At 41.7% G+C, this 144,179-nt stretch overlaps 1 non-coding gene across 1 annotated transcript; it reads left to right on the top strand.

Annotated features, from left to right (window-relative positions):
• Positions 1-27,753: 27,753 nt before the first annotated feature.
• On the top strand, positions 27,754-27,828 carry Trnal-caa. Its single transcript has one exon. It is a non-coding gene; the product is annotated as a tRNA-Leu (tRNA).
• Positions 27,829-144,179: the final 116,351 nt, after the last annotated feature.

Raw genomic sequence — 144,179 nt, 5'->3', positions numbered from 1 at the left:
TTAAGTTCATAAATAATTATAGAGGTCATCGACACACCACAAAAGGGTGTACCATACAAATTACTGTTAATGAAAATTATACCCGGCAATCGTACTATACCACGTAATATTGATTCCCCTTAACTCGTTACTCAGATAATCACAGCGTTGCACTTGGCATTAAATTATTTCAGATTATTAATCCCATTTCTGAATTACAGTACTTACGCCTTCCAAACTGTGTAAAAATGATTTGCATTTAATTATTTTTACAAATCAGTTGTTGTGTTAGGTCAAATATGTATCTTTTACCATGGAAAAGAACAGTTGTTTACATTCTCTGATCAGCGATACCTCTGCCAATAAAGTCTTTTATAGTAAATCAGAACTCTTTTGTAAGTAAATCTTCGCGCATTGGTTTATAATTGTCAATTAAAATATTTTTTAACCGTAACTCCAATGTTACCTCTCAAGAAATTACTTGAACTTACGTCGTTAAACTTTGCTAAAATACTTCTCTGTTTTCTTTTTAAAGACTCGTCATTCATTTACTTATATCGCTGACTTGAGCGTGCTTGATCTATTTGTTATAAGTCAGATCACTAAACCATAAGTCTAGACAAACGTAGGGGGCTACCATTAATCTTTAACCATCAGTATATATTTAATTTTATCCGTATTTCGAAGCTTCAATCTATTAGAACAACTGGAGATATACCTCCACAAAATCAAAAAACCGGAATCTGTGTTAAATGAACAAACAGATTTCGCAAGCCATAGTTATTTCAGTAATTTTAAAGACCAATTCTAAAGTTATTTCCTGCATATGTCAATTGTTTAATAGTTACATCTCTAGCACTAAGAAGAAATTCATCTTTGACAACATCATGTACAAAAACATCTGTGAAATGTTTACAGACATGTGTGTGCAAATATGCCTCTTGCATGAAGTGACATCTACGAAAAATACGCAGAAAAGAATGTTTGCCGGTACTAAAACGTTAAAAATGCTTTTCTTGGATTATGTGGTAAGTTCACATTGTTCATCTCTTCCACTATTTCGCACATATTTTCCGCGTTTGACTTACGAAATTCATAACCTAACATTAAACTTTTTCGTGAGAGGAATTCGCATTTCACCTCATTCAAGAGAAGAAATAAAGCATGTATTAAGACAAATTACACCTGATGATGGACTCACAGGGTCCGAAATGCATCGTGTGCTTAATAAAATACGTAAAGTTGTGACTGAAGGCGTTTTTTAATTCATACATCAGTATATGATTTCTTGAAGCTGTCGTTTTGATGTATAGCGGTCAGCTCGCCCAGGATCATCTTTGGCGGTCGTTCCTGCTGTTAGCCACTGCCGCATAGATGGTCTTTGTCGCTTCTGAGTGAAAACTTGTACAGCTGGTAACAATACTGGTTTTCCTAGAACATACACACACACTGACTTTAGTTACAAAAAATAAAACATTTTTATACCCTTTATCTCCCTCAGGGTATTTTGCTGCTATCATAATAGATTGAAACGACCACATTATTTACTTAACGACACGAAATTGTTCAAAATCAATTTTGACACGTTGCGACCTACCCTCAACCGTCACCCAACGTAACGTCCGACCGCCGGGAAGTGCAGTTAAAATGCCCAAACTCCTTGAAGGGGTACCTACATGACGACCATAGGTGAACACCACATATTATTCTTACTGCTTGCTTTTGTGCAATCATCACTTTCTTTCCAAATGATCCGTTGCCGCAGGAAGTTGCTCTGTACATTTTTGGGAGGATACCTGCAGAATGTCAGGAGGTTGATTCGTTTCTCTGGAACACTAGCAATTGTTCGGAGTGCAAAAGTATATAAAAAAATCGTCGGTCAGGCGCTGAAGACCCCTCGATAGTCGACCGACCGCCATGTCATCCTCAAACTCATCATTGGATGCGGTATTGAGGAGGGTCGAGTCAGAGTCCCGGCCGTTATCGGTTTTTCGAACATAGAACTGTACCTCTCAGTCAGGTTGCTCTTCAGTTGTCATCACAAGGCTGTGTGCACACCGGTCCATCCACCCACCGAGGAAAACCGAACACAGGTCCCCCCCCCCCGGCTGAGGGTCTCCCATGTTGACTACTCGGCTTTGGAGGCGGACAGAGCAAAAATAGTCGTACTTCCTTGTTTGAGCAGCTCAGTAACATACTTCTTCTAGTTCAAGTTTTCGGTAATATGTACAACCAAAAACATGGGGCATTCTGTCCTATTTACTGACTTCTGCCCATATGCTACATCAATTGCTGGTATGACTCCATTTGGAAACATCGTTAATAATGTCTTCTGTTCCTTTCTCTGTGGTGGGATTTATTACAACACTACTACCTTCTGCAAAAAGTACAAATTCTGCATGATAAATGAGTGGCGGGTCATGCATATGTATAAGTAATAGGTTTGGACCTAAAATTGTTCCTTGTGGGACTCTCTTCATCACTAATATTTCGCTCATACCAATATGTTTTGAATTATTAGACAAAACTTTTGCATTCAGCTTGTTAAGTACGATTCAACAAGGTGTGTGGAGAGTCACCAATTTAATAAAACATAACTTTTTCTAAGAGAGTAACATGACCTACACAGTCAAACGTTATTTGAAAGTTCACAAAAAAGACCAACTGGAGATATTTTATTATTTTAAGCTTGTGATATTTCGTGAGTCCATGTGTAAAGAGCATTCTCAGTCAATGATCCCTTCTGGAATTCACACTGTGATGTGCTAACAGTACGAAACTGTTCAAAAATGAAATTCGTGGTGAAGTCGTTTCGCCTCAGAGCCTGCAAGATTTAGCTTTGTGAGCGTGCATGCGAAGTTGTGAGTACGTCGAGAGTTTGTAGTTCGCTTTAAAGAGGTTATCATTTGACAACCAGTACGTTGTACTGCTACCGCCAGGATCATGGCAATAGCAGCTGTACTGGTATTTTTCGACCTCCACCAAGGGTTTTGCGCTTTCTGCAAGAAAAAATGAACCTAACTCTGATCCTAATTAGAATAAAAAACATATTTTTGAAATACTTAAAGTTACTGTAGAAGATTGGACCATGTAAAACTTTCATAATTTTTACTTCATTTCTGAAGAACATAAACTTTAAAATGAAAACTCGTTACAACTTAAATAGTGACAAAATTGTTAAAAAATTGTCCAAGTGCGAATAGGACTCGCCCATTGTGGGTTCAGTACAAGATTATGTGTATAGACAGTTCATCCATCCAGGGAATCGAGAAACTGAACGATTTTTGCCTGTTATAGATATCGATACTGGCAGGATGTTAGTCCCGATAATTTCCGGACCAAATCAAAATCTGTACGGTAGTTCCTCACACTGGCCCGGACATGATGATGAATGCAATGTGTGTTCAAATGACAAAAGATATATTTTATGTGATACAATTACAATTTAAGATTTTTTTTGCTTCATTTGTGTTGTGAAACTTGGCTCTTGCCGAATTTCATGATTCTGGATCAACGGGAAACATCTTATAGGCTTTGATCATCGAATTTTCCAGTATCAAGATACGTATCACAAATAGCCGTATCTTTTGACTGAAGTGACTTAGAACCTTAAAAATTTTACTCCGCCTAGGGACCATAGATCTTAATATCTGACATAAATTTGAACCTAATACCTCTACTCGTTTCTAGAAAAAGGGTTCTTAACAGTTGGACAGACACAGACATACGGACAGAAGAAGGATCCTATAAGGGTTCCATTTTTACAGTCTGAGACACAGAACTCTTGAAAAAATGCTATTTTCTGAAGCTTGTACACAACAAATGCAATAAGATGCTCTGCTTTCGAATGATTCATTGTGAAGCGAGGTGTTTTGGTAATCATTAGAAAAAAGTACAATGGTGTTTTGGTAATCATTAGAAAAAAGTACAACGTTTGCACAAGAAGCCTCCCCGATTCATAATACAATAACAAAATTATGAGGAGCAAATATTTGCGATTTACGGCACCATGAAAGTTAACTAAAAAGGTCGTGCATATTTTTTTCGAAACAATTCCTTTGTTTTGTTTCGGGTGGTACATAATTACCAGAAATGGATACACCCCAAGAGATAGTCCAATGCATGGTCTGCTATGCGGAAAAGTAATCGTCCATAGGTACCCATAGAAATTTAAGCTTCCCACATGTGTGGGATTTTGCTTCGCCAGATAAAACGACGTTTCCCAGATAGCTGGGGCTTTGCCCGATCCGGTCGAACGTCTCGGTAGGAAATTCTTGGCGGAGCTCGGAGCTTGCACAATCTAACTTTGTGAGCGTGCAAGCGAAGTTGTGAACTCTTTAGCGAGGGCTATTTGCCTCTCGTGGTGTTCGGTGAACTTTGATAGATATTCTTGAAAGATTCCTCTGAACTCTTCTGCCAGAACCTGACTGTTTCTTTGCACTTCCTGTGGGCGTTCTTCAGCAGTCTCCAGCGTAAAACTCACCTGAAGATTGCTGGATGGTTGTCAGCCGAAATATAGTGGCAAGATGTCGACAACATCCGGCTGCAATTCCGAAACGTAGCAGAATATTCTCATCGTATTTGCATTAAACCTCTCCTTGGCTTCTTCTAACATAACGTGTGCTTGTCGAACAGTCAGTATGTTATTCTTTTCATTAACTAACACTGCTGCGTCGTCTGCAAAATGTATAATACGTCCATTTGAGCGTATATCATTAAGAAACTAAAAAGACCAGGGGTCCTAGAATGGGCTCTTGTGGCTGCACATTCTCTTCTCATGAACCTGCTCCTTGGACTGATGCTACTTGATGTCTGTTGGTCGGATACGATCTAAGGCAAACCGTTTTATACGGAGAGCATTCGCAGCTGCTGGAAGTCATAATGAATGAAGACACCGCTGGCAGATGACGAAACTTAGTTTTAATTGCACACGTTACCGGTTTCACGAGTTACAGACACATCTTCATGTGCAACCTACACATTTAAAAGTGATATGTAAGCTGTATTGGAAATTTGTGGCGTTATATAAAGCTTATTTGAAGACTTATACTCACTAAAAATTACTGCATTAATCGATCATGAGTGAACCCAACGTTCTTAGCCAAGGTATTGCCGTTCATAGAATATTGACATAAAAATAGCAACAGACAAACGACGCGCACTTGAAAAGTTGGTCTATGTAATATCTGCAACTAATGAACTGATGTTGGCGGATAGATCGTATCGATAAAGAGGGCATTCTTTGGTCGTATAAGTACCTGTAAAGAATGAAACAGTGCTGAAGGCGAAACCGATTTCGAAGCTCAAAGTTAATTAGCTGTGGAAATAGTGCCTGATCTTAGGTGCAAAGTGGAATAAACTAGGCACGCCGCTTTCTTACGTATCTCAAACCAGGCGCGGAAGGCACAACTTGCATGAATAGGCCCTGCCTTCACCGGCTTCCAGCAAAAACTGACTGCCGAGGTAAATATTACCTATCAGTGTATCTCAGTGTACACGAAGTCGGGTTCAGCAATGTTTCTTTCTTTTTACAGATACTTGTATGTGCAAAGAATGGCCTGTTTATCGGTACTTTCTACCCGGCAACGTTAATTTCGGAGATTACATGGACCAACTTCTCAAGTAGGCTTTATTCGTCTAGTTTATTTTAAATATTGACAATACACTGACTTGGGATAGTGATATGCACATATACTGACAGTGGCAATATCGCCTACACAAGGTATAACAGGGCAGTGCATTGGCATAACAGCCGGCCGCTGTGGCCGGAGCTGATCTAGGCGCTTCAGTCTGGAACCGCGCTGCTGCTACAGTCGCAGGTTCTAATCCTGCCTCGGGCATGGGTGTGTGTAATGTCCTTAGGTTAGTTAGATTTAAGTAGTTCTAAGTCTAGGGGACTGATGACCTCAGATGTTAAGTCCCATAGTGCTTAGAGCCAGTCATTTGTACTCAGGTAATTCGTGTGAAAAGGTGTCCGATGTAATTATGGCTGTACGACTGGAATTAACAGACTTTGAACACGCAATGGTAGTTGGAGATAGACGTTTGGGACCTTCCATTTCGGAAATCGTATGGAAATCAATGTTCCGAGATTCACAGCATCAAGAAAATGCCGAGAATACCAGATTTTGGGTACGATCTCTCACCACCGACAACGCAGTGGCCGACTGCGTTCACTTAGCAACCGAGAGCAGCGGTGTTTGCGGATAGTTATCTGTCCTAATAGACAAGTAAAACTGGGTGAAATAGCCGCCGAAATCAATGTGGGACTTACGACAAACGTATCCGTTAGGACAGTGTTGTGTTTACAGGCTGTGGCAGCAGACTACCGATGCGAGTGCCTTCGCTAACAGCAAGACATCGCCTGCAGCGCCTCTCTTGCGCCCGTGATCGTATCGGTTAGTGCCTAGACGACTGGAAAACAGTGGTCTGGGTGCCTATTCCGTATCTTTTCGTCATTGTGCCGATCGTTTCGGTACTCAAGAGAACCGAACGGTCTAGTACTCGAATTAGAGTCACTGCATTATTCAGTAAGCATTTCGGTAGCAATACCGTTCAGGTCTAGAGAACCGAAGTGGTGTTGTCGGTTCGCGTCGCGCAAGCCAATCAAAAGCAAGCGGCCGCAGCTCCGCACATGCGCACTGCAGCACGCACACCGCCAGTGACACAAAGCGGCTATCTGACGACACAGGCGCGCTATTCTTCCATGTACCGAAAATTGCGTTTACGTTGCCATAAAGGTTGACGCCGCATTCCATCGAGCTGACGTGCCCGCATTCATCGCCCTTGGCTCCTCCTTAACAGTATCAGGCGCAGTATATCCATTTCCATGAGTCTCAGCTGAAATGCATAAAATTTTTTACAGTTTCTCTGACCGCATGTTTCCATGCATGCGTAATAACGATAGCGTATTTGACTGTATTCTGCAGATTGTCGTAAATGCCGCATTATGTCATCTTATTCACACTGACATCGTGTTTTGAATTTTACGTTTCGGAAAATGAGTTAGCAATAGTGTGTAGTACCACACTGTACTAATACATCTATAAACACACCCGAAAAATTAATTCTGAGAGTTTCAAAGAGTAAGAAGATAAACAAAATGTGGTTATAACTCGCTCCTAGAGATCCAAATGATTAAGTAGCCCACTTCCCTATATGATACATCAACGATTTGGGTCTTAAAAACAAAATTGAAAAAAAAAACGCATTTTCGAGAGCTCCTGCAGTTCGTCGAAGTTTATAACATGCATCTCATGAATGAAAATGTTTCGCATATGGTGCTACAGTCATCTCTGTCTACCGTGGTTGAGGATTCGATCGCAGATAAATACTTGTGACAAGCAAGATTATGAAGATGACTGCTGCTAGTTACATTCCCAGTAATTTAAGTTGTGCTCTTAGATTCCTGTCTAACCGCATACTCGGAAATCGCTACACATTCGGAAAAAATGGTGAATTATTTCTGACAAGAAAAAATATAAAGGTCACTGTCGGTTGTTTCACTCACAGCAGTTTCATCTCCAACAATTTCACATGTCGTATTATAAACACACAGAAATCACGAAATCATTACTGAGGAAATGCGCTCTTACATGTAAGTAATAACGAATATTGCAGAAAAATCTTAACTTACACGAATAACAATGTCTCAGAACGTGTTGCATATATGAAGAGGGAAAAAAAAAAAAAATTCCTGCATCCACCCATACGCGAACCCGTGTCCATTTATATCACATTCCCGCGCGCTAACCGCTTGGTCACGCCAAACAACAGACACACTCACTCCTCAATTCTTGTAGTATTGTGTAGAGGAACGTAGGCTGACTTCGTTGCCAAACGATGCTGCGTAAGTCATAAATGCGTGATAGTTTGGAAGGTTTCCAATATCAGGCTTACCATAATTGCTTTCCACTGTTACTTGAAAGTTGTAAACACGTTTCGATAATTACTAACTAATCCACTTATGGGGAAGAGTACACAAAGGCACTAGTAACGTCAGTTCACACTAATGTAATATACGTAAGCAGAGCCGATGTCTTGATATTTAATGATCATTAAACTCTTATTTGCATAAGAATAACACGTATTTTGAGAGAATATTGACCGAAAACGTTTTTCTTGGAAGTAATCATTCACAGTAACAACCTAACCTAACCATATTTCTAACAAAGGAAAATAGTCTATTATGAGCTCACTTTCCAAACGGATGCGTCCTCTGGTGATTCTTTGATCACTAAATCCAAAGCTAAAACCGCTAAATATATTTAAAATCACAAATTATAGTTGTTCATAAACCACAGCTCACCGATCGACAGGGCCAGACCGAAATCCAAAACCTCTGGGTACAATTGTCGTAAAATCGGTGGGAGGAACGTTCGTTAACAAATCTCAGAAGCTTACTGAATAGGATATTTCGATAAAGAACCGAAAATGACGTCACTAACGAGTCTAACCTACTACACCGATCGGTATGAACCATACAGAATAGGGCCCCTGGTCAGATAAGTCACTATTTCAGTTAGCAAGAGCTGATGGTAGGGTTCGAGTTTGGTGTAGACCCCACGGAGCCATGGACCAAGTTGTCAACAAGGCACTACACCAGCTAGTGGTGGCTCCATAATGGTGTGGGCTGTATTTAAATGGAATGGACTGTGTCCTCTGGTCCAGCTACAGACCATCTGCAGCCATTCATGGACTTCATGTTCCCAAACAACAAAGATATTTTAATGGGTGGCAATGCGCCATGTCACTGGGACACAAATTGTACACATTTGATTTTAAGAATATTGTGGACGTTCCGAGCAAATGATTTGGCCATCCAGATCGCCCAACATGAATCCCATAGAACATTTATGGGACGTAATAGAGAGGTCAGTTTATGAAATCCTGCACCGGCAACACTTTCGCAATAATAGACAGCTGTAGAGGCAGCATGGCTCAACATTTCTGCAGGGAACCTCCAACGACTTGTTGAGTCCATGCCACTTCGAGTTACTACATTACGCCGGACAAAAGGAGGTCCGTCACGATATTACGAGGTATCCGATGACTTTTGTCTCCTCATTATATTCTATGAATGACAAAACCTTGCCTCAGAACGTTGGGTTCACCGATAATCTAACACTTTTTAGTGAGTACAAGTCTTCAAGTAAGCTTACGTAATAGCATAAATTTCCAGTACAGTTTATAGTTATATTTCAATTTTTAAATCTGTATGTTATCCCTGAAGATGCAGCTGTGAGCCGTGAAACCGCTACTGTGGTCAATTAACACCAAGTTTCACCAGCTGTCAGCGTGAACTTCGTTCATCATACGATTTAAGGGTTTCTATGGCATTATGTACCTCCCCCAATTCCGTAGAATTTTAACTTAGTAAGGAGGGCTTTATGCGGAATGCATTTAAAGGACTTACTAACATGGGAAACTTCCCATCGCACCCCCCTCAGATTTAGTGGTAAGTGGTAAGTAGATAGCGCGTGAAAGATCAAGCTTGAAAGCAGGAAGAAGATGTACTGAACTGTGAAAAAAAAAAGCAAAATGAAAGAGTTAACGGTTCAAGTTCAAGATGTACAATAACTAATGCAGTTGAATAATAATGCCGTCGTAGTTGTATGGACACGGAGTTGAACTGCGAACGATTAGGTATGGGTTTGAATCTCCCTCGTGCGCTCCCATTTTTTCACAAATGAACTGTCCGTCCGGTCATTGGCGTGTGGATTCAGATTTGTGTTTGTGTCATGGTGTAACGTCCGTATGCAACAGAGAGATGCAAGGCAAGGACCTCCAGACGTACGCATCTCCTATTTGTTCTACACAAGTACCACATGTAATGACTTTTACTTTTCATTTTGGAAGTTTTTACTCTTAAATTCCGTTATTGTAACATAATTCAAAGTCATTTATTTGTTGTTCTCATTTCTGTAAGAGTTCTATGCGGCGTCTCGCCTGCTCTCGCTTTTCAGCACGTTTACTTGGGACGGTAATATATGCTTGCCACATGACTCATATTCTATAAGCTATGTATAGTATGACAATTTCCAAGACTACAGAAAGAGAACAGACACGTCAATTACCGGACGGACAGTTCATAAGTTTGCGAAAATTAAAAAAAGGGGGGAGGGGGCGCATGAGGGAGGTTTGAACACGGATCTCCCAGTTCGTAGTCGGACACCGCTATAACAGAATCAAGACGCGGTAGCTCTAGTAGTTCGCTGGATGTTGCTTGTGTTGAGCTTGGACCGTTCACTGGTTCTATTTTGCCTCTTTTTCGAAGTTGAGCACACCTTATTCCTGTTTTCATTCTTGATCTGTGTTCAATTTTCGACGGGTTATCCACTGGGCGATTTCACCATTAGATCTGAGGAGGTTGCGATGGAGAGTTTCTGTAGTAAGAAAACAAAGTGACCAGTGTTGTCGATTCTTTCTTAGAAAAATATTTTTGTCGGTACGGAGAGCAAAGCGCTCTGGCGGTTGCATACAGATGATATTTGTCCCGAAAGTCTCTACTTTCGACGTGAGACATCAGATGGCAACTGTAGCAGCCCTTTTTCTGTTTTCTCTTTTTCGTCTAATAGGTGAAAGTTTGATTTTATTTTTTACACATTGACTGTCATTGAAGGGGTTTACGTTTATTTAATATTGTCCCGGCTAAGTATCAGTTTGATTACTTTTAAAACACAATGTTAAACGTGGGTCACTACACATAGTCTTCCCAACTCTGAGAGAAAAAATCTTTAGTAGTTTTACTACCAATGTTTACAGACGACGAAACTTTAATCATAGAGTAAATATCTCTGGAGTGAGCACTCACATGCGCAGAACTGATTTTGTGTTGTCAACATACATTGCCGGCCTGGTCACGTGATCTCGGGACATCGTGTGTTTGTTCGTATTGCGCGCCCTGTATATTTAGAATGTCACTACATCCCTAGTACAGACGGATTCTTTTCGAACGTGTCATGGATTATTTATGTATGTTGCGCAGACATTTTAACAGTATCCATTTGATACCGGGACTAAACCAGCTACGTAACTTTTAAGGGCAAGTGATATTACATTCAGCTTCTTTGCGATAGATGTCATAGTTCAGATGCACTGGATTTTTGGTAGTTTTTGGTATGATACCGCACTTTATAGTATTACAGAGCCTGAAATACATTTTTGCAGTGATAGTCCTGCAAAACGACTTGACAGTACCTTAGTACTTTCGCACGAATCTACCACACATTAGCGATATCCCTGCTAATTCGTCCTTTCTTCTTGTATTTCTGCGTATTTACTTTCTCGTTTTTGCGACCTAAAGGACAATTTTTCTTACTGGTGGCACTTTGAGGTATTTATTTAACGCATTTTAAGTACTTGCTCCCAGTTCATTAAATAAATAGTATACTGAGTAATCTATATACATAATTGACAAGTCACTGATAAATGCATGGAGGATAGTATTTACTGAAACAACTAACCTTTCCCTTTCCTGTTCCACTAGCAACTTTACGAGAGGAAGCGATTGTTTGTAAGCTTTTGTACGAGCCGTAATATCTATTATATAGTCATAAAATCGTAGAAAAATAGGTCTACAGAATCAAGTCTTAATTATAATGCGTCTCGAAATTTTTAAACGTATACAGTGTCTCTTACTAAAATGAAAACTATAATTAGAGCTATATGGCATGTATCCATGAAAAGTTACTATCCCTCCTTTCACATATTTTTCTTTGCATCCGTAGCAACAACAGTAATTCACCATCGCTATTACACTATCAACAAACTGTGAAACACAACAAAAACTCTTGGTATTATAAACTTCAAACGCTGCAGAAAGCACACACGCACAGCGAAGTCCCGAGATCACGTGACAATCCTGGTTTAGTGTTGACAACATGCGCAGAACGCAATGCTCACTCCAGAGATATTTACTCTATGACTTTAACCTTTCGTTCAATTGTTTTAGTTACGAATCGCTAGTTTGTTCTTGGCATAGATCACGTAACCTTAATGTTTATTAATCTAAGTTAAATTAATGTTCAAGACTTGTATTATGTTTCAAATTAACAACGTCAGTTTATTGACAAGAATTATTAATAAATAGGTTCACTCATACGATCTCATTCAAAGAAGTTCTTTAATCAGATGTCTAAGTAGGATTCCCGCTAGCATCAGAGATGTTAGATAATATCCTGACACTTTCGGTATATAAGTTATTTCTATTTAATATCCGAAAACTGTCATTAACTATGATCACTAGTCGCGTGAAGTCAAAGTTTCCCTGTATGACAATTCAAAGTCCGAATCCGGTTAAATTTCTCGATTCAGTAACGCGTTTAAATATTCACACGAATTGACATTAAAACCAAAGAGATTACTATTCACCTTCCCGTTTATCTAATCTGATAAATGTCCAAATTAAAGTCTTGAATTGACAATCCTAAAACAACAATCTCGTCACGATCTATTCTTGATCCCCGTTTAATAAAGTCCCAATTGTTGTTCTCTAAACCTGTACATCCTAAATATCTTCCGAACTAGAACAGACTAGAGACTGGAGTATCGTAATTACAACGTATGGCTATTTATACTTTAATAAACACTATCTTTGGTGTCCCAGCCCTACGTTCTATGACTATAATATAGATTTTCTTAAACATTGGAATAACTAATATTTTAATATTTTCTACTGTTTTTCACCCCGTCCCATGTTTCTAAAATTTATAATTAAATTTTCCTTTTCTTTTCTTCTGCTTTCTATACTAGATATTTCCCTCTATTTGTTTTTTATTTATTTTTCGTAATTACTACTTGTGGAGGGACTTGGGTCATTTTGCGAATTGATATTTTAAGGACATGGGAGCTATTTTTAGTTTTTCAACACCGAGAGGCGCTGTATGTGTTACACAACGAATTTAAATCAAGGGCAACTGAGGCAGCTAGCTTTGACTCGCCACGGCTTGACGGACAGACCTCACAGAGGAACAGCGTGAGGCAGCGCCCGCGCCGCTGAATGGTGTCAGGAGGCGGCGGTGAGGGGGGGCGAGAGGGAGGGGGCGGGTGAAGAGGAGAGAAGGGAAAAGGGGGGGGAGACAGATTGGCCGCCTGCGGTGGACCTGACCAGGTGAACGCTCTGCGCAGAGGCGAAGGTTCGCGAAGCGCAGCGAAAGCTGCGGCAGGCTGTCCAGCGCCGAGACGAAGCTGAATTTCTACCCGCGGCTGCTTTCTCCGGACCGGTCAGCCGCGCCAGAGACGCTCCACATCCAGCGTCCTCTGCTGTCTGGCTCAAACTAGTTTAATGCCCTTCTCAACTCTCCCATTCGCCTGAAGCAGTCACTGTGCGTTTACCAGGGAAGTACCGCAGGTATAGCGGCTAAAATTGAATAAAAATTGAAGACTTGAAATAAAAAAGGCTCTAAAAGTGCTAAAATCATGAATTTGAGAAGAATGTGTTTTAAGTATACTAGGTACTTAATGGTCATAATTGCACAATTAATGCGTTTTATTTGGTAGTTAAGCGTACTATGGATCTACTTTCCAAAGAAAATTACAAACACTGTATTGTAATAGTGTAAAATACTTACTGAAAGGGAAAATACATTGCAAAGATGTAAGTGCCATAGTTCAACACTCCGCAAAAACGTAGTGAAAGTTCATTCTGTGGGTTTGTTTGTAAATAACGTTCTGCTACCAGTCACGATTTTCATTTATTTATCTTTTGCACAACGCGTTTCGGGAATTGATTTTTTTCGTAACGTTTTCGATGTGTAAGGTTCTGTTTGGTTTAATTTACTTTATTGCAATATATTTTCTATTTGTCAGATACTTCGACAATATGCACTACTGGCCATTAAAATTGCTACACTCAAGAAGAAAAGCAGATGATAAAACGGGTATTCATTGGACAAATGTATTATACTAGAAATGACATGTGATTACATTTTCACGCAATTTGGGTGCATAGATCCTGAGAAATCAGTACGCAGAACAACCACCTCTGGCCGTAATAACGGCCTTGATACACTCGGGGGAGTTGAGTCAAACAGGGCTTGGATGGCGTGTACAGGTACAGCTGCCCATGCAACTTCAACACTATACCACAGTTCATCAAGAGTAGTGACTAGCGTATTGGGACGAGCCAGTTGATCGGCCACCATTGACCATACGTTTTCAATTGGTGAGAGGTCTGGAGAATGTGCTGGCCAGGGCAGCAGTCGAACATTTTCTGTATCCAGAAAGGCCCGTACAGGACCTGAAACATGCGATCGTGCATTATCCTGCGGAACTGTAGGGTTTCGCAGGGATCGAATGAAGGATAGAGCCACGAGTCGTAACACATCTGAAATGTAACGTCCACTGTTCAAAGTGCCGTCAATGCGAACAAGAGCTGACCGAGACGTGTAACTAATGGCACCCAATACAATCACGTCGGGTGATACGCTAGTATGGCGATGACGAATACACGCTTGCAATGTGCGTTCACCGCCATGTCGCCAAACAAGGATGCGACCATCATGATTCTGTAAACAGAACCTGGATTCATCCGAAAAAATGACGTTTTTCCATTCGTGCACTCAGGTTCGTCGTAGAGTACACCATCGCAGGCGCTCCTGTCTGTGATGTAGTGTCAAGGGTAACCGCTGCCATGGTCTCCGAGCTGATAGTCCATGCTGCTGCAAACGTCGTCGAACTGTTCGTGCAGATGGTTCTTGTCTTGCAAACGTCCCCATCTGATGACTCAGGGATCGAGACGTGGCTGCACGATCCGTTACAGCCGTGCGGATAAGATGCCTTTCATCTCGGCTGCTAATGATACGAGGCCGTTGGGATCCAGCACGGAGTTCCGTATTACCCTCCTGAACCCACCGATTCCATATTCTGCTAACAGTCGTTGGATCTCGACCAACGCGAGCAGCAATGTCGCGATACGATAAACCGCAATCGTGATAGGCTACAATCCGACCTTCATCAAAGTTGGAAACGTGACGGTACGCATTTATCCTCCTTACTCGAAGCATCACGACAATGTTTCACCAGACAACGCCGGTCAACTGCTGTTTGTGTATGAGAAATCGATTGGGAACTTTCCTAATGTCACCACGTTGTAGGTGTCGCTAACGGCGCCAACTTTGTGTGAATGCTCTGAAAAGCAAATCATTTGCACATTACAGCGTCTTTTTCCTGTCGGTTAAATTTTGCGTCTGTAGCACGTCATCTTCGTGGTGCAGCAATTTTAATGGCCAGTAGTGTACTTAGTAACACACAGAAATAAGCACTATTGTAAAATAGATGTAAGCAAATTGTAATCTATATTGTAAAGATAAATACCTTCTGAACAAAAGCATATTTATAGAGGACCTGTAACATTATCTGTGTCAACTACATCTAAAAACATCTTTGTAACTGTTTGTTTATGTAAGTTATCCTCGATGTGTACTGTCACTGAAAGTTGTGAATAATGTTTAACATGTGTGAGACTCTGCACAAACAGACCATAAGAAAACTGAAAGTACAAGTTCTTCAAGATTTCGCCACTAACTACACATAAAAAACCGATAACTAACTGAAAATTGCGCGTTTTCTAGATATGCTGTAAAGTCAACAAAACAAAGCAGAATCTGAAACATCGAAAACATTACGAAAAAATGGCATAGTACAAAGAAATACACACTTGTAAATGGGAATCATATCCCGAAACGCTTCGTCTAAAAGATAAATAAAAGAAAATTGTGACTGGTTGCAGAAAGGTATTTATAAATAAACTCATTATTTTCACAGTCGCAGGCTTTAAAAAATTTATAATGGACAAAATCAAAGTTCAGCCTGCTTTTGTGAAACTGAATGTGGTCATTATTTGTCAGGTTCTGCATCATTTCACTCAAACGTTACTTCTTGTCCTCACAGATATAGGTAACATCCAGGGCAAGAAGTTGCGTTTTCTCGATGTTCTGTACTATTATACCTTTTCTCAAAACAGGGATACTTACCGAAGTCTCAGTTTCATTTAAACTTCTCCTGGTCTTAACTGCATTAGGGTTATGTTTGTCTAACCATAGCCACTGATACTTCCGGTATGTTTAGATATACTGTGTTTATATTAAAATATTTCTTGAAATTTACGAAGTTAGATGCATTCATGTTACGATAAATTACTTTATTTGCTCTTTCATGTCCTTTACAACTTCTGGAACAATGCATTCGTAACTCAAGAACAAACATTCTGTCCAGTTAGGTGGTATAGATTAGCGATCAAGTAATGAGACTTACCTCCCGTTTCTGCAGAAATACATTTAGTTCTTCAACTTACATAATTATTCCCTTCATTTGTCAGCTTTTTTTCTCATTGCTGTCACACTATCCTCTCCTTTAATCTGTGGTTTGTGACATTGTTTGACAGTGCTCGTGGTTCTCACACATCATATGCGTCACAATAAATCTGAACTGAAACTAGTTCTGTAGTAAATAGATTAATACAGCTGTGTGCAACCATGGTTTTTCAACAATTTCTACTATATATCATTGCCTCTTGAAAAGGATGCAAATAGTTACTGTTTTAAAATAATGATATTTATCTGTTCGTTCACCCATCAATGTCAGTTATATGTAAAACTCTGCGTTTGTGTACGTTTGGTGTTTGATAGTTGACGACCCTAAAAACATAAATCGCTGGAGAAAGAATATTGCGGAAAATACAGTTATGAGAGAGTTGTAAATGTCGTGTTATTTACCGTCTATCACTGTCATGGATAACACAGCTGATTTTTATTTGCTCCCATTTAACTACTTGCATGTGTGACAAAGGACAAGCCAGCTTAATCTAATTTCTCAAAATATTTTACCAATATTGCAAATTAAAACAAAAATGGCAAATGTGACAAGAAATTTTTGTGTACATTTACTCTGTATCAATATTTAAGTCTTTAAGATCTTTAATTCGTCTTTAAATCAGGTGACTACAGCACAGATATACAAAAGCATATGATGCACGCAATAATTTATATTTATCTGTTGATTTATATCTACCTACAAATGTCATTTTCATACTCTCTTTCACACAGATAACTGACGTACACAGTGCATAGTAAGATCAAGAACTCCTCGGCGGACTTTTTAAAGATGGCGAGGAGGACTATGTTATGAACAACAGGATTTATCTTTATGGGATGATATGGAGGAGACTTGTACACAACACTCGGCGTACTGAACCTGTTAAATGACGACGATGACCACGAGCACCTGGCAGAAAGCTAGAAACCTGCTTATAACAATATATTTCACCACATGGTGCTTAGAGAGTCATATAATCCTAAGCAGAAGTTTCTGTGCTGATGGCCGTTCTTCCTTTATTGTCGCCGAAATAGAAATGTCGCGTTTCAACGAAAAAATTAACAGACAGAAGAATGTCACAGCTCGTGGCAATGACCTCGTTCATGAGATAACTGTAGCTTTTGGCTTGGAATCTCGTTGACGTGAGTAGAATTGTCCTCAGCGATGAGTCCTGCTTCGAACTGAGCCCTGACGACCAACAAAGATTTGTTTGGAGACATTCCAGAAAGCGGTGTGATACCAACCTGGCTGTCACCCGCCACACTGCCCAACAACCACAAGTGATGTCTCGGATGCCATTTTCTTTCATAGCTGGACCCCTTTGGTTGTCATCCGCGGCACCCTTGCAGCACAGCAGTACGTCGACGATATTCTCTGCCCCGTTTTGTTGTCCTTCACGGCAACCCATCCTGGGCCCACAACTCCGCAAGACAACGACCGCTCGCACGTGGAGAAAGTTTCTATTGCTCATCTTCGTGCTTGCCAAACCCTACCTTCGCCAGCAAGATCACCGGATCTGTCCATGGTTGAGAACATTAGCAGCGTTATGGTCAGGGCCCTTCAAGCAACTCGGGATTTGACGATCTAATGGGCCAACTGGACTGGCATGATATCCCTCAGGAGGACATCCAACAACTCTGTCAATCAATGCCAAGCTGAATAACAGTTTGCATACGGGCCAGAGATGGATCAACGCGTTATTGACTTGCTCAATTTGTGAAGCTCTTTCTCTTGAGTAGATCATCCAATTTTTCTGAAACTGTAATCATTTGTTTGTCTGTACATGTAGATCACATCTGCCGACTTCCCTCCCATTTGGATAATTCCTACGCGATGTGTATTTCTTTTTTTCTTTTTTTGCTTTAGAGTGTAATTTCATTCCATTTGAAGCTGATGGCGCTCATCAGCATCACTATGAGGTTGACCTGCAGGGGCACGAATACTCTCTCGAATTCGTTGGACATGGAAGTAAACAGTTTGTGAATGTCATCTTGAGAAATTTCTTGATGTGCCTGAAACAATGCCATGTCAATTCATAAAGACTGCTGGCCGAAGCTTGGTATGAAACTATACGTTTTCACATCGGGTCCCTGATGACATGACAAATCATGACAAATCAAGGGACAAGGTACACTAGTCAAAGATCTGTACATTCCTCAATCTGTTTGTTCTGCGAACTGCAGCATGGGGGCCTCCACTATCCCGAATTATCCTTTATCACGCCATCCCGTGCCCTGGCCACGAATGGTCAAACAACTAGGTTTACTCTCTTGCCACATATTGGCGAGCATTCCGCCTTCCTTCAACAATTGCTAAATCAGTCCTATTGGCATGTCCAACATCTCCCCACTCCATGATTCCAGAAGGTGTTGAGGTATGGGCCTCGAAAATCGCTGCTTCCTGTGATGTCCTACTAGGTCGCCCGTACACACGTTGGCGTCAAGCTAACTTCGACAAATAGAAGCAAGACTCTTAGCTCAACAATGTAAAATACCACTCAGCGTCCCAGAGGACTCTGCCTCTGCACCATCCAAGTCTGTGTTGTCTGTGGTACGATGTCAGGTAATTGCGTCTTCCTCTCAAGTCTGTTACCTCATTTTTTGATCAGAAGATTCGTTTTGAAAACGCTATTCACTTTACCAAAACCAATGAAGCCCACTCCTACACTTCTGTTTAGTCTTTTTGCTGTGCATCCAGGCGTTCTCTTCAGTTGACCCAAACATAGAAACTTCTCAATCCGTCTTCTTTTTATTTCATTAGAGGTCTGGTAGAGACGACTTTTAAGACACTAAGGCCAGCCGGAGTGGCCGAACTGTTCTAAGCGCTTCAGTCTGGAACCGCGCGACCGCTACGGTCGCAGGTTCGAATCCTGCCTCGGGCATGGATGTGTGTGATGTCCTTAGGTTAGTTAGGTTTAAGTAGTTCTAAGTTCTAGGGGACTGATGACCTCAGCTGTTAAATCCTATGGTGCTCAGAGCCATTTGAACCAAGAAACTAAGTTAGCTCTATGTTTTCTTCATCGCTCCTCTCTCTATTCACTTTTCCATTACTCTTCTGTTGTCTTCTATTTCCAAGATCTTTGAAATTGTTTTTCTTCTGAACCTTCCCCACAATCTCATTTCATTTCCATATTGTGTTCTATCTTCAATCTGTTGCTTATTTACGCCCATTTCTTTTGTGTCTTCAAGCACTTTCCTAAGTCATTAGGGTATGGCTATTAATTTTTCAAAATGCTTTACAGTTTTGCTTGTCAGATTGCTGGAACTCATTCTGGATGCCCCCCTTGAGCTCTAGTCTTCTTCATCTGTAATTTTGTAAACATGATCTATAAATCTGTGTTACTTCGCAATTTAAATCTTTCCACTGCTGTTATGTTTCCTGATTTCTTCCTTCAACAAAGTCTTTGCTAAATGATAACTTTCCTTAGGATGTATTCCTTATAGGTTGCTTCAGTTTTGTTACAGTCGCCTGTCGGGCTTCCTTTCAAACTTGCTGTACATTTGCACCAAAAGCAAAAACATCAATGCCCTCAATATTCTATTAGAACACATAGTTTCTGCGATTATCTTGTCTAAAGGTTAGAAAACTCGTTCTAGGGCGGCTGAAAGAAGTCTTCTTCTCTGACTCCTGTTTCAGTCTGTAGACTATGAAACTCACTGGAGAAGATGCATTCAACAAGCATACACTTCAACTGCTCATGAGACCTGTTGTAATGGAACCGCTCGATTTTCGCGAAACATAGAAGCACATATAACTCTCGCAATACACTGTTAATGTAATACTTATTGTTTCCTGTAATCATTCAAGATAACAGAATTGATGAAAGAGATGCTTTTGTTAATGAAATGTTAACTGTCTGTATCTCTTTGAAAGAAACCTCGACTAAATCCATTATGTACGCATATCTTTGTAACCTAAAATATCGCTGGAATTGTAGACAGGTTGTTGGAGTGGCAGAGGGAAATTCGGAGTCGGACTCTTACAGAGTAACTTGTAATACATTAGCTGAAGTCTGTACGTGATGGTGGAATGAGTTGGAAGTTTGCGTGATCTAATTGACTGTATTTTGTCTGGAACAAGTTTAGTTCATGTTCATTTTGGACTGGAAGTTTAATTCGTGATATGAAGAAAATAAAACAAGTGAATGCAAACGATATCAGAATTACTTTCTCAGCTCTAATCATACTCACTATTAACGAGAAAGTTCAATTACAGTCAGTTACAACATTATAAAAGCAAGAAGTTCATCGAGGAGCAACAAGAAAGAGGTATTGAGCATTTATCCTTCTCGTCTAATTATTAACTGCACAATTACCGAGGAAAGATAAATAAGAGCATCGTTTTGGAACTTTATTTGTGTCTATTATTTATTCCATTGTAGACAGGAGGGCGTCCCATTATTTCGAAACACAGCGAGTCAATATGTTGTTCTTTTACATATTGTATAAAACTTCCTGGCAGACTGAAACTGTATGCCAGACCGAGTCTCGAACTTGGGACCTTTGCCTTTTGCGGGCAAGTACTCTGCCGACCTTTTTTTTGCATCTTGATCGTCATTGTTCTCGTCATTTGGTCTGGGCAGACTCACACGACACCCCTTCAAGTTCATCGTTAAACACTTCACTCATTTTTTCTATCACAAAGGGCAGCCAACCCTCATACAGATCAATCATCTCTTCAATTGCGTGATCCAGTTCATCAGTAACCACAGACGGGCGTCCACATCGTTCTTCATCATTCACTTGATCATGTCCTTCATTGAACAGTCTGACCCATCTGAATCACTCATACCATTTTGTGCGTAAACCTCACAGATTTGCCGATGAATTTCCTTTGGTTTAACTTTTTTTTGCATTTAGAAAACGAATCACAGATCTGATTTCACACGCGGCGGTATTTTCAATTACTTCTGACATTATGAAGAAGCACTACAAAGCACACGTCGGCAGCAGCGATCTGAAATGGCGTACATGTCTTCTCATTGAGTCAGAGTAACTGCTGCGCATTCTCGGAACTGCGATCGTAGCACTACCGTTGATAGAAGTACAAACGGAACTTACTTTGTGGACGACCCTCGTATCGTGCCAGCAACAGAGTTCCTCAAGCACTACTCACGACTCGTACCACACAGCTTTACTTCCGCCAGTGCCTATCTTTCTGTCTTCCATACTTCAGAGAAGTTCTTCTGTGAAACTTGCAAGACTAACACTCCTGGAAGAATGAATATTGTGGAGAGATGGTTTAGCCACGTTCTGGGAGATATTGCCAGACTGTATTTTTGACACTGCAGCGAAGAGTGCGTCGAAATGAAATTTCCTGAAAGGTTAAAATTGTGTGCCGAATTCGGAATCTTCGAATTTTGCCTTTCGTTTTTATCTGACTACAAAAGGCAAGGTGCCAAGTTCCAGTTTCGATCCGACACACAGCTTTCTCGTTTCAGAGCACATTCCACTGCAGAGCGAAAAATTCACTCTCGATATATTTGTGCGAAATCTTACCGTTCTTAATAGACGCATAATGAGATGTTCAGTTTCATACCCTAATTCCGCCGTTCCTAACCAAAATATCTCCACGTTTTCTCGAAATTTGGACCAAATATCCACAGGTAACTACCGTTAGTGTAAAAAAAAAAAGGGCAAGCTAAAGCTGACTCTGTTCTGGAAAAACCATTTAGACCCACTTTTCAATCACTGCAGAGATAGGAAAAATTATTCTGAAAAAAGACGCACCAAGATGAGGCCGTTAAAGCCAATGTATTTACGAAAGCAGAAGGGAAGAGAAAAGGGAGAATAAGAAGAGTATAATTACTACGAAAAAGATGATTATAGTGATGATTATTATGATGAAGAAGAAGAAGGTGGAGGAGGAGGAGAAGAAGGAGGAGGATGATTGTGATCACCTTCACGATGAAACGTCCCCTTAAAAAAATGTATAAATTACTGTGCTGGTAAACCCCCTACATTATTTGATTTTCAAGCAGCTGAGCAAAACTGAACGTACTCAGACATTTCTCTCTTTACTTATTCTGATCAACACTAAACTGAAACAATATTTTTAGCGCAACGCAATCTGACTTTCAAAAATCCCTACAAAAGAATGGCCCTGACTAACGATAACCTATACCTTTCATGAATCACTTACCTCACAAAAATCTTCGTTACTCGAACTACTGCAATACAGCGAGCGCCAATGCTGCCAGCTAAATAAAAGATTCTAACTACTGAAGGCACTGACTACTGATAGACATAGTTCGCAAATGAAAGATTTTGAAAGAGATCAAACAATGTATTTACCTTGAAACTTCCTGGCAGATTAAAACTGTGTGCCCGACCGAGACTCGAACTCGGGACCTTTGCCTTTCGGGAGCAAGTGCTCTACCATCTGAACTACCAAAGCACGACTGACGCCCGCTACTCACAGCTTTACTTCTGCCAGTATCTCGTCTCCTACCTTCCAAACTTGACAGAAGCTCTCCTGCGAACCTTGCAGAACTAGCACTCCTGAAAGAAAGGATATAACGGAGACGTGGCTTAGCCACAGCCTGGGGGATGTTTCCAGAATGAGATTTTCACTCTGCAGCGGAGTGTGCACTGATATGAAACTTCCTGGCAGATTAATAATGTTGAAAAGTCATCATATATATATATCAGTTCATGATATCCAATGTTACAAATTTACTCTTTCTGATGGACACACGTCCAGATCGTCCGCTCTCAAAATTCTTCCATCTCTCTTCCCACATCCACCACTGCTGGTGGCTCACCTCCAACTGCGCAACGCTTCGCGCTGTTCACATCCAAATGCCCAACACTACAATAGCGAATATTCCAACAATGCCAATCAGCCACAGACTGCACACAGCACAGCCAGTGATTTTCATACAGAGCGCTACGTGACGTTACCAACATAAAATCCTAAACAGCCTACTTGTAATGAGTGGAAGACGGTCTCCGGCAAATAGTCAACAGATAACAACCAAAATGAATAGATAGAGCGATTACTTTTCCTGCTGGCTTCGAAAGCGATGGGCAGTAGTTCACATTATAATGGAATAATATCTATTGAAGAGCAACGTCAACAAGGTGAGAATATTGCTTGAAGTTTCGTAAAATCAAGTGAAAAACTGGTATGCTACATATGAGAATATTAAGTCTTACCTAGACTGCGTAAGACAACGAGGGAAACATATAACTGCTTTTTGTGAGCATAAAATGTTTTCGTTGTTTACTTTGGTAATTCTCAGTGCTCTTTAGGCTGTATGTTAGTTTAGCTGTAGTAGTAATGTGGGTGTCTTGCAACCTGTTTTTACATATTTAGATGTATTTAATGGGTGATACAGAGGTCAGACTACAGTCGCCTACCAACCCACAATTTATTTAAGTTAGAATCATATTAATACCTTCAGTTGCTGACGGGCGTTGAAATATATCAACGGGGAAAGGTAAAAATGTGTGCCCCGACCGGGGCTTGAACCCGGGATCTCCTGCTTACATGGCGGACGCTCTATCCATTTTTTTTTTTTTTTAATCTCATTTTGTTCGCTTTATCTGCTCGGAGCGGACGACGTAGGACATCCGTTTTAGTTCGTTGTTGATCGGTTAACTCAGTTTTTTTTTTATTACAGAGGGCAGCTAACCCTCTGACCGAACACGCTGAGCACACTTTTCATCAGTTAACATCGAGAAATGTCGAAGAAGAAGAAGCAAAGCCGGCTGCGGTGGATCCATCTGAGCCACCGAGTGCACAGAGGATAGTGCGACTGCAGGGACTATCTCGCGCACGCCTCCCCCGAGACCAACATTCTCACCTTGTATGTCCACACACTACATTCGTAGTGCCCCCCCCCCCCCACCCCCAAACACACTCATTACTTGTGGAAGACATTCTTACCAAGTCCCCTAAGAGTTCGGGGAGCATGTGTGCATCCGCACAGAAGAAGAAGGTCATGGCCGGTATTGCCATAACCATATATTTTCGGACATATCCGAAAGAAAGTACCAATAAGTAAGGTGAGTATTTTAATAAGTTATACAGACAATTTGGATGTGAAAATATTTCATTTAAAACTCCATATAAAGCTCAAAGCGTAGTACAGCAGTCAGACTTGTCATTAACAACTGCTTGAAACAAAGGTCTTTATCAGTAGTGCCAATATGTAAGCTGCTTGTATTTTAATAAGCAGTAGAGATAATTTATGTGTGGGAATATTTAAAGTGAAGACTCATTGTTCTTGCAAAGTGTGTTTTGTGCAATTTTATTTTGCTGCAAAGTTCGAATTTTCGTGGAGATTTATTCTTGTATTTGTATATTATGATTAGCAACGTGTGTGTGTGTGTGTGTGTGTGTGTGTGCGTGTACATGGAAAATAACATTGTGATACTGGACATAATCAATGCGATACCCGACGTGAACGTGTCACTTTTTTGTGTTGATGATCAATTTTTGCAGATAGACTTAGAAAGAATATTGTGACATTTGACGAGCATCACAGATTTGGTAAATAATTAATTTGAGCCTCTATTGTTCCTGATGTTACGATACAGCAGCCGAACTTTGAACGTTTACAAGTGTTGCTATCTCTTGGCAGGGACAGGCAACAGGGGCTTAAATAAGCAGTTGATTTTATTCTCAATTTTGAGAAATGCTATTAAAGTAAAACTTATTTATAGGAAACTACATGTCACTAATTTGTAAATACCACTTATGGAGAGTATGATTTATATCCATTCTAATATTCTATAGCAAATGATGTATAGTTACCAGAGAAATTCACAGATGCAGCTAGTGGGCTAATCCATAAAAGATTTTTTGTAGTCAGTAGTGACAACAGATTTGACAGTATTTTTGGCATCATTTGACACAATTCTGGCATTTTCAAGAATCTCTCTCTCTCTCTCTCTCTCTCTCTCTCTCTCTCTCTCTCTCTCTCTCTGTGTCTGTGTGTGTGTGTGTGTGTGTGTGTGTGTGTGTACGTTTGCATGTACACAGCGTATAAGTGCAGATATTTTTACGTGTGATACCTTAATAGGTACGCGTGTCAGTGTAAGTTATTTGTTGTTTCTTCTCTTCATCGATCAGTGTTCCCACAAACGCTTCACAAACTTTGCGTCTTGAAATTTTCTGCATGGCCGTTACTGCACCACTAAGTGAACTACACCTGTCACTTTGCATCCACATGTCCACATTTCAACACCCGACCTGCTGCCCAGCGGAAAATAAGCATAAATGGCTTGCTCTTGACACTTGTACTTGGAGGTACTAACCAAACTAAAAATGAACGACTTGTAATAGCTGTAAGTATTTGTTTGCTAATGATGCAAATACTGATACAATGTTTTTCAGTACACCACCCACACTCACCAATAAAAGTATCTGCCCTTATACCTCTTACACGCTGTATAATGCATATCTTTGAGCGGCCGATAGTTTTAAGCATCATTTTGATATAACGCTGATTAAGTACAGAGGTAAGTATGTGCTTGTAATTATCTCTGATTTTCAGGTGAAGTGATGTAACTTAGCGTTATTTTTACGTACAATTTTAATACTCACCCTAGGTATTATGTATAACCCCATTTTTCGCCGGTATTTCGGAAGTAAATCTCATCTTTGACTTTCAAGTGGGGGTTACATAATTATTTGCTGCGTATCTGGAGCCACTTTTACCCATTACTTTAATACTGTGCTTTGATTGGCTGGAGAGAAGGAGGATAATTTTAATACTACAGTGTGATGGGCTGGAAAGAGGGTCGTGGGGTATAAAGCACAATTGATCTAGTTCTGCAATCTTGGATTTTTTGATTGGCTGGTAATACGGCGAAGGGGTGAGGAAAGGGAGACCACAGCAGTCCACTGACCCCACAGCCGCCCCACACCGGACCCAGAGTTACTGTGCGGTTCAGCCCCCAGTGGCCAGTGTTCAAATGGTTCAAATGGCTCTGAGCACTATGTGACTTAACATCTGAGGTCATCAGTCAGAAATGTAAACTAAGTGTTCCAGAAGCCCTATAGATATATTGTTTACACTAGCCAGAAGTTCCTAGTAAGCCACCCCTTTATACGAAATAATGCGAAATACATGTCTTTTAACACATAGTAATTAATTTAAAGTGTGGTTTATGAGATATAACCTTATCTCCCCCTCTAATTCTCTCCGTCCTTACGCCACATTCCGAAATTACTAACTTACAATATTGCATTTTCCAATCGCGGCCGTCATTTAATTTATACAAAAAACGTGATCACGCCTTTCCAGTGCTGCTCTTAATTCTGTGACGTCCGTTGTTTGCGCTACACAGAGTCCCGCGGTTACGGTGACATGCATTTTATCGGCAAGAGCGCCAAATATTGCAACACCACAGCCAAGGAGACCGGTCCCTGCTGATGTTGATGTCCCATTCGTCTTCGTTACTAAATTATTCACACGGTACCACGAGTTTTAGACTTATTATGGATGCATGAAATCGTTAATAGTGCTGGTAACATGACCAATATTTTGTTTCCGCGCGCCACGGGAGATGTATGTACTATGTCCACTTTGTGGCAAATAATCGAGCGCCCAATCCGTATGTTCTCAATATCCGCAACTCCCGTGGATTCACTTATTTTAGTGTTGCCGTTTCATACAGGGTTGTAGGTCCACAGCTTTATATGATGTTTGAATTACTCTTACAGTTTTTGGTATTCTGGCAGTGGTTACGTCACGAGCTCTTTGTAGGGATACCATGGAACAGTAGCTTATTTAATCTTCTTGTCGAGCCTGTCTTGTGTAACTCGGTTGCAAAACTGAGGTGCGCTCCTTTCTTTTCAGGGATCACGCCTAACCATGTACAGTGTGCTCACAAACAGTCTGAAAAACTTATAAGGGTGTTACAGGGCAGGTTGTGCTGAAAAATAATTGGCAAAAAAAAAATCGGTACGTTGCGCCGTTTTCGAGTTAATTAGCATTGAAGATTGCCAGCCATTTCGTTGTGCTCGCAAGCGACCAGCCAAAGACGTTATGGCCAAACGAGTTCTTCTTTTGCTTCCTAAAAGCGAACATGAAAGCGATACAAAATTGGACATGGGACAGTGGTGAGGATCGAACCCGAGCCAAAGATTTAGCAGTTTCGTGCGCTATCATCTACGCTATGGGAGCAGAAGAACTACGGCTGCCACTTTTTGATGTAAGAAATAAGTGACAGTTACCTAAAAATACCGGATTTTTCACTAAAATGGGGAACAGTTCATAGCTACTTGGAAATCAAACGTTAAGTACCAATTTAAATTAAATTTTAATTCGTTTCGTTAACAGAATGAGATAGTTATTGAAATTCGTAAAACAAACTTACATCTTGAAACTTCCTGGCAGATTAAAACTGTGTGCCGGACCGAGCCTCGAACTCGGGACCTTTGCAGAGTTTGGAAAGTAGGAGACGAGGTACTGGCAGAAGTAAAGCTGTGAGGACGGAGCGTGAGTCGTGCTTGGGTAGCTCAGTTGGTAGAGCACTTGCCCGCAAAAGGCAAAGGTCCCGAGTTCGAGTCTCGGTCCGGCACACAGTCTTAATCTGCCAGGAAGTTTCATATCAGCGCACACTCCGCTGCAGAGTGAAAATCTCATTCTGGAAACATCCCCCAGGCTGTGGCTAAGCCATGTCTCCGCAATACCCTTTCTTTCAGGAGTGCTAGTTCTGCAAGGTTCGCAGGAGAGCTTCTGTAAAGTTTGGAAAGTAGGAGACGAGGTACTGGCAGAAGTGAAGCTGTGAGGACGGGGCGTGAGTCGTGCTTGGGTAGCTCAGATGGTAGAGCACTGGCCCGCGAAAGGCAAAGGTCCCGAGTTCGAGTCTCGGTCGGGCACACAGTTTTAATCTGCCAGGAAGTTTCATATCAGCGCACACGCCGCTGCAGAGTGAAAATCTCATTCTGGAAACTTACATCTTCTGTGCTTTCCATAATACTGACAGGAATCTTCCCAACGAGAAAAAACTTCATACAGTTCCTCCATATCAACTATTTCAGTTAAATGGAGGGTTTTCACTGAAGTTTCCAGGGAAGAAAAATCTATGCTTCTGTTTGAACGAAAAAAACTGTAGCTTCGCAGCAACATCCTCCTCCGAGAAATCGTACAATAATTTAAGGCTTCTTGACAGAACTGCATAAAACTTCTTTCTTCTCGAAGAAGATAGGGCTTCCATGGCATTCTTAACTGCAGTTCCAAAGAACTGATCTTCTTTCCTTTGGTCCAGTTTTCTCTTCCGTGAGCACATTTTGTCATAAGCTACAACCATCGAGGTAGTGTCTTTCTATGATCTTGATGCACTGAACAAAAAATCTTAGTACATTGCTGAAGAATAATAAATGGATTTTTAGCAATATATCCTTAATCTTCCGGATGATAATACTTCTTCAGGACAATGGAACAGTCCTCTACCAGTGATCTGAAGTAGCTTTTGGTGGCAGGCCAGTTGTGGATTAATCAATCAGCTGTACGTTTTGAAGAAAACAAGCGAATTATGAGGTGTCTCAGTATTTCCATCCATTCAGCATCCACAAAACTTCTTCAGATCTTCGTTACGTCCTCGCAGACATGGAAAAATGATTACGTATTTTCAGAATAACATTTTCTACGTCTATATCAAGGCAATAATTTGCATGACAGATGTTACTATGGACAATATGAGCTGAACAATTTGATTTCAAAATTCTGTAACGTTGCATCATGAAGGATCTTACCATAATTGACAATAGTGTTGTCTGCAGTATAGTCAGTAATCTTGTCTAAAGGCAGGGTATTTTCGTTAACTATCTTAACGATACACTCACGAACAGAACTTACTGTTTCATTGACACTTTCATAGAAGCCCAGAAACTTTTTTGTACACCACTTGTAGCTGTGAAGTATCTCACTCAGTGCAGTAACGACTCGGAAACCGCGTAACGTATTGAATTTTCTTCGTAACAGTTATTTCTCAGCTCAACCTACCCTGGAACGCCCTTACAAGCTTTTCACACTGTTTTGGACTACCATGTATACTTCAGGAGTTTGGTGACATCATTATTCAGACAGTTCCTTTTTCGTTCCAACATTTGAACTGTGGGCACTGGATAGTGTTTGTACTTCAAAAATTATCTTCGAATGTAATTGCGTAATTTGATTGAGAAATTCCCTCTATCCGTTGATTTCCGTTATTACCCGACCAAAGATCACTTTTAACTCCAAGAGCCGGTCGATGTGGCCCAACGGTTCTAGGCGCTACAGTCTGGAACAGCGCGACCGCTAAGGTCGCAGGTTCGAATCCTGCCTCAGGCATGTATGTGTGTGATGTCCTTAGGTTAATTAGGTTTAAGTAGTTCTAAGTTCTAGGGGACTGACGACCTCAGATGTTAAGTCCCGTAGTGCTCAGAGGCATTTGAACCATTTTTTAACTTCAAGATCTGCGAGTGGAGTTATCTCTGGCTAGCGTGTTTTCTGAATAAGCAAAGTAATCACTTTTATTGATGGAAACATAAAAGACCAAAAGACATACTTGTAAGGACATAACATCTATGGCCAAGCATACGCAAACATAACGGCACAGGCGAGCCCCTGTTTATCAGACCCATTACTGGATATCCAGCTGGATTGGAGTACACTGCCGAATAACTGGCACCACACAGGGAAGCCCTACCGTACACTGCATGCAAACAAGCTCCACACATCCCCCACACAGTGAGATGATCTATGGCCGATCTCCCACTACTGTATAACGATCTTGATTGTTCCAGGAATGCAGCAGCAGCAACAACTGGGACACATCGCCATCGCTTGTCATGGTAATGATGCATGATACCTATACTAACAAATCCAACCTTGCATGAACTATCGCAGCTAGTAAGCCACTACTGCTCTTACTACCCATCCCACTGTCGCAGAGGTTTTTTTCCCACGGCACGAGCCATGGCACTTTTTTTCCTCTGCTCTTCAAATCGCTACCCTCACTCGCGTTTCGTCCACTATTTATCACCTGATGGACCGTGTTAATGCGTAGCCTTACCCAGACGCACGGACAACGTCACAGCCCAGCATCCTGTGATCCACATACTAGACAACTAACATGTTTACGGAGGTGACAGTAGAACTTTTGGTTTGGTCACCACGTTGGTGCGGGCGTGGAGGGGCCCCATCTCTTTTTTGCTTTTATTGATATGCTCTATCATGCCCCTATCCTGTCAAAATATTTCGATATTCACAATTACAATTTTGTTTGGCATCGTCAAGTCAGATATAAACGAGCTGGTTCTTTTGGCTTCATAATATATTATAAATTTTCATTCAGTACATTACTCCTACTCATGATCTTTGAACACAAAAAATGTTCAAATGTGTGTGAAATCTTATGGGACTTAACTGCTAGGGTCATGAGTCCGTGAGTTTACACGCTACGTAACCTAAATTATCCTAAGGACAAACACACGCACCCATGCCCGAGGGAGGACTCGAACCTCCGCCGGGACTCTTTGAACACATCTTTGGGCAAATATATGGGATTCAGTATCTTCCAAAATACTTAATTACATGAACGGTTTTAAGTTTTTTCAGGGGACTATGTCCACATTACTGCCACGAAAACTTTACGGAATTCTCCGCACTGTACATGTATTACCATCCGTGAATCATTTTGAACTGAACGTACATTATTTTGTTTAACATTTGGAGACAATTTTACGTTGTTTTATTAACAAAGACCATAGCATTTATGGCAACATTCCGGCATATTCTCTTGTGCGCGGCCGATCGTTCTTTGAACTCTACATTCGGCGAAGCAAACATTTCGTACGAGGCTGAAGATCCCTTCCGCTGCCACTTTTTTGTAGTTCTCAAAAAAATTAACATCAGATACATAAACATTGCATTTGTTACTTAACACTTAAAATTAATAAGCTCGGGTATGATGTATGTATGTATTGAACTGGGGACCTAGAAACGACGGAGAGGCTTCGTCCCCGCCGTAGCCCTCAGTGGTTCACAAATGGTTCAAATGGCTCTGAGCACTATGGGACTCAACCGCTGAGGTCATTAGTCCCCTAGAACTTAGAACTAGTTAAACCTAACTAACCTAAGGACATCACAAACATCCATGCCCGAGGCAGGATTCGAACCTGCGACCGTAGCGGTCTTGCGGTTCCAGACTGCAGCGCCTTTAACCGCACAGCCACTTCGGCCGGCAGTGGTTCACAACCCCACCACAGACCACAGCAGTCCACTCACCCCACAGCCGCCCCACACCGAACCCAGAGTTACTGTGCGGTTCAGCCCCCAGTGGCCAGTGTTCAAATGGTTCAAATGGCTCTGAGCACTATGTGACTTAACATCTGAGGTCATCAGTCCCCTTGCCTTAGAACTACTTAAACCTAACTAAGCTAAGGGCATCACACACATCCAAGCTTGAGGTAGGATTAGAACCTGCGACCGTAGCAGCAGCGCGGTTCCGGACTGAAGCGCCTAGAACCGCTCGGCCACATCGGTCGGCATAACGCATTCTGTAAAACTTAGGCAATGACATGGTAGAACCTTCGCAAGCTCAATGACGATGTTCTCTGTTAGGCATTTTTAAACAGCATAGACTGAATATCGCGTATACTCTCTGTCTAAGCCGGCCGCGGTGGCCTGCGGTTCTAGGCACTTCAGTCCGGAACCGCGTGACTGCTACGGTCGCAGGTTCGAATCCTGCCTCGGGCATGGATGTGTGTGATGTCCTTGGGTTAGTTAGGTTTAAGTAGTTCTGAGTTCTAGGGGACTGATGACCTCAGATGTTGAGTCCCATAGTGCTCAGAGCCATTTTCTCTGTCTAAACAAAGACCAAACGTGGAATGAATACGTGGAATAAATCTTGCCTTACAGGCCCTACTCATGTAAGTGAAACGAGCTTGCCATTTGTTACGGATATCACTTCAAAATTACTAAACCGTAGGCTGAGGTGAACCTAAAAATTATAAAACTGGTACTACAATCTGGATCATACTGCGTCACTCCGATCTCACCTGAAAAATCTTACGAAAGAAAGGCGTGCGCATTGCAAAGCGCATAGTTGCTTCGGTTTCGAAACAAAATACGTAGGATAATGGGCTTAGATCACTCGAGGTTACCTCGCATCAATACGAATGAACAAGACCACGTGGCTACATGGAAGGACAAACGAAAATTCCCCATGTTAATAAATGAGTCTACGGAAAAATTCTGAGAAAATGTTATAATGTTTAAAGAAGATAGTACAGAACGTTAATCCCATATTGCCACTCTAGATCAGCAAAACAACTGACGCCTAAGTCCACCAATCACATATCACTCAGTATCCGTTTTGGATGCTACAAAATTGTATCCGATGCCTTTTGAGATTATATGAAAATATACCTGAACACGAACACGAGAAGCGTGAACGGATCACGAATTAATCTTCATCAGTACTCCGCAAGCCTGGTGTTGTTTGACCTGGTACCGCTAACTGATGTCCCCTTCCGTGCTCCACTCGTAAATGGCGCGTGGGTGGAATGATTGTCGATAAGACTCTGTATAAACTCGAAATTTGTCGTTATGACTATTTTGCGGGGACTATTTTTGTGTCGGGTGGGGGGATGGGAGGAGGGAAGTGATATGTTGTCCGGCTCTTCCCGGAAAGCACTCCCTCGAAATTCCAATGCAAAAATCTCCCTGTAGTGCACAACGCCTATCTTGTAGCGTCTGCCAATGGGGTCTCTTGAGCGTCTCTGCGACGCTGTCATGTCGACTAAACGTTTACGTGAGGAAATCTGCCGCTATTCGTTGGATCTTCTCTGTCTCATTACTTCTCTCTCTCTCTCTCTCTCTCTCTCTCTTCTGGTGAGCATCCTATATTGGTGAACAATACTCAAGAATCGGTCGAATAAGCGCCTTATAAGCTATTTCTTTAGTGGAGGACTTCCATTTCTTTAAGATTATTTCTATGAATCTCTGCCTGGCATCTGCTTTTCCCACTGTTTTTTTATGTGGTCATTTCACTTAAGGCCGGTCCAGAACTTACTTCTAGATATTTTGCTTTCTTTAACCCTCCTACCTCTCCTGCTAGTTAGGCTTTTCTATATGACCGTGTAATTGAAGTCCCTAATCTGTGGGGAAAAGGCATCTACTCCGAAGAATAATGCGAAACCAAGAGAAGTAGATGAAGTTATTACCGAATCGCCACTGCTCAGTACTTTAGCAATAACGACTGTAACTAAAGTTCGGTTAACTTTATATATTTTTATTACGTAAATTAGTTTTTAATTAACAGTAGTTAGTGGAAAATTTGGGGAAAAGGTTTTCAAAGTTTTCATTATTCAAAAGAACCAACTGTCGCCAGTTGCTTCCCGGAACAAGAAGAATTAAATTTAAACTAAACGTAATACTCGTAACCAATCTTACGAAAGAACAGTTATTGGTGTTATAACGTAGGAACAGTACCTAACACACACTTTCAAGTACTTCATACCACACGTCACAGCAGTCAAATAATAATCCAATAGCAAACTCATACAACATATTATATTAATTTTCAAAGATCAGTTAAAGTAAGTTGTTTACTGGCTGTGGACAGAAACTTGTTGCGTTACTCATGATAATACTGACTGTCGTAATTGTAGCAAGCAGAAACATTGTTTGAATTAACTCATTAGTAAGGACTGTCATTTACCTAGCAGTTACTCTGATATTGCTTCTTCTTCTTCTTTCGAATGGGCCGGTTAAGGACCACAATATTCAACTTTTCAGCCTGGAAAGGGACTTGATGTTTGACCAGTAATCCCGCATTCACTGGTTATGTTTCTCCTATCTCTCCTTTGTCCACAGGGCGCCGGTATTTTTACGGGGTGATCTGTTCTGAAACCTCTTTTATTTTAGTATCTTTCTGAGAAGTGCTCGGTTTCTAATGTCTCTTTCAGTTACGTTCAGTTCCTGGATGTCCTCCTTCTGTCAGCCTGCTCTTCCAGCAGTTGAGAAGTCGGTTGGTCAGTCTTGTTTGGTCCATCCTTGTGATATGTCCGTAGAAAGCGAGACACCTCTTTCTGGTTACATTTGTGATTTTCTTGGTATGACTGTACAGCTCCTGGTTTGATGGTTTTCTGCACTCGCCATTTGTTTTGACCCAGAATTTTTCTCGGGATCTTCCTCTCCTGAATTTCTAATTTGTGTGTCAAGCCTTTCCTGTTAAGATTCAAGCATTCTGAGGCATATAGAGCTTCAGGGCGGAAAACTGTTTGGTAGTGTTTTAGTTTGGAATTTCGAGATAGGCATTTCTTATTATAGATGTTCTTGGTTAATAAATAATTGTAACTTATTAATCCGAGTTGTTAGTGCTGTTCCTTCTGATAGATTAGGCTACAATCATTCTCCTAGACACTTGAATCTGTCAACTTTCTCAATTTGACCTTGTTCCAACTGTAGTTCATTGGGAGTATCTGATATTTGTTTATAATAAAAGTTATAAATTATGCCAGAAGCTCTAAGTTAAAACTGTGCTTTGACAATGGAATTCAGTGTCCAAGTTACGTAAAGTTTTACTACCAATTTTTTATTATGGAAGTTACTCTATTTTTAGCAAATAAATTAATGCTGTCTTTTGCTTCATTCTACTTCTGACATTATTCATACTACAGCCAAAGATTTTATTATTACGTAATTGTCCAAAAGTTGTAAAAATTATATTTTGATAATCTAATAAATTAATGTTCACTTCATTTTCAGTTCATTTGCTGATTATGTCGGTTCGTGCAAACGGATAGGATGGATACCAGGAAAATTATTTACGTGACAATAAGCACGAAAACAATGTTATTTAAGCAATAAAATTCCAACTTCGCTGGTCAACCTATTACACTTCTTGTTATAAAATGTCTAGATCTTACTTCACTTTATGATGCCGTTGGTTTGTCGAATGGCTTCATTTAGCGGTAAAATATGCCACAGGTTGATCTTTTTGCCATACCACAAGGGCCCACAGTACTTTTGATGTTATGTGAATTACTCTTGCTGCATTTGTACTGTGCCCAATAAATGCCAGAGGTTGCCCTTATTACACATCCGCCAAATCAAACATTTCAGTTTTCACTGCTCCGCACTTCGGAAACAGACTTTTTACCTCCGCACTTTTGCATAGCCACACCGGCTCATACACGCAACCAACGACACCAACCGTCTCCTCGCGACTCCGAACTGCTACTTTTTGGGCGCACTCGTACGCCCAGCGATAATGCATTTACAATTTATTGCACTCTTTGGCAATATGTTTTCCGACTAGGTCGGCCTGTCTACTTACAAAATGTTAACATTCCGTACGTACTCTTTTTCTTAAATAACAAACAGCATTCGTAACTTGACAACATATTTACAAGAATAATATTCAGCATAACTAATAAAAAAAAACCTCCATAAAACACGTAGAAAATGTATGATCATCAACAGAGTTGTGGTGTTATAGTTGGAGTTTCCAGAAGTTTTTTTCCATAGTATAGATGCACGCTAGTGTATTTCTTTTCCTACGCACATGCAATGTTATATGCACGGATAGTGGCTGCAACAAGGGGCAGTCTTACTCAGTTGTACCAAAATGCATGCTGAGAAACCAAAATACCGCCGTCTTCCTCCAGAATTTTCAATCTACTCTGAAGCAGGACCCAGAAGCAAGCGTCTAACGTCTTCCGTTCAGAGCATATCTTTAGCTTGCGCTTGTCCAATGTACTTGAGCTCACTAACAAGTAAACGTACCCAAGAGATACGCTCCGATTTTGATTGGCTTTGAATATGTTGTAATGAAGAGCAAAATAAGCCGTTAAGGAGGTAAAATATCCCGCTGAAAAAACAAAAACTGAGTTTCATATTTCTGAATCAATGATGTCCAAAGGGGAAACAGGTATAAAGCTTCAAATTAACGTTTTGTGGTTTTTAATTTACATTACACTGGCGCACCGACAAGTTGTCAAAAACGTCATTTTTTTTCGAAATTCTCTCCCCCTCTAGAATATTTTGATTTCGTTTCGACATCTGACTGATAGCAAAACGTATACTATCGATAATACCAAACTGAGTTGTATATGATTAAGTGGTATTCCAAAGACGTATTTGTCAAAAATAACCTAGAAATATTTTTTATATTTCAGTATGCGGGCCCGTTGTGTATCTGCTTGTGTCAGATGTCATATTGGGTTTTTTATGTTTTTGATGTAAAAATATTCTGAATATACAAGGTGGAGAAAAATTGTGTCACGAAATTTTAACCCTGGATAGCTGATGCCAGTAGGAACCAAAATTAATAATGTTGTGTAGGTAGACAACGTACAATTTTTAAACTACGGAAACTTGGCGCCACACACTCTGATTGGCCGTGGGATTGCCCTGTTGCCGTTCGTCGGTTGACGGAGAACGTTATGGTTGTCGGTTGACACATACAAACGTCCCACGCCCCGTCATTGCCCCAACGTGATACGCACACGTGTCAAATAGGTCTTGCTGCTTACCTCCACCTCACGTCAGAGGCGTCCACACATAAGCTTCGCTTCGGACCACACACACGCCGCCTGCGATTTAGTCATACAGTAAGCATGGCGCACAGTATTCGTTTGAAGAACAACGAGATATGGTTTTTGTTTATGGATTAGCCGACGGTAATGCGCATGAAGCTCGACGGTTGTGTGAGGAACGGTACTCAGCGGGACGCCACCCACACCCGTAAACTTTGAGAGCAATTCACCGGCGACTTGGGGAAACAGGCTCGTTAGCGAGATATGGTGATGCTGGACGACCTCGAACACGACGGAATGCTGCATTTGAATACACTGTTCTCTAACGCTTCGAGGAAGCAACTATGACAAATACTCGAGCGGTTGGACACGACATTGGGGTCACTCATCGGTTAGTCTGGGAGGTTTAGAGGAATGACGGCCAGCATCCATTAAGTTTCCACCATGTCCAAGACCTAAATCCTGTGGCGAACTATGAACACAGGCTAGGGTTTTGCCGGTGGTTTCTGCGACGTGTTGGGCAAGATCCCGACTTCCCCGCCATTGTGTTGTTTACCGACGAGTGCACCTTCCATCGGGATGGCCTTTAAAAGACACGAAACGTTCAGTACTGGGCAAGGGGAAATCCTCACGTCACGTACGTCCACGGATCCCAGGAACGATTTTTCCCTCAACATTTGGGCAGGCACTGTGGGTGACCATCTGATTGGGCCAGTCCGTCTACCTCCGATACTTACCGGGGCAAATTACCTTCACTTTTTGCAAGAAATGCTACCTGGCCTGCTGGAAGATATTCCGCTTGACACACGGCTACGCATCTGGTTGCAGCACGATAGGGCGCCCGCACATAACAGTCGTGCTGTGTGCGGATATTTAAATGAAGTCTTCGACGGCCGGCCAGTTGGCAGAGGTGCTCGTAGGACATGGCCCCGCGATCACCAGACCTCACGCAACCGGACTTTTTCCTGTGGGGTTTCTTCAAGATTCTAGTTCACCCACCCGGACGCGAACCACCTGGAAGCGAGGAGGAATTAATGGATCACATTCAACATGACGCCAATCACATCAAAGCAATGTCAGGACTCGTTGAAAGAGTTCGGGAAAACACCGTCCGACGTTACCAAGCTTATGTCTCGCGTCAGAGGGTCACCAGTTCGAGCACCTGCTTTAAGTAAACAATGTGCTAGATGTAAAAAGGCCCTTTTCAGGGCCGACACAATTTGTAAAAGACTTTCTGTACGCGAACTAACAGCTGTTGACGGTTTTGTTCCCGGTACGCCTTATCATGAGACTACAATGGATGTGTCGGGACCCCGGCGGGTTCGCCCCCAGGCCCCCAGAGTGGAAGGCTGGCGCGCTACCACCGAACGTGCGGGACGCCTTGGATACATCGCGATCTCCGGCAGGCAAAGCATTCGCGGTCATGCGTTGGCCGGAGCATCTGGAAACAGGCAACATGGCGGCCAATCGGGGCGCGTGGTGCCAAGTTTCCGTAGTTTAAAAATGGTGCATTGTCGACCTACACAACATTAGTAATTTTGGTTCCTACTGACATCAGCTATCCAGGGTTAAAATTTCGTGACACAATTTTTCTCCACCCTGTATATGTATATACCTTTTAATTTTATGAAATATAAAATATCTTATGTTATATTTCCGTGTTCTTTTTACATTTTGTGTTTTATTTGTTTTCAAGTCGTAATTTTTTCAGATTTAATTTTGAACCTGTCTGTACTGTATTGTTATAACATTAACATAAATGTGTACAATAATGAGAACCAAAATGGCATCGGGTATTCCCAAAAACGACTTCTTTGACAAATGTGGTACGTCATTGTAATGTAGCCGGCCGAAGTGGCCGTGCGGTTAAAGGCGCTGCAGTCTGGAACCGCAAGACCGCTACGGTCGCAGGTTCGAATCCTGCCTCGGGCACGAATGTTTGTGATGTCCTTAGGTTAGTTAGGTTTAACTAGTTCTAAGTTCTAGGGGACTAATAACCTCAGCAGTTGAGTCCCATAGTGCTCAGAGCCATTTGAACCATTGTAATGTACCTTAAAAATCATGGGACTTTTATTTGAAGTTTTTTTTTACATGTGACATCGTTTCAATGGTATTCAATCAGAAATATTAGACTGAATTATTTTAAGCAGGGTGTGTCACTGCAGCCGGCCGGAGTGGCCGTGCGGTTCTAGGCGCTACAGTTTGGAACCGCGTGACCGCTACGGTCGCAGGTTCGAATCCTGCCTCCGGCATGGATGTGTGTGATGTCCTTAGGTTAGTTGAGTTTAAGTAGTTCTAAGTTCTAGGGGACTGGTGACCACAGCAGTTAAGTCCCATAGTGCTCAGAGCCATTTGAACCATTTTGTGTCACTTCCTTAAAGGCCGTATGCTTAACACTACAACACATCCAAAGTCGATCAGAATCGAACTGTGTCCTTTGGGTAGGTTTACAAGTAATATATGACACGCAAGGGGCGCAGAGATCTTTGCCACTTGCCTGTCGACTCGTACGCCTTGCTACACTTTGTACGCAAGTGACTCGCGCAGGACGTGCTGGCACTATGTTGTTGTTGTGGTCTTCAGTCCTGAGACTGGTTTGATGCAGCTCTCCATGCTACTCTACCCTGTGCAAGCTGCTTCATCTCCCAGTACGTACTGCAGCCTACATCCTTCTGAATCTGCTTAGTGTATTCATCTCGTGGTCTCCCTCTACGATTTTTACCCTCCACGCTGCCCTCCAATACTAATTTGGTGATCCCTTGATGCCTCAGAACATGTCCTACCAACCGATCCCTTCTTCTAGTCAAGTTGTGCCACAAACTCCTCTTCTCCCCAATTCTATTCAATACCTCCTCATTAGTTATGTGATCTATCCACCCTATGTTCAGCATTCTTCTGTAGCACCACATTTCGAAAGCTTCTATTCTCTCTTGACCGAACTATTTATCGTCCATGTTTCACTTCCATACATGACTACACTCCATACAAATACTCTCAGAAACGACCTCCTGACACTTAAATCTATACTCGATGTTAACAAATTTCTCTTCTTCATAAACGCTTTCCTTGCCGTTGCCAGTCTCCATTTTATATCCTCTCTACTTCGACCATCATCAATTAGTTTGCTCCCCAAATAGCAAAGCTCCTTTACTACTTTAAGTGTCTCATTCCTTAATGTAATTCCCTCAGCATCACCCGAGTTAAATCGACTAGAGTCCATTATCCTCGTTTTGCTTTTGTTGATGTTCATCTTATATCCTCCTTTCAAGACAGCATCCATTCCGTTCAACTGCTCTTCCAAGTCCTTTGCTGTCTCTGACAGAATTACAATGTCATCGGCGAACCTTAAGGTTTTTACTTCTTCTCCATGGACTTTAATACCTGCTCCGAATTTTTCTTTTGTTTCCTTTACTGCTTGCTCAATATACAGATTGAATAACATCGGGGAGAGGCTGCAATCCTGTCTCACTCCCTTCCCAACCACTGTTTCCCTTTCATCTCCCTCGACTCTTATAACTGCCATCTGGTTTCTGTACAAATTGTAAATAGCCTTCCGCTCCCTGTATTTTACCTCTGCCACCTTCAGAATTTGAAAGAGAGTATTCGACTCAACATTGTCAAAAGCTTTCTCTAAGTCTACATTTGCTAGAAACGTAGGTTTGCCTTTTCTTAATCTAGCTTCTAAGATAAGTCGTAGGGTCACTATTGCCTCACGTTTTCCAATATTTCTACGGAATCCAAACCGATCTTCCCCGAGGTCGGCTTCTACCAGTTTTTCCACCGAGTATATGAATTGTGATAGACGTCGGAGTGCATTGCGCTGACGAGTCTCAGTCTGAAGCATTGGGCTAGATACTAACAGTCTGTAAACAACATTAGATTGACAAACAAAGCAGAGAACGCAACAGAATTCTACGACACACTCTAGGTCGCTATAAAAGTAGACGTGACAGCAGACACCGAACATATTCAGGGACGCGGAACAGGAATAGCAACAGGTCGATAGTCCCCACAGTAGTGCATCTTCTGAGAAAGCAGACAGAGTTACTGTTACAGCTGCGACGTCCAACGGCTGCGTTGCTTTCAGGACGTTCAAACACCGACAGTTTCCTTTCTTCGTCAGAGACTGGCGCTTTCTCCTCTACGACGGACATGGGTGTCGCGTCTTCGCTCCTGCCACGACTGACAGAAGTAGCACTGAAGATCTCAAACGACCTGGTGCCTACCCGTCACCAGCAGCTGACGTGTCTTCTCACCGATTGCAGATCTTGGCCACATTTTGCCTACTCTCTCCCCCTTCGCTGTACGCTTTCATTTACGAGGAGGTACTCCAAAAAAAGACAGAATAACATTGCTGTGGGTGGAGCTTGTGTTGTACGCATTTCTGCCGCTACACGTGCACAGGGCAACTCTTTGCGAGTTCAGTGCCGTCTCTGTTGTCGACCTGGCTTTTTCTGTCCATCTGCAGGGACTGTTTTCGTTAGCGCTGTTTCGATTTTTATTATGGAAAGTTTAAATGAAAACCGTGCAGCTGTGGAATTTTGTTTTCTATTCGGTAAAAATGCTGCTGAAACTATTACCAAGACGATGCTATGGGAAAAAATCAAGTGTACGAGTGGTTTGATCGATTTAAAAATGGCTACATGTCGATTGATGTCAAACCTCATTCTGGACGTCGATCAACTGTCCAATCGACGAAAATATTGCAAAAATTCGAGAGCTTGTGCTTATAGCCCGTCGACAGACAATTGATCGACCGTCAGAGATTAGTGGGTTGTCTTGGAGCTCGATTCAGCGAATTTTAAAGCGAGATTTGAGAATGAAAAGAGTTGCAGCCAAGTTTCTTACTCGGGTTCTGCCTGACGATCAAAAGGAACGTCGAGTTGTAACACGTGCTTTGAAAAAACAGCTTGAAACTGATACAGATTTTCTGTCAAAGGTCATCACTGGTGATGAGTGATAGACAATAGACTCAGAAGCATAGGAACAGCCAAGCCAATGGAAGGCGTCATCGTCACCCAGAAGAAAAAGTCGTCAAGTCAAATAAAACATCAAAACAATGCTGATTTGCTTTTTTATGCCAATGGCGTAGTTCATTCAGAGTTTAATCCCCCAGGCCAGACCGTCAATCAAACTTCTTATTCTTCCACCATGACAACGCACCTGCACACACAGCCATCTCTGTTAGACAGTTTTTGGCTAAAAATGGCATGGCTCCGCTTCCCCACGCACCTTACTCCCCTGACATGGCTCCGTGCGATTTTTTCTTATATCCACGCATGAAACGGGGCATGTAAGGACACCGGTTTGACAATACTGAAGAAGTCACCAAAAAACGAGGGAGGAGCCGTCACCCATTTCTAAAGGCAACTAAAAAAATATTTCGGACGGCGGAAGCACAGGTGGGACAAATGTATTAGTTGTATTGGAGAGATTGTAAAGGAGATAAGGTTGTTTTGTTAACAATTTGAAAATATATAGCTTTTAAAAAATAATTCCAGTGTTTTGGTACCCCCTCGTACACATATCATGTCGACGTTCATTGATTCATCGAACCTCGTGCTACAACCGCCTTGATGGCATTGTCATTAATTACACTGCTTGACAAAAACAACTGGAAGACCCAGAAGCCATGGTCGAATTTCAAAGTAACTTAATATATGTACATAAAATCGGCAAGTATGTAAATGATTAGAGTTGTATATCTTTGTGACATGTAGGGCTACACACTGGAGGAAGTGGTGTTATTTCGGTGCTTCAGCATGCTGTTTGGTACAGTTTGGCAAGACTGTTGCAGGCACTAGCCATTCTTGTAAAATATTGTCCGGTGTGCAACACCACAAGAAGACCGATATCTCACCATCAATGCCCCGCAGACGGCCACGGAGTACTGCAGGTAGCCTTGTTCAGGACCTTACTGCAGCCACTGGAACAGTTGTCTCGAGACATACAGCCTACAGACGACTGAACAGACATGGTTTATTCGCCCAGAGACCTGCAAGATGCATTCCACAGACCCCTGGTCATAGGAGAGCCCATACAGCCTGGTGTCAAGAACACAGTACATAGTCATTGGAACAGTGGTCCCAGGTTATGTTCACGGACGAGTCCAGATATAGTCTGAACAGTGATTCTCGCCGGGTTTTCATCTATCGTGAACCAGGAACCAGATACCAACCCCTTATGTCCTTGAAAGGGACCTGTATGGTGGTCTTGGTTTGATGGTGTGGGGTGGCATTATGATTGGTGCACATACACCCCTGCATGTCTTTGACAGAGGAACTGTAACAGGACAAGTGTAACACACACCGAGCTGCCATCGTGGAGGAGCACCTTTAAACAGAAGATATCAGGTGAATGGAGTGGCTTGCCTGTTCTCCAGACCTAAACCCCATCGAGCACATCTGGAATGCTCTCGGTCGACGTATCGCTGCACGTCTTCAAACCCCTAGGACACTTCAGTAGCTTCGACAGGCAGCTGTTCGACCACCTGATCCAGAGTATGCCAACCCCCTGTACGGCCTGTGTATGTGTACATGGTGATCATATCCCGTGTTGATGTCGGGGTACATGCGCAAGAAACAGTGGCGTTTTGTAGCACATGTGGTTCTGGACGGTTTCCTCAACTTATCACCAATACTGTGGACTTACAGATCTGTGTCGTGTGTGTTAGTGATACCGGAAGTTCCCTCTGCCACGCACCGTAAGGTGGCTTGCAGAGTATTAATATAGACATAGAAGTAGATTCATTCGCATTCCGTTCACGCTTCTCATGTGTCAGGTATATTTTCATATAGTGTCTATTCAAATTAACTTGTCGAACTGTGGATTTGATGACTTGGTACAATCTTCGTATTTCATTTGTGAGCGACTAGAACCTACATGCACAGCTTTTCCGTCTGTGAGTGGAAATGGTTTACATTGTATACATATCGTAAACGGCATTGGAAACAATTTTGTAGCTTCCAAACGGACATTGGGTGACAAGTGATTTGTAGACTTATGCATCAACTCTATTGTTGATCTATACTCTTAGTTCGGGATTAGCATTTCTGTACTACCTTTTTTTAAACATTCATTTTCCCAGGCTGTACTGTAGGCTACATAATGGGTGTGAACACCGTCAGATCTTTAATGATCACTGTGAAAGACAAGCCGCATAGTCGTGTGAGGCAGCGACATCAGCATCGGACAGAGTTTGAATGGGGTCTCATTGTGGGCTTCCATTTGGCCGTCCGGTCGAATCATGCAATATCCAGATTTGTGGGGCATTCGGATGTAACAGTGAGTGGCCCGATGTTGGACTGCATGCGAACGTCTGATCGTGACAACGGAGGATCGTCGTATTCTACACCATGCACATCGTAACCCCTTGACAACTGCGTCTGCTACCCAAGAATAACCAACGGACTCCCTGCAACATTCTGTCATCCTGCACCACTGGTCGGAGTCGAGGAGCAACCGAACTGGGTAATTACCGTCCCATGCGTGGCCGCCGTTGACGCAGCAACACAAGACGGCTGCATTGGGAGCGCTGCCGTGACTGCTGACGAATGGTGTCGCACTGTGTTCAGCAATGAATCGTCGAACTGCACTGTCCTGGACGACCATCGTTGGCATTATTGGACAGCAATATACGTTGCAGGGTAACAGCGGTTTCATTCCTGGCGTCGTGGTGCGTTGAGGCATTGGACATGACTTCGGGTCATGTCTGGTAGTGACTGAGGGAGCCCTAAAAGGAAAACGGTATGTCACGAACAACCTGCGTCCTCAAGTGTTACCACTCGTGCGGGTATATCATAGTAGCAAGCAAGAGGAACATGGTCTACACATGGTAGTTGACTGTATGAACTGATTGGATGATGATGATGTACTCTCGAGGCCATCAAGATCCCCAGATCCCTCTTAGCCGTGCGCGGTTCGTGTTCCCGCCATCAGGTATTTTACACTCTGTTTTTAACGTACTTCCTCCTCACTATGTTAATCTTAATTACTACTGTCACCGAGTTGCTGCTTTGCCTGACCGTGAGCGCCGTTAGCACCGCGTATCGATATATCCCCTCTCGTAGTATCTGTGCGCGACTGCTATTACTTCCTGGTCGTTGTCTGTCGTCATGGAGTCCGGTTGTGAGTTCGGGTCACGAGTTCGGGTCTGCCAGTCAGTTGGAACGTGTCTGGAGTGCCAGTCGGGGAGTTGCAATGCGGCACTAGTGCAGTCGGGTTGGAGCAGTGAGGTCTGCGTCGACATGGCTCGCCCGACCATTGCCGCCACGCATCACTTCAGCCGGGTCACGTTCTTGGTGGATCGTCGGTCGGTCATCCTACCAGACGACGCGTTTTGGCTCGCCGATAATTCATGAGTCGCCTGTGTGTGTGTGAATCGACCTCCGATTTGTCTTCGTGCGTGTTTAGTTACTGTTGGGTATTGTTCAGGTCTTAGTGCAAGTATTTGTCAGCTTGTGTGTGTAGTTGTCGTTATTTCCACTGACGACTATTTTAGATGTTGTCGGCATTCTGCGGCGAGTCGGTCGGTTGATGCGAACCAGGGAAGTTGTCTCCGCGCGGTGCATTAGGCTGGGTCCGCTGGCGGGCCCTGCGCAATTGGGGCTGTCCGATCGCTACGAGCTTCGTGGTTCACCGACCCAGGACGTCAAAGCTGAGTAGTGGTTTCAACTACCCAAACCACGTCCATTCATGTTGTGGTGGTTCGTTTCAGTAGTTCGCTGTTGGGGAGGTTTTCCTGTGAGCAACACCGAGTGTTGCTATTGCTGAAATTTAGCCGCCATGCGGTGCAATTAACTATACTGGTTGACTACAATTTGAGTGCACCAGCAGAACTTTCTGCCTTGTGGCCGTTAGTGTTCCGGTTACCTACCCTGGCCCCTAACATAATTTCGGGCAGCGTTCTTTCCTCACCTATTGTCGCTGTCCAACATGGTGTGTAATTTTGACAGCTAATACGTACTCTGTTGTGGATTATCACGTTCATAACCTTTTGTGTTTGAGTTCTCATGTACTGATTGATGGGAAGCAAGTTGTTGTGTCGGTCGGTCCGTGGCTGACTCCTGGTTGGGTTCCGACGGACCAAGTGTAGTTGGGCTCACCACCTGCCTCACCTAAGTGGACGAGGGCAGACCGATCTCCCTGGAAGCTTCTGGGTGCCTTTGTCTTTATTGTCTTTCCCACTGTTGTTTAATTATGTTTCCAGCTACTTAAATTTTAAGACTTATGGTTATTTTTTCCTTTTTTTCTTAAAAATTCTACAAAATTAGTTGTGGGTTTTCAGTCTTGCAACCTTATTCTTAAAATTATCTTTCAAGCTTAAACATTACGGCCTCTGCTTTTAAAAGGTTATGGTAATATATTTTAAAATTTTGAAACTTAATTGTGGTCTTCAGCCATTTGTATTGCACCTTGCATATGTTTGTTCTATCTATCTTGCTTTGAGGCTTTCTGTGGTATGTTTTTTTAATTATTTTACTGCTATTTAAATTGGATTTTTATCTTGTTGATTTTTAAGATTTTTTGTTTGGAGGCCTTCAGCCGTGAAAGATTTGCATTTGGTAAAGGTTCGGCTATGTGTCGCTTTGGTTGTAAATGTGTTACTAAATTGCAGTAAATTATAATTAAAGAAACTGACCCCAGCCTTATTTGCCCCTTTCCACAATCCTAATTACCTGTTCTGCCCAGCGGGTTTAGCGGGCGTATCGCCGTCCCCAATAGGAAGTTATAACTTCCCCACTATATTTATTCCTGTCTGAAATTAATCCCAACTTTACCTCCCACTCTAGAAAATCAGCGTGCTACCAAAACTATGTACCGACTAACTGTTATCCAACTTAAATCCATAAGCTAACGTTTGACTAAGCAGACTCTAATTTGAACCATACTGTAACTGATCCCAATGCAACTTGTCTTTATAATAACTGTGCAACTAAGTGAAACAATTATCTGGCCCTGATCAAAATTCACACTTACCTTGCGTCTAGACAACACTGTTGCTGATTTCTCGGAAGTACAACAGCAAACAGCAAGCAGACAGCGGCTAAGCCAGATTTCTATTTTTAAATAAAATTTTAGACAGTATTAAAACAGTTGCATACCGCGTGGTACAATGTGGTAATGCATAATGATAAACCTCCTTTAAACAGTGGGATGTAGAGAGTAACTACTCCAATGAAATGATATTTCAAGATAACGATTGTAGAATGAAGTATGTGTTTAAAAAGACAACGTAAAACTTAGCGTGACTTCAGACATAACTCTGGTCTGAACAATACTATGCCTAACAAACTGAACAATGATTTAAAGAAGGTGTATGTTAAATGATAATTTCTATAAAAAATCAAATAGCTTAGTCAGTTAATACGTTAATGCATGACTCAGGAAGTAGGGTGGTCTTTCTCTCATCTCTGAGCAAGTTAACTAGCTGATGATAATCATTCCGACAAAATAGCCACGCAATCCTGTGGTCTTACCTCAAACTTGTTCTCATCAAAAAATAATATCATTTAAAGTTTATATTCACTTCGCTTTCTAAAATATACATATTATTCCTCGCTGCTGTCTTTTACAATCAATCTTTCTTCATCTAACAGGTACAATCACAAGTCAGCTCAGCACTACAGAATACGTCCATCACCTACCACACTTCTACTGACAAGGGAACCTCCCCATCGCAACCCCCTCAGATTTAATTACAAGTTGGCACAGTGGATAGGCCTTGAAAAACTGAACACAGATCAATCGAGAAAACAGGAAGAAGTTGTGTGGAACTATGAAAAAAATAAGCAAAACAAACAAACTGAGTAGTCCATGTGCAAGATATGCAACATCAAGATAAGAGTGAGCACAGGAGCGCCGTGGTCCCGTGGTTAGCGTGAGCAGCTGCGGAACGAGAGGTCCTTGGTTCAAGTCTACCCTGGAGTGAAAGTTTAACCTTTTATTTTCAGACAATTATCAAAGTTCAGGCACTCACACATAATCAACTTCGCTCTCCAAAATTCCAAGACATGTTCAGATTTGCTTGGACATATGCAGGATTTAACGGTCTACACACGGAAAAATTTGACAACGTTAAAAACATATGTTTTGACAGAGCACAGGAAAAACTGTACGACTGTGAAACTGTTGCATTCATTTGTTGCAGTTTATGTGACAAACTCTTACGTTTTCATCACTTTTTTGGAAGTGATTATCACATCCACAAGAAAACCTAAATCGGGCAAGGTAGAAGAATGTTTTTACCCATTCGCCAAGTGTACAAGTTAGGTGGGTCGACAACATATTCCTGCCGTGTGACGCAGATGCCGTCACCAGTGTCGTATAGAATATATCAGACGTGTTTTTCTGTGGAGGAATCGGTTGACCTATGACCTTGCGATCAATTTTTTTCGGTTCCCATTGGAGAGGCATGTCCTTTCGTTTACTAATCGCACGGTTTTGCGGTGCGGTCACAAAACACAGACACTAAATTTATTACAGTGAACAGAGGCGTCAATGAACGAACGGACAGATCATAAGTTTGCGAAAATAAAGACAATAAACTTTTCACTCGAGGGAAGACTTGAACCAAGGACCTCTCGTTCCGCAGCTGCTCACGCTAACCACGGAACTACGGCGCTCCTGAGCTCATACTGACCTTGATGTTGCATATCTTGCGCATGGACTACTCAGTTTGTATATTTTGCTTATTATTTCATAGTTCCACACAACTTCTTCCTGTTTTCTCGATTGATCTGTGTTCAGTTTTTCAAGGCCTATCCACTGTGCCAACTTATAACTAAATCTGAGGGGGGTGCGATGGGGAGGTTCGCTTGTAAGAATGTATCAGTCTGCGCAAAGACTATGCATCAAGAAGACCAAAGATTGTTTAACAGTAACGTAAACTGCTCTGGCTCTAACGTGCACATCGATAACATACAAAAACCAAAATGATACGACCATCTTACAAAGTGTGTGTGGCCATCTCGGACGTCACCTGCATCCCGAGAGGATGCAATGGGTTTCATAATGTCCTCCCCAACTAAAACCATTCATGCAACCAGGTGATGCCGGATGCAACGTCACACTGACTATCGTCCTCATATTGCCAAGTTATTTGTAAATATGACTCGATTTGGTAATGATATAACGTTACATACTTTCACAACAGAAGAATAATCATTATGTTCCCTCTTCTTCTTCTAGGCCCTTCTCATTTCTGGCACGCAGTGTATATTCACGGACAAACGAAATGTTTATTCCTAATTCCTGTTTTAATAACAAGTGATACATACAACTTCAGAAGATCAAGTCGTATAACATTCCCTCTCGTCGCGCACTTCGTATTAAATTAAAAAGTCGTATTAAGTTTACAATGTAATCTCAGAGGTACATTAAGAGTGTAACCGAGGCTGCTGACGTCTTCATCTAGATCTGTGCAGATCACCATGAAGTGCGTGAGAGAGAGAGAGAGAGAGAGAGAGAGAGAGAGAGAGAGAGAGAGTGCTCATGGTATCACTTATTATGGTTTCTTCTCATTCCATTCACATTCGGAGCGCGGGAAGAATAACTGCTTAAAAATTTGTGTGCGTGCTGTGGACAGTCTTATTCCTCGATTCTTCGCTTAATGCTGTTTGCCGAAACTTTGTTAAGCGGGTTTTCACGGGATGGTTGGCATCTCTCAAGCGTGTGCTGATTTACGTTTTTCAGCGTCCCCATGACGCTCTGCCATGAGTCAAACAAACCTGTGACAAATCGTGCTGGTCTTCTTTGTGTACTTTCAATAATCTCTGATAGTACTACTTGGTATGGGTTCCATAAACTTGAGCAGTATTGTAGGATGACTAATGCGAACGTCCTTGTAGACTCATTGAATTGTAGACTTGTAAACTCATTGAATTCCTCAGTATACTACTGTTTCATTTTATTCTTGCTTATGGGCCCGTTAACTGGTATTCCGAAACCAAGCCTGTCTACAAATTACGTAAATCTGCCTATAATAGAGTCAGAATTTCATAGGCAAGCTAATGAAATAAGAATATGTAAAGAGAATAAAATACTGCTTCTGTATTTACTTTTTGTTAGTGGGTTCACTTTTATCATATAAAGCGTCTAAACAATTAATATATTTTTGTGTATTTTAAAATTCTTTCGTTCGTAGTTTAGGCCAAAGATGCTGTATCTAGCTTCGATCTAAAATATTGTAAATACTGACGCTGTAATACTATAAACTCTTTTCTATGCAAGCTCTTGTTAAATGAAATGCTTCAAACTGCTTTGTGGCTATTGCTGCGGAAAAAGACATGAATTTTGTAATATTTGAAACTGCCGCGTAATGGCGGCTGATTGCACACTAGCGATGTGCTATTTCCTGGCGGCACGGCAGTTATGAATTGTTTAAATGTTCAGAGCATTGACGTGAAGGATCGGAAGGTTACTTTCAATATTAACAAGGAAAACATTTCATAAATATAGTAACAATTACAACATACACACCTCCTCAGCGTAAATGACTATTGCTCCAAGAACAGCGAAAACAAAAGACAGACAGAAGACGTAGCGACTATTACGACCTCTTCTTTCACAGAATAAGAAAAAATATTATTATGTATAGTTACAGTTGTCAGTGATCGTAGCTATATTGTTCAGACTATGTCTCTGATGAAAAATAATTACACATTTTAGAAATAAGTTACAAAAATCGCACAGTCCATATTTGGAGACGTTATACCACGAATGGAACAATATCTGGCACTCGCCTTACATACGACTGAACCGACGTAATCGTTCCATTTCATATCATTTCAAATTGTTACATTTCATTTTTGAATGAGTTGACTGATTTCAATTGTGGTTTATTGATACTGCAGTCGTAGGATTCTATGTATTTTTAGCTTTGTGCCTGTGTCACTAAATTACCTGACGAAGGTCGTTCGCTGTGGTGAACTCAGATTTGAACAGCTGGAGGAAATGACTAAGTTGCCGCTTTGCAGGCCTTTAAAATTGAATCGATTTGGATGGAAACTGGAAAACATACCAACAATCACTCACGGCCCGAAAACGTTAGATGTTACAACAACGCAGTAAACAGTGCGGCAGCTAGTCCCCTCTTGAAGAAAAGAGGGGCGCTGACGTTGAGAGTAGTGGTGGATCTCGGTAAGTGCAGCCTACAATGTGAGCATCTGGTGCGGTTAGAAACGCTCCTTTCTCCAGACCTGGAGGCGGGGCGGCTGGAGTCACACACACACAGAGGGAGAGAGAGAGAGAGAGAGAGAGAGAGAGAGACGTACATCCTCTCTACCCGCCCATCTGCAACTGCTGAGTCACGCCAACTCGGCGCCTTTCTCGCCTTTCTACAGCACCGCGGAGACGGTCTTAACTCGGAGGTAACTGACCCAGAGGCACATAAAATCAAAGATGGTCTACAGCTTGCGCCTTGCACAGTTAGGAGTCCCTTTCAAATGGCTCTGGCTCTGAGCACTATGGGACTTAACTTCTGAGGTCATCAGTCCCCTAGAACTTAGAACTACTTAAACCTAAATAACCTAAGGACATCACACACATCCATGCCCAAGGCAGGATTCGAACCTGCGCCCGTAGCGGTCGCGCGGTTCCAGACTGAAGTGCCTAGAATCGCTCGGCCACACAGGCCGACGAGTCTCTTTCGTGATGAAATCACTGCAAAGGCGAGGGGAGTAATTGTCATTATTGTTTCTATGTTTAGACGTCAGTGAGGTCTCACTGACTAAATACGAAATACTACATCTTTCGCCTTTATTCCGTACGCCAGCTGCTATGTGTTTTGGAGTGTACTTCTGGCATGATTTAAAAAATTACCCCTTCCTTCTTTTACTTGCGAATGGTACGTGAGAAAATTATCTCTGGAATATGACTTCCGTTGACCGCTGCACTCAAGAGCTCTGTGCGTTAAACACGCTGTCACTGGCTGACACGACTCGACTTTCATTTCGAATTACAGTCGAATTTTCTTTGTTAACTCGCGATTGGCATATATTGGTGATCTATAAAGAAAAGTGTCCATTTGTTTATTTGTAATGCATACAAATCTACAGTTTGATTCCGATCTTGATTAAATTTTGCGCACTTTAACTCGAAGACAAGAGGAAACTCACTGTCTATGCAAGACTTCGCAATCTGATTTCAAACATGTGTGTATGTAATATATAAAGGCGAAAGGCTGTTGCCAAAGTCTCTAAAAGTTCTTGGCCGATTTACTTCAAATTTCTACATTCAGATGAAACAATGGAGAAAATTAATGAAAACTTAAATGCCTAAGAAGCGAAATATATCGTGGTAAACTGACTTTAATTCCGATCGTGAGAATAAATTACAGCGGCAATACCCGTCTCGGAGATACGTAGTACCATCAGACGTCACTAGACCTCAGGACGAGCGGAAGCTCGAGGATTTGACAGAAATATGATTGCAAATCTTATTTATTGATCAGCTGCCGTTGTTGCGTAAGACATATACCCTAGAAGATATTTTAGTCCGTATTTCACAATTATTTTCATTATTAAATTCGACAGTGCCTTACAAAAACTAAGCCAGGTCGTGGATGTAGTACCAACAAAAGACACTAGATCGCGAATCGATGCATACTTTCTGCGATAAACACGTGTTTACAGGAGTTGTTCAACGTGGCATCCATTCATGCCAATGCACTCTCTGCCTTCCGGCGTAGGGAATGACGCACCCTTTGAAGCATACCCGGTTGTTGTTGTACCTGCTGGCCCGCATTGAAGGAGCGACCCTGTAGTGTCCGCACATCGTAGATTGGCGTAGCGTAGACCAATTCCTTCAAATGTTTCCATAACCAAACGACTAGAGGATTGAGGTCTGGGGTATGAGCAGGTCAAGTTGCGGGGCTTCCCCTACCAATCTAGCGATCCTGAATTATCGGCACATTGTCGCGCACATTTTGACGAAAGTGTGCTGGTTCGTCATCATGCATGAACCACATTTATATTCGTTGTTGTTATGGCATAGTCTCCAGCGAGATAGACAGTGCAGTACTGAGAAAGTCCAGATAATGCGCCCCACTTAGCTTTTGTGGTAGCATGTATGCTCCTATTAGTATATCGCCAAGCACGCTTGCCTATACGTTGATTGAAATCGGTGTTGGTGCCCTTTTTCCTGAACTCCTTTGGGATTTACATCTGCAAAGACATGCCGATTATGGAAAGTCACAACGTCTATTACGAACCCTGTCCAATCGGTAAATAAAATCTTGGATGTGGACAGTGGATCTGCGGCACAATTCTGCAACAGCCATTGGCAGAACCGCCGTCTGCCATGACGAACCTGTGGCCTTAGGGACTGATCGCGCTGTAGATTATATGGGTACAGCAGTTGTTCATGAAATACCCCACAGATAACAGAGTGAGACACGCTGTAAGTAGGCTGTTTATGTTTTCTTATTGGCAACGTTACGTAGCGCTCAATATGAAAATCACTGGCTGTGCTGTGTGCAGTCTGTGGCTAGTTTGCATTGTTGTCTGCCATTGTAGTGTTGGGCAGCGGCAGCTGGCTGTGAACAGCGCGTAGCGTTGCGCAGTTGGAGGTGAGCCGCCAGCAGTGGTGGATGTGGGGAGAGAGATGGCGGAGTTGTGTAATTTGTCATGAACTGATATATATTATGACTTGTGATGATATTAAGGTAAATACATTGTTTGCTCTCTATTAATATCTTTCATTTGCTAACTACCCCTATCAGTAGTTAGTGCCTTCAGTAGTTTGAATCTTTTATTTAGCTGGCAGTAGTGGCGCTCGCTGTATTGCAGTAGCTTGAGCAGCGAAGATTTTTGTGAGGTAAGTGATTTGTGAAAGGTATAGTTTAATGTTAGTCAGGGCCATTCTTTTGTAGAGATTTTTGAAAGTCAGATTGCGTTGCGCTAACAAAATATTGTGTGTCAGGTTAAGCACAGTCTTGTAGAATTGTTCAAAGGGGACGTTTCATATGTCGACCCTTAGCCTAGGATACCTCACTGGAATCTTCTGATTTTTTGTTGTAGTTTGTGTAATTAGTGTAGCTTTTGTTTATTGCTAGCGCGTAGTTATAGAGAGAATTTCCTTGGTAGTTGTGGTTTTTCATTGTTGTACTGTAAAACAGTTGTGGCATGCATGTAGATTTGCACCAAGTATTTCGCAGCTGCAATTAACTAGTTATTATTTTCAGTGCTATATTAATGTGTTCTCTTATTTTTGCTCTTCAAATTGTGTTTTTCTGTGTTGTCGTGTGAAATACTGTGACAATAATGGCGTGTGAAAAACGTAACACTAGGCTCCAAAGTAAACTGAGAAATGACAGTGAAAATGAAAGCAGTGTGTTAGCGCCACCGAGTAATGAATTAGCTGATGTTCAAAGTAGTAATTTGGTAACTGTTCATAGGGAAATGGAGCAGGCGGCAAACAATGGCGTGGACAGTGAAACAATTAGTGAAGAGGGACGCATTATCGATCGATCGGTCGGCAACAGCTTGCCTCAGGAATCGGGAATGTCAGGACACAATTTTGCGAATACTGTAGACTCAGGTTTTGGGTTCTCGCCGTTTTCTCAAATAAGTCAAGACACATTTTCTGCATGTCAAAATGTCAATGTTGCCGGTGCAAATTCACTGCCGAAAAGCACTGAGGAACATGTTTCAGACACCAGTGCATTGTTATTACAATTAATGCAACAAATGGGACAAAAGCTTGAAAAGTTAGACACAATGGAACAAAATCTTAAAAAATTAGACACAATGGAACAAAATCAGAGACAAACACAGCAAAAGCTTCAAAAGTTAGACACCACACTCGAACAAACACGTGCAGATTTAACTGCTGAGTTACATAACATTGAATCGAAATGTCAAAAAGTCTGTAATGACGTAAAAACACAAATTTGTGAGCATTTTCAGCCTATTTTTTCGCGGCATGAAAATGCATTACAGAATCACGAAGCAGCCATAAAAGAACTGCAAACTATTGTTCATGAAAATCATGAGACCTTGCAAGCTAAAATGGACTCAGTTGCATCTACCGATTCGGTTACGCAACTTGCAAAAACTCAGAAAAACTTAAAGGACACAGTAGAAAGACACATGGGGGAAATTAGTTCATTATCAGAGAAAGTAGCCGAACTTTCGGATCAGGTCACTAACTTATCTACAAAGGTAGATGATGATCTGAATGACACAACACCTGTAGCCTTCACAGACACAGAAGAGTATGAACAAATTAGGAAATTCAAACAAAATCAGAATCAAATTAATACGCAACACCAAAGAGAAATCCGGGAAGTACAAGATCAGCTGACACAGGTAATACAAGAATTACGTATTTCAGAGGACACTCGCGCTCCAACACGGGAAGAGGGACTTAGAAACACGGAAAAGCTGCAAAATAATAACACAGGGCATTTCGGAAGTAATGAAAGAAATTGGGAATGTGCACCGAATTTTGAGATGGAACCGCCGACACGACGTAACAATGACCGATATGCTACTCGCCGACACGATGATTTTGACTATAAGCTGTTCATTACTACACGTAAATTCAAAACATTTAAGAATTCTGGCAACGACATTCATCCACAAGCATGGCTCCATCAATTCTCTCATTGTTTTCCTCCCAACTGGTCGTTAGAACACAGATTAGAATTTATGTGTGGCTACTTGGAGAATGAACCAGCTGTAAGAATGCGATCGGTAATTCACGATTGCCACAGTGAAGGAGAGTTTTACCATGCCTTCCTCTCAGCATATTGGTCTCAAGCTACACAAGACCGTGTAAAACATAGCATCATGATGATGAAACACTTTGAACAATCTGAATTTTCCAGTCTTGTCAAATATTTTGAAGACATGTTGCATAAGAATCAATATCTATCAAACCCATACAGCCCCTCAGAACTCATCCGCATTTGCTTACTCAAATTGCCTGAACATTCACGACATATTATTTTAGCAGGACGTTGCAAAGATGACATTGAAGCATTTCAGGGTCTGTTACAAGAATTGGAAATTGACACTGACAATCGGGGAACGCGGAAACAGGAGCACATCAATTACAGGTCACATCTGTCACAATTCCACGATGAAAGAAGTAATAACTTGACACGACAAGGCTATTCTCACAACACAAATCGTGACCAAACCAGACACCACCCGTATGACAACCGTTGGCAGAGCAGTAATAGTTACAGAGAAAGATCGCATTTCCGTAGAAATGAATATGACAGAGATTACCTTAGAAACAGACAATATGGGAACCAGAATAATTATTATTACGGGAGACAGAATAACTTGAGACGCAACAGTTCAGCGCGCAGTTACGATTCAGGGAGAAATTCTCCACCACGTGACCGACACGAAAGAAACTGTGTAAACTACCGACAAAACGACAGACCTGAATTCCATCAGAACTGGCGAGCTTTAAACAGAGCTGGGCCCTCTCGGCAAGGCGAATTTGTGGAAGTTAGGCCTCCTAATCCCAGTAACGACGCGCGCCAACAAAGGAACAGACAATGACCCGCACCGCAGGCAGCCACCTGCGCCGGCTGGCTCAGAGAAAAATGACATAGACGCTAACCTTAAGAAAAATTCCAGTATTGTTTAACGACGTATACCACATGATAATTGCGTTGAAGTTGAAACTCTGCGTACTAGGAAGAGTAAAGGTTTACACCACATTTCTCATGTAAAACCATTTATTGACAGATAATCTGCTTTTTAACTTAGTCTTTGTCATAAAATTTTTCGCTTCACATTACTAATATGCTTTGTCAGATTTAGAATCTGTTAACATGTAACAATGTTTGAAGTGAAATATCCAGTCAAGAGCCAAGAGAACTTATTTAAACAGAAATGACGAATGCATTGTTATAGTGAACAGACGTCACAGTGTTATTGTGTGTGTACATTCTTGCTTGTTTGTTGCACGATTACGTAACGACTATAAGGCTCACATACTTAGAACATTTACCAGTACTGCTAATGAGATTTTAATGCAACATTTTGGTTTATTTGAAAATACATTCTGGGTTTAAAGTACTTTCTGTGAGATACCAGAGGACACAGTGGTTAGTTTATGTGACAGCTACACGATGTTATCACGACGCTACTAATGAGTGACAATTCACAATGTTGCTTTTGCAGTGTTTCTGTTTTATATCTGCACAGTTTTCTGAATTCTTCTGGAAAGTAAAACATGTTTTAGTAGTAACTTTTGTGGTACAGCAACAATGAGATTGTCTTTTCCGTAGCACAACAATACGTTACAGCACAGTACTTTCTTCATCACGGCAATAAGCGTAATAACTAAGATATCTATACATAAAGCATTTCACTTTTGTTTATCATGAGGTAAGTACATTGACTTCTGCAGAACTTGGCTTTCGGAGGACGATAACTACGACACTTCCACAGAATTATCTTACAGCAAGACGCACATTTAGCGCTACAGGACACGCATTTGAGAGATTTTTGTACTTAAGCCATTTATTTTTCAAGATTTTTGAATTACAAAGAAAGTTTTCCGTGATATATTTCATTCTATTGCTGTAATCTGTAACACCTGAGGGTATAATTACATTTATCCTCAGGGGGGTACACGCTTACTTTGTGTACCATGTGTGTGGCAACCACAAGGAACCCTAGCTAATATGGTATTTGCTTATACAACTTTACACGTCGGTACCATATTTCTCTAACACAGAATTACACAGCTATCTGATTATTTGACAGAGAAACAAACATTCTTTTTACTACGTCAGTGACAGATGTTTACGCAATTACAGTTGGATAACTTCACACTTATGAAACTGTATTTTGTCTGTACTTTGTGAAATGTTCATATTTTTTCGGATTCATTGTGATACTATGAGAGCTTTGAGATATTTGGTATGGGATCATGATTTTAAAGTACGTTTGAGGTAGATGACACTATTTAAATGAGCAGAGAATTCTTTTTAGGCTTAGAAATTATTGGAGGAAGCTACGACGATTTTGAGATTTGACTGAGGTGTTATGATGTTATTATTACGACGACGATGTGTATTATGTTGTTGAGGAATGTTTATTATGCTACGTATTTCTTATGATGAAATACTGAAGAAGTGTCGACGAATAAGGTAAGGAATAATGAGTAGTGTTTAGGGACTCTGATTTATGAAAAGGATGTTGGAAACCAAGAAACGTACTTTAAGAGTTATGAAATGTGTGTGTATATTCGTGAATGTATCACAATGCTGACGAATATTTTTTTTTGGACACTTATATTTATAGGATTTGGTTTCTACAGATTTGCAACGCTAATTCTTGACCTGTGAAATATTTTTATGTGAGACTGTTACCGTAGCGGAAGCTGGTGTCGTAAATATTTCCGTAAGAAAGTTAAGTGACCACCTGCACATAATGCGTCGCGGGCACCCACCTGGGCGACAGCCGCCCGAAAAAAAAAGCCATTAGCCTTTCCGGAAGCACAGGTAGAAAAAAAAAAGGGAAGGCCATTATCCTCGGTATTGACATTTCCTTGTTGAAAGTATAATGTGGAGCTCGTAATTTATGATATTTACTGAAATGCCTAATGAAATGACGAGAAATATTCGTACATCTGCACACCTGATTACGACAAGCGTCTTTCTACGAGAGTTGAGAGAATTTCTACTAACTTATGAAATGTCACATGACTATTGAATGATATTTTTATGCTTTGGTTTGCGTAATTGCTTATTTCATTTGATACCTGTTTTTCAGCTGTGTTGCAGCATTGCTTTTATAAAATAAAATGCATTTGCTAATGTGAACACTTTCTGTCAACAGATCTATTAAATAATTATTTTATGATCCACATTCTTTAAAAAAGGAGCACTTGGAAAGGAAAGAACAATAAGAAGGAACTAGTAACTGCATTCATAATTTTCTTTTCAAGTAATTGGTAACTTTTTGGTAGAATAACTTCTTGTGGTGCACCACTTTAATTACATAGACATTAAGATGTGAATATACATTTCCCTTATCTGCATTGTTGTTTAGTGTAATATTTTTTCTGCTTGCGCTATGTCATGTTTAGGTACAAGTTGCTGCTGTTTGCCAGGCATAGTGTTATTGAATTTGACTTTTGCTCATTTATGCTGCTAGCTTTGCCAATTTGCATTTTTTTGCATTGCTGTTTGTGTTGACTTGTTATGTGATGCTGCATTGCCTCGTTCCTTAGTTTAGCATCTGAGCTCAGTAGATTTAAGTTAGCTTAAGAGGGGGTAGCCTCTAAGAGAATGAGTTGCGATGAATTGGAAGAAATGCATTATGAAAACAGGTTTAGGTAGGATTTTCTTGGAAATAAATGATGAGGTAAGATAATGGAAAATAAAAATGAGGTACGAAATGTGTGAACATATAAACACAGAAAGCATGCTTAGTTAGAATTTTTTTTTGTGGAAACAAAGGATGAAATAAGAGGAAAGATATATGAAGTTTTGGGTTGGACTGCAGTACCAAATGTTACACTGAAAACGAACCCTGTCCTTTCCTATTGGTGTTATCCCACTACGTGTTTGTGTACCCTTGAGTATTTGTTTTCTTCCTGTCTCTGTGTACTGTTTCATAGAATTTTTTTCTCTTCTAATACTAAGCTATATTCACTATGAGGAGGAATACTGTTATCCTCAAATATAAGTTGCATTAATAATATGTTATTTTCTTTGTAAAGTTGTTTACAATTCTGTTCTGTTTCAATGTTCATGTGTGAAATTAATGTTTCGAAAACTATTCTCATTATTTTATGTATGTACTTATGTCACTATTTTTGTAACACTGATGTATATGTTTATTTCTATTCTTTTGTAAAGCCTGTACTACAAATGTTATCTGTATTATTATGTTTTTAATGATGTATTTTGTACCTTTGTAATTGTATTCTTATGTTATAACATTGTAATTGTCACCAGTTCATGACATTATTAACTTGTTAGTCACATTTCACTGCACACGTTTCTGTTGGTCATAGTATATAGACAATATGTGAGAAGTTGGGACTGTTAGTGTTTGCACATGTGTTAATAATTCCGCAAGGGACTGGATAACAGCATTGCTGGTTCTAAGGACATGTCAAACAAATTTTTTGTGAGTGGACAAGGGGTGGTTTATGGACTTGCTATATTCTCCGCAAGACTCTTCAATGGTGATTGTGCACCTGCACAGTCACAACAGATGGCTGCTGGCCATCTCTACAAGGACTACAGTGGGTCTACATCTTTGATGACCCACCATGCCATTATTTCTACAAGGACTGCAGTGAGTCTGCACCTCTGGTGGCCCACCAATACCACAATCTCTACCAGGACTCCAGTGGGTCTGCTCTGTGATGACCTACCTACCAATACTCTTCAAAATTTCGACTGACTCTGCTGTGGGTTTGCTCTGTTGTGGCCCATTACCTGTATGCATATCAAGAGTCAGCACTGTCTTTCCATTGGAAGGACAACACTACTTCTTCAAGACTGCATGGAAGTCCACTACTTCTGTGTGCATTGTCTTTTACTGCTCAGACTTTGAGAAAAGAAACGGCAGTTTCACTGTGATGAACAATGTGGACTGTCTTTATAAACTGTGAGAAAATTTTAGCTTTTGACCAACATTGTATCAATAAGTGTGTGCATTTGATTTCTTTGTTATTGTAATTATGAAAAATTTTATCAAATCATTATTGGCCACTGCCCAAAAAAAATTTTGTAAAATTTTTTGTGAGGAGCATGGGGGCTATGTAAGTAGGCTGTTTATGTTTTCTTATTGGCAACGTTACGTAGCGCTCAATATGAAAATCACTGGCTGTGCTGTGTGCAGTCTGTGGCTAGTTTGCATTGTTGTCTGCCATTGTAGTGTTGGGCAGCGGCAGCTGGCTGTGAACAGCGCGTAGCGTTGCGCAGTTGGAGGTGAGCCGCCAGCAGTGGTGGATGTGGGGAGAGAGATGGCGGAGTTGTGTAATTTGTCATGAACTGATATATATTATGACTTGTGATGATATTAAGGTAAATACATTGTTTTCTCTCTATTAATATCTTTCATTTGCTAACTACCCCTATCAGTAGTTAGTGCCTTCAGTAGTTTGAATCTTTTATTTAGCTGGCAGTAGTGGCGCTCGCTGTATTGCAGTAGCTTGAGCAGCGAAGATTTTTGTGAGGTAAGTGATTTGTGAAAGGTATAGTTTAATGTTAGTCAGGGCCATTCTTTTGTAGAGATTTTTGAAAGTCAGATTGCGTTGCGCTAACAAAATATTGTGTGTCAGGTTAAGCACAGTCTTGTAGAATTGTTCAAAGGGGACGTTTCAATGCCTCCTGCTGCTGCTGATCGTCGCACACTGGTCCCAGGGGTTTCTTCCACCGAACGTAGTACAGGCTCTTCTATGTCAGGCGTGCGGACTGTGCAGGACCTTCCACTGTCAGTCTTCCGTGGTGCATGTACCTGTGTCCCTCAGACGCAGGAAAACTCCGCCGAACAGCTTGCCACAGGGCACTCTGCACTGTGGATGGCTTTCAGTGTAGACGGCGCGGGCTCGAAGGCTACGTCTATTTAATGAACCACGGCAGAATATCATATCCGCCATTTCACTTGTCGAGTAGTAGGCTTCCGTTGCTAACAAGTTGTGGAAGAGAGAGAATGTATATGTACTACACCATTTGTACGTACAAACAGTGCAATAACAGTAAACACATAAGTGAATCCGCATTTGGAAGAAGATAAGGCACCATGATACGTACCCAGGGTCGACAGTACTCTACAATAAGGCACACAACCACGATGAAAACTAACGCAGCCTACAACACGACTCGAAGCACAAAACTAACTGCAGACTACCTGATGGTCGGTAGAGTACTGTGAGTAAGACATCATAATACCCTGCGACAAATTAGACGGTGAGACACCCTGCTAAACCTTCAGGACAGGACAGATAATTTAAATTGTAGAAAGGGGCCAAAATAAGGGGCTGTCAGTTACACTCGAACATACAACTTTATTATTTGATCAAACATTACAAGAGCCCAAAACAATTTTTTTTTAAACACGCAGCTTTAATCCTTGGGACTTAATTACCGGCTGAAAGCCACTTTAATTTGAAAACGGCTGAAGGCCAATAACTTAAAACGCATGCATAATCAAACATTTAAAAGGCAAGCTTTGTCTTACAACAGTTCTTTAGTTAGGCTAAAGGCCCAAAGAATCAGACACTTCAAGAGCAAACAAGTTACATTAAAATCGGCGGAAAGCCTAACACTTAAAACTCTATAACATTAATTTTTTTCGTGAGTACCAAAGGCCTTACGTGAAACAGTTCTTTGAACTAGGCTGAAGGTCTTAAGAGCAAAACAACTCAAACTCAAAATCGGCTGAAGGACCAACACTTAAAATTCAAAGGTCTTACGTGAAACAGTTCTTTAAATTAGGCTGAAGGCCTAAAGAATCTTACGCCTTAAGGGAAAAACAACCCTAATTTAAAAAATATCGGCTAGAAGCCATACAAGTGCAAACAACAAGAAAAACCAGTACACCCAAGGGCGCTCAGAAGTTCCGAGGATCGACCTGAAAATCGAACACTAATGCTCGCTTAGGTGAAACAGGCAGTCGGCCCAATAATTCTCAATCCAACGGCAACCCAACCGACAGACAGTCAACGGGCCAAGCGATAGGATAACTTAACTTTCGTGTCCGGGATCGGTGAGCCACGGACCTCGTAGCAATGGGAACAGCCTCTCACACTCTGACCGCACGTGGACGCCGGCAGTGACCCGGCCAGACACGCGCCACGGTGACTTCCTCGCTGCTCCACGCCAACCAACAGACTGCCCAGGCCCAGAAACGGTGAAGGACCAAATATACGTTGGCCGATGAGACGACCAACCAACGGTCGTCCAGCTCCAATCTCCCTCCGTCGGACAGTGCACACGTGTCGCCAGCTGTCGGCGAGCACTGGCTGTCTGCACCTCACCGGCGCTCCGTCCCCCCGACTTCACTGCTGCTGCGTCCCGACTGCACTGCTGGTCTGTCTTCAACTCATTGCCAGACCCACGACGACCCGGAAATACTATCGGTCGCTCCAGAGATGGTACGACAGTGCACTTATCGATACGCGCCACTGCTGCCACTCACGGGCAAGTAAGGCAGCAAGTTAGTGACGCCAGTAAATGGAATAACAAAACGAGGCGGCAGTACCGTTATAGAAGATGACAAACAATAAATGGGATAAATGTGAGCCATGCACGGCTCAGACGGAGCGACAATACAACGACTGTGCTAATATCCGCAACCAAGCATCAGGTACCCTTCCCATAAACACCTGTTTATCTCGGAAAGGCTATGCTTTTTTGGACGCATGTTTACTGGATTTACTTTTCTTGTTTCGTTGAGTGCTACCACCTCTGAATTCGACTCTTTTTTTTGAACACCCTATATATACAATAACACTGAATAAGGCTGAAAGTCAGAGAGGGGGAAAGATGAAATTACAGAGAGGTGGGACGTATAAACTGATGAGACAGAACATTATGGCGTGGTTGATCCTGCTCCACCGAAGGAAGCCAGGCACTACAGCGTCGACCAGCCGACTGGTCCTGTAACTGCAGCTAGGCAAGTGTACTAACCTTGTCTGCCGATCTGTTTGGAAATGCTGCAAAATGTGGAGGAAGTTCACGCAACGGCTTTGTCACCAGTATCCTGGCCGACATTCCGCTGTGCTGTAAGGATGCCATAGGTGACAACCAAAGGGATCCTGCTATGAACTGAAATGGCCCCCAGACCATTACTCTTTACTCCTGGCTGGCGAGCCGTATGGCAACCGACATTCAGGTTGGTAACCCATCCAGAGCATCCCTAGAAACTCCTGGATTCTCATTGACTGGAGTAGAGTTGTCTTCAGTGATGAGTCGCAAGATGGATTCAGCCCTGATGACCATCGAAGACGTATGTGGAGATGCCCTAGACACTGGTGCCATACCAACCTGACTTTCGCCCGCCATACTGCCCAACAATCAGGACTGATTGTCTGGCACGCCATTTTTTGTCATAGTAGAACCCATTTGGTTGCCACTCCTGGCATCATTACATGACAGCAGTGCGTCGACGAGGATACTGGGCTTACATTTCAGCAACATAACGACCGCTCTCATATTGCGAGAGTTTCTACTGCTTGTGAACGTGCTTCCCAAACTGTGCCTTGGCCAACAGGGTCGCCAGATGTCTCCCCACTTGAGAACATTTGGAGCATTGCCGGCAGGGCCATCCATCCACATCGGGATTTTGACGATGTAACGCATCAATTGGACACAGCCCTGTCAATCAATCTCAAGCAGGATAACTGACTGAATAAGGGCTATAGGTGGTCCAACGTGTTATTGACTTCCTCAATTTATAAAACTCATTATCTTGATTAACCTGTCCAATTTTTTTGAAATTGTTATCATTTGTTTGCCTGTGCATGTACATCACGTCTACCGATTTCCCTCCCATTCGGATAATTAATTAGTGGTACGTGTTTTTCTTTTGTCTTAGTGTATGTCACGGTGAATTGGTTTATGCTTTTTCAATTGGTGATGACGCCTGATTTTACTCTCTTTTTCTGGGCCATGGCGCTTGAGTGCTGCAGTTGGATCCCTGTTGTGGGCCAGAGTCGAAGAGCGTAAGTCCAGTGCTCGTTATAAAACAAGTCATTCATCATAAAAAACGAGAGAGACGAATGCTCTTTCTTTTCTCTAAGTTTCTAATATAACTGATCGTTGAGTTTGGCCACTGTGCTCAGTGATACCAGTCAAAGTGATAACACCAAGCATACGTATGCACCAGGCAATGTTTATTATTAGTTGTCCACCCTGATAGCTGAGTGGTCAGCGTGACGGATTGCCGTCCTACGGGCCCGGGTTCGATTCCCGGCTGGGTCGGGGATTTTCTCCGCTCAGGGACTGGGTGTTGTGTTGTCTTCATCATCATTTCATCCCCATCCGGCGCGCAGGTCGCCCATTGTCGCGTCGAACGTAATAAGACCTGCACCAAGGTGGCCGAACCTGCGCCGTAAGGGGCCTTCCAGCCAACGACGCCAAACGCTCATTTCCATTATTAGTTGCTCGCCTATCATGAAAAAGTTGTGGGACAGTGAAAAGCATCTTGTAATTTAAGTCAAGACTGAAATTAATAGATAATTATTTTGTTGGATCGAAGGTCCGCCAGTTATGCAAAACACCGTTTTTTTAAAGTTCCCAAACATGTTTCAGCATCTCTGTGCCATCATCAGTGGGTTTCTGTTTTATTTAATTTGTAATGTGAACATTTTTACTAAATGATTACAAAATTACGGAAAATTTAGCATCCTGCTGAGAAAAAAGGGCTTGCCCCAAAAAAATGTAAGTAAAAACGAATATATGCACGAAATAGCGCGACAAACTAAATTACATTTGCAGCATAAAATGGTAGATTAACTCCCAACAAAATTTCTCATCAACATCGTTTGGTTGCAGATGACAACCTACCTGTAAGAACTAATACGCAAGTGGTCATGCAAAGCCAAGCAAACCGAATGTAAAGATATTAACTAACAGAAACAAATTGTTGTTTGAACTAAATATTTCCGTAATTTTGTAATCATTTAGTAAAAATGTTCACATTACAGATTAAATAAGACAGAAACCCACTGATGATAGCACAGAGATGCTGAAACATGTTTGGGGACTTTGAAAAAACGGTGTTTTGCATAACTGGCGGACCTTACATCCAATAATTTTAACTGCAAACACGAAAAACACAAGGAGCTGTAAATCCAAATGACGGATACTTATTTTCTCTAGTGATTGATGAAAATCACAATAAAATTAATACAGAAAAAAGTTCTCTAAACTCAAATAAAATTACAGAACTGATGCTAACACTGTGGAAAGGTACTAAAAAGTGAGGAAAACTACATGGAGAAAGTGCAACAAGAACTGCTCATCTGGGTAGCTCGCAAAATCAAAATTATCGGTCCGACTTGATGACACAAATTATAACCAAATTAAGCAACAAAAGTTGCCGAGAAAAGTGAGCAAGTAATGAACTCTTCATAATATGGATTGCCTCACTTACATTCCCCAAAAATGAGCCAACAGTATGCTCATCAACTTCAAATGGCGCCCGGGAGATGTATGACCAAACGGGCGACGATCGAGTGACCGTGAACACACATCTCCCCCCACAACACTCAACTTTAAAAAAGCTGTATGTATGTGATGATTCAAATCTGTTGCCACTGTGATGGTCGAGAATATCGCTTATTTTGTATAAAAAGAAATTGTGGAACACTGCAGAAACTTCCTACTCTTGATGTACAAAACGCATCTTACGAGGTTAGAGGTTGATACAAGCATGGAACAGTGTCCCATCGATTGGTCGAGTTGTTTGCACCAAGCAAAGTGGCGGGGCGCCTCAGTTCGATTCGGTACACAAAATTTTGGAGCGAAAACAATGTACCTTTCAACGTTGGTTGGGTGTCTTCTTAGTTGTCCTCCTTTGATATCCAAACAGTATAGTCAAAAGTGTCAGGTTGAGTTATTGTCTGGGGATAGTAGTGGGGGCATGGCAGCATCCACTCAGTGGTCGGGAGAGGCACCGACTCTGCTGACGAAAACACAAAGCAGGCCGCAGCCTTACTTCCCCGATAACTGCCCAGTTCCCAGGCGAACTCCGCCCTCCTTAATGAGATTCACTGACTGCCTCCTGCTGATAAAGAGGACCCAAAGAGCACATCGTGAGGATCAGCCTCTAAACTTCTTTTAGCAAATGTGCTCAGCACCCTTTAAATGAAGTTAACCATTAAATGGCGTAGCGAAATGTGACAGAATTGTCAAAATTTTTTTCCTAGTTAATATTATGAAGGACAGTCCACGAAATCAGTCCACTTTCACCTCTCATGCGACACTCTGCTACACAATGGTAGTAGATAGTGATTATTTCAGATTAAATGGTTTATTGTTAGTTAATGGTGCAACTGAATCTGTATATTTTTGGAACACTTATACTGATCGAAATTTGGTTTCACAGGATGTGTGACGGAAAATTAGCGAGATTGGGCGACCTGTGAAGGGACATGGTAGAGTGTGAGACTAGAATTCTGTCTGACAACATTCCTGGGTGCATTGTGTGTTCCCACCTCTTACCATATGGGAGTACATCCGTCAGTGTCGAAGTGATGGTTTTGGTGGTGCAGGTGTAATGGTGTGGGGAGGCATAATGTTGCATGGGTGTATTGACCTCCAAATCTGTGAACACGGTACACTCATAGGTCAATACTATTGTGATTCTGAACTCCTACCCCATGTGCGTGTTTTCAGGGTTTGTGTTCGGCACTGACTTAAGTTTTACGGATGAAAATGAGCGCCCTTATCGACATGCGCACTTGGAGGAGCTCTTTGAACGAAAGGATACTCGGCGAATGGACTGATCTGACCGTTCCTAAATCCTGTCGAGCACTTACGGGATGCATTGGAGAGACTACTGCAGGACATCCACATGAACAAACGATCATCCAGCGTTTGTCAACCTCGCTGTTGGGGGAATGTAACGCCCTACCACAGAAACTCCTTAGCAACCCTGTGACCGGTACGGGAACACTTTACAGAGCATGCATCGCCGTCTGTAATGATTACACACTCCATTAGTAAGCTTATCACGCCCTTTTTAATGTCTAGGGGAATTGTCTTTGAATAAAAGTATCTTTTCTGTTCTCTCATTTCGTATTTCTCTCAGCTATTTTCCGTACTATACTGTAGCAGTATTAGTTGAGGACAAATTGGATGAAAATCAGAGTGGATTTAGGCCTCTTAGAGGTTGTCAGGACCAGATCTTTAGCTTACGGCAAATAATGGAGAAGTGTTACGAGTGGAACAGGAAATTGTATCTATAGATCTAGAAAAGGCATATGGTCGGGTTCCTAGGAGGAAGCTATTATCTGTTCTACGAGATTATGGAATAGGAGGCAAACTTTTGCAAGCAATGAATGGTCTTTACATAGATAGTCAGGCAGCAGTTAGAGTTGACAGGCAGCAGTTAGAGTTGACGGTAAATTGAGGTCATGGTTCAGAGTAGTTTCAGGGGTAAGACAAGGCTGCAACCTGTCTCCACTGTTGTTCATATTATTTATGGATCATATGTTGAAAACAAGAGACTGACTGGGTGAGATTAAGATATGTGAACACAAAATAAGCGGTCTCGCATATGCGAATGGCTTAGTTGTGATGGCAGATTCGATTGAAAGTTTGCAAAGTAACATTTCAGAGCTAGATCAGAAATGTAAGGACTGTGGTATGAAGATTAGCATCTCCAAAACGAAAGTAATGTCAGTCGGAAAGAGATATAAACGGATTGAGTGCCAAATAGGAGGAACAAAGTTAGAACAGGTGGACGGTTTCAAGTACTTAGCATGCATATTCTCACAGGATAGCAAAATAGTGAAAGAACTGGAAGCGAGGTGTAGCAAAGCTAATGTAGTAAGCGCTCAGCTACGATCTACTCTCTTGTGCAAGAAGAAAGTCAGTACCAAGACTAAGTTACCTGTGCACCGTTCAATCTTTCGACCAACTTTGTTGTATGGGAGCGAAAGCTGGGAGGATTCAGGATACCTTATCAACAAAGTTGAGGTTACGGATATGAAAGTAGCTAGGATGATTGCAGGTACTAGTAGATGGGAACAGTGGCAGGAGGGTGCCCACAATGAGGAAATCAAAGAAAAGCTGGGAATGAACTGTGTAGATGTAGCAGTCAGGGCGTATAGGCTTAGATGGTGGGGTAATGTTCCACGCATGGGAGAAGCAAGGTTACCCAAGAGACCCAGGTTCAGCAGTAGAGGGTAGGAGGAGCCGGAGTAGACCAAGGAGAAGGTACCTGGATTCGGTTAAGAATGATTTTGAAGTAATAGGCTTAACATCAGAAGAGGCACCAATGTTAGCACTGAATAGGGGATCATGGAGGAATTTTATAAGTGGGACTATACTCCAGACTGAACGCCGAAAGGCATAATCAGTCTTAAATGATGATGATGATGATGATGACTGTAGCAGTTCTTTCCGTGTGCGGTCCAAGTTTCATCGAGCTATGTTACATGGCAGTGACACATTATTTCTTCCTTAAGTTCTTCACATCTCCGTACGATTCATGAAATGTAATGTAATAATGACCATCAACAACTATTTCTAAAGGGCGACAATCCTTAGGATGACAAGAAGTAAGAGTAATGTGTGGGTTCTATCTGCTTTAAATACAGGGAGCTGATCTGTCGTGAACGACATGCTAAAAGAATAAAGTATCTAAACTCCGGACTCGTTGCAAAGCCTTTTGCAGTTAAAACTATTTTTGTTTGTTCTTGTAGAGAACACTAGCTTTAATCAGCTGCGTTAGTCGAACAATAGCGCGTCCACATTTTTTTTTTCTGATCAGCTTTGTTCCTTGTTTGACACCTTCCTTCTTTTCCTTTTTGTTTGTTTTCATCAGCTCTCTTCCGCTGTAGTGTCTCGAGTTGAGAACTTTGCAAAGCATGAGGATAAAGATATAAAAAGAGCAGAGAGCCGGGACAATGCGTGCAGCAGGTGCTCCGCGTAATGACTCGGCGCGCTTTGTCCCCGCGGCTATTATCAACGCGGCGTGGCCGACGCCTACAGTAGTTCTCGCTGCGAGAACCTAGCTCTCAGATGCTACCTACGAAGATACTGACCCGTAACAACCTCCAGCATCGCTGGCTTAAGACGAAATTAATGCAGCGTGTGCGTTGTGTGACATGCCCAGTCTGTGACGTCCATAGGCAGCAGTGAATGACGTCACACAAGTGGGTACGGCCGGCAGTTGTCTCAGACAGGCTGACGTCACAGTGTTCGCCTGAATGCAAAACACTTTAAAAGGCTGCCGCCTGAGATGGCGTTGTTATTGCTATCGCCGTCCGAAACTGACCATTTAACAGTAACGTGTACACTGGTTTTATCCAAGACTGATTGTGAGGGTGTGAGTGTATGCAGCCTGAAAGCTGTTCACAGTGTAAAAGCACTAATATGACAAGTTTCGAAAGTACAGGCCGTCATCAAAAATGTTTTCACACAATTGTTTTCCGATCTTATCCCCCTCTTTACAAACAAGTCGCGTAAAAGAGCTTAAGGTGAGACGTTCACGAAAAGTACACACTACTTAAAAGACGAACCAAATTCACAATTTTCAAGTAACGAGTATGGTTATGAAATTATGTATCATACTTTAAACGAAATTAGCACATTTACTGTTAAGTTCCTTGCATTATACACTATGTGATCAAAAGTATTCAGTTACCAGGCTGAAAATGACTCACAAGTTCGTGGCGCCCTCATCAGTAATGCTGGAATTCATACAGTGTTGGCCCACCCTTAGTCTTGATGACAGCTTCCACTCTCGCTGGCGTACGTTTAATCAGGTGCTGGAAGGCTTATTTTTTATTTTTTTATTTAGATCCCATAAATTCAATACAGTGATACATTCGCATTGATGTAGGACGTGTCAGATTATTAGAAATTACACAAAAGGAACACACAATAAACCCTCTTGCAAGAGGAGGTATAGGAACATTAATAGGTGTAGACAAATTAAACTTAAAAAAGTTAAAATTAAATTATAGCTTAGCTGCTACATAAGAGACATAGTAATGTTAACAGTGATTCAAACTATCATAATGTGTAAGACTACATCAGATCTAATTAAAAAATCAATTACAGTCAACACAATTGAAATTTTCTTCAACCAAATAAATGGAATTACCTGTTAGATAGTGTTTGAGTTGTTATTTAAATATGGGAAGCTTGTGGACAAGTGATTTCAGAAATGGTGGGAGAGCATTGAACACCTTGCAGCTCATGTAGTGGACTCCCTTTTATACAATACTATAGTTTTTTAATTCATAATGGAGGACCATCTTCCTCCTGGTATTGTGGGTATGGTATGACTCACTGGTTTTGTATAGTTGCTCATTTTTACCAATGAACCATAACAGGGAGTAGATACACTGACATGCAGTTATCAGTATCCCTAATTTTCCAAAAAGGTTTCTATAAGAATGTCTAGGCTGGACTCCGCTCATTATCATAATAACACTCTATTGGACAATAAATACTTTTTTGGAAAGTGGCTGATTACCCCAGAAAACTGTGCCATACAACAATATTACATGGAAGTAAGTAAAATAAGCAGTTTTCATGATGCCTCAGCCACGGACAGTGGAAATAATATGAATAACGAATGTTGCCGAGTTGAGTTTTTTGAGAAGTTGTAAAATATGTTCAGACCATTTTAAATTGCTGTCGATATTCACACCGAGTAACTTGGATGACTCAACTTATAGTAACTCACTACCATTACATTTAATATGTACTTAATTCTCCACAGTTTTACTTACTGGAAATGGACAAACTGGATCTTGTTAACATTTAGTGATAACCCATTACTTTCAGGCCAGTTAAGTACTTCATTAAAGACAATATTGGCCAGTTCCTCAAGATTTTGGTTGAGAGTTTTGTTGATGAAGATGGAGGTGTCATCAGGAAAAAGTAAAATGAGTTTTAAAGTAGTACACAAGGGAAGGTCATTGACGAATATGAGAAAGAGAAGAGGGCCAAGTACAGAGCCAATAGAGCCCCAGCTAGATGACACAGAGTGCCCCTCAGAGCCGTTCAACATGATCGTCTGCATTCTTACAGTTAGGTAGGATTTAATCATTCAGCCGAGAGGCCACAGAAGATAATTTATTATTTAAAGACTCTGAGAGTTGATGGATGAGGGAGAAAATAGTTTTTTTTGTTGATACACCCTGTTGAAATCCAAAGTGGCTACTGTTCAATACCTTATAATAAACGAGTTGGTCGATAAGTCTTTCGTAAACCAATTTCTCAAGAATTTTAGAAAAGGTTGTTAAAAGGGAGACAGGCTAATACACTCCTGGAAATGGAAAAAAGAACACATTGACACCGGTGTGTCAGACCCACCATACTTGCTCCGGACACTGCGAGAGGGCTGTACAAGCAATGATCACGCGCACGGCACAGCGGACACACCAGGAACCGCGGTGTTGGACGTCGAATGGCGCTAGCTGCGCAGCATTTGTGCACCGCCGCCGTCAGTGTCAGCCAGTTTGCCGTGGCATACGGAGCTCCATCGCAGTCTTTAACACTGGTAGCATGCCGCGACAGCGTGGACGTGAACCGTATGTGCAGTTGACGGACTTTGAGCGAGGGCGTATAGTGGGCATGCTTGAGGCCGGGTGGACGTACCGCCGAATTGCTCAACACGTGGGGCGTGAGGTCTCCACAGTACATCGATGTTGTCGCCAGTGGTCGGCGGAAGGTGCACGTGCCCGTCGACCTGGGACCGGACCGCAGCGACGCACGGATGCACGCCAAGACCGTAGGATCCTACGCAGTGCCGTAGGGGACCGCACCGCCACTTCCCAGCAAATTAGGGACACTGTTGCTCCTGGGGTATCGGCGAGGACCATTCGCAACCGTCTCCATGAAGCTGGGCTACGGTCCCGCACACCGTTAGGCCGTCTTCCGCTCACGCCCCAACATCGTGCAACCCGCCTCCAGTGGTGTCGCGACAGGCGTGAATGGAGGGACGAATGGAGACGTGTCGTCTTCAGCGATGAGAGTCGCTTCTGCCTTGGTGCCAATGATGGTCGTATGCGTGTTTGGCGCCGTGCAGGTGAGCGCCACAATCAGGACTGCATACGACCGAGGCACACAGGGCCAACACCCGGCATCATGGTGTGGGGAGCGATCTCCTACACTGGCCGTACACCACTGGTGATCGTCGAGGGGACACTGAATAGTGCACGGTACATCCAAACCGTCATCGAACCCATCGTTCTACCATTCGTAGACCGGCATGGGAACTTGCTGTTTCAACAGGACAATGCACGTCCGCATGTATCCCGTGCCACCCAACGTGCTCTAGAAGGTGTAAGTCAACTACCCTGGCCAGCAAGATCTCCGGATCTGTCCCCCATTTAGCATGTTTGGGACTGGATGAAGCGTCGTCTCACGCGGTCTGCACGTCCAGCACGAACGCTGGTCCAACTGAGGCGCCAGGTGGAAATGGCATGGCAAGCCGTTCCACAGGACTACATCCAGCATCTCTACGATCGTCTCCATGGGAGAATAGCAGCCTGCATTGCTGCGAAAGGTGGATATACACTGTAGTAGTGCCGACATTGTGCATGTTCTGTTGCCTGTGTCTATGTGCCTGTGGTTCTGTCAGTGTGATCATGTGATGTATCTGGCCCCAGGAATGTGTCAATAAAGTTTCCCCTTCCTGGGACAATGAATTCACGGTGTTCTTATTTCAATTTCCAGGAGTGTAGTTGATACCGTCAGTTTTATCACCTTTTTTAAAGAAATATTTGACAATAGCATACTTCAGTGTCTAAGGAACAATACCGTGCTGGCTGGATTCATAGAGTATAAAGAACAGAATCAATCCTTTGAATAGTTAAGGTTTTTTACAGTGGTATAGAACCTCCCGGCACCTCAGAAAACGAAACACAGCAAAAAAAGGAATGATGTTTGATATGCAGCAAAACGTACGCTGCATATTTACGTATTAAATAAGTATTCATTCGAATTCCACCAAAAACAGCACGTTAGTTTCCGAAGTACTGATACCGAAATTGTGACACGCATTTTTAAGCCAATCATAGCTCGTGTCACGTGATCTCGCCAGGCGAGGACATCAGATATTCGGAGCATACGACACGTGATGTAGTCAGCCAGTGCCAACACCACTGTTAAGTAGCACAAGTGCACAAGTAGGAAAAGTTAATGGTTTAAATTAATATACACAGTGTGGCTACAAGAAAAGCTAAGCTTTATTGATTGATTGATATGTTTCTTCATCCGTATAACAATACAAATTGTATGGATGTCGTCAATTGTGTGTTATGAACTAAAACATACATGACTTTTTACAATGTATACAATTCAATTCTTACAATATTTATTATTATGCCACATGCTGTCACATTATATAGGCGTATGTGGTATTTGTGTCTACTAAATAGCTATCTACAATTATTCTAAATACTCATTTACCTTGTAAGAACTTTTGGTTAGTAAATACGTTTTTAGCTTTTGGCTAAAGATACGAAGTTCATTTACACCTTTTATTTCCTGTGGCAGTCTGTTGTACAGTTTTAGGCCATTATATAGTACACTGCTCTGCATTTTGGACTTGGTTTTCCCGTTTAGGTATAGGTAGTGACAGCCCATTCTTCACGGACTGCTGCACTGAGGAGAGGTATCGATGTCGGTCGGTGAGGCCTGGCAGGAAGTCGGCGTTCCAAAACATCCCAAATATGTTCTATAGGATTCAGGTCAGGACTCTGTGCAGGCCAGTCCTTTACAGGGATGTTATTGTCGTGTAACCACTCCGCCACAGGCCGTGCATTTTGCACAGGTGCTCGATCGTGCTGAAAGATGCAGTCGCCATCCCCGTATTGTTCTTCAGCTGTGGAAAGCAAGAAGGTGCTTACAACATCATTGTAGGCATGTGCTGTGAGTGCCACACAAAACAACAAGGGGTGGAAGCCCCCTCCATGAAAAACACGATCACACCATAACACCACCGCCTCCGAATTTTACTGTTGGCACTACACACGCTGGCAGATGACGTTCACCGGGCATTCGCCATACCCACACCTTGCCATCGGATCGCCACATTGTGTACCGTGATTCGTCTCACCACACGTTTATCCACTGTTCAATCGTCCACTGTTTACGCTTCTTACACCAAGCGAGCCGTCGTTTGGAATTTACCGGCCTGATGGGTGGCTTATGAGCAGCCGCTAGACCATGAAATCCAAGTTTTCTCACCTCCTGCCTAACTGTCATAGTACTTGCAGTGGATCCTGATGCAGTTTGGAATTCCTGTGTGATGGTCTGGATAGATGTCTGTCTATTAGACATTACGACCATCTTCAACCGTTGGCGGTCTCTGTCAGTTAACAGACGAGGTCGGCCTGTACGCCTTTGTGTTGTACGTGTCCCTTCAATTCTCTACTTCACTATCACATCGGAAACAGTGGACCTAGGGATGTTCAGGAGTGTGGAAATCTCGCCTACAGACGGATGACAGAAGTGACACCCAGTCACCTGACCACGTTCGAAGTCCGTGAGTTGCATGGAGGACACCATTCTGCTCTCTCACGATGTCTAATGATTACTGAGGTCGCTGATATGAAGTACCTGGCAGTAGGTGACAGCACAATACACCTACTACGGAAAACGTATGTTTTTCGGGGTGTCCGGATACTTTTGATCACATGGTGTATATACTTAACTTTTAACTGACTTTAAACATTTTATTTTCAGAAAGTAGTATGTCTTTTTCTAAGAAACTATCCAAGAGCTTTCTGCAAAATTTTGTTTGTTTAATCTCCTTGCATGCAGTAACCTTCTATCATGACATTTTTTGAATGTATCGAATAGGAGAACTTTAATATTTTTAATTAAAATTCTGTAATTATAATATAAAATTCATGCGAAATTTCAAGCACTTTGTCCCATATATCAACTTACACTCATAATTTCAAAATTTACTGTTGAGACTACAGTTATTGGATTGACAGAAATAAGTGTGCAAAACTTCATATATTCTGAGAAAAAGGCACAGAAACTTTAAAAAAAGTAATTTTCAGATATGCAATGTAAAGTTCTACCTCATGTTTTTTTATTGTGTCAGCTCCTCAGAAGGCAACAGATTTATATTCAGGGTCCTCAATCTCTTCAAGGGTTTTCCTTTCGTTTCTCATTTTCTGTCTTCTTTCCTTTACGAGGTCTTCAACCGACTTCTCAGCTTCATAGAGGCGCTGTGAATCTAATTTTCTCAAGATGTCTTGAGTGAAATTCCCTATCTGAAAGTCTATTCTCTCTAACATCTTAATTCTCCTTTTGTTCCCATAATAAATACAACAACTGCATCATAAGCTGCAATTCTGACAACAGTAACAGATGAAAATATTGTTTTAGAGCATCGTTTCCATATGAGACTCATAAAGAGAATCATTTCGATTCTGCGTTTTGTCATGAACACACTGTTTTAGAAGTTCAGGATTCACAGCCTCAACTGCATCGAAAGCTGCAATTCTGACAACTGTAACAGATGAAAATATTGTTTTAGAGCATCGTTTCCATATGAGACTCATAAAGAGACTCATTTCGATTCTGGGTTTTGTCATGAACACACTGTTTTAGAGGTTCAGGATTCACAGCCTTCTAGATGTATCCCGTGCAAGTTTGCTTGAAAGTAATCCACGGAATCGTTGTTCACTGACCTAGTGCCGAAGTGTTTCTTCAAAAAGTGGGCGTGGCAGGAGTTTGCGTCACACACTTGATTATTTTTCAAGGGCGATTTCATCATTGATGCTCTGGGAACTTGTTGCCCATGATTCTACTAATAAATGAAAAATAAATTGAAAACTGACATTTTCGGTAAATTTCATGAACGTCCTCAGTTAATAAAGTGAATGAACGATTTTAAACTTCGATAGTTGCGTTGTTGTCTACAGGACGGCCGGTCGCAATGTCGCATTACTGTTCTGCTAACTAACATCTATATCTGTAGAATGAGATTTTCACTCTGCAGCCGAGTATGCGCTGATATGAAACTTCCTGGCAGATTAAAACTGTGTGGCCGACCGAGACTCGAACTCGGGAACTTTGCCTTTCGCGGGTAAGTGCTCCACCATCTGAGCTACCGAAGCACGACTCACGCCCAGTACTCACAGCTTTACTTCTGCCAGTATCTCGTCTCCTACCTTCCAAACTTTACAGAAGCTCTCCCGAGTTCGAGTCTCGGTCGGGCACACAGTTTTAATCTGCCAGGAAGTTTCATCTGTATCTGTACTCAGCAAGCCACCTTGCGGTGTGTGGTGGAGGGTACCTTTCGTACCACTGTCACTCTTCCACTTTCCTGCTTCAGTCGCTGTCGCTTCTCGGGAAGAACGATTGCTGTGTACTGCGTGAATAAACTAAGTTACATGAACATACATAAAATGTTCAGTTTTATTCAACGTCAATTCCATGTCCAAAAAAATCATGATTGTGCAACAATTAACGAGTATGTTACTTCCAACTTCTTATCTGGAAATCCAACGGTTTACCTCTGTTCTGGTTCTTTTCCACTTCAAGAAATAAACAGCGTTCAATTGTACCCCGTGGAATTCTTGAACTCTTTAAATGCGTCCGGTTTACCAAATCAATTGCCTTTAAAGGAAAACGATACTATTAATTTAATTACAAATTTCAACGCTATCGGGGACTAATTAATTGTCCAGGATTACTGTTAACTCACGTAGGCGATTACATCATCGCTGCTAAATTGTTGACTCCGATAAAACTACTCTCATAATCCACATTAACCTCACGCATTCAAATCCAACCGTGCCTCTCCAAATGACAGGAAAACAATTCCCAATAAAAGTAGCCTTTGCTATGACTGTTCCTGAAGAACAAGGTCAGGCGCTTCAAAGAGCAGGGTAGTACTTAGCGGAACCTGCTTTTTCTCATGGTTATACGTGGCTTTTTCACGAGTTCGCGCATTTTGTGATATTTATGTTTGTGTTAGATACTGAAACACGTATGTAACGCAGCAGCGATGGCGAGGCATTGTAGCATCTGTGACCAGAGAGTTTGCGCTTGACCGCGCGAGTGTTGCGAGCGGTTCTCAGTCTGTCTGTAGTCGTTTCGAGTCTGTAGCTCTGTCTAGTTGAGAGCAGTACTCTGTCAGTAGTCGTGCAGTGCAGTACGCTAATAGTCGTCATGCAGAGCGGTCGGTCAGTGATAGCAGTCCAGTGCGGGTGATATAGGCGGTCGGCAATACTGGTCAAGATGCTGAATAAGGTATACTGTTAATCAATATAATCATTAGATAATGAAAAAATTTATTTGTTGTAATTATTGTCCAACAAGTCCCCCAATAATAATTTTTATTTCAAAAGCATTTTTTCAAAAAAATTTAATTTTTATTGAACTAAAGATTTCGTTGCACTTCCCATTTCACTCCACTTCTTTTAAAGAAAATTTTCAGTAAAATCACAGAAAAAAGGAATATTATCATTTGCAATGCAGTTCCTCCAAGCCGTGCAGAAAGATAAGAGCAGAAATGTGACATCCATTTATTCTGAGGTAAGACTTTAACTCTGATTGTTTTACACAGGGCCAAAGACCGATATTTCGGTTTAATTGAATTTCCTTATCACTGAATGGACTTTAATTTTTTTTGAAGGATTTACATTCGAGTCAGATTGCGTATTTCACATTTTTGTTGCCATTGTCAGTACATTTCATTGTGGGCAGGTTACGCTTAGCGCAATGTCCATTAGCATTCCTAAATAATATTGTCATTACTTTAAAATTTCGGTGGCAAGGTTATACTCGGCTCCCATTTGTATTAAGTATTGTCTTTATTCCTTTTAAAAATTACGGCGGGGAGGTTACACTTGGCGACACCCAGTCCAGGATCGTATTTCGTTGAGAATCTTTTGAAAAACAGTCAGATATCTGCTCTTATTTGCTTAGATATAATTAGGATTTGGCGCTACGCTTTTACTAATTTTGTGACTTTCTTTCTACAGGTCAACGGCAATTCGTTGCTCTGTTGTATTTGTGTGTTGTTTTTGCATTTGTGCTTATTGTTTTGTGAATATTTGTGACTGTTGTGAAAATGCCGCGAAAGACTATGAATAGTGTATCGCGAGGTATTGTGAATGAATTTACCGACTTAAACAACGTGACTGATAGGACATGTGACACGCAGTGTAATGATGACAATCCTGCGTTCACTGACAATCAATGCATTCCAACCACTAATGATGACTTTTACCGTAATGATGTACAAACGAACTCAATTGTCTCGTCTGTTAATTTGACGACAATTGATGACGCGGGACGCTCTATTGTAATGAGCGCTGCCGAGCTTAACACACCCGATTTGGAAAATTCAAGTAACGTACAGACAAGTTTGTCTAATGAAAATGAACAGGATGCACAAAGTAGGACGGATTTATTTAATTCCGAAATAGTGTCTGACAATGTACATCCGACTGATAATCCTTTTTGTAAGTTGCAGAATGACCAAATGGTCACACAAAGCGCGACAATTGTAGATACACCATCAAACAGTACTGGGAATAGAGTAGGTAATGTCACCTTGGAGCAATTTATGGCAATATTGATAGAACAGAATGAAAAACAAAACGAAAAATTAGACAAACAAAGTGAAGATTTTAGACAACTTAGGGAAGATAACAAACAGCTAAATGAAAAATTAGACGACAATTCTAGACAACTTAGTGAACAAATTAGAGCTGTTGCCGCGCAGTGTCATGACACTAAGGAACAGTTGCGCACGGAAATTGAGGCTTGTTCACGAAAAAATAGCGAAGAAATTAAGTCTGTTGCGCAAGAATTAAGGGAAATGCAAACAGCAGCAACAGAAACACTCAGAGACGAAATTAGCGGAGTCGCTAAACAATGCTCTGAAAAAGCTACACAATTACGGGACGAGTTTAAAGCAATGACGGTAGAACTTTCGCGCACAATGGATCAAAAGATCGACGCGAAATTCGACCAACAGAACACTCAGATTGACGAACGCTTTAATCTTCACATACAAAACAGTGATACGCGTTTCCGCAAATTTATTCAGGATCAAAACAAAGTAAAACGACAAGTCATGGAAACAATCACGGCGCAGAGACAAGAAGACAAACGTAAAATGTTTGCGAAGGCAAAAACGTATGTAGACAATAATATTGCTACAGTGTCCGACGAAATTAGTTCCATCAAACAGTCGAACACAGAATTACGTGACGAAATTTCCAATCTTAAGTCGAATACAGACACATACACAACCGATTTTCAAACAGTGACCGACAGACTAGAACAATTAGAACTAGCACAGGATTCCGATGTCGTCAAATCTGACGTTAAAAAACTGAATGAAACTACGCGTAAATTGCAAAAACAGATTAATGCTACTGACACTAAAACTGACGATCAGGCAAAAATACTGACTGAAAAATATGATGAATTGGCCAGTCGTATTGATGCTATCGAAAGTGCTAATGACAATAAATCAGACGATACTTCACCGGTTTCATTTAATCAAACACCTGAATTTCAAAATTTACAGCAGACAATTAATGAGATCGATTCGTCTAATGACACGTTGCGTAGAAAATTGTCAAGTTTACAACAAGAAGTAACAGAGATGAAAAACACTTCAGTTAATAACATACCACAACAGACACCAGTTTATGAACATTTGTCAGATACACGCAACGCGTATAATTTGGGTAATCTACAGAGAGTACGGGACTTAGATTCCGATCAACCACAGTACAATAGATTCTCTTACGATCCTGAACATGTTCCATCACACAGAGATGATAATTTCGACTACAAACATTTTCTGTCAGTGAGAAAGTTTAAGGTTTTTAAAAACGATAGAACGCAGATTCACCCACTGGATTGGATTCAACAATTTAGCTTTGCTCTTCCACCGACTTGGCCTGTTACGCATAAACTTGAATTTATTTGCAGTTTTTTGGAAGGCGAACCGGCAACTCGTATGAGACCGATCGCGAGACAGTGTTACTCGGTAGAGGAATTTCAGAATGCTTTTCTGTCAGCGTACTGGTCGAAGACGACACAGCGTGGAATTAAAGATCAGTTGATTAGTTTGCCAAATTACGAGAACTCAAATTTTCCGAGTGTGACGCAATTTTTTGAGCACATGGTACAACAAAACCAATACCTGAGTGAGCCGTACAGTGAATCCGCACTTATACAATTATGCATTTCCAAATTACCACGGTCATTACGAGTGTCACTTCTAACAGGCCAGCAAAAAGAAAACATTTCAGCATTCAGAGATCTTTTACAGCTCTTGGAAGTACAGCAATCCGATTATTCTTTTGTAAACAAAAACTTTTCGAGTAACAACCAAGGTCAACAACAGTACTGCAATTATGATCAGGGACGTAATTTCAATCGGAAAGATAACAGACGCTTTAGGAACGACAACTACCAAAACTTTAATAACAGGCAAAGTTCTAATTATCAACACCGTCAAAATTTTCAGCAACAGGAACAGCACTTTAGTAACAATAGAGGTGTTTCACAACAACAACATCAAAACCAGCCGGTTAGCATACCTAACCAACAATTGAATGCACAAGGTCAACCAGGCTTCAATGTTTCGCCGCGTGCACGAATAGTCCCTGATACAAGAAATAATAACGTACGTCAGCAAGGAAACAACTACGTACAAAGAAGACAGTATTTCAATTCCTATCGTAATGCACCGTATAGGAATGACTATTACGACAGACGTAAAAACAATGAGCATAATTACCAACATACGTTTAATAACAGTCGGTCTTACCAGCAACACAATAATCAACAAGAACATATTCTCATGAACGAACCCGACAGTAGGTATCATCCAGAGCGTAACACGTCTGGAAGAAGTAATAGAACAGTTCAAATAGTAGAAATGCCACAGAATCCTCCTAATAGTAACAACACGTCAGATAGAATCTGACTAGATACTGCACAGGACACATCTTCCAATAACACAAGCACTACGTTTGACACGCAAAATGCTGTTCACGAAAATGTAATTACTTTTGACGACATCAGAGACACTCTTTTACAGGAAAGACCAGTTATTCAGAAAACCATTTCACATCCTGTTATCGAAATTAAAATTGGTTCATCGAAATTCTCAGCAGTAATTGATTCCGGATCACCAATATCAGTAATAAATGAGCAGACTTTCAACGAGTGCAACAAAGAGAATACCTATCCGACATTACCTTTAGGCAAAACAAAAGTGAAAGGAGCAGTACCGAGTAAAGGAGTAGACGTTAAATTACAGACGCATTTATCATTTTGTATTGGAGGTCATACTTTCCACTCTAATTTTTGGATTGTTCCTTTATTGACGACAGACATTATTTTAGGTACGAATTTTCTGGTACAACACGACGCAGTTATCGATTTTCAAAATTCTTATTTAATGTTAAAGGATGAAAATGTACAACTTGCTTTAGAATTTCAGCACTCATTATCTGCGGAAGAACAAACAATTAACCGCACAGAGGTCATTTCCGCAACACGTGACATAGACTGTAATCCCACATTGTTCACGGATACGTACGTACACAACTATAATACTCCAGACGAAGTGGACTACGACGTAATACAAATGATTTCCGATAAAGTTAGACAAAGCAGTGCAACTACAGACGACGAACGAACGCAATTACACAAAATTCTTTTACAGCAAGCTCCAGTTTTTGACAACATTCCTGGTACTATGTCCGGTTTTATGTATGAATTTCAAGTCAAACAGCACGATACATTTAAAGCAAAGCATTATCCCATTCCATATACTCACAGAGAACAAGTTAAAAAAGAATTGCAGGATATGCTTGACCAAGGAATTATAGAACCAGCAGTTAGTCCGTACATAAACCCGCTACATATTGTTAAGAAAAAAGATGGCTCACTTCGCCTCGTGCTTGATTCACGTCACATTAATGACATTATTATTAATGAAACAGATCGACCACAGACACTAGAGGAACTTTTACAGAAATTTCACGGTACAGCTATTTATTCCACATTAGATTTGAAATCGGGATTTTGGCAAATTCAACTTCATCCGAATTGCAGAAAATATACAGCTTTTCTATGTTTTGGCGACTGTTATCAATTTTGCAAATTACCGTTCGGCTTAACTATTTCTTCTGCAGCTTTTATTCGCGGTTTGAACACAATACTTCCGACAGAACTTAAAGACAGAATTACGACGTATGTAGACGACATTCTTATCGCAGAAGCTAACTGGTCTGAACACAATCTGATTCTTGAACAACTGTTACAAACTTTTCATGCACAAGGACTTACAGTTAACCTCAGTAAATCGCATTTTGGCAAAACTTCTATAAAATTTCTTGGACACGTAATTTCAGCAGAAGGCATTGCACGTGATCCAGAAAAACTTCAAGCTCTACGTGACATTACCGTTCCTACGACAAAGAAACAATTACGCAGTTTTTTGGGCTTAATTAACTTTTTTCGTAAATTTATTCATCACTCTGCTTTAGACACACCCAGATTATGCCAATTAACAGGTAAAAACACTATTTGGTCATGGGATAAGCAAGCACACTCTGAATTCATGAACCTGAAACATGCTTTGTTGAATGCTCCACTTTTATCGCACCCAGATCTTACCAGAAATTTTTCCATTGCCACCGACAGTTCCAACACCGCTTTAGGCGTACATATTTTCCAGGAAATCGAAGAAGACGGTTGTACAGTAATTAAAAACATCGCATTTGCAAGCCGCATTTTGTCACCTGCTGAACGAAATTATTCTGTTACAGAACTTGAAACATTATGTGTTGTATGGGCTTTCACGAGATTTAGGCACTTTCTTTATGGCAGACATACCACCGTTTACACTGACCACAGAGCGATACAATTTTTACTTTCGGCCAAATTCACTCACGACAGATTGAGCAGATGGAAACTTTATTTACAGGAATTTAATTTTACGATTGTTCACATTCCCGGCACACAAAATGTTATAGCAGACGCACTATCGCGTTCTCTCAGCAACAATCAGCAAGACGTAGCAACCAACTTCTGCAAAACAAATTTCAGTGTCATGTACATTCAGCAAGTTGCATTTGAAAACTTTATTTCATCGTCATTACAGGACATAGCACAAGAACAAAACAGAGACAACGTGTGGAAAGAAATTAAACACCTTTGGCTAGATAAGAATAATGTTACGATTAGAAACCATTACACTGTACGCAATGACATTCTGTTTCGCCGCTCTCATCCTGACAGCAACATTTGGTTATTATGCATTCCTGACGAACTGGTTAACAAATTAATCTGGTACACACATTGAAGTTACGCACATTACGGAGCACGAAAATCTTTTCTTATACTGAGACAGAACTGTTATTTTACCAACATGGAGAAACGTATACGACGAGTTTTAGCGTCTTGTAAAATTTGCCAGAAAGCTAAATCAGACACCACTTCACATATTCCTCCTTTATATCCCATTATACCTGTTAAATTAAGACACATGGCCGCTGTAGACATTTTTGGTCCGATTCCGAGAACTAACAGAGGTTTTTGCTACATTTTTGTCGCTGTTGAGCTCACTTCAAAATTTGTTACTTTCACTCCATTACGCAAAGCTACTGCTAAAACTGTTTCGAAGGCATTTGTAAAACATTTTCTATCTCATGTAGGGCATGTGATGAAAGTAATTTCTGACAATGGATCTCAATTTCGTAGTACCGTATGGACACGCATGTTACGAGCCAGAAACATTTCTCCGATCTATATATCCAAGTACCACGCTTCTTCGAACCCCTGTGAAAGATTAATGAAAGAAATTGGTAAACTGTGCCGAATATACTGCCACAAAAGACATATTGATTGGGATACATACATACTCTCATTCCAAGATGTAATTAATTCCATTCCAAATGAATCCACTATGCTATCTCCGTCTGTTATACTGAAAAATGCTGAACCACCTAACAAAATTAAAGAATTAATAACATTTCCTACATCTCGTCGATTACGACACCACGAAATAATTGACACTGCGCTGAACAACATCAAACGTGCCGCAGAGCGCCGGAGAAGACAGCAAAAACAGGTTTGTACACGCCGCGACTTTCACGTTGGACAGAAGGTACTAGTACGTACACACTATTTATCCAGCAAATTAAAAGGTAAGTGCAGTAAATTTGAACTTCTATACGCAGGTCCATATCGGATTCGCAGCATCCCTCACCCCAATGTTGTACACGTCGAAACTTTGAGAACTAGAAAATCGAAAGGCAATCACCACATCTCAAACATTAAACCGTTTATTGAGTGAAACCACTGTATGATTCAACACACTATGATGCCATTTACTAATGCAATTATTTCACCTGACTAATTACTGATGATTATCGTATTTTTTTTCTTGGCAAGTGCCCGGCAAGGTAAGGTTAGCAGGTCGCTTTTCTTGTCGTTACACATCAGACCGTGCATACTTTTCCAGACGAACTTACGTATTTTATGACTAATTATGCAATGTTAGCTAATGACATGTTAATTTCATTACATTTTTTTTTTCATTAAAGTCTTTAATTCTCGCCTCTATTAACTACACTACATACAAGCTGAACACAACGAACGTCACATTTTGTCTTTTTATGTATGATTGTATTCCAGTTTTGTTTATATGCACTGTGAAATAGTTAGGATATAACACACACCAGTTGACTTTGACATTTTTTTTTTTTGCCCTATGACATCTCTGCATTGTATTATTCTGTGTACATTTTTGCATCTGAACACTGTCAATGTCTTTGACACGTTACGTTTTCTGTCATGTTATGCTGTATGGTTAATTATGTCACCATAAACTAGTCATTATTTAGTGGGTATATGATTTAAATGCAAGACATTAATTTTTGTTCATGAATTTCAGAAAGAAATGATGCATGTAAGATATAAATTCAACAGAAATGGGAATTTCACCTACGGAATAGACGAAAGAAGATGCAATAACTTTATGGGGAAGAGTAAATGGATCAGGATTAACAAGCATTAACAAGAATATACTATACTCATCACAGAATAGCAGTCTTAACTAATTTTTTCTTTCAGAATACAAGGTGATTGATGCAGGCTGTCAGACTGAACTACACATCTTAGTTTTAGTGATGAAATATGCTAGAGATAAGGAATAGTTGTATAATGAGTAATGAAGTGATTTTTTTTTGCAGATGATAATGAATACTGATGAGTAATGATGAAGGAAATGGTATTATGAATAATGAAGTTTTTCTTTACAGGTGATGATTATAATGAAGTTATGATGGTATTGATAATGAAGTTTTTTTTTTTTACAGATGAGGATAATGTTGAAGTTATGTATTTATGCTACGTAGTTATTTAAGTATTTGTTGCAGTTTGTTTTGACAGCAAGTATTATATTGCATAGTAGGATGACGGAAAGTTTTGGAAAGGACAGCTATGGAACACATTTTTATACACATTTCACTACTTGTTAATTCGAAGTTCACTACTTTTCAGCATAGTGTGCGTTTCTTCTTTCAGGTCAATAATCCATTTTGTATTTTTTCCAGGAGAAGCTTTTCATTATACTTACTAAACCTGTTACTTATTATACCTGTTCTTGTACTTGCATTTTATTTTTTACCCATTTGTGTTTATCATTTATAAATGTGATCACATATACTGCCTTGTTACATAATCTTGCTACAGCTGACTCATGACGAATGACGTTACCTATCCTCATTTGCAGCAATAGGTCAAAAGCAAATAGTGTTATGTCTCAGCAATTAATTATCGATCCCAACGCAATGCATTGCTAACAAAAAAAAAATGTATTACCAGTCGCAAGTAGTGATACCAGTTTGAGAAAATTCTGAATAATACTGATTAGCTCTGAATAGTATGTCGCTTGAGTAATGACTTCTTAATGAGACAAAAAAAAGTATATATTTAAAATAATGCTTTGTCACTAGCTAATAACTGCCACTGTTTATTGTAATGATACTACTTATGATGCCTGTGATTATTAATGATTTGACTGTAATTAACTGATTTTAATAATGACTTTGTAATGATCTGAATACTACTGAAGGAGAAACACTGTTTATTGTAATGAGACTACTTATAATGCCTATGATTACTAATGCTATGACTAATTAACTGATTTTAATAATGACTTTGTAATGATCTGAATACTACTGAAGGAGAAACACTTTATTGTAATGAGACTACTTATAATGCCTGTGATTATTAATGCTATGACTGTAATTAACTGATTTTTAATAATGACTTCGTAATAATCTGAATAATACTGAATGATGATTCTATTCAATACTTGCTGGCCACTGAGTGCCAATAATTAATGTCACTTGAAGAATTGTTATTAATTATGCCATTAATTAGCACTTTTTTCCCATGTTGAGTTTTCATGTTTTGGTTAATGGCCAATGAGTGCCAATAATTTGTATCACTCAATGTATTATGTTAATGCTAGGCCAATAATTGACTCTCCTTTTCAACTAAGACTTCTGATGAACATTATTCTGTCATACTAAATATACTTTGTAACTGGCCAAGGACCGCCACTGTTTATTGTAATACGATTACCCATGATGCCAGCTAGTGATTCTTAATAGATTGGAATGACACATAATTAATTAACTATGGTACTATTTAATAATGCTTTGTAATTAGGAGAAGACTAATAATTCTTACTATTGGAATGACAAATGATTAATTAACGACAAATGATTAATCAACTGTAATTAGACAAATGATTAATTAACGACAAATGATTAATTAACTGTAATTAGACAAATGATTAATTAACGACAAATGATTAATTAACTGTAATTAGGAAAAGGCTAATGATTATTATTGGAATGACAAATGATTAATTAACTGTAATTAGGAGAAGGTTAATGATTCTTAATTACACTCTGTAACTGAAAAGAATGCGATTATTTAATAATGCTTTGTAACCAGGAAAAGAAGGCTACTGATTCCATGTAAAACAATTAATGAACATTTTTCTGTAATACTACATACTTGGTACAGAAATGTTCAATAACTGGGCTATGAATGCCACAAACTAATTAAGTCTCTAATTGTCAATATTATGTGACTTGATGTCCTTCACCTCATAAGCTGACTACCCTGAATTACTGCAATGTCCATTTGTCCTGTTTATCCTAGTGATCATGGAGCACTATATTTGGTTTTGCACTAATTCTATGTTGGTGCGCCTTGTAAGAGCGTGGTGTTGACACGACATGCTGTCCACCACCGTGAGCGATGAAGACATTATTATGGTCCCACTGTTTGGTGTACCTAATGTACTGCCAAAAAGAAAACATGGAATATTACTACGACAGTTCAGTGTCTTGGCTACACTGATAAATTCTGATGGGAAGAGAACTTCAAGTTGTGTCACTTGGTGTTGTACTACTGTGGAAAGATATGGACTTTCAGAGCAGCTGTGTGCAATCTAAAGTGCTACAACCATGATGCAATCCTTCCCTTTCCTATCCTGATTCTTGTCACATAAAAAAAAAAAAAATTTTTTTTGGTAACATCATTTATGTTCATAGGTTATACATTTTTCGATTTGTTGAATTCCAGTGCGAGTACACTTGTGGCACTGGTCGACATGATTTTTTGCCATTATGTTTATTTGTTGTGAAAATGCTAAAGACATTTCTCCAGTGCGTGTGCACTTTGGACATGATTTTTTGTCATTATGTTTATTCATGGCGAAAATGCTAAAAACATTTTTCGATTTGTTCTGAAGTACAGTATACAGTATACGTATGTACACTCTTGTCTTTTATATTGTATATACATTTTTATTTTTATGATATGTTCTGAACTACAGTGCATGTGCACTTATGTTAGGCGTTAATATGTTTTCTATTGAACTTCAGTGCCTGTGCACTTTTCTCATTTTTCAATATGATTTGTACTATTCTGTATATTCAATACTTCAATGCGTATGCACTTATGTCATTTGTTACTAATTGTACATACATTTCATCAATTACTGATATGTTCTCAACTGCAGTGCATGTGCACTCATGTCACTTGTCAACATAATATTTTGCCAGTCTGTTTATTTGTTCTGAATATGCTAAAGAATTTTTTCAGTGCCTGTGCACTTTGTTATCTGTCAAATAATTTGTATATACATTTTTCTGATTTGTTACTATGTTTTCTACTCACATTTTGTCTTTGTCTGATATATCTTGTACTTAGTGCGTGTGCACAACATTTACTTTATGTACTACATCTAAATATTCTGTAAATTGTAGAAGTTTATTAATTAATTAAAAAATTTTGCCGCGATTGGCAAGTCCAAATGACTCACCATCGCTGCCAAATTTTTGCCCCCCCAGTGGAGGGTTATGAAACACGTATGTAACGCAGCAGCGATGGCGAGGCATTGTAGCATCTGTGACCAGAGAGTTTGCGCTTGACCGCGCGAGTGTTGCGAGCGGTTCTCAGTCTGTCTGTAGTCGTTTCGAGTCTGTAGCTCTGTCTAGTTGAGAGCAGTACTATGTCAGTAGTCGTGCAGTGCAGTACGCTAATAGTCGTCATGCAGAGCGGTCGGTCAGTGATAGCAGTCCAGTGCGGGTGATGTAGGCGGTCGGCAATACTGGTCAAGATGCTGAATAAGGTATACTGTTAATCAATATAATCATTAGATAATGAAAAAATTTATTTGTTGTAATTATTGTCCAACAAGTCCCCCAATAATAATTTTTATTTCAAAAGCATTTTTTCAAAAAAATTTAATTTTTATTGAACTAAAGATTTCGTTGCACTTCCCATTTCACTCCACTTCTTTTAAAGAAAATTTTCAGTAAAATCACAGAAAAAAGGAATATTATCATTTGCAATGCAGTTCCTCCAAGCCGTGCAGAAAGATAAGAGCAGAAATGTGACATCCATTTATTCTGAGGTAAGACTTTAACTCTGATTGTTTTACACAGGGCCAAAGACCGATATTTCGGTTTAATTGAATTTCCTTATCACTGAATGGACTTTAATTTTTTTTGAAGGATTTACATTCGAGTCAGATTGCGTATTTCACATTTTTGTTGCCATTGTCAGTACATTTCATTGTGGGCAGGTTACGCTTAGCGCAATGTCCATTAGCATTCCTAAATAATATTGTCATTACTTTAAAATTTCGGTGGCAAGGTTATACTCGGCTCCCATTTGTATTAAGTATTGTCTTTATTCCTTTTAAAAATTACGGTGGGGAGGTTGCAATACATACAGCCAAAAAGTAAGCGATGGTCACATTATAACTGCTTACATTGTTTTTAAAGAAGTTTTGTGAAATAAAGAAGATTAATCTGACAAAATATTTGCTTTTTATATGTTTTATAGTCAACCATGTTGTATACAGGATGTTTAAGAAGTGATGGTCGATAATTCACACATGGAAAATACGGGTCAAAAGTAGCTAAAAGGCTCCAATAAACATGGATCCACAAATTAACCGTTGTCGAGATGCAACACATTTTCTGTTGTGGTTCATCAGTGTCTAGGAACACAAGTCATCTCTAAACATTAAAGTAGGTATTCTGAATGTTGTCCATGCGTCTGAATGCAACACTGAACTCGTCTCTGAAATGAATCGCGCATCCTCTCAGGCAGTCCTCGGGAATTCTCTAAATACTGGAAGGCTGCTTCAATCGGCAAGTGTAATTCCTCAAGAGAGTTGACCTCGGTAGCGTAGACCAGGCTTTAGACAATGTTGACCATAAGTCGAGATAGAAGCCGGCGCACTCGTAAATGAAAATGTGCTGGAGCGCCGTCATACAAAAAACACATATACAGGTGTTGGTTCAGTGCGACATCATCACTTACATCTGGAAGTACGGTCCACAGAAAACGCGTGCACAGCTGTCCGGTTAGTCCCTGCGGTATTAAGTGTGGTCCAGTTATGAGGTCACCGAGCAGTCCTGTCCAGACGTTCAACGAATAATGATGCTGGTGTCATGGTACGTATGTTGCATTGGGATTGGCATCGACCCAAATACAGCAGTTATGTTGTTGAAAATACTGTCACGGATTATTCCAGCCTCATCCGTGAACAGAATACTGCTTATAAACAGTGGATCCCGCTCCGAAAGCCCATATCGATGATGTGACGTTGAATGGTTCGCACACTGACACTTGTTGATGGCCGAGCATTGAAATCTGCGGCAGTTTGCGTAAGGTTTGCACTTCTGTCATGTTGAACGATTCTCTTCAGTCGTCGTTGGTCCCGTTCTTGCAGGATCTTTTTACGGCCGCAACGACGTCGGAGACTTGATGTTTTAACGGATTCCTGATATTCCCGGAACACTTGCGAAATGGTCGTACGGGAGAATCCCCACTTCATCGCTACTTCGGATATGTTGTGTCCCATGGCTCATGCGCCGACTATAACACCACGTTCAAATTCACTTAAATCTTGCTAACCTGCCATTGTAGCAGCAGTAACCGATCTAACAACTACGCCAGACACTTGCTGTCTAATATAGGCGTTGCCGACTGCAGCTTGTATTCTGCTTGTTTACGTATCTCTGTATTTGAATACGCATGCCTGTACCAGTTTCTTTGGCGCTTCAGTGTATATGTTGTGAAAAGTAATGGATCTTTAACACTCCCTTGGGGTATGCCGGAACTGATTTTTACGTCTGAAGACGCGTTTCAGTTAAAAATGAGACACAGTGTTCTGTTTGCTGAAAACTCTTCAGTCCGACTACACACATGGTGTGAAATTCCATCTCGTATTTTTCTCACTAGGTGGCAATGCAGAACCATATTGAGCGCCGTAGGGAAATCGAGGAACACGGCATTTACTTGGACGCCGGTATCTACTGCTTTCTGGCTCTTGTGGACGAACAGAGAGAGCTGGGTTTCACGCGATCGTAATTTTCGCAACCCATCTTTATTCTTACAGTGGGGATTTTCAGTCTCCAGAAATGTCAAAATACGAGAACATGAGACATGTTCCAAAATTCTACTACAGGCCGCTGCACTTTGGATCACAACCCTGAAAAAATGGCCACGAATAAAAAATGTTTGGAGATAATAAGTTTCGTTTAATAGGTTGGCTAATGTTGGGGTGTGGAATCCCGGTCTTATAAGCGGCCAGCTGTTTCTTCCGAAGGTTGAATTTCTTTCGCATGAGATATTTTTGTTCAGTGAAATCAGATCGAAATTTCTTTAGTGGAAGCTATTCCAGGAGATATGTTCTTAATTAAGAACACTTATTTCATTATTTAATCATTAATTAACAATTGTTTATTTTAAATAACTTCTACCAGAATGCAAGCAAAAAATTACAAAACGCGAGTAACAAAAAGAGATAAGTTTTAGATTCCACTATACTCGCCTTCTTTTTCATTCTGTTCGAAAGTATATACTATTACCTTCGCGAACCAGTCTCAAAATCCAGCTGCTACCCTCAGCTCTGGCTTACAGTCATTTTACAGGATACAGTTGCAAACTGATGTTATTTACTCGGTGAAAGTAAAATTTAAAATTTTCCTACAGTTACAAATAAAACACATGTGCATACACAATCATAGAATTGTTACTTCTATAGCATTGCTGGTAAGTTAATGCAAAATAAAAATATAATTACTAAACATAAAATACATATTTTTAACATATTGAAAATACGAGGGCTGTCCAGAAAGTAAGTTCCGATCGGTCGCAAATGGACACCACAGTGAAAACCTGATGAACCTTTGCATAGATGTGTTGGGTAGTGTCTCTAGTATGACCGTCGATCGCATCAAAACGCTCTTTTCAGTTATGAGTGCACTGTGAGCGAGTATAGGTTCCTAGAACAACGATGTCTCCCGCCAAGTAGGAGGGTCCGCTGAGAGGCTTCGCCTTAATGAATGCAGCCCACCTAACACAACTGCCACGCATTTCCTTCTTCTTGGAAATTCTCAGCTGCACTCTGCAGGGGCAGTGAAGACGCTCCTGCAGCCTTTTCGATGGGAAGTGTTCGATCACCCACAACACAGCCCTAATTGGCTCGTCCTATCATCTCTGTTCACATGAAACGCTGGATATGAAGACAACACTTGGGCGCAAGCTACGTGCTAGAGACCAGTGTAGAGAATTACTGGAAAGCACAGGTGGCTGCCTTCTGTGACGATGGTGTTGGAAATTTGGTATAACGCTCCGACAAATGTCTAAGTCGGAGCGGCGACTATGTAGAGAAGTATCTAGAAAGTGTAGCTAACTCTTACAAATAAACTATTTCTGATTTTTTACTGTGGTTTCCATTTGGACACAGATCGGAACTTACTTTCTAGACAACCCTAGTATAAAAGGTACTCTTTACAAAATGAATATATTATTTGAAGTCTATGGCCTTCTCCTTGATAAATTTAAGTTTGTTAAATTATATTTTCCTGTTTATTACTTTCGTCATTGCGGAAACCATCTCTGAGGAAAGTGAGAACTTTGTCGTAGGAGGCTGCAGCCCTCTTGGTACCTGCTGCTGAGGATTACGAAGAATAAGATGCTGAGGAATCGCCTCCCACTCTCGTGAGACGGCTGACCGACTCCTTATTCCGCGATCTCCAAATCTGCTTCCCAAAAATGTATCACCACCCACGTCTTTCACACAATAAACCTCAGAAGCGTAATGTAGACATTCCCAACAGCCATTCCCTGTTCCCACTGATGGGATTCCTCGCCAAAGTACTGCACCCTGATAGGACCTTTCAAATCTTTATTTCCAACAGGAACTGGAACACGCCTGCCGTCAAGGGATATTCACTGCACCTTAAGCCGCAACAGTGGGCTCCAACCGCGACACATTCAGAAGGATTATGGGAAGAAGGCCACGATGGACAAAGCTCTTCTTCTCGCAGATATCGGACACCATCTCTGGCATACACAATAGCGGTCAGAAATGATGTATGACAATGTGTCCTGAAAATTCGGTGGTACCTTTTGTTGCACCCTCTTTGTGAGAAGAGCGCAATAGCGACAGCTTTCCAAAGTGCTCTGAAATTGCCATACCATTGATTGCTGCTCATCAGACACTATGTATTCCAAAGTATTAGAACACCTCTATTTAATGCGGAATTGATCACTAGATGTGGCGAGTGGCGAATCCGCCGGTACAACAAGATACAGGGCGTGTTGTGTTCTCAGTAGGAAAGCACCAACAGGAGAATGGATCTGTCAGGAGAACGTGAACTACTCATTGCAACTCTTCCGAGTAACAAACCCACCAGATTCAGCCCTACTAAAGCTTGAAACGGGACTTGGTCCTCTAGCATTAATTTTCCTCAACAGTAGTTGTCGATACCAGTATTATTTTTCAAATTTTGGACAGGTCAGTGTTGTCTCAGCAGCTATTCTGAAAACTTTCACACAATTTTATACACAATATTTTATATTGCAAGATAAAATATATGAAAAGGAATTACTATATTTTCGACGTTACAATCGATAAGTACTAGCTCTGAATGTACAGTTAAAATTACTTGTTTTTTAAAACATTTGAAAGTACGAATTATTTGACACACTTAAATTTTCTATTTATTAATTACGCAATCTAGTACTGTTTACTATGTTTATTTCTGGATTCATTGATGAAATAATAATCGAAACTAATAGAAATTCATTTGTCAAGAAAACTTGTAAACCCTTTGGAATATTGTTATTTCTGCTGAGTGAGCCTGCCTCTGCCGTGATCGGTCGTATGTTTATATTTTGGGCAAACAATGTAATTTCGGCTTTGTTAATGTGAAAATTCAAAAGACGGTATGACATACTAAAATGTGACAAAATATATTAACATTAACAACAAAAATTCTGCAACAACAATCTTCAAATTTATTTAGATCAATTCAACCATAAGGAGCTAAAATGTGAGAATTTCAGCTTCAAGAGTCAGACCTCTAGACTACAAGAACTGGAGCCTACTCTTACACGAAAAGCTAAGTAAACTAGAAAGTTGATTGTAATCGTCACTTCACTCAAATTTTTCATAAAAGGCTTTGCTTATTGTGGACAAGAGCTAGAATCAGGAAGGAGGGGGGAGTTTGCAACCTGCATAATGAAGTGAATATGCGAAGGAAGAACCACACCAAAACCAAGACCAGATAGATCTCATACACTGACAGACAGGGACAGTCCACAATTACGGAGGGTGGACGTAAGAAATCGCATGAAATCAGCAGATGTTCCAAAGCGCCATCAACAATCCAGCTAGCGCAATGGCTGTGCGTAGGGAGTTAAAAGGAATGGGTTGCAATTGTCGGGCAGCTCCTCATAAGCCACACATATCTCTAGTCAGTTCTGAGAGACGCTTGAGGAGATGTAAAAAGAGTGACGCCACTGCACAGTGGATGACTGGAAACGACGTATTTATAGTAGCGAATCACGCTACACCCTGATGCAATCCGATGGAATGGTTTGGGTTTGGCGAATGCCTGGACAACTTTGCCTGCCATCATATACACATGGAAAAAAATCACGACACCAAGAAGGAGTTATCCGACATGAACGAAAGTTGGTAGGCGTGTTTTCACATCTGAAAAATGACGTGTATTCAAATATCGCACCATTGACATAAGAGTGGCGCCTGTAGCGTCACTATGAGGACGCAAATCAGGTTTGCTTTAAATACACGCTGCAGTGATCGTGAGCGTCAGTTGCCTTTAAGACTGGACGTGGTGAGTTGATGTTACTCAAGAATGCCTTTAAGCCGACAAAGACCCTATTAGCAACACTTGATTGAATTTGGGCGAGGTCGTGTAATACAGCTAAGAGGATCTGGATGTTCCACTGCAATACTACAGAAAGACTTGGCAGGAATGTAGCCACTGTACATGATTGCTGGCAGTGGTGGTCATGAGAATGTCGCGAGAAGACAGGACACTGGACAGCCACGTGGCACTACCGAGAGGGAACAGTATCGTGTTCGGCGTACGGCTCCGGTGCGAACTGTTACAAGCCGGTTATTCCAGTGACAGCTCCGAGCCAGATGACCTGTAGCGTGAATTCCAATGATCCCAAACCACCGCCATTTGCGACTTCAATGGTATAAGCGAGAGCTCATTGGAGGGCAAGGTAGAGGCTGGTTCTGCCTCGGTGCCAGTGATGGCCGTGTGTTGGCCAGTTGAGGGTCTGAAAGCAACCTGTCTACGTGCTAGATCCGCTCGACCTACACTTGGAGTTATGGTCTGGGGTGCCATTTCGTATAACAGCAGAAGCACTCAGATGGCTATCCCACGCACCCTGACTGCAATGTTATGCGTCAGTCTGGTGATTCGACCTGTTGTGCTGCCATTCATGAACAACATTCCAGGGGGGTGTTTTCGAACAAGATAACGCTCGCCCATATACTGCTGTTGTATTCCAACATGCTCTACAGAATGTCGACATGTTACCTTGGCCTGCTCTATCACCAGATCTGTCTCTAGGGACATTATCGGACGACAACTCCAGCGTCATGCTCTGACAGCCTTAAACGTACCTTATTGACGGACCAAGTGCAACAGGCACTGAACTCCAACCCGCAAAGTGACGCTGGCACCTGTGCAACACAATGCAAGACTTTTGCGTGTTTGCATTCAATACTCTGGCGATTACACCAGTTATTAATTTACCAGCATTTCACATTTGCAATGACTTATCTCGCGCTTACATTAAGCTGTGACCTTGCAATGTTAACCATTTAAATATGTTACTTAGACAAATGCATTCCCGAAATTTTATTACTATACACTGACTATGATTTGGTGTTGCTGTCGTCTTCCCGCCACTGTATGTTGTGCCAACAGTGAAGTATGGAGGAAATGGTGTTACAGTATGAGAGTGTTTCTCGTGGTTAGGGTGTGGTCCTGTTATTGCGCTTAAGCAAACGCTAAATGCGGAACAATATAAACAAGTTTTCCAGTATAGCGTACTGCCTACATTAGAGGGAGAGGGTCATTTCGAAGACGATGACTGTTTCCATTAGCACGTCAATGCACTCTCTCCTAATCCAGCATCTCTGAGGCACTGGTTTGTGGACACCAGCGTTCCTGAGATTAACTTGCCTTCCCACAATCCCGACCTGAAACCAATGAAACGCCTTCGGGACGAATGAGAATGTTGAGCTCTCTCCACACCCCAACTATCTCCGCTATTGAGTAAGAATGGGCTACCATTCGTGCACAGACTTTCAGACGCCAGACTAAAAGTGTCCCCAGCAGAGGTAAGGCCGTGATGAAGGTGAATGGTAGAGACATCCAATATTAGCCCATGTACTTTTGACCAGGTAATGTATAGGGTGTTTCAGAAGGGACTTTACAACTTTGAAAATCCATATAAATGAATTCGTAGTACCTACAGAGGTGATTGTAGTGTAAATTTGTAGGGATATACATCAAGTTTTGTCTCACGTAGTTCGCGAATTCCGAATCGTGCCGTAAGGAGCGCTAGCGGCAGTTGCGTTAAAGATGGCTGTCTTCACTGGACCCGAGCGTGCTATCTGTGTGTTTTGGTTTGAAGAATCGAAGTGGGCGACAACAGTTCAGCGTAATTTCCATACCACCTTCGCTGAAGAGCCCCCTAGTAGGCCTACAATTTGTGAGTGACATTGGTGTTTTGAGAAATAGGGTGCTTGGTAAGACATGGGAAATCATCATGTCGTCCAGGCCCATCTGACTACGTCGTTGAGCGACGTTTTATCAAAAGCCCTACGAAATCGACTCGGCATGCACCTCGCGAACTGCAAATCTCACATAATATGACTGTTTGGTATGTGTTGAGAGACCGTTTGCATTTGAAACAGTACAGATTGACGATCGTACAAGCAATAAAAGACACTAACAAAATTTCTCGCAAGAACTTCTGTGGGGATATGTTAAATCGATTACATGAGGATTAACATTTCAAGGACAAAATCACCTTTTCTGACTAGTCTGCCGGCCGCGTGTGGCCATGCGGTTCTAGGCGCTTCAGTCTGGAACTGAGCGACTGCTACGGTCGCAGGTTCGAATCCTGCCCCGGGCTTGGATGTGTGTGATGTCCTTAGGTTAGTTATGTTTAAGTAGTTCTAAGTTCTAGGGGACTGATGACCTCAGATGTTAAGTCCCATAGTGCTCAGAGCCATTTGAACCATTTGACTAGTCTAGTTTTCACTTAAGTGGCGGGGTAAACACACATAACTGTAGGATTTGTGGCAATGAAAATCCACATCAAACATTGCAACATGTCCGTGATAGCCCTAAACTGAACGTTTTTTGTGCATTGAGCAAGAACAAAGTGTACGGCCCCTTCTTTTTCCGTGAGAGAATCATCAACGGTATAGTGTACATGGATATGTTACAACAATTTTTGATACCACAGATCGGTGCACACTTTATGCGAGATGGTGCACCATCCCACTACCTGGCTGACATGCAAGCTTTTCTTAGTGACCACTTTCCAGATCAATGGATTGGCCGCGATGCGCCAATTGCATGGCCTCCACGTTCCCCAGACCTCACACCACTCGGTTATTTTTATGGGGATTCATTAAGGATATCGTGTTTGTACCTCCTGTGCCAGCTTCTCTATCTGAACTTAGAGCAAGAATTTACGCCGCCACTGAGCAATGTTACAGCGAGTTTGGGAAGAAATTGACTTTCAGTGGGATGTGTGCAGGGTAACCAACGGAAGCCACGTACAACATCTTTAGTTCACACTTTACGTGTTTCCCTGCGAAATAATATTAAACCCAGGTCTATATTTTCTTTCAATAAATTTATATGAATTTTTTAAAGTTGGAAAGTACTTTTTGAAACACACTGTACAGTACGTCCCCTGAAAACGACGTTTTTCTGTTGCTCTGTTCGTCTTTGTCTAGCAAGTAACAAGTGTGCGCTGTAAGTAGCCTGCTGGTACTTGAGAAATTTCTGCGTGATCACTGAGATAACGTATGTGTGTGTGTGTGTGTGTGTGTGTGTGTGTGTGTGTGTGTGTGTGTGTCTGTGTGTGTGCTTGTGTGTGTGTGTGGAGGACTGCAGGACAAGCACTTGTGGTTGCTGCGTCCATGACGAATCAGAGCGAGAAGTACTGTACTTATCTCACACACTCCAGGCGGAAAAAAGACTACATCAAGATTTAATATCATGGAATCACAGAGATAAGAGGCTGTGGAGATGGTGGCTAACGATCAGATCTCAGAATGTTTTTGTTTGTAGGTAATTCCCTTATTGACCTTTTATATTCCATCCACAGTCAAGAAAATTAGACGACAGGTTTGTGTACTGTGGCTGTCTTGAATAATACAAACATTGTCAGAAATGGGTAACATTTCAACATGTCGCAAATACGTGACATCAGATGAACAATTTCTCCTGTTTCTCTATGGCGTCTGAATATCGGTGTCAGCTCGCTGAATCTCTATAATTCCTTAATCCAGACAGACCAGAATGCATTTTTACTCTGAAGCGGAGTGTGCGCTGATTTGGAACTTCCTGGCAGATTTAACCTGTGTGCCGGACCAGGACTCGAATGCGGCACCTTTGCCTTTCGCTGGCGTGTGCTCTACCGATGGAGCTGTGGCAAAGCCAGGTTTCCGTAACACACTTTCTTCCAAGTGTGCAAGTCCCTCAAGATATGTCTGAGACCTGTGAAGTTTTGAAAGTAGGAGATGAGGTACCGGCGGAATTGCGGCTGTGAGGTGAGCCGGTGAGGGAGGGAGGGGGGGGGGGGGGGAGTGTGTTGGCACTGTCGTGACTCTTGCTTGGGTAGCTCAGCCAGTACAGCACTTGCTCGCGAAAGGCAAAGGTCTCAGATTTGAGTTCCAGTCTGGCGAGAGAATGTCACGGAACTATCACGAGCTGATCAGAGAGCCGTTTGAAGTTCCAGTTTTTCGCCAGCCTCTAGTACTGTATATAGTTTCAGACTGATTTCCCGGTGGCAGTTAGTAAATTATCCACAATATAAGGAGGGATTGAAAATATTACATATGTCAAAAAGATGACGGTTTGGAGATACTTACGTCTTGCGTCTTCTTATAAACAATAAAAAGTAACTAACTGGGAGATTATTTAAATATTTCGAGGTTTTAGATGACATTTAATACATATTCTCTGTTGCGAATTCAAGCACATTATAAGGTTTGTTTTTGTAGAGGGCCCGCCCTGAGCACAACACAATTCTTATCTTTTCTTTTATTTCCCAAACACGTTTCGCTGAAGTTTCAGCATCTTCAGTGGGTCTTTATTATCTTTCTTAAAACAGGAAAAATGCTCTTTACTGCTTGTACACAAATAAATGTGAGTTTTTATACGTTATTTACAAGTCTGAAAAACCCGAAGAATATATCTATATATATATTTTGTCACCACATGCTGTGGTTTTCCTGGTTGGAGTTGGGTTGTTTTTGGGGGAGGAGACCAGACAGCTCTTATCGAATTAGGGAAGGATGGGGAAGGAAGTCGGCCGTGCCCTTTCAAGGGAACCATCCCGGCATTTGCCTGGAGGGATTTAGGGAAATCACGGAAAACCTAAATCAGGATGGCCGGACGCGGGATTGAACCGTCGACCTCCCGAATGCGAGTCCAGTGTGCTAGCCACTGGTTGTCCTGGATTTTATGTTGTTTATTGTAGTTGTTTCTTTCAAAGTTATGATCAACTAATTCCATGTGGAAGATTGTATGTCTATGTGTGCGTTTGCACTACATTTCCCTTATTTTTTCAGGCTTCCCCATTATCTTCACTGTGAATACCGGCACTAAGTAGCTTTCACTTTCACTGTTTATAAAATACAAAAACAAGATGGAAGACAACTGAACAGTTGAAAGTTTCCTGGGCGAGAGTTCTGAATCATTGTAAGCTGTATCTGGCAACGTCCTTCCCGCAGTGGATACACCGGTTCCTGCCAGATCACCGAAGTTAAGTGCTGTTGGGCGTGGCTGGCACTGGGATGGGTGACCGTCAGGGCCGCCATGCGCTGTTGCCATTTTTCGGGGTGCACTCAGCCTGGTGATGCCAATTAAGGAGCTACTCGACCGGGAACCATCATAACTACCGGTAGAGTGGTGAGCTGACCACACGCCCCTCCTATCCGCATCCTCAGCGGAGGATGATACGGCGGTCGGATGGTCCCGATGGGCCACTTGTGGCCTGAAGACGGAGTGCTTTTGTATTTGCCATTGTGTGTGTGTGTGTGTGTGTGTGTGTGTGTGTGTGTGTGAAGAGGGGGGTGGTTGGGGTGTTCATGGTCCGGTGTTGTCCAATAGTTCTTTGAAGGCAGAGAATAGAGTTCCATCGTAGAGAACTGTATATTCATTTATTATTTGTTTTCCTTTGACTATGGCTTTTTGTATTCGATAGTTTTCTACAATTATTAGCTTTCGTGGGGGCTGTTGTCGCACTTGGGAATTATCAAGTCAGGTTGATGTCTGTTGGGCTGCATTTCATGTCCATAAGGTGATCAGCAAAATGTAGAGAGACAGCTGGTACTCATACAGTGAAGGCTTTCACGACCGGATGGTACTTTTGTTGATAATTCTTCCGGGTTATATGGCCGTGGTCCATGGAATTCTTCTATTCCTAACGTTTCGTCCAATACTACGTTGGACATCCTCAAAGGTATGGCTGGTCCTGCTGAGTCCTGCCAACAGTCGGCACGACTCAGCAGGAGCAGCCATACCTCTGAGGATGTCCAACGTAGTATTGGACGAAACGTTAGGAATAGAAGAATTCCATGGACCACGGCCATATAACCCGGAAGAATTATCAACAGACAGCTGTTACTTTTTAAACTCTTCTGTGTTCTCTGCATATGGTATTAAAGTTTCTGCTTGTCTGTCCTATATAAAATGGTTTGCAGCCCTGGTATGTCAAACGGTGAGTACCAGATGTGTTATGTTTGTCTGTGCCTGTATTGGTTGCTCTTAGTTTTCTCTGTATTTATTTGTCTGTCCTGTAGAGTATGCTTAACGGTTGTTTCTTTGAGCATGTTGCCTATTCTATGGGCTGCATTGTTGTTGTAAATGAGAGTGTACCATTTGTTTATTGTTATGGATGCTTATTCTGTGTGTGTGTGTTTATGTTCTGTATGTCTGTGCTCGTTGTAGACGGTTCTTATTCATGTGTGCTTGTGTGTATGTTCACTGTATTTGTGTTTCGTGTTTTTACGTTCTGTGTTTGTAAGTTACTGATGGGTTGTTTGTTTATGTGTGCTAGGTGTCTTCTATACTTTCGTTTTGATTTTGTGAGTCAGTTTCTCTGCAGTGTTTCTATCATATCCAGTCGCAATAGCTATAAATAAAAGAAAAATTATGTTTTGGTCAAGGCGGACCCTCTACAAAAGCAAAACTGTTTGTAAGCAAACACGGACAAAAGAGCTTCAACCTCAAGATGATTGCATAAGATGCTGGATGAAATCAAAATGCGTCCTTCGAGATGATTAAGTGCTCTCGTTTACTTATCTTATTGCAAAATCCCAGAAACACAAGCAAATTGTTGTATGAAACGTTATTCATATCAAAATTTTATTCTTCTGTAAGGACGTAACTGAAGCGTAAATATAAGCTCCTTCCAAAGCCGAAGTGGGTAATTTAATAGTGTGTGGCTAGTCCACTCGGGTCCAGCTGGTTCGAGTTCTGAAATTCTTGCACTTCGCATACCTACGCGGATGGCGTTCGGTTTTTCTGTCATTCTCAAATGATTCCTCATTGTAACTCATAAAGCAATAAATGCTTCCTTTCACCTACCCCCAACTCAGACGGTGTAGTCACTCAAAGGTTCAGGCAAAATTTTTCATTTCGAATAGGTACCCGACTCATACAATTATAGTTGGTGGAGGCTTTAATATACCCTCGATATGTTGGCGAAAATATACTTTTAACGTCGGTGACAGGCATGAAATATCATGCGAATTTGTACTAAATGATTTCTGGAAAAACTGTTTTGAGCAATTTGTTCAACAACCGACACAAAGTGTACGTAAATGAAACTTCCTGGCAGATTAAAACTGTGTGCCAGACCGAGACTCGAACTCGGGACCATTGCCTTTCGCGGGCAAGCGCTCTACCAACTGAGCTACCCAAGCACGACTCCCGCCTCCTCCTCACAGCCTTAATTCCGCCAGTACCTCGTCTCACTCCGCTGGACGTAAATGGTTACATAAACATACTAGACCTCTTAACGACAAACAGGACTGAGCAAATGAATATGTCATGACGGAATTAGTGGCCACAAGTTCGTTGTAGCGAAACTGAATACAGCAACATTCAAATCCACCAAAAATAAACAGAAAATATATGTATCTAAATAAGCAAATAAAAATTAGCTTCACACTTCGCTAGGATATAGTATCCATTCCTTCCATGTAAATGTCGACCAATGCAGCACAAATTAAAAAAAAATAACGCCATTTTAGAGTTTTATGCCACCTAAATGAACAGATCCACCATCGCACACGAAACAGTTTAGTTTTCCGATCCAGAAGGAACGAAAAAAACATGCCAGTTTGTAAAGAAGCCAAAATCTCCACGATTGATGACGATTTACATATACACGGAACTAAGTGATGATAGTGCGAGAGGCTTTTAACGCTTTCTACAACGAAACTGTGTCTCGGGGTGTGGCCAGAAAATCGAAAGAAGTTCTCGTTCTGCCTAAAGTATACCGGCTGCAAGCCATAATCAATACCTTCACTGCAGGATTGCAACGGTAATATTACCGACGACAGCGTAATTAAAGCGGCATTACTAAGTACGATTTACCGAAATTCTTTCACCGAAGGAGGTGCAGTAAATATTGTAGAATTCTAACGAAGAACAGCTGCCAATGTGAGTAATTTGGAAGTAGACAATATCGGTGTGAAACAACTTAAGACACTTAATAAGCCAGCCGGTGTGGCCGTTCGGTTCTAGGCGCTTCAGTTTGGAACCACGTGACCGCTACGGTCGCAGGTTCGAATCCTGCCTCGGGCATGGATGTGTGTGATGTTTTTAGGTTAGTTAGGTTTAAGTAGTTCTAAGTTCTAGGGGACTGATGACCTCAAATGTTAAGTCCCTTAGTGCTTATAGCCATTTGAACCATTTTGAACACTTAATAACTACAAGTTTTCCGCTGCAGACTGTGCGCCACTTAGGTTCGTCTCGGAGTATGCAAATGATATAGCTCCATTTTTAATAATCATATACAGCCGTCCAGTCGACGAAAGCTCCCAACCCTAAGACTGGGAAGTTCAACAGTTCACACTACTACATAAGAAAGTAAATAGAAGTAATCGGCTGAATAAAAGACCAATATCGCTAACGTCGATTTGTATTAGGATTTTGGAATACATACTGCGTTCCATCTTTATGAAATACCTCGAAGAAAACGATCTATTGAGCCGCGCGGGGTAGCCCTGTGGTCCGGGGCGCCTTGCCACGGTTCGAGCGGCTGCCCCTGTCGGAGGTTCGAGTCCTCCCTTGGAATGGTTGTGTGTGTGTTGTCCTTAGCGTAAGTTATTTTAAGTTAGATTACGTAGTGTGTAAGCCTAAGGACCGATAACCTCAGCAGTTTGGTCCCATAGAACTTACCACAAATTTCCAATTTGACAAATTTCCAATTTGACACATAAACAGCACGAAAACAAAAAATATCGTTCTTGTGAAGCACATCTGGCTCTTTATTCGGACAACGTAATGGGTGCTATTGACGGGAGATTCCAGGTCAGTTTCATATTTGTTGATTTACAGAAGGCCTTTGAGACAGTTCCTCATCAGAGGCTTCTAATCAGATTGCTTGCCTATCGAGTATCGCCCTAGCTGTCCACTGGATTCATGATTTTTCTATCAGAAACATTACATTCACAAGACATCTAGTGAAATCAAATCTGTATTTAGGGTTTTTCAAGAAAGCGTGACAGAACCTTTGTTGTTCCTCACGTATTTAAACGATTTAGGAGACAATCTGAGCACTACTCTTAGATTGTTTTTAGATAATTTCGTCGTTTACCGACTAGTACAGTCATCACACGATCACAACGAATTACAAAATGATAGACTTGATATTAGTATGGTGCGAAACCTGGCCATTGACTCTAAACAATAAAAGGTTTAAGGTCATCCGCACGAGTACTAACAAATTGCGCTAAATTTAGGTTTGACGATAAATCACGCAAAAATTGAAAGTTGTTGATTCCGGCCTCCCCAATATTAAACTGAAAGTTACACGGCTTAAAGTGAAAGCTATATGGTTTGCATTTTTGCTTACGAACACTACAGATGTTTTACAACTGTGTGATCAAGGCATTGAAAAAAATTAGAGATTTCAATACTGAAAACAATTGCTCCAAAAATATTTCTTCGTAATCTAAGGTTGTTAAATACGTTACATACGTTGCATTTTGCATGGAATTTGATGCCGTCAAAAACAACTTATAACAGCTGCAACGTGTCACGGTAAGAGGTAGTCGTCACAGACTTTCCCCGGGGACGGCCCATACTACTTCCTCTGTGACAATACGCAGAAAACATTGAACATTGACTTTAACCGAATCTCATTCATGCTCTGCAATTTAGTGTGGATTTTCAGAGCCTCATTCTCTCACATTGTAGCGATTAAACTTTTCCAGATAAATTGGAGGTTGCTTCGTCGCTGAATATCAGATGGGAGGCGAAATGTTCATCGTGAAGTACTTCCTGCATTGTGACGCAAAACTTAAGGCGCCGGTCATAACCTTTCGGTTTTAATTATTAAACTAGCTGTACAGGTACGGTTTGAAATATAATTACATCGCAAAATGTTCCGCACTGTTCGTTGCTGTATTCCAAGTTCGCAGCTTGTGTGGACTGTATATTGTTTTCGTCGCGCATGAAACTTACCCTCCCCCTCTCCACGGTTGTATCTGGCACACTTGGTCGACCGGTAGTTTCCTGTTCACAGAGACAACCACTGTTCCTAAATTGTCGATATCAACGCACAATGCTCTGTTTACATGGCGATTCTTTTTCTGTAATTCCTTCTGAATGTATGGGGCTTCATTATAACAGACAAACATCTCGCATATTCCAGTACAAAAAACTCTTTCTTCCTTTGTCGCCATTTTGTCAAAGCACTACACTCGTAACGCTAACTGGTGGGCAGAATGCAAACTCGTTGAGTTTACGGTTCCGTTCATGTACCAGTGATATTTGGGCATGTAAAACTTTGGAAAAAAAACAACTCTGAAAACGAATGAATCATTTATTGCCGCCCTGTGTTTGACTGACGAATAAAGAAAGCATTCGACTATTCTGTTTTCTTTTACATTGTTCCGTTGCACCGTGCCCATATGCAGTGTGAGTTCTCAGGCAGACCACCCATTAGGTACACCACCATGTTTATGTAATATATAGTTGGTATGCAACATTATTAATTTATTTAGTCTGCCATTCACGCATTTAACACAGGACAGTAGAAGGGAAGAAAACCGATGCGCGAAGTCACTCACACATACAGGTATGGTTTAAATCGTATTCCCGTACATCTATAGCTGCAGCCGCCTCTGTGTTTTTCATTCTACAGAGGCAGACCTAGAAGGGAGTGAAGGCAGCTGCAGTGGGACTGACGTCAGACCACGTGTCTTCGGGCTACCCTGTAACTGAATAGGGGGCTACGCACCACGTATTCACGTAAAACACCTTCGTCAAATCAGATAAAACGCAGTACCACTGCGCCGAAATCTGTACTGGAGATATGCGCTTGACACACAGCAGTTATCTGCTCCTGGAAATAGTGGAAATGCTTCTTCATTGATAGGAGATAAACTTAATTTACAGGGACCCTATCCTTTGGAGGCCCCAAATGTTCAGAAACTCGTTTCTCTTCAGGAGTTCAACGGTAACAATGATCATCTCACTAAGATAAAAATTTTAAAAAGGTCGCTGATGAAAAGTTACCGTTCCTTTGCAGATACCTTAGGTCTAACCATACTCGAAAATTCCCTGTTATCAGCTACTCAGTTAGTGCAAGAGCTTTCTGCTTCCCAAACCTGAATCCTGAATATTAACAAAATATTCATCACAATCGCTCATATACGTTAGCACGATGCGATTTAAATATTCACCGACGGATCGAAAACACAGGGTGCCCATGAAGTACCACTATCATTCCAAAGAATCATAACGTCGTAGCTATTAGAGATAGAGAATTGTCGTAAGACTTTCAGCAGCTTTCAAAGTTTTTTTTCCCTTTGTCTTTTGTTGCAGATTTGATTTGCAATGCGTCAAAACAGCACCAGCCCAGAAGAAGGCGCATTGTGTCATCCGGTATGCGGAATATAACTCTGTGACAACGGTACTGCGGAACATCCAACGCTAGTCCATGAGGGCACCACCAGCAAAAACAAGCTTGATGAGGTCCAAAATTGTTAAGGCTTTCGTGGCCACTTGTTGACAAACTGCCTATTGGCTTCTGTCTCGGGTTCTTCGGCCGACGTTCATCTAATGATTTTTCTGACGTTTCGCCATTACGAGTGGCTGGCATTGTCAAAGCTTCACCCTCTATTGCCGGTGGTGAACTGGAGCCGAGCTCGCGGCCGCAGACTATATGTACCTGGCGCGCCAACGTCCGAGGGAGGAGTACGAGAGGCTTGCCAGGGAGCGCGAGGAACGTCGGCTGCAACAGCGCACCAACCCTAAAGGCAATGTCACGGTCCACATCAACGCGACGTTGGCGCGCCAGGTACATATAGTCTGCGGCCGCGAGCTCGGCTCCAGTTCACCACCGGCAATAGAGGGTGAAGCTTTGACAATGCCAGCCACTCGTGCTGACGAAACGTCAGAAAAATCATTAGATGAACGTCGGCCGAAGAACCCGAGACAGAAGCCAATAGGCAGCTTGATGAGGTCGTTCAAAAACTTAAAAGATACAGGCAGTTTCACAGACCTTCCTCCAAATCGACGTCCCTCAGTGTCTTAAGCACGTGTTAACAGAGTGTAAGTTGTATTTGACCACAGGTCCCAGTATTCAATTCGCCATTCATCAGGCCAATTGCAGAAAGGAAGATCAACTATCCATAAAGTGTTACACAAGTAGTTATGGTTTTCTGCGTGAAAAATGGAAATGTTCCAAGCATTGAAGCCAAACGACCATCCTCTGCGGTATCCATTCGCGTGTTTCACTTTCCTTCGTAGTTGCTGACGATGACTGCCTGAAAAAGTGCCTGTTGTGAGATGAAGCAACGTTCCACTTTTGTGGACATGTGAATCGCCACATCATTAGCATTTGCGACCCCGAGAATCCGAAATCGTGTGAACACATTCACGATAACCCCAAGCTTAATGTCTGGTGTCACCTAATGCATAATAGGGTGACGGGCCCATATTTTCTTCGCAGAGAAAACTATAATCGGAAATGTTTACCTGGCCATACTCGAATAATTACGGCTACAACAGACTGAAGAGCTTCAGCCGTCCGTCGGCTTCCAGCATGATGATTCACTCTCACATTGGAGTTTGAAGTTGTAGGATGAGCCGAATGGCACATTCGTTGAGAAGTGCATGGAGCGTGATGATCTCATCGCACGCACCTCCGCGCTTTCGCTTTGTCGCGTCATTAGACTTCCCTTTGTGACGTTACGTCAAGGATGGCGTGTACAGAATACCAGTCAGCTCGAATCAATGAAGCAATCAGAACAGTCCATGCTGCAATGCTGACCGGTACATGGCTAGAATTCGATTATTTCCTTCATGTTCTACTAGCAACGAGCAGGGCGTACATTGAAATTCTGACGAAATAAGGTAAGACGGTTATCAACAAATAACGACGCTATGTCGCTAATAGTTTCAAAGTTATGATTTTTTAAATGATAGTGCGATAATTCGATAATTTTCACACCTGCCAACTCCTGATTTCTTTGGAATTGGAGTTATTATATTCTTCTTGAAGTCTGAGGTTTTTCGCCTGTCTCATATATCTTGCTCATCAGATGGTAGAGTTTTGTCAGGGCTGGTTCTCCCAAGGCTATCAGTAGTTCTAATGGAACGTTGTCTACTCCCGGGGCCTTGTTTCGACTTAGGTCTTTCAGTACTCTGTCAAACCCTTCAAGCAGTATCGTATCTCCCATTTCATCTTCATCTACGTCTTCTTCCATCTCAATACTATTACCCTCAAGTACATCGCCCTTGTATAAACACTCTATGTACTCCTACCTTTCTGCTTTCCCTTCCTTGTTTGGTACTGGTTTTCCATCTGAGTTCTTGATGTTCATACAAGTAGTTCTCTTTTCTCCAAAAGTCTCTTTAACTTACCTGTAGCCAGTATCTATCTTACCCCTACTGCTTCATTTACTTCATTTTTATATTTTTTCCTTTCATCAGTTAAATTCAATATCTCTTCGGTTACCCAAGGATTTCTGCAAGCCCTCTTCTTTTTACCTACTTGATCCTCTACTGCCTTCACTATTTCATCTCTCAAAGTTACCCATTCTTCTTCTACCGTATTTCTTTCCCCCGTTCTTGTCAGTCGTTCCCTAATGCTCTCTCTGAAACTTTCTACAACCTCTGGTTCTTACAGTTTATCCAGATCCCACCTTCTTACATTCCCGCCTTTTTTGCAGTTTCTTCAGTTTTAATCTAACGTTCATAACCAACAGACTGTGGTGAGAGTCCACATCTGCCCTTGGAAATGTCTTACAATTTAAAACCTGGTTCCTAAATCTCTGTCTTACCATCATATAATCTATCTGAAACCTTCCAGTGTCTCCAGTCCTCTTCCACGTATACAACCTTCTTTCATGATTCTTAAACCAATTGTTACCTGTGATTAAGTTATGCTCTGTGAAAAATTCGACCAGGCGGCTTCCTCTTTCATTCCTTACCCCCATTTCGTATTCACCTACTACTTTTCCTTCTCTTCCTTTTCCTGCTATCGAATTCCAGTCCCCCATGACTATTAAATTTTCGTCTCCCTTCACGATCTGAAGAATTTCTTTTATCTTATCATACATTTCTTCAATCTCTTTGTCATCTGCGGAGCTAGTTGGCATATATACTTGTACTACTATGGCAGGCGTGGGCTTCGAGTCTATCTTAGCTACAATAACGCGTTCACTATGCTGTTCGTAGTAGCTTACCCGCGGTCCTATTTTTTTATTCGTTTTTAAACCTACTCCTGCATTACCGTTATTTGATTTTGTATTTATAATCCCTTATTCACCTGACCAGATGTCTTATTCCTCCTGCCACCGAAGATCACTAATTCCCGCTATATCTAACTTTCCCTTTTTAAATTTTCTGACCTACCTGCCCGATTAAGGGATCCGACATTCCACGCTCCGATCCGCAGAACGCCAGTTTCGTTTCTCCTGATAATAACGTCCTCCTGAGTAATCCACGCCCGGACATCCGAATGGGGAACTATTTTACACGCGGAATATTTTACCCACGAGGACACCATCATCCTTTAACCATACAGTAAAGCTGCATTCTCTCGGTAAAAATTACGGCTGTAGCCCTTGCTTTCAGCCGTTCGCAGTACCAGGACAGCAAGGCCATTTTGGTTAGTGTTACAAGGCCAGATCAGTCAATCATCCAGACTGTTGCCCCTGCAACTATTGAGAAGAGTGGTGCCCCTCTTCAGGAACCACAGGTTTGTCTGGTCTCTCAACAGATACCCCTCCGTTGTGGTTGCACCTACGGTACGGCTATCTGTATCGCTGAGGCACGCAAGCCTCCCCACCAACGCCAAGGTCCATGGTTCATTCCCACATAGCTTTTCCTTAATACCTCTTAATCGCTCACAGCAAATGGTGTCACGGGTGTTTGGTGACAGCCGATTTCATGCACTGTCCTTCGCCAATTCTACCTTGGGCTGCACTTATAATGAATGACCTTATAGTCGACGGGATGTAAACTCTAGTCTTCCTTCCTTCACTCATTTCGTATGATTCCTATCGTGATCAGTAGATCACATCTGCAGGGCCAGATGATTGATACGCCTGTTTCCCACTAGTGGCAGCTTCTATACGCTGCTCTAAGTCAGAAATATCTCTCTCTGCAGCTCCGTACAACGACCTGGAGCAAGTGTGTTCTTCGCGGCGTCACCGAGCGAAGTGTGTCTTTTGAAGTACCCACTTGGCTCTCCGAAAGTTGGCTGGTTCTGCAAGCATCGGAATTTGCCGCCAATTGCAGCAGACCTTGCGATTTCTGAGCACTGCTACTCTTACAAAGAAGTTTAAAAATTTCCTCCTCTTCTGGATTTTGTCGTGGTTAACCAAAAGGTATGGCACAGCAGAAAATCTCTCCCACATCATAAGAGACTTTCAGTCATGATCAACCAAAGACCTGCCCATCCGCCCGTGTGGGAACTCACCCCTTTTCTTCCAAAATAATTGCTGAAAATCAGTCAGAAGATCACTTACTAGAATTTGAATAAAGATTCCAGCAAAGTACGCCAGAGCTCAACAGCTGCCCCCAGATTACGAAGGCTCAAGCTTTCACCTGGCCTTCAGATTCTTATCTAGCTTGAAAGGATTTCTTTTCACTTCGCCGGCCAGGGTAGCCGAGCGGTTCTAGGCGCTATAGTCTGGAACCGCGTGACCGCTACGGTCGCAGGTTCGAATCCTGCCTCGGGCATGGATGTGTGTGATGTCCTTAGGTTAGTTAGGTTTAAGTAGTTCTAAGTTCGAGGGGACTGATGACCTCAGATGTTAAGTCCCATAGTGCTCAGAGCCATTTTTTTCTTTTCACTTCTCACACAATGTAGTTTTTACGGCAAGCCGTCCGGCCTTCTGGAAGCTCTAGCTGCGCAGACCCTGTTCTATATGTGTGTGAAGAATGGCTTTCAGTGCCAGAAAAATTTATGACACTGCTACTAGCTTCCCTTCGCGAGACAGCTAAAAGTAGTCCGAAGGGCGCTAAAATAATAGGCCTCACTAAAGGAAGGGGAAACGATAAAAAGAAGTAATTAGCAATGGAATCATTGGCAGTATTGAACATTGCTTGCAGTTTTTATGAAGTGCAAACGACTTGAATCAGCTGACTATTCGGACCTGCATATTAAATTATGAAACAGGTTACGTTACAGTTTGCACATAAAGTGCCATGAAAAAACATATTCCTGCAGGGAACAGTACTGGTCAAAACTCGAGGAAAAGTTCCTACAACAGCACGTGCAGGAACCAATGTCGGTTGATATATGGGCCAATGTGTTCTCTAATTCCCATTTGTTACGTAGAAGTAGACATTATAGGCAGTGATGCATGTTGCTATCATGCATCCTGAGGCACCCTCCTGCCCTTCTTGGCAGTGAATGATGCACTCTTTCAAGAACGCCTCGCTCCATTCACTGGTCCTTTATCGTCTACACATTGTCGATGGGTTGGGCATGTACTAATGCTTTTAAAAGTCCTCATAGCCAGAAATCCATTGGATTCGGGTCTACTGAACAGATTGACTACACAGACCTACTTGACCAATCCATCGCCGCAGAACATGTTGTGGTGCCCCTTGGTGCGTGAACCAAACTCATTGTCTTTCTGCAACAGCAACGTTTTCCATTAGCCCTAGTAAATGGCCACGCAGAGATTGGTGATACGCATCATTCCTGTTAAACAATTTGGTAAAGTCTGTGCTGTGTGTGTCACTATTGCCTAGATTGGAACTATCAGGCAGAAATCAGAGGTTGGCCACACTTCCTGGTGCTTTATAGTCTGCTCTCTCTCTGGTGGTGGAAATTTTTGTCTGGCCGCAGTGGGGACTCGGAAGTGGTCAGACAGTGGGTGTACGGAGCCACAAGGAAAGGCGGTTACTCGCTCTGGAGCGGCCTCGCCGCAAGCTATGAACGCGGTTTGTTTATCGAGCCGTGCGCGCACTCTGCTATATTGTCGATTCTGGAGGCGGCGTAGCATGATCTTACGGCCGTGATTATGTGTGTCTAACCAAGCGGCACGCACGAAATGAATTCCAGCCGTGATGCATGTATTCTTCAGACTAAATCGGGTACAGTGATTTTCTGTGGCTGTATCGCCATATTCCAGTTACCACTCACAGACTGTGCGCCGATATGGTATATTTAAACTGTGTTCACGGATTTGTTCATACATTGTGTTCGTATGATTCTAAATAGAGGCTGACCCTGTATCAGTATACTTCGTTAATAGGAAGTTGTCTGATTACTTTAGACTGTTTCTATGAATCTGACTGCTCACTGCACTTTAACGTCGTTCTGTAGCGATTGGCTTTCTATGACTGCACACTGTGCTACATCTAAATCTACATCTACATGGATATTCCGTAAGCCACCGTACGGTGTGTGGCGGAGGGTACCCCATAGCGGTATTACCCATTTGATTTCCTGTTCCATTCGCAAACAGAGCGCAGGAGAAATGAGTATTTATGTGCCTTCGTATGAGCCCTAATTTCTCGTACCTTGTCTTCGTGGCCCTTACGTTCAGTGTTCGTTGGTGGCAGTAGAATCGTTTGGCAGTAAGCTTCAAATACCGGTTCTCTAAATTTTTTCAATAGTGTTTCTCGAAAATACCGTCGCCTTTCCTCCAGGGATTTCCATTTCAGTTTCCAAGCACACATACGTGCTGCTATAACTTACCGGCAACAAATGTAGCAAACCGCCTCTGAATTGCTTCATCTTCTTTCAGTTCGACCAGGCACAGATCCCAAACATTTTAGCAGTACTCATGAATAGGTCGCACCAGCATCCTATATGCGGTCTCCTTTACGGATGAACCGCGTTTCCCTAAGATTCTCCCAATAAACCGAGGTCACCCATTCGCCCTCCCTACCACAGTTCTCACATGCTCGTTGCATTTGTAAGTAGGCCATTTAGGTTTTTATGTTGGTAACGCCACGTAGCGCTCTGTATGAAAATCACTGACTGTGCTGTGTGCACTCTGTGGCTGGTTGGCATTGTTGTAATATTCGCTATTGTAGTGTTGGGTAATTGGATGTGAACAGCGGGTAGCGTTGCGCAATTGGAGGTTAGCCGCCAGCAGTGGTGGCTGTGGAGAGAGAGATGCCAGAGTTTTGAGAGGTTGTTATAAGCGGACGATCTGTTCGTGTGTCCGCCAGAAAAAGGAAATTTTTAAAGATGGATGTCATTAATTTGCTTTTGAAAACCATTACATTGTTTGTTCTCTATCAAAATCTTTCATTTGCTAACTATGCCTATCAGTAGTTAGTGCCTTCAGTAGTTAGAATCTTTTATTTAGCTGGCAGTATTGGCGCTCGAGTAGCTGCAGTAGTTAGAGTAACGAAGATTGTTATGAGGTAAGTGATTCATGAAAGGTATAGGTTTTTGCTAGTCAGGGCCACTCTTTTGTAGGGATTATTGATAGTCAGATTGCGTTGCGCTAAAAATATTGTATGTCCGTTTAGTAATGATCAGAATACGTAGCGAGAAAACTGTCTGAGTACGTTGAGTTTTACTCAGCTGTTTCTGTATCAAATAACGTAAAATTTTTTCCCAGCACAGTCATTTCACAATTTTTCTAAGGGGACGTTACATATGTCGACCCTTAGCCGAGGATACCTCACTGCAATCTTCTAATTTTTTCTTGTAGTTTGAGTAATTAGTGTAATTGTTGTTTATTGCTAGCGCGTAATTGTAGGGAGAATCTCGTTTGTAGTTGTAGTTTTTCTTTGTTGTACTGTAAAACAGTTGTGGCATGCATGTAGATTTGCTCCAAATATTGATGATCTGAATAAGTAAAGAGAGAGAACTGGGTACGTTGAGTTTTACTCAGCTGTTTCTGTATCAAATAACGTAAGCGTGTTTCCAGCTCAGTCATTTCACAATTTTTCTAAGGGGACGTTACACATTTCATATCGCTTTGTAACATTACGCCTAGAGATTTAAACGTCTTGACTGTGTCAAGCAGGACTCTACTAATACGGTATCGAAACGTTACAGGTTTGTTCTTCCTACTCATCCTCATCGACGTACATTTTTCCACATTTAGGGCTAGCTATCATTTATCACACCAACTGGAAATTTTGTCTAAGCCGTCTTGTGTCTTCCTACAGTCACTCAACTTCGACACCTTCTCGTACACCACAGCATCATCAGCAAACAACTGTAGATTGCTGCCCATCCTTTCAAATGGTGCATTTGGCTCTGAGCACTATGGGACTTAACTTCTGAGGTCATCAGTCCCTTCAGAACTTAGAACTACTTAAACTTAACCAACCCAAGGACATCACACACATCCATCCCCGAGGCAGGATTCGTACCTGCGACTGTAGCGCCTAGAACCGCTCGGCCACCCAGGCCGGGTGCCCATCCTTTCCGCCAAATCATTTACGTACGTGGGGAACAACAGCGGTCCTATCACACTTCCCTGGGCCACACCTGACGATACCCTTGTCTCTGATGAACACTCGCCGTCGAGGACACACAATGGGTTCTATAATTTAAGAAACTTCGAATCACATATCTGTGAACTTATTCCATATGCTCGTACCTTCGTTAACAGTCTGCAGTGGGTCACCGTGTTAAGTGCTTTCCGCAAACCTAGAAATATTGAATCTGCCTGTTGCCCTTCGTCCACAGTTCGCATTATATCATGCGAGAAAAGGGCAAGTTGAGTTTCGCACGTGCGATGTTTTCTAAAACCATGCAGATTCCTGGACGCGAGCTTCTTAGTCTTAAGGAAGTTTATTATATTCGAAATGATAATATGTTCAAGGATTCTTCCGCAAACAGAAGTTAGGGATATTGGTCTGTAATTTTGCGTTCTTTTACCCTTCTTATATACAGGAGTCACCAGCGCTTTTTCCTAGTCGCTTGGGACTGTGCTGAGCGAGAGATTCACGATAAATGCAGGCTAGGTAAGGAGCCAATACCGTGGAAAACTCTTTTTAAAACCGTATTGGGATTCCATCCGGACCTGGTAATTTATTTACTTTCAGACATTTCAGTTATTTTCTAGGCCAGGCATGCTTATTACTAAGTCGCCCATAAGGGAGACCGTCCGATGGTCAAATGACGGTATGTCTGTACGATTCTCCTGTGTGAACGATTGCTTGAACATGAAATTTAAAACTTCGGCTTTCTTTTGCTATCTTCAGCTGCCACACCAGACTGGTCAACAAGGGACTGAATGGAAGCCTTAGACCGGCTTAGCTATTTTACATAGGACACAGAAGGGTTCTTAGTCTTTTAGAAGGTATAGTACTGCTACATTGCATGGCTGCACTAAAAAGCCGCCGCTTCCCGTTTCTAATTTGTTTCACAGTAGCCTGTGACATTTCTTTATATTTGTATGATTTGGAGTGGACTGACGTTCATACGCTGAAATACATGTTGTGACAAAATGAGCGCTTCAGATCCAACGCACTATGCCAGACAAGAAACCGTTGCCTTCATGGTTCTATGCAAGTTCAGGCTGGGTACCGATCTGTTTGTAAACTGTTAAACCGTAACCGGCGTTGCGGAGTCCTTGGGACTCCAGGTAAGTACGAAGAGTTGTAGTAACTCATGTTTGTTGATCAGGGAGCATGCGCTGCTCAGCATCATCCTGTGGTGGGGAGACACGTCAAGTGTTCACGCGACTGTAGTCCGTAATCAAGACAAGCGTTGTAAACAACGAATTAATGAGTCCCCGGCACTCCGCGACGCGGTTAGTGTAAAATTTTCCGTTCCAAAACAAGTTAACACTACAGGTCCCAACTTCGAAGAATGTGTACCTAGATGGATCGAGGAATGTGATGCTGACTATTCAGATCAAGATTTGTTTCCCGAGAGCAACATTAGCACTCAAAATGCTATTCCAAATGATGGCGAAACAGCAAGTGAACTTACTGGCGACCTATCTGATGACGAAGAGAGATGCAGGTCACTGAAAGTGAAAATGAAAATTGTGTGTTCAGTGCATGTCAAATCTACAAGACTCTTAAATATTATCTTTTTTAACACTGACAGCGGTCAGTATTTTACAGTTTTCGTATGGAAGTAAATGTATGATCTTTTCTTCTAGTTTAGACCTTACCAAGTTTTTGTACGACACTTTTCTTCTGGGAAATACATATTACAGAAAGGGTAAGTTCATTTTTTGTAAAATCTTTATTTTCTGACTTTTTCGCTTTAGCTTGTTTCTAAATTGGCCGTAATTAAAAAAGTTTGTTTCCTTATACATCTTTGATTACGTACACGTCCCAAAACAACAACAACAACAACAAAATCATTACCGGGTACAACACACTTTTTTTTGGTTTTGTAGTCCCCAGGACTCCGCAACGCATTTAGCGTTAAAATGTCCGACCACTTGGTTAGGGCTAAAAAAAACATGTGTTTTGCGAAGAAAAATTTAAATTGAAAATTTTTTGGATAGTAAAGCAAATTAGTGGCTGTCGTTTTAAGGAGTTCGATTAGAGAGTGTTTTGTGAATATTTCATTTTCAAAATCGACTAAAACTGGGAAGCAGTTGTTCCACTGGTCGTTATGCTTATGATCAGTTGCCTGTAATACTAAATGCTGTAGAGTTTAAAACGGAGTATTTAAAACATTTTGTTGTCCTCAGTTCGATTTGAGTTTAGGGACAGATTTATTGTTCTAGAAGAATAGCAGTTTTGTACTAATCGTGCTTCAAGTTATTAATAAATGAATAAGTGTTGAAAGGTCTCTGTTGGATTCCTTTCATGTTAATTTCCTAAATATGTTGTCATTTACAGCATAAATTCCTCTCCTAAATTTACTGTGGTGTTTCTAACTATCTGGGAGGAGACTGAGCAGTGAAACATGTTACTTTTACACATAAACAAGAACGATCTATCACACTACTACACTTTAAAACTCAGTTTATATGTAATTGATATCACACAGTCTCATACGGAACCTACATCCGCTTTCTTTTACATACTGTATATGATAAGATACTGTCATCCCCCTTCCCTTCTGTGTGAGAGGATGAATGAGCAAATGTATTTCTAGTTGCATGCTTGATGGTAGCAGACAAGCCTGTCTGCTAGAGAACAGTAGGACCAACATCTGAACAGGTAGCTACACTTTCTAAAAGCAGAGAGGTTTCTATTCTTAGTATGGTCCCGTCCATCCCTTGTCATGTTGGTATTGGAAGCTGCCTCTCTGGTCACTTCCGTTTGTATCTGTTAAGCACGCTCGGTAGGGGCCCAAGTCAGTCTGTCCGCAGCGAGCGTCTGAAGTGGTAAGATCTCCGACTAAGCGCGTGTCTGCTAAGTCCGTAGGACAATGGATTTCTTAAGTTCAGCCTAACTGAAAATTTAATCACTTTTATTTCAGGTTTAGCTCTAAAATATCTAATGTTATCTTAAATTGCAACGCAGTGTAAATCGAGTGTGAAGTTCAGAATATCTTCCGGTAGTTGCTTTGTCACTACTTTGTGAGTAAAGTGGAGCCATGTGTTGATCAGTAACTCTAAGTTCATCAATCTTAAATGCGAATGTGCGTGAGATTATAACACCTCGTCCTGACAATATTTTTCAATATAGCAACTTTTCTTTATGTTCAACCCACGTGAGGTGTACTTTATGAGACCAGTACCACGTGCTTATACAATTGTTTGACCCATCAGGTTAATAGTAAGACTATAGTAACCAGTTCGAGGTTTTTCTTTTGTAAATTGCGTTTCGATGTAATTTATTTCAATTATCAAAATTATTGTGGAGTTACACTCTTTGTGTAAACCAAGTTTACCACGTGAAGCATGTGGTGTAAGCATCAAAGTAGCCCTCAGCTATCCTTTTCGGGAAGATTTCACAGAGAGTTAGTATGAATTTAAGTACCAGTGTGTGGTAATTTCATGACGGACAGGATTGCGCAACGAACGTAACTTTTTTGGATGAAAACTGAATCGGTTGGTTGTGGTTAATTTCCTCTTGCATATGTTTCAACGTTCTTTGTGTGTTATTTTATGAATGCAGTGTTGTATGTAGTCTCCCAATCTTGGCTTCCTATTTGATGTGTTCCGTAAGATTACAAACTCACATTTTCACAATCCTAAATAAGACACCAGTTTAGTTATGAATCAAGTTTGATATGCTGAAATTTTAACGGAACAATGATCAATGTTAAAATAAATGTCCAAATATAAACTGATTTAATTTTTTATTTTAATTGTCTTTTTATATATATATGTATCACCGGTTATCGTAAGATGAGTACTAAAAGATTATAATTAATGTTAGTCTGGTTGGGAATTTGGTAAGCTAGATTGGATACCTGGTGAAACAGTAACTCAGTAATGCAAGGTTAACTTCCCCAGATAGCTCACGGCTTTTAACCCGCTTTTATTGTCTTGAATATCAGCACCGATTTCAGAACAAATTAATGCAACAACATTACACATGGCGACCCTGTTCTGTGATTCCGCTAGACTCTGGAATCTCTGAAACGTTAGATTGCGAGCGTTGTATAATCTTAGTTTTTTTTCCCCTGCAGCACTCAAACAACTTCTGCGTTGTTTCTGAGCAGACTTTGAAAAGATTCACGGTGTTGTTGAGCTGCGTTGTGTTGTTTGCCTTGTTTTGTTTTCTATATTTGTGTGTTTTATATGTGTGTGTTTTTTTTCTCGCTTGTAAATTGCAGTGACTTCGATCAAAGATATAAATTGGTTTTGCGTGTGAAATGTGCGTACTAGGCTGGGTACCTTTCGTGTGACTGTCGTAATTTTTGGGGGATACATTTATTCTGATTAGTGTGTTGGGTACCGGGTATAAATTGAACTAATGCAGACACTTAACCAAGCTAAAAGTAGGCGGTCCAACAACTTTAGCAACATGGACCAAGGGGATAATTTGATTTCGAATATTAACGCGTCGGACGGTTCCGAAAATGCATTGGGGAATACTTCAGAGGAAATGAAAAACAGGACGAGTGGGCTCACATCAGAGCCAGAAATTAATTTGCCTCCAACTAACAAAACTGATTTGGCAGAACTCATAAAAGCCTTATTGCAACAAAATAAAGAAAACGCAGAGAAATCTGAAAAATCGATCCGAGAGCTAGGTGAACAAATAGACGAGAAACTAATCCAGCAGACAAATAAAGTCGACAAGTCGATGCAGAGAGTGTCCGATGATATTTCACAAAGAATAAACAATCTGGCAAGTGAAATAAAAAGTGATATTATGCAAGAATTAGGCCGTATATTTGAACAAATCGACGTTCGTCTGCAAGCCTTAGAACAGGGCAAGTGGAGTCGCGATGCAGAATCGAAAGAGAGCGGGGAACAGCTACTTAGGAATTTCCAAGCGCTGAGAGAAGAATGCCAAAGGGAATACCAGCAGGTACTCTCCAGGGTCCAGGAGGCGGAAACGCATTGTCCCGCGTCCGTTAGCAACACAGTAGAGGACAACAGTTAAGCGATTCACGCACTCGAACAGCAAGTAGAACAATTGAAGCAGACTGGGGCGGAGGGCAACAGACAAATACATGATAAGATTGCGGCATTAGCGGACATCGTTGGCACGATGAAGTTGACGGAGAGCAATAACAATACTACACCGGTAGCGGTCGTAGAGACCGAAGAAGTGCGTTCGCTTCTTAGATTTCAGAAGGGACAGTTCGAAGTGAACAGGCGGCACTAAGCTGTAACAGGCGAATTACAAGAACGCGTGGCGCATCTGGAAAGCTGCATGGGGTGCGATTCCGAACTCGCCAATAGCACTAAAAATAGCTGTACGAACAGTGCAGGGAGGGACTCCAGCCACGAGGGAGATTTTGGCGACAGGGAAGAATGTATTTTGAGGGGCAGACATGAGAAAAATAGAAACATTCAAGGGCCTCGCTGGGAGGAAATCCGGGGATTCGATTTCAAACATTTCCTTACGGTGAGAAAGTTTGAGATATTTCGAAATTCGCAAAAAGGAATACATCCACGAGCATGGCTCGAGCAATTTGAGTTCTGTCTTCCCCCCGACTGGGCAAGTTCACATAAGATAGAATATATGTGTGGCTATTTGGAAGGCGAACCGGCGATTCGCATGAGGTCGGCAGCGCGTCACTGCAACTCCACTCGGGAGTTTCGACAAGCCTTTCTGTCCGCCTATTGGTCGGAAGTGGCACAAGATAGGGTCAAGCACGGCATAATTATGCTGCCAGATTTGAACCAGTCTGGTTTCGGCAGCCCAGCACGCCTATTCGACCACATGCTGCAGGCAAATCAACTTCTATACGACCCATACGGGCCTGCGGAACTAATTAGGATATGCATCACCAAATTGCCGATGCACTTGCTCCACGTCATTCTTGCGGGACGATGCAAAGAGGACGTGGAAACGTTTAAGACACTTCTCCAAGAGTTGGAATATAATACAGCAGAATGCCCGCCTAATCAGGCACAAAGTTATTACGGGGCACAGCAGCGCGATTGCAGTCGTGGCCGTAGTAGTGATCAACGGCGTGACTGGTCGTCGCGACGCGAACGGAACAATAATCAGGACCGGCCGTATAGAAACTGGGGTAACAGTCGCGAACACAGGTGGAACAACGGAAATGATCGAGGACGTGGACAGGATCGTGAACGCAACAGTTACGGCAACCAGAATCGATACTATGGTGAACACGGTGGGAATAGGACTGTAGGCGGAGCACCTCATGATGTTGAAATTCGGCCGGCTAACCCTAGACATAATCCAGCAAATGGAAATGAACAAAACCGGCAATGGCAAACGATCAGCGCAGAAGGCGCCCAATCGGAACAAATGAGCGACATGACAAATGAGTGCATACGGTATATAGAGAGGGAAGGTATTAGAGAGGATTTGTTGCAAGAAACTGCGAGTGCTAAAATTTCGGTAATAAATCCAGTCGTGACAGTTGCAGTAAACGAAATATATTTTAAGTGTGTCATTGACACTGGAAGCCCTTTCTCCATAGTGAGCGAGGCAGCATTTCAAAAATGCGATGGGATTGGGACTTGGCCCGTTTTTCAAGTGCGAGGAATAAAGGTGAAGGGCGCAATCTACGGTAAGAGCGTAGAAATCCGAAGGCAGACTCAGCTTAATTTTACCTGCCAGGGAAGAGAGTTTGAGTACAACTTCTTTGTGCTCCCAATGCTGAATGTGGCAATGATTTTAGGAAATGACTTCATGAATGCCCACCATGCAGTAATTGACATGGGTGGAGGAGTAATGACAGTTCAAGTTGGGGATCAGCCAATTAATTTAGTATTTGATGAATGCATATTACGTGCCGAGTCAGAAATTAGTTGCCTAAAATTTCAAGCTCAAACTGAGTCGCAACCCAGACTGGAGCTACTCGTGAACTATGTAAGTGAGTCGTGCTCTACGTCTGGTGAGCAGGGGAAAGATGTTTTTGCTGATGCACTGAGAAAGAGCATCGCGGGTGTTAGAACCACGGACAGGGAAAAGGAGAAATTGTATTGCCTAGTTAGGAATCATGAACGGGTATTTTCTGAGACTCCGGGGGCGATTAAGGGTTTTACTTACCAATTCAGAGTACGTGACCATCAGAAGTTTTATGTTAGACCATACCCTATTCCCGTGGCGTATAAAGCCCAGGTGGAGAAGGAAATAAACAAGATGTTAGAACAAGGAATAATTGAGCGGGCAGTAAGCTCGTACAACTCACCCTTGCTTGTCGTACCAAAACGCGACAACTCGGTTCGTTTGGCACTAGACTCGAGACAGATAAACACAATTATTATGTCGGAAACGGACAGGCCTGAGAGCCTTGAGGAACTCTTACAACGTTTCCACGGGGTAAAGGTACTATCATTTGTCGACCTCCGTTCGAGTTTTTGGCAAATCGTGCTACACCCATCTTGCAGATTATATACAGCGTTCCTGTGTTATGGAAACTGTTTCCATTTCCGGCGTCTCCCGTTCGGACTAAATGTCTCATCAGCTGCTTTTATAAGGGGATTAAATAGCATTTTGCCTGATGATTTGAAACAGCGAGTGACAATTTACGTGGATGACATATTAATTGCGGAAAAGTCGTGGGAGGATCATAATGACGTTCTGAACAGACTACTGGATGTTTTTGAGAAGGCAGGTGTAACAGTCAACTTAGATAAGTCACAGTTCGGACGAGAGATCATAAAATTCTTACCCCATATTGTCTCAGCAAATGGAATACAACCTGACCCGGAGAAAATTGCGGCGATAGCGGAGTGTGCAATGCCGACAAATAAAAAACAGTTGCGAGCATTCTTAGGCCTGTGTAATTTTTATAAGCGATTTATAAATTTTAGTGTACTTGGTACACCCCGTCTATGTGGACTAACAGGGAAGAACGCTTTGTGGGGCTGGGATCAAGAAGCACAGGATGAATTTTATAAATTGAAAAAGGCATTGGTAGAGGCTCCCATCCTCGTGCATCCCGACCTGACACAAGAATTCTGTTTAATGACGGACAGTTCCTTGTCAGGATTAGGTGCGGTACTGTTTCAAACGGAAGGAAATGATGATATTACAACTTGGAAAACAATCTCGTTTGGGAGCGGGGTGCTCTCTCGATGTGAAAAAAATTATTCCGTGACGGAACTCGAAGCACTCGTGATAGTTTGGGCATTCTCAAAATTTAGGTATTTCTTATTTGGGAGGACCACCAGGGTGTACACTGACCATCGTGCACTCCAGTTTCTTATGAGCACAAAAATCACGCATGGGAGACTAGGACCCTGGGCACTATACCTACAGGAATATAATTTCACTGTAGAATACATTCCGGGACAGAAAAATGTAATTGATGACGCTTTATCGCGCATTCCTATAGGTTTGGTTCACACAGAAGAAGGGGAACTCGGTGAAAATAATTTTAGCATCCTATACTTACAGAATGTAGCGTTCGAGAACTTTGTTACCACCTCTTTAGGGAGTATAGCGGACGAACAGGATAAGGACGCAGTATTGAAAGATATAAAGAAGAAGTAGGAGGACAAGGAGAATGTAGGAATACGCCAGTACTACTTACTGCGCAATAGAACACTATTCAAGAAACGAGCCCCGGACGACTCCAGATGGGTGTTGGTGATTTCGGAGGAACTCGTAAACAAAATTATATGGTACATACATTTGAGTTATGGTCACTTCGGAGCACAGAAATGTTGTAAAAAACTGAAGGAGACATGCTATTTTAATAACATGCTACGGCGTATTCGTTGTGTACTTAGAGTGTGCGGACCTTGTCAGCGAGCAAAGGCGGCCACAGTGACGTATGCTACATCATTGCACCCGATAATACCAAGCAAACGTTGTGACCTCGCGGCCGTGGATCTATTTCGGCCACTAATACGATCTAAAGCAGGTTTTGCATATGTTTTCGTAGCGGTGGAGCTAACCTCCAAGTTTGTGTGTCTGACTCCGTTGAGGCGAGCCACAGGAAGGGCAGTGGCAACTGCATTTGCAAAGCAGTTTCTGCATGAAGTTGGGCGCGTGAAAAGGGTTATCTCGGATAATGGACCACAATTTAGATCACAATACTGGTAGCGGATGCTTCGAAGGAGAAGAATTAAACCTATATATATATATATATATATATATATATATATATATATATATATATATATATATATATATATATATATATAATGAGTTGCCTAATACGTCAACAAAGCTTCCGCCAATCACTGTGCTAAAAAACAAGGAGCCCCCGAGCAAATCAAAGAGGTGGTGCCTTGGCCACTAGAGCCGAGGCTACGCCGGAACGCAATTGTTGACTTAGCTTTGCGCAACATCGAGCGTACAGCAGAAGCCAGAGTCAAGGCGTATAAGAAAAACGTGAGAAAAACAGTGTTTCATGTAGGACAAAAAGTTCTTATCAGATCACACAAGCTAACAAACGGTCAGGTGTCTGCAAGAAATTTTTTAATCTCTTTAACGGCCCGTATCGGATAAGGAAGATTCCCCATGAAAATGCCATAGAAGTTGAAACTCTTCGATAGAAGAAATCAAAAGGGCTACACCACGTGTCAAACGTAAAACCATACAGTGAGTAGAAAGGACAGTGAGGAGTAGAGAGGACGGTGAAGAGAAACAATTGATTAGTTTATATTTGTGATAAATGCATTTTGATAAATGCATGTTGGTAAAAATAATGATAAAGATGTTTCTATGTGATTGATTGAAGTGATGTTTATGGTTTTTTTGTGTAAACTGAAAAGAGTCGCTCCTGAGGGAAGCAAGATCTGTGTTGAATTAATGCAAAACCCAGGGGAATATCCGATCTGTGGGTATTATGGGTCTGGCAAACCCAGGTCCACAGCTGTTAGTAGCCTTGTTTCCGATTTTCTGCTTTCAGTACTACTATCTATCTATTACTATTCTATATCTGTCAGTATAAATGAGGATCTCTTACTATAGTATGCGTGCTGTATGAATATTTTAAGATAGGAGAACTCTGAGAAAGGAATGAGTAAGTTTGGAATCTTGAAAACAGGATGCGATAATACGATTGTTTAACCAATGGCTGCCCAATATGCGCTAATATGTTAATATTGATGATATATGTCTTTTTTGTTCTTTATAGCTGAGTATGTAAAGTGCTGTCTGTCGATTTCGTAAGTAGATTGATTCCCTTCAAGGTGAAAGAAGAGTTGTGGTTTGTGTAATTTACGTGGCCCTGAAATAGTATTATGGCAGTCAAATGACGAGTAGTTTTCCAGTAAATGGAGAATGGAACGGAAATATGGATCCTTTTTGTAGTCTTGACTGATGTTGAGCCAGAGCCTGAAAAATTATTCTGCGTTAATAGTTGTCCTAGAAAAGTGACGTTTATGTGTTTTGCTGATGATGTGAGCATTACAGCTTACTGTTTTCGCTGGTGCGGGCTGCACTGCAGCCTATATGAGTTGAACTGAACAAATGTCCCTCTTGAAGGTAGAGGAATATTAAATAATTTTGATTATGGGACCGAAGGAAAGCTTGGTTTACGATAATAAGGATGAAGCAAAACATTTGTCATTTAAACTACAGGAGGGTTCGGATCTTTTGTGTCAGTTGTAAGTTCAATAGGATGTTAAGCTGAAACTGTTTTACAGAATAGAGAAGACCACAATTTTGCCATTCATGAGAAATGAATCAAGAATAACCACCACAGGCGAAATAACTGATTTGGAAGCGAAAGGTAACTTAAAGAAGGAACGAAATTGGAGCAAAATGGGTAAGAAAATGTAGTATAACCCGTGTGATGAAAATATTTTTACCCTTCTCAGAGTCATCTGTGTGATTAATTCTTGTGATAACGTAACCTTAGATGAAATTGTCTTACTGTTTTATGTATGAACATATGAGTATAATAAATGTATAACTGCGAGTCTCTTATCAGGTGTGTCAGCTGGTATAAATGTTTTGGCGTGTAAATAACCATTGTTCTTTTTACTATGTATGTTTAAGGAAAGTTTCTCCATATTTATCATGTAACAAGACATATGCCGCGAGCGTCAGGAAGAGGACGAATTAGAACAATGTTGTAGTGGTATAAACACTGTGTTGAAGTAGCATTGAAGTAGCTTGTTGGATTAACTAGTAGTGGATTGAAGTAGAATTTTGAGTAATACATGTTTATGGGTAGTTAGTTTGTAGTATAGACAACTGGTGGGCATGTGTGTGTGTGTAAATAACATGTGAACCCTATGCTGTCCTGACCTATACTTCCACAGGGCATAATCCTATTCATTTTAGTGAATTAATAAGTAGCATTTGATTTACTGAAACGCAAGTGAACCACATTAGTGATGTGGATTTAGATATATTGTCAGTTCATTTAATTTTTATTTTTATACTGTCAAGTCATTTCACTTTTATTTCTTATATTGTCAAGTCATTTAACTTTTATTTTTATGTTGTCGATTCATCTAAATTTTTTATTTAAAAAAAATTAAGTCTCACTTTTGTTCTTAAAAATTGTGAAAGACAATACTAAGTGGTATTATGTATGACATTTTGTAATCATATAACTATGATGAACAATTTCTGTGAATGCAGTTGAGAACGTGAAAGCGAACCGGCTAAACTCTTACGAGACAGCGGGAGCAGCGAGGAGGAGGACTAGTTGCAAACAGGCGGGTTTCCCAGCAGGACACGCTGTCAACCGGGCCACTTCGGGAGCGCGGTCGACAACAAAAGAAGGGGACGGGACAAACACTTTCCCTTGCACCTGGAGCTAATGGCCGGCCGCACCAGTGCGACCCTTCGTGGAGGCGATGACCTGAGATGGCCGAGCGGTCCACCGCGCGGAAATCCATCTGCTGGCAACGCACCACACGCATACGACCGTGACGAGACGGCCGCGGTGAAACGACAGAAGACAGGGGATAAAGGGGCGTGGAGCCTTTTGACAGGTACTGTCCAGAGAAACTTGTAGGCGTCAACGACGATTATCAGCATTTCTTGGCGGAAGCCCATTGTCAAGCGACAGTAAATCACAGTTCGGTGTTCTCTGGTTGCTAAGGGTGGCACAAAGAAGAGCCACTAAGTGTCACCCTTGCCCAGGAATATCAAACCGGCGAGCCAATTGAGGATAACTCAAGAATTTAACAACACAAGGGGCGTGGAGCCTTTTGACACGTACTGTCCAGAGAAATTGGCAGACTTCAACGACGCCTATCAACATTTCCTGACTGATGCCCACTGTCATGCGACAGTAAATCATAGTTCGATGTTCTCTGGTCGCTAAGGGTGGCACAAAGAAGAGCCATTAAGTGTCGTCCTTGCCCAGGAATATCAACCCGGCGAGTCAAACGAGGATACCGCACGAATTTGACAACACAAACATGCAACCAAATCGAGATGTACATGACACGGGCCACTAAGAGAAACTTCCTGAGAGGGCGAGACGGCGGGATTGCACGCAACAGATGGACAAAAAACTCCCTACCGACAGCTGCGGCGACAACCCCCCCCCCCCCCTCTTATATTGTACCTCGGAACAGTGGAACTACTGAGTGTGCCAGTGAACAGTGATTATACTCTTCTTAGTCCAATGCATATTGGTGTGTTCTTTCAGAGAAACTTTGATCGTGTATTTTGCAGGTGTTCTATTAATTGTTTTTTTCCTAGACTTTGACTCTTGTATTTTGCAGGTGTTTTATTTATTGGTGTTTTTTTTAGACGTTGACTACTGTACTTTCAGAGCTGTTGTATTGATCAATGTTTGTTCTTGTGTGATGTATTAGATTTGTGATATTTCGTTTCGTAAATTCATTCCTGTGGCATTGCTTCGTTTATCAGTCAGATAGCTATTCACTCTCATTGGACTGTGATCGATTAGCCGTTGCATGGGGCATATTTATAGTGAGGAACCCCTTAAGGGTAACAATCACATAATTAATTGTAGTTTCAGTATAATGACACAGTGATCATTGTTTGCTAACTAACTGAAATATAGTAGAGTGATTAAATTAGTGCCACAAAGTTATTTCAATTCTACAAATTTATACTTTTATAAGATATAGAATTTTTTTGCGATAACTACTTTGTAAAACGTTTTTTTTCTCTTATCATTTTCTTTTGCTTTTGCGGATTCTGCATTGTAATGTTCTGCTTTATAATACTGATGTTATTTTCATATTTTTTTAATTGATGTGGCCCCTTTGCTATTTTCATAAATTTTACTTGTTAATAAACAGGCATAAATTTTCCTGTGATCAGTTGGCTCTTGCAATGAGCAAATACTGGTGAGCTCCATAAGGGTAACAACCAGAAATTGTTTTCATATTAATGGCACAGGGACCATTGTTTTTACTTGCTGACCGAATAAGGTCTACACTATCTTTTAAATAGGTATCACAGATTTTTTTTCTCTTTGAAATTGGTAGATTCTAAAGATGTGTTGAAATTATTGTGTTTAAGCAAGTAGCTGGTGACCTTTTGCCTTTTCTTTAAATTTTTGGTTTAAGTTGGGTGTGAGAAGCCTGCTTGGGAATGTCCTAGCACGGCCAGAAAATTCCCTGCACAGTCTTTTCCCGGAGCGTTGGGGTTATGAAAGGTCTCCGTTGGATTCCTTTCATGTTACTTTCCTAAATATGTTGTCATTTACGGTATAAATTCCTCTCCTAAATTTACTGTGATGTTTCTGACTATCTGGGAGGAGACTGAGCAGTGAAACATGTTACTTTTACACATAAACAAGAACGATCTGTCACACTACTACACTTTGAAACACAGTTTATATGTAATGCGTGTCACACAGTCTCATACGGAACCTACATCCGCTTTCTTTTACATACTGTATATGATAAGACACTGTCATCCCCCCTTCCCTTCTGTGTGAGAGGATGAATGAGCAAATGTATTTCTAGTTGCATGCTTGATGGTAGCAGACAAGCCTGTCTGCTAGAGAACAGTAGGACCAACATCTGAACAGGTAGCTACACTTTCTAAAAGCAGAGAGGTTTCTATTCTTAGTATGGTCCCGTCCATCCCTTGTCATGTTGGTATTGGAAGCTGCCTCTCTGGTCACTTCCGTTTGTATCTGTTAAGCACGCTCGGTAGGGGCCCAAGTCAGTCTGTCCGCGGCGAGCGTCTGAAGTGGTAAGATCTCCGACTAAGCGCGTGTCTGCTAAGTCCGTAGGACAATGGATTTCTTAAGTTCAGCCTAACTGAAAATTTAATCACTTTTATTTCAGGTTTAGCTCTAAAATATCTAATGTTATCTTAAATTGCAACGCAGTGTAAATCGAGTGTGAAGTTCAGAATATCTTCCGGTAGTTGCTTTGTCACTACTTTGTGAGTAAAGTGGAGCCACGTGTTGATCAGTAACTCTAAGTTCATCAATCTTAAATGCAAATGTGCGTGAGATTATAACAACTCGTTCTGACAATATTTTTCAATATAGCAACTTTTCTTTATGTTCAACCCACGTGAGGTGTACTTTGTGAGACCAGTACCACGTGCTTATACAATTGTTTGACCCATCAGGTTAATAGTAAGACGATAGTAACCAGTTCGAGGTTTTTCTTTTGTAAATTGCGTTTCGATGTAATTTATTTTAATTATCAAAATTATTGTGGAGTTACACTCTTTGTGTAAACCAAGTTGACCACGTGATGCATGTGGTGTAAGCATCAAAGTAGCCCTCAGCTATCCTTTTCGGGAAGATTTCACAGAGAGTTAGTATGAATTTAAAGTACCAGTGTGTGGTAATTTCATGACGGACAGGATTGTGCAACGAACGTAACTTTTTTGGGTGAAAATTGAATCGGTTGGTTGTGGTTAATTTCCTCTTGCATATGTTTCAACGTTCTTCGTGTGTTATTTTAATGAATGCAGTGTTGTATGTAGTCTCCCAATCTTGGCTTCCTATTTGATGTGTTCCGTAAGATTACAAACTCACATTTTCACAATCCTAAATAAGACACCAGTTTAGTTATGAATCAAGTTTGATATGCTGAAATTTTAACGGAACAATGATCAATGTTAAAATAAATGTCCAAATATAAACTGATTTATTTTTTTATTTAAATTGTGTTTATATATATATATGTATCACCGGTTATCGTAAGATGAGTACTAAAAGATTATAATTAATGTTAGTCTGGTTGGGAATTTGGTAAGCTAGACTGGATACCTGGTGAAACAGTAACTCAGTAATGCAAGGTTAACTTCCCCGGATAGCTCACGGCTTTTAACCCGCTTTTATTGTCTTGAATATCAGCACCGATTTCAGAACAAATTATTGCAACAACATTACAGTGTTCGTATGTTAACCTGAACTCAATCAGTCGATTTCATCATTTTATCCTGTCCACCCAAGTCAACGCGCTACACATCTGTATAGCGACGTCTGTGAGTGTCTGTCTTCGACAATTCCTGCCCGTAAATCGGTACTACGACTTTGCAGCTGCTCACACGTGCGCATTGCGGTAATTTACTATGCCATCTCTTTGTGAATCCAGGCTGCACCACCGATGCTACACATACTTGTCCCTAGTAAAACTGCCCATATCTCAATTATTGGTTTTCGGTCATATTATTCTTTCCTTCTGGTTTTGACCAATAGTGCCTCCTGCGCAAATGTGTGATACTTCTTTTTCTTAATTTCGTGTCCAGCATCTGGTGCATGTTCCATAACTGTAGTACTGATTTTGAATAAAATGCCAGAATCAGTCGCTCTTTTCTGCAGGATTCGGCCCCCAAGGTGGTACCTAGATAGCATCGAACAACGGAGTACAACAGATTTAGTCAAACAAAAGAGAATCCAGCAGTAGACATCATCAACAACAAGCATAATGGATAAATGTTGCAAAACAACCCGACCACATAGCTCATAAAAGCAAAAAAATAAGAAATAATGTTACGTGAACTCTTCTACTATTAAAACAACAGATATACATGATGGTTATGAACAGTCTGAAAAGCATTGAAGAGTAGTACAGGGTAGGTTGCGCCGAGAAATAATTGTTTAGAAAAAAATTTGATACGTTGCCTCGAGTTAATTAGCACTGAAGTTAGCCAATCACCCAATGAGTGCGCAAATTAAAGCAGCCCTAAGATATGGTGTCGCCAAAGGTGTTCTCCGTTTGGTTTCCTAAAACCGAAGAAGGGAGCGGTACAAAAGTTGGATATGGGACGGTAGTAGGGATCGAACCCGAGCCAAAGGTTGAGCAGTCTCGTGCGCTATCATCTATGCTATTAGAACAACGGACATCAATATTGTATCTGGCGGATTGCTTGAATTTACGCGTGCAACGGCCTGATTGGCTAAATAAAACGCTAATTAACTCGGAAACGGCGCAATGTATCGAATTTTTTTCTTAGCAGTTATTCCTCAGCACAGCCTAACCTACAACACCCTTACAAGCTTTTCATAGTGTCTCTGTACATTAAATCAACAAAATATGTTGAAAAATAGCCGGCCGGAGTGGCCGTGCGGTTCTAGGCGCTACAGTCTGGAACTGCGAGACCGCTACGGTCGCAGGTTCGAATCTTGCCTCGGGCATGGATGTGAGTGATGTTTTTAGGTTAGTTAGGTTTAAGTAGTTCTAAGTTCTAGGGGACTGATGACCTCAGAAGTTGAGTCCCATAGTGCTCAGGGCCATTTGAACAATTTTTTTTTGTTGAAAAATAACTTATCAACAAATACCATAAAACACATTTTTAAAATCACCCTGCAGCCTTTCTGTTACCGCACGAACTAGCTGTAATTGCGAGAAAATATTTAAAAACATTTCTAAAGCAGTGAGAGCTTGAGGACAGAAGTGACGTCAGAACGGTCTACTCGTCGCCAAATCGCTTCTCGCTGCGACCGCCTTTATCTGGCTGATCTCACTGATAGCGGCTTGCGAGTATAGAAGGGTCCAGTAGTGGCCAGGCGCGGAACTCCTGCGTACGCGTTACAGCGGCGAACTAACCGTCAGCCGCGACTTCGCTACCTGGGCTACTTTCTCGTTTTCCCCTCTCGCTACTGGTGTCCAGTCTCGTGACGTCACAGAGCCGCCGCCGCCGCCGCCGCCGCCATGGTGCTCCACGTTTACGACTACGCCATCCCGCCAATGGTGAGTATCATTTCATGGTGAGATTTGAAAGGCATTGTTTCCTTGTTATTGTTTGCGCAGGAGGAAAAACACTTCAAATTGTGGAGCGACTACCACAATGGATACGCAACAGAGAAAAAATACAGTAACCTGTGTGTTGGCGCATTTTAAATGCGTTATTTACTTGGGCAATGAGCTTCCTTAAGTGACAATTCGGCAGCATTTAGACATTTCTGATTTCTTGAATTTTCGGTCCATATAATCTGCAGTGAGGTGACAAAAGTCGCGGGACAGCGATATGTATATAAACAGATTTCGGTAGCATCGTGTACACAACGTATAAAATAGCAGTGTAGCGTAGCTGTCATTTATACTCAGGTAATCGTATGAAAAGGTTTGCGACGTTATTATGGGCCCTCGACGGGGATTAACAGACTTTGAACGTGGGATGGTAGCTGGAGCTAGACGTGTGGGGCATTCTGTTTCAGAAATTGTTACAGAAAATTCCGAGATGCACAGTGCCAAGAGTGTGCCAAATTTCAGGCATTACCTCTCACCGCGGACACAGCAGTGGCCGACGGCCTTCACTTAACGACCGAGAGCAACGGCGTTTGCGTAGAATTATCAGTGCTTACAGACAAGCAGAAATCGTTACAGAAAATTCCGAGATGCACAGTGCCAAGAGTGTGCCAAATTTCAGGCATTACCTCTCACTGCGGACACAGCAGTGGCCGACGGCCTTCACTTAACGACCGAGAGCAACGGCGTTTGCGTAGAGTTGTCAGTGCTTACAGACAAGCAACACTCTGTGATGTAACCGTACAACATAAAGTAGGACGTACGACATACGGCGGGATTTGGCGTTAATGGGCTATGGCAGCAGATGACCGATGTGAGTGTCTTTGCTAACACCACGACATCTCCTGCAGCACCTATCCTGGGCTCGTGATCATAAACGACTGGAAGACCTAGTCAGATGAGTCCAGATTTCAGTTGGTAAGAGTTGATGGTAGGATTCGAGTGTGGCGCAGACCCCCACGTAGCCATGGACCCAACTTGTGAGCAAGGCACTGTACAAGCTGGTGGTGGCTCCGTAATGGTGTCGGCTGTGTGAAACTGGAACGGAGTAGGTCCTTTGTTCCAAATGAATCGATCACTGACCAGAAATCGTTATGTTCGGCTGTTGAGCGTCCATGTTCCCAAACATGTCATCGGGCCACAATCGTTCGCGATTGGTCTGAAGAACATTCTGGACAATTCGAACGAATGATTTGGTCACCTAGATCGCGTGTCATGAATCCTATCAAACATGTATGGGACATAATGGAGAGGTCAGTTCCTGCATAAAATCGTGCACCGGTAAATCTTTCGCAATTATGGATGGCTATAGAGGCAGCATGGTTCAGCGGATCTGCAGAGGACTTCCAGCGACTTGTTTAGTACGTGCCACCTCGAGTTGCTGCCCTACGCTGGACAAAAGGAGGCCCAACACGATGTCAGGAGGTACTCACGATTTTTGCCACAGTGTATATCGCATAAAATCACTACCATCTATTTCGGCTTAGCTCCTGAAACTTTTTCAGAGAGCTTGTTAAGACTTTGGAGCTCGCAGAGTGATAATTTTTGAGAACAATAAAGTTTGGCATATACGTGTATATCGATTTACAGGTAAACGGAAACAATGGAATCCTAATATTCCCCTTTATTGGCACTATTACATCAGGCAACAAGTCAGCAGAAACGAGCGTGGTTTAGTAGCTGTCAGCTTCCACGCTTTCTCAGAAGATGGGAGATGTACTCTATTTTTATCGGTCGTATGTACACTACTGGTCATTAAAATTGCTACACCAAGAAGAAATGCAGATGATAAACGGGTATTCATTGGACAAATATGTTATACTAGAAATGACATGTGATTACATTTTCACGCAATTTGGGTGCATAGATCCTGAGAAATCAGTACCCACAACAACCACCTCTGGCCGTAATAACGGCCTTATTACGCCTGGGCATTCAGTCAAACAGAGATTGGATGGCGTGCACAGGTACAGCTGCCCAGGCACATTCAACACGATACCACAGTTCATCAAGAGTAGTGACTAGCGTATTGTGACGAGCCAGTTGCTCGGCCACCGTTTACCAGAAGTTTTCAGTTGGTGAGAGATCTGGAGAATGTGCTGGCCAGGGCAGTAGTCGGACATTTTCTGTATCCAGAAAGGCCCGTACAGGACCTGCAACATGCGGTCGTGCATTATCCTGCTGAAATGTGGGGTTTCGCAGGGATCGAATGAAGGATAGAGCCACGGGTCGTAACACATCTGAAATGTAACGTCCACTGATCAAAGTGTCGTCAGCGTGAACAAGAGGTGACCGAGACGTATAACCAATGGCACCCCGGGTGATACGCCAGTATGGTGATGACGAATACATGCTTCCAATGTGCGTTCACCGCGATGCCGCCAAACACGCATGCTGTAAACAGAACCTGGATTCATCCGAAAAAATGACGTTTTGCCACTCGTGAACCCAGGTTCGTCGTAAAGTACACCATCGCAGGCGCTCCTGTCTGTGATGCAGCGTCAAGGGTAACCGCAGCCATGGTCTCCGAGCTGATAGTCCATGCTGCTGCAAACGTCGTCGAACTTTCCGTGCAGATGGTTGTTGTGTTGCAAACGTCCCCATCTGTAGACTCAGGGATCAAGACGTGGCTGCACGATCCATTACAGCCATGCGGAACAGATGCCTGTCATCTCGACTGCTAGTGATAGGAGGCCGTTGGGATCCAGCACGGCATTCCGTATTACCCTCGTGAACCAACCGATTCCATATTCTGCTAACAGTCAATGGATCTCGACCAACGCGAGCAGCAATGTCGTGGTACGATAAACCGCAATCGCGGTAGGCTACAATCCGACGTTCATCAAAGTCGGAAATGCTGATGGTACGCATTTCTCCTCCTTACACGAGGCATCACAACAACGTTTCACCAGGCAACGCTGGTCAACTACTGTTTGTGTATGAGAAATCGATTGGAAACTTTCCTCATGCCAGCACGTTGTAGGTGTCGCCACCGGCGCCAACCTTGTGTGAATGCTCTGAAAAGCTAATCATTTGCATATCACAGCATCTTCTTCCTGTCGGTTAAATTTCGCGTCTGTAGCACGTCATCTTCGTGGTGTAGCAATTTTAATGGCCAGCCTAAGAACTGTTCTCGTATAGGTTTTTGAGGCTTCAGATTTACAGTCTGTAGGTGCGTCGTCGACCTGTCAGGTATCTGAGAAGCATATCATTCTCGTAGAAGAAATCTGGAGAACACTTGAGCAGAAACGCAGAGTGTAGCTCCAAATCCACAGACTAAATTTCGAAGAATCTTCTTTTTGTTTCTTGCCCCCATTTATCTCTGTGTCCTACTGCACTGACATTATCAGCACAACAGTACAAATGGTCACAGAATGAACTGTGTGTATAATTTGGAAGCAAATTTGTTCCGTCTACTCGCGGTGTCTGTAGCTGACAACAGTTTGGTCTTTGCCCTCGAGCTTCCATGCAGTCTCGCTTTTGTTTTTTCAGCAGTGTCAGTAATGCCTTGACGATGACACATATCACAAAGCACAGGTTTACTGATGAAGTCCTGGCCCGTATGAACTAGGGGGAAAAATGACTTATTACCCACCATTAAAACTGCCAGTGGCTCAGAAGGAAGTTCAGTATTCAACAAGAAATATCTTTGATTAAACCGACAGCCTGAAAAATCCTTAGTTTTTGTGTGTAGCCGGCCGGGGTGGCCGAGCGGTTTTAGACTCTACAGTCTGGAACCGCGCGACCGCTACGGTCGCAGGTTCGAATCCTGCCTCGGGCATGGATGTGTGTGATGTCCTTAGGTTAGTTAGGTTTAAGTAGTTCTAAGTTCTAGGGGACTGATGACCTCAGAAGTTAAGTCCCATAGTGCTCAGAGCCATTTGAACCATTTTTTTATGTGTAGATGCATGAGTAGGATTAAAAAATACTGTGTTCATTTATATAAACACTAATCATACATAAGTACCTGTAAACTAACTCGTTCCACATCATTTCGATAAAACAGTCGTTCAATTGATCTATGGAGCATGTATCCGATTCACTAAACATGAAATACGGACAACTCTCAGGCCCCGTGTTTAAGATCAGTGGCGCAGACATTCATTTCCACACCAGTGTCGCCTGAAATCGCTGAGCAGAGTGATAGCACTGAACCGTTCCTGGACTTCAAGACTCTACAGTTGTCAGCTTCACTCGAGCCCGTCGTCGACAAGATTATGAATTATAGCCTACGTTTGTTACAGCGCAATCACCGGGACGGTTAAACTTACATGCATGCGGAGCTCCATCGTGGTTTCGAAAAAATGCTGCCCACTTTAAGTCAGTCTGGAGGTACTACCTGTATTTTTGTCCAGGTGGAAGAAAGACAAGATATTTATTGAAAAGATGAACTACGAAACAAGCCTGTTCTTGTTCAGAATGTTCTGATATGAAATGCTTCACACCCCCTTAACGTCAACTTGTCACAAAAATAAACAAGTTACTCATCCGTAGGATGTTCTACCGCCTCCTTACTGAATTGTGCCACACAATACAAAATTACCAAAAAACTTATCATTTCTGTTTATCATTCTTCGAACTGTGTATGGAGCAGTTTTTCAACAGATAATTATTCTCCCTCACACTCCCTCGTTGCTAAAACTGGAATTTTGTGCGTGATATATGTATATACGCTGATTATTAGAGTGAGAGTTAGGTATTAATACATAAATCATAAGTAACTCTAGGTGGAAATTTACTGAAGCACCTTTTCCTCCATTCTTGACAGATACACACACACACACAGGCACACACACGAATGAATATATTGGGGATATCTCCGCCTGGAAGTAAGTGAAATTCGACGATGGCAGATGTAAAGAGGATACAAATGTGGAATTGAAATAGCAAGAAAAGCTTTACTGATAAAGAGAAGTGTGGAGAAACGAAACTTGAACGATTAACTGTGCAAACAAGAACGGAATAGAAGATTCTAAAATGTTGTGTAACAGAACAATGCTGAAGATTAGATGGTAAACTTGGATAATTAATTAGGGCATTGAATCGAATCTGAGGAGAGGAAGAAGTCTGTGGCACATCTGGGCTAAAAGACCAGCTAGACTGACAGGTGAAACTCTGGTAGACTAAGGAATCGTCAGTTTGGTGTATGAAGGAAGTGGAATGGGGGGGGGGGGGAGGGAATTGTAGAGGAAGGCCAAAGACTGACTATAGTGAGTAGGTATAAGAGCATGTAGATTGTAGTCATTAATGCAGAGATAGAGAGGCTTGCACGTGATAAAGCAGCGTGGAGAGCTGCATCTGTCTTAGAATTAAAGACAACAACAACATGTATTGCTACCCATTCCTGGTGAAAATGCTCAGCATATATCCACATATTAACTGAAAAATATGTGTTTTTGAGAACTAACTAGTACGTCACACGTCATTGTGAGATACTGAAAACCTTCTCCCTCTTTCCATGCTTGGAATACGTAACTAACAAGGCAAACTCTCCATCGCAATCCCACTCAGATTTAGTGGTAAAATGACCCAATGGATAGCCCGTGAAAACTGAACATAGATCAAACATGAAAACAGGAAGAAAGTTTACTGAACTGTGAAAAAAGAAACAAAATAAAAATACTGAACACTCCAAGCCTGAGATATGCACCATCGAGCAAACTGCAAGGACGGCGCTGTCGCGATTGTGTGGTCATGATGTTGGACCGCAAAGCGGCAGATCTGTGTTCAAATCTCTCTCATACCCAATGTTTATTTTTCGCAAAATTGTGAACTTTCCCTCCGATTACTGCCGAGTCTGTTCGCTTCTCCTTCTGTAGTATTGGCATTCACCATGCTATACACTCATTATAGAATATGAGTCATGTGATAAGAATATATTACCGTCGCGAGTAAATGTGATGAATAGTGAGAGCAAGCGAGATCCCGCATGGACCTCTCACTGAAGTGAAAACAACAAGTAAACGGGTGTGAGCTATACTGAAGAGCCAAAGAAACTGGTACACCTGCGTAATATCGTGTAGGGATCCCGCGAGCACACGCAGAAGTGCCGCAAAACGATGTGGTGTGGACTCGATTAATGTCTGAAGTAGTGCTAGAGGGAATGGTCACCATGAATCCTACAAGGCTGTCCATAAATCTGTAAGAGTACGAGAGGGTGGAGAACAGCACTTTGCAAGACATCCCAGATATGCTCAATAATGTATATGTCTGAGGAGTTTGGTGGCCAGCGGAAGTGTTTAAACTGAGAACAGTGTTCTGAGAGCCACTCTGTAGCAATTCTGGTCGTGTGGGGTGTCGCACTGTCCTCCTGAAGTTGCCCAAGTCCGTCGGAATGCGCAATGGACACGAATCGATGCAGGTGATCAGACAGGATACGTACGTGTCAACCTGTCAGAGTCGTGTCTAGACGTATCAGGGGTCCCAAATCACTTCAGCTGCACAAGTCCACACCATTAAAGAGCCTCCTCTAGGTTGAACATTCCCCTGCTGACATGCAGGATCCATGGATCCATGAGGTTGTTCCATACTCGTTCACGTCCATCAAACGAGACTCTTCCGATCAGGCAGAATGTTTTCAGTCATCAACAGACCAATATCGGTGTTGACGGGACTAGGCGAGGCGTAAAGCTTTGTGTCGTGCAATCATCAAAGGTACATGAGTAGGCCTTCAGTTCCGAAAGCTCATGTCGAAGATGTTTCGTTGAATGGTTCGCACGCTGACACTTGTTGATGGCCCTGCGCTGAGATCTGCAGCAGTCTGCGGAAGATTTGCACTTCTGTCACACTGAGCGATTCTCTTCAGATGCCGTTGATACCGTTCTTGCAGCGATGTCGGAAATTTGATGTTTTACCGGATTCCTGATGTTCAGGGTACACTCGTGAAATGGTCGTATGGGAAAATCCCCACTTCATCGCTATCTCGGGGATGTCGTGTCCCATCGCTCATGCAGCGACTGTAACACCACCTTCAAACTCACTTAAATCTTGATATCATGCCAGTGTAGCAGCAGTAACTGATCTAATAACTGCGTCAGGCACGTATTGTCTTATGTAGGTGTTAACCGCAGCGCCATATTCTGCCTGTTTATATATTAATACCTTCACTGCGCGATAACAACGGTGAAGTCACTGATGACAGTGCCACCAAAGCAGAGTTATTAAACACGGTTTTCCGAGACTCCTTCATCCAAGAAGACGAAGTAAATATTCCCGAATTCCGATCAAGAACAACTGCGAAGATGAGAAACATAGATGTAGATATCCTCGGTGTAGCAAAGCAGCTTAAATCGCTTAATAAAGGCAAGGCTTCCGGTCCAGATTGTATACCAGCCAGGTCCCTTAAGAGTATGCAGATGCAATAGTTCCATATTTAGCAATTATATACAACCGCTCGCTCACAGAATGTTCCTTACCTAAAGGCTAGAATGTTGCTCAAGTCACACCAACACCCAAAAAGGGAAGTAGGAGTAATCCGCTGAATTACAGGCCCATATCACTAACGTCGATTTGCAGTAGGGTTTTGCAACATATACTGTATTCGAACATTATGAAGTACCTCGAAGAAAACGATTTACTCACACATAGTCAGCACGGATTCAGAAAATATTGTTCTTGCGGAACTTAACTAGCTCTTTATACTCATGAAGTAATGAGTGCTATCGACAGCGGTTGTCAAATTGACTCCATATGTTTAGATTTTCAGAACGCTTTCGACACTGTTCCTCACAAGCGTCTTCTAACCAAAGTGTGTGCGTATGGAATATCGCCTCAGTTGTGCGACTGGATTCGTGATTTCCTCTCAGAAAGGTCACAGTTCGTAGTAACAGACGGAAAGTCATCGAGTAAAACAGAAGTACTATCCGGCGTTCCCCAAGGAAGTGTTATAGGCCCTCTATTGTTCCTGATCTATATTAACGACAAAGGAGGCAATCTGAATAGCCCTCTTAGGTTATTTGCAGATGATGCTGTCATTTACCGTCTTGTAATGCCATCAGATGACCAAAATGAATTGCAAAAAGATTTACGTAAGATAACTGTGTGATCCGAAAAGTGTCAATTGACCCTAAATAAAGAAAAGTGTGAAGTTATTAACATGAGTACCAAAAAGAAAGCTAAATTTCGATTACGCGATAGGTCACACGAATCTGAAGGCTGTAAATTCAATTAAATACTTAGGGATTACAATTGCAAATAACCTAAATCGGAACGGTCACGTAGATAATGTTGTGGGTAGAGCAAACCAAAGACTGCGATTCATTGGCAGAACACTTAGAAGGTGCAGCAGATCTACTAAAGAGCCTGGGTACACTACACTTGTCCGTCCTATTCTGGAGTATTTCTGGGCGGTGTGGGATCCGTATCAGGTGGGACTGACGGATGATATTGAAAAAGTTCAAAGAAGGGCAGCTCGTTTTGTATTATCGCGAAATAGGGGAGATTGTGCCACAGACATGATACGTGAATTGCAGTGGCAAACATTAAAACAAAGGCGTTTTCCGTTGCGACAGGATCTTCTCATGAAACTTCAATCACCAGTTTTCTCCTCCGATTGCAAAAACATTCTGTAGGCACCCACCTACATATGGAGAAATGATCATCACGATAAAATAAGAGAAATCAGGGGTCGCACAGAAAAGTTTAAGTGCTCGTTTTTCCCGTGGGCCGTTCGAGAGTGGAACGGTAGAGAGACAGCTTGAAGGTGGTTCGTTGAACCCACTGCCAGGCACTTAACTGTGAATAGCAGAGTAATGACGTGGATGTAGATGCAGGCCGGCCGGGGTGGCTGAGCGGTTCTAGACTCTACAGTCTGGAGCCACGCGACCGCTACTGTCGGGCATGGATGTGTGTGATAGTTCTAAGATCTAGGGGACTGATGACCTCAGAAGTTAAGTCTCATAGTGCTCAGAGCTATTTGAACCATTTGTAGATGCAGATATATGTATCTGAATACGCATGCCTATACCAGTTTCTCTGCCGCTTCAGTGTATCTTACAACAAAGAAATTCAAGAGTCCAAACTTCCAAAACGGAACGCACTTGTCATAACATATGCCACTTATGTAGAACAAATAGGAGGTACGTACGTCTGGAGGTCTCTTCCGTACATCTTGCTGTTGAAAGCGACGCTTCATCACCGACACGTCAATGAGCGGACAGAAGGTTCACAATTTTGTTTTAAAAAAATTGCAGTACGAGCGAGATTTGAAGACGGATTTCCCCCTTCCGAGTCCGACAGCGTGACCACACAACCAAGACACGCCACCGCTGTTAAAAAGTCCTGTCGATGTTACAGATTTTGTGTTTGGATAGTTCGCTGTTTTGATTTTGCTTCTTTTTTCGCAGTTCAGTACACCTTCCTCCTGTTTTCATGCCTGATCTGTGTTCAGCTTTTGATGGACTACCCATTGGGTCATCTTATCACTAAAGCTGAGGGGGATGCGATGGGGAGATTCCCTTGTAAGCAAATAGCGAAGTGACACACTTTGATGTATTACATCAATCTGCTTCTCTAATCTGTGATACTACCATAAATCTATCACTCTTCTTGAAGCAGTTGGTTATTTTTGTACACGTCATAGTAACTGTAGAACAGGTATCCGAAGATAAGTAGGCAAAACCAGGAAAAGGAGAAAAAAAATTAAATTTTATCTTCACTTGTGACTTAAGAAGTCATAGTTTACTTTCAAGTTTGTACCATTAATGACTGTAATGTAATTTGTACCTACAGAGGACATTCCAATAGTGTTTTTTTTTTCAGTCGTAAAGACTACAAATGGTTCAGATGGCTCTGAGTACTATGGGACTTAACATCTGAGGTCATCAGTCCCCTAGAACGTAGAACTACTTAAACCTAACTAACCTAAGGACATCACACAGATCCATGCCCGAGGCAGGATTCGAACCTGCGACCGTAGCGGTCGCGCGGTTCCAGACTGAATCGCCTAGAACCGTTCGGCCACACTGGTCGGCCGTTAAGACTACGCTTTATTTAAATTTAAACAGAATATTTGTTCTCCAGAAATAAGTATAATTCACGTTCCGAAGCACCAAAGTTTATTTCGTCTTCGTTATACTTCCAGTACTGCCATAAATACATTGCTTTGTGAAATTTATCTGCGATTTCGCACGCTTGGATTCCCCACGGTGAAATGCTCGTTCGTTTTACTGCAAAGCTGAAGGCACGTAATGATCACGGGACGCTGTTTACGTTTTGCGCAATCGCTTCGGTTTCATTAGCATTTATCACTGTGTAGTTAGCGTCTACGAGCACTATCGAATCACTGACTGCTCCACAGTATCTTCAAGTGCATCTCCAGAATAGTTTGTCAAGTGTCCACTCCTGTGGCCTTGCAGATGCAGTCAACCCTTGACTGTCCTCTGGAGATCCAGAGTCCAAGCCCTCAGGAGGAGAACAGAGTGGCAGCCCAGACTACGCATGGCACGAAAATACTGATAACCACTTAATACTGAGTGTCGCGAAGTCGCACCATACCACTGCTATGCCAATAAGTGGAAGGTTCGCCGCTTTTGAATGCCACTGCTGGTAGTCATTGATTCTTCGTGAAGCTACCAACGCTTCTGACAAATGCTGCAGTCTCCTGAGTGTTTACGTTACCTCTAAATGTTTGAGCTTTATCTTTCATCCAGAAATTTATTCAGACACTAGATTACTGCCCGCTGCTTTGCTCGCGTATAGTCTGCAAAGACGTTTTTGTTTTCTTTTAATCGAATTTTTAGGTAGTGCACGAACTGGAACACTTTCTAAGCCTTTCACGTTAGGTAAGGCCTACAAGCAAGGTCTTATCCGAATGTACTTGTCACCAAAAAGCGATTAGGGTAGATGGAGTCTAAAGTTTTCGTTAAACGTGTCTTTTGCGTTCTTGTGATTTCCATAGCAGCTTTCATCCCCTAACAAACGTTTCTTTATACCTAACAGAGAAGTGAAGTACCAATTTTCATAAATTTAGCTTTAAATTTCTTTTAATCAAACGAAATATTATCTTAAAAATTTTCATCCGCTACTGCTATACGCATTTTTTTATTCCTAACTGAGACGTCAAATATCAATCGTCATAGATGTAGTCTTAAATATCCTGTATTAGTTCTTTAGCAATTGTTTCTTTAAGAAAAATTCACCCATTATTTTACCCCCTTTGATTCACTTTCTAATAATGTTGAAACACTTACTTTTTTATTTTCTTGTTGAGAAAGGAAATACTAGATTTCGTAGTTCTAGCTTTAAAATTCCCTTAATAGCGACATACTTTCAAAAAGGCGTTTCATCCCCTATTTCACCGCATCTGGAATGGGATTTCGGAAAATCCCTTCTTAAACAATGCCTACAGTATAAGATCCACACCCTCCACAAACTTCGAGTTTCTATCCTTAGCGGTTTGGGTTGGCGATGATATGTCAGTGAATCGGTCTGATCATATTTCAGCCCTTAGGAGTTGAATTTCCAAAAACAGTGAAATACGTATTTTTTCATCTCATACCGAGAAGTCAAATAGCAATTTTCAAAGATTTGGCTTTAAAAATGCTTTCCCAATGAAATATTTTCATAAAACGTTTCAACCCCTATTTCAACCCCATTAGGAGTTGAATTTTCAAAAAGACTGAAAAATGTATTTTTTTATTGCTAACCGAGAGATCAAATACCAATGTTCATAAATGTAGATTCAGAAATACTTTAGTAGTTCTTTAATAATGATACATTTTCAAAAAAAGCTTTCAACCACTATTTTACCCCCATAAAGTCAAATTTCCAAAAATGCTGAAACACGTATTTCTGACCAAGAAACCAGATACCAATTATCGCAGGTCTAGCTTCAATTAGCGACATTTTTCAAAAAAGCCCTTTACCCCTGTTTCACCCCCTTAGGGTTGGAATTTTGAAAGAATCCCTTCTTAAACGACGCATACAGTATAAGATCCACTCCTTCTCCAGATTTCAACTTTCTATTCTTAACGGTTTGTGTTGGGCGATGATGAGTTAGACAGAACATTGCCTTTTATATACAGAGATTAGGGGGTTAAGTGTCAAGTGAGAGAGAACCGCCATTGCCTGTTTATCACGAAGAAAGATACCACTCGAGGGTTTTAAACTACAGACCGAGAAGTGTCAGCACTTTAGACGTCGGTTCGCTATGTTGGAGGAGCGAGACAAAATTCCCAGTGCAGTCATCATGATACAGGTTTTCCCCCAACTTGCCAACGCACTTCAGACGAATATCGAAATGATTTTGTCAAACAATCAAGGTCACTCAACTTATCCCTAGAGACC

This window comes from Schistocerca piceifrons, chromosome 3 (genome assembly GCF_021461385.2).
Source record: "Schistocerca piceifrons isolate TAMUIC-IGC-003096 chromosome 3, iqSchPice1.1, whole genome shotgun sequence".
NCBI classification, from domain to species: domain Eukaryota; kingdom Metazoa; phylum Arthropoda; class Insecta; order Orthoptera; family Acrididae; genus Schistocerca; species Schistocerca piceifrons.
The sequence above is the reverse complement of the archived record's forward strand: the minus strand, read 5'-3'. Positions and strand labels throughout refer to the sequence as shown.